We start from the raw sequence: 144,179 nt of genomic DNA on the forward strand, positions 1-144,179 counted from the left end.
CTTTATCCATTGACTCACTTCTTCTGCATTCATCTTTGTGAACAGGTCACATTGTGACAGCCAGTGTTCCTTCTCGCAGTACGGGCACACCATCTTCCACTTCTCTTTTCTCGAGGGGGTACTGTGGTTCTTACTGCTCGGTACTGATTCTGATTGGTGCATGACAGTCACCGATCTTCTTCCATCGTTTATTCTCCTGGGTCCCTCTCTGGAGCTTGGTGTGCTCCGCACGAACGTATCCAGTCGTAAGCTGCTGACTTCTCTCGCCAGGAAGTCGGCTAGATCGAGGAGGGATGGTTCGGGACTGTTAGGATCACGGTGGTCTCTCTGCCGCCTAAAGCGCTCTTGTCTGGCGGGTGGCAGCTTCTCTAAAATCCTCTCGACGTTAGAGTTGGCGTATAGCTCGTGCATACCCTTTTCTCGTTGCGCTCCCAGCATCCCTACCAGGGACTGCACTTTTATAGACAGGTCGTCTAATGAGCGATTGTCTGTTGCTGGGGGTAGGCGGTCAATATGCCTTATCTCTTGGATTACGTAATCCCATATACGTCCATATCTCTGGTCCAGCGCTGCTAGAGCCGCGGTGTATGGGGTCGTAGAGGTGGCATAGGCTAGCGCTATATTGTGCGCTCGGGGTACTTTCAGGTGCTTCAGTAATATTGCATACTTGTGACGTTCATCAACGACATCCACCATCATTGTCTCTAAGCACATTCGGAGCTCCGTGTACTGTGCCCGATTCTCATGGGTGAAGTCTGGGATGGTCGGTGTGGCAATGTATGACGCCGTGGATGGCTGATACATCGGCGAGCGTTGGGGGAGAGGCCTCCTAGGCGAGTCTCCTCTTGCGCCTCTCTGTGGGCTGGCACCGGCAGGGTACCATGGCCCGCTGGTCCAGGTGCTATTCCTCGGGGCTGGTCGTGCGTCGTGCTCACCCGTGAATAGAGTCGGGGGTCTGTAGCGCAGCGCCGCGGGGGTATAGCCTGGGCTGTACTGGACCTCCTGGTCCGGTGGAGTACTGTGCTGTCGTCGGGCTTGGTTCTCCTCCTCTCCCTCTTCTTCTTCTATCAGGTCCTCTAGATCCTGTAGTCGTTTATTTAGCTTCTCCGCAGTGTATGCTGCTCCTTCCTTGTAGCTGGGTCTCGCTTGGACCGGTCGGGGAAGGGGGTCTGCGGGGGGTATAGGCTTGGTCTGTTGGTCAAGTTCAGGGTCGCTTGCTCGGTTAGGAGACGCTGCCCTTGACTGTTGTCTTGACGAGTTCCTTGAACCCCTGGCGGAGGGAGAGGGTGTTGCCTTGAGGATCAGCTGCTCCATTAGTTGCGCTTGTAGCTTGTCGCGCTCGGCTTGTAGTCTGTCGCGCTCGGTTTCGCGCTGGATGAGAGCGAGGTCGCGCTCTGCTTCTCTTTGGGCACCGGCAGCGGCACGCTGGGTGTCTGCTCGGTCTCTTGCCATATTCTCTTCCGTCTGAAGGCGTCTCATCTCCAGGCGTATGCGCTCTTCTTCGCTCCGTTGCTGTGTCTGGAGTCGATCGCTTTCACCCTGAAGTCGATCGCGTTCACCCTGGAGTCGATCGCGTTCGGTAGAGGCTGTCAGGCTGACGAGGAACGCCTGTGATAGCATCCTCTCCGCTTCGCTGGGAGAAGACGGTTGTAGAGGTGAGCCGCTCCTGGCTGTACTCGTCGGGGAGTCCTGGAGCTCTATTTTCTCAGCGCTCTCCTTATCTTGTTCCGTGCAGAGTTCTCTCTCTGTAGGGTTGTCTTCCTCCCGGGGCTGGTCGGGGACTACTTCTTCGGTATTGGCGGGGGGTAAAGGCATGTCAGCTCCCTCCTGGTCCCCACCGTGAGCTTGGTCAGTTACATTAGAACCCACTAGGGCCTCTGTGGTCGGGGTAACCTGGTCGTTAAGGTCAGACATAATTTTACTTTCTACTTTTACCGCGTTTACCGTCTGTAGAAGGCTAGGTAGTTGACTGACAGCGTAATCCTCTAAGTACGGAGGTGGCTGTCGTCTGCGCCGCGGGCGTTCTACGTTAGGAGGACCGTTTCGTGGAGTGTTCATCATAGGCCATTTCAATATTAATAACACTATATTAATATTACACTAGTTACCATCCGGCTCGAAGGACCAATTGTAACTGAGGGGTACAATTCCCTGACTGTATTGATAAGTATGGTATCATTAAACCACTACCGCTTTATGTACTTTAACTACTGGCCACACAGTACATGATATAGATATGATGAACACTTTCCCACCATGAAACCAAGTCCACACAAATGTATCCGTCGAATCTTTAATATATAGCAAAGGGTATATACAACGTTCACGTAATGACATTTATGATTTGAATGCACTTGTAAGGCAAATGAGTATTCGTAGGCAAATCAACATTGAATGTCCAATCTCTGGTTACGCAGGAAGCAAGTATACAACCTGGTTCTTTAGGGAACTATAGCGATGGTACTTAATGATTATAGCTGGATATACTAAAGGGGGTCCCGCTGGTTGTAAGTCAGTAGGGGGGGGGGTTAGGAGAGCCGCTGGCGATATCCCATCTGGCCAACGATTTCTTGGGAGAATTCAGAGTGCTGAACACGGTGCCCACAGAACCTTGGTCCACAGATGAATACCGTTGGGCCCTCTTGTAGACGGTAGCTGCCGGTCCACAACGAAGAGACGTGAGGCGACCTCACTCGGGTTAGAGCGCCGTCTCACCTGGACTCCTCTCGGGGGTAGTTCCAACACTTACCAGTGTTGGCTGTTATCCATGGCATAATCAAAGCACCCAAAGCAAGTAGATAATCCAAGCCGTGTAGGGCTCGCCGTCGTCCGGGTAAGGTAATCCAATGTGCAGGTCCACTCGTCCTAGCCCAGAACTCCTCGGATGAAAGCACCACACGTGGTCTGCCCAGCCTGGTTAAGACTCTAGATAACGCGAGGAAACGATGGGGGTACTGCTCACTTTATAACTCTAACCGAACGATGCACCATACATAATAGACTATTATTAACTTAATAGAAATACGTCCCACTCGACGGTATAGTGCCAAACTATGACAATTCAACTATTAATCCACACGATGTCTCAATGCCATTCTGAGGCCAAGTTGACCATACTGCACCACACGTGTATCGTGGGTGAGGCTTAACGTCTTGCCACTAGGTTGGAGGGTAAAGAACTAAGGGCTAAGGGACTAAAAGAAAGTTCTACTTAACTTGCGCCATATATATATATAAAACAAATAGTACCATTCGTATTTCGCCAGACGTATTCCTACGCGGAACCGGGGCTAGTAACGACATGTTCGTCGGCACGATTGAACTTGAACCAAGGGGCTTGGCTGCTGGCGCCAAGTTCTTGTCCAATGAGAGAATGAAACTATTATGGGCTGTTAGTAGACTAAAGGGATATTCAGTGTATATGTACAAGGAATATACAAGGGATATCAAACGATATACAAATACTATTAAATATATATCCATAAATAAATATATATATTCGGTTTAATCTGATCCTTCACAACAACAATAATACTTTGTTGCAGAATCTTAATCACAATAATACTATGTTACAGAGACTTAATCACAATAACATTATGTTAGAGACTTAATCACAATAATACTATGTTACAGAAACTTAATCACAATAATACTATGTTACAGAGTCACAATGATACTATGTTACAGAATTACAATAATACTATGTTACAGAGACGCAATCACAATAATACTATGTTACATAACTACAATAATACTATGTTACAGTCAGTGACTCAATCACAATAATACTATGTTACATATAGACATAATCACAGGTACAGTAATACTATGTTACATATAGCCTTAATCACAGGTACAGTAATACTATGTTACAGACATAATCATAGGTAGTGTCATCAAGCAAATCCTAGCAATTGCCCATAACTTAGTTTTATTTCTTTCATATTTTGTTTGTTAATGCAAGTCCACTTGATGCCCAGGCCAGTTGTCAGACAGACAAGGTTCTGTGGTAGTGATGAACCTTTGCTACAAGTGCAGCCCATTCTGTAATCACATGTTATCAGGTCTCCAATATTGTAGATGTCTGCAGGTCTCTCTAACATCTGAATATCGATGAACTGAATCAACTCTTTCACAGTTCAAATTGAGGGAGATTTCACAAGTGAATGAGGCCACGCTGTAATTGGAAATCACTGCCAAAATCCCTCTCTATCTCTCTTGATAGCAACCCAAGTACAATGAAGTCTTTGTGATTTGCCTGGGGGATGGTTGGCTTCATATAGCCTCAGCGTATTCTATAATTTAGCGCCTGACCCACAACTTTGACTCTAAAGTTTAAGCTAGTGTTCACAGACTAAATGTCAATGTATAGCCTGCCTCGTATCTTTTGAATATGCAATTTGATACTAGACACTAGTGTGCTTCTTAATTAATTTATTTTCCTCACTGTTCATAACTTACCACTAGGGGGCAATCTTGTCCAACAGGCAAATATTTTCAGTCAGCACAGTGGAGAATGTAACCATGGCATTTAATCTGCTCCAAGCAAACGATCATGCAAGAAATTACATTTATAATAGGTACTCTTTGCATTCAATGGGTTCTTGCCTGATTTGTTTGGGTGGAATATAGACATGCAGTAATACATCCTGCACTGATTCAGTCATCAGCAAAGTCATGGTTGCTGCCATTCATTACTCCGCTTTTCATCAGAAAGAAACATTTGAACATAAAATGTAATCCGTTGCAATGTGTGATGCTATCTTATCTGGATCTATTCATCAAAGAACACATTTGAGATATAATCGAGATGTGCTACGATGTGTATCAACACATGTTATTCCATTTCCCGTGGAGGTTCTGTCCAGGGGAATGCTAGGTCTGTCTGATGTGACTTGTAAGTTGTAATGGTGTCTCGACACACCCTTGCGGCGTTGGCCTTAGGGAAAGAGCACTTGGGTTTGCACAGCCGTATACAGTCCTGTCCATCTGTGATGGCTGGGTGTTTGTTGAGAGAAGGAGGATTAGATCAGGGTTTGCTGGCATTTAGATCCTGTGTGTGAGTACATATTTATCATCAATCATGGCTCCCTGCGACCACACCTCTGGATAGGCTCGTCAAACAGGCTGGGCTGTGCCGCCTCATGCACCAGCGAGCAGCCCACCCTCTGGAAGTCTATAGCCGGCTTTCCGAGAGGAACCCCTGTCCAATCTGTCAGCTTTCCCCCCACTGCTGGAAGTGCCAAAGCGCTCTCTCTCTTTTCCCTGAAAGAATAGAAAGAGTATGTGGTTTAATGACCCGAGACAGCTTTAGGGCCTCCGTACCTCACCGTCTCACTGAATGCAAAAAAGCTTAAATGAGAACAAACTAGGGTTGTCATTCACTACAAAGGACACACACACACTTATGTTTTGTCTGCATGTGCCTGTGTGGGACAGGGAACAGAACAGGGGGAGAAAAAGACTGGATTTCTGAGAAGGGGTGAACTCAATTTCCTTTCCCACACAGGCTTCAAGGAATGATGTCAACCTCTCGAGGTTCTATCCACACTCATGGATTCATCTCAGGCTCACACCCTTCCCACATCAACACTGGATATTATGAGCTACTACTTTGCGAGCCCTTTGTTTTTGTATTCGCCGAGTTTCCAGCGTTCTGTGGGAGAGCGCCGGAGTGACTGAGGCGACAATACTCTTCATAATGTCAACCCGGCAGCTTACTACACCTCTCCTCCATCTGCTCCCTCACTCTCAACACCGCTGTTCCAGTGACGCGTTAAACCAACAGCAGCCCTTTTCTCTATCACTCCCATTCTGCTGCTGCAGTACTGACAGGAGAGTTCCCACTGGAAGCAGAAGAAGAGAGACACTTTCTGCAGTGTCAGGGGAGTCATCTCTAGCATTCACATACTTCATGATTATAGGCTATGATGGTGCCTATCAGGGGTATTTAGTCGACTCAAGTCATTCTTATGTGGAAGTTCATAATGACTTCCAACCACGCGGGACGGTTGATATGAATCATGGATTAGGCGCTAGTTTGTTTTCAATGATGCCGACATTTGCAGACATCTTTTTATCACTTACTTGCATGCAGTTGCACTCACACATTATTTATTTTACATACTGCATATTTTTTGATACGCATATGTTGAAAGGGTGTGATATGTTGAAAGGGTGTGATATGTTGAAAGGGCGTGATATGTTGAAAGGGGCGTGATATGTTGAAAGGGTGTGATATGTTGAAAGGGCGTGATATGTTGAAAGGGTGTGATATGTTGAAAGGGCATGATATGTTGAAAGGGCATGATATGTTGAAAGGGCATGATATGTTGAAAGGGCGTGATATGTTGAAAAGGCGTGATATGTTGAAAGGGTGTGATATGTTGAAAGGGCATGATATGTTGAAAGGGCGTGATATGTTGAAAAGGCGTGATATGTTGAAAGGGTGTGATATGTTGAAAGGGCGTGATATGTTGAAAGGGCGTGATATGTTGAAAGGGCGTGATATGTTGAAAGGGTGTGATATGTTGAAAGGGCGTGATATGTTGAAAGGGTGTGATATGTTGAAAGGGCGTGATATGTTGAAAGGGTGTGATATGTTGAAAGGGTGTGATATGTTGAAAGGGCGTGATATGTTGAAAGGGTGTGATATGTTGAAAGGGTGTGATATGTTGAAAGGGTGTGATATGTTGAAAGGGTGTGATATGTTGAAAGGGCGTGATATGTTGAAAGGGCGTGATATGTTGAAAAGGCGTGATATGTTGAAAGGGTGTGATATGTTGAAAGGGTGTGATATGTTGAAAGGGCGTGATATGTTGAAAGGGTGTGATATGTTGAAAGGGTGTGATATGTTGAAAGGGTGTGATATGTTGAAAGGGCGTGATATGTTGAAAGGGCGTGATATGTTGAAAGGGCGTGATATGTTGAAAGGGCATGATATGTTGAAAGGGCGTGATATGTTGAAAGGGCATGATATGTTGAAAGGGCGTGATATGTTGAAAGGGCATGATATGTTGAAAGGGTGTGATATGTTGAAAGGGCGTGATATGTTGAAAGGGTGTGATATGTTGAAAGGGTGTGATATGTTGAAAGGGTGTGATATGTTGAAAGGGTGTGATATGTTGAAAGGGCGTGATATGTTGAAAGGGCGTGATATGTTGAAAGGGGCGTGATATGTTGAAAAGGCGTGATATGTTGAAAGGGTGTGATATGTTGAAAGGGCATGATATGTTGAAAGGGCGTGATATGTTGAAAAGGCGTGATATGTTGAAAGGGTGTGATATGTTGAAAGGGCGTGATATGTTGAAAGGGCGTGATATGTTGAAAGGGCGTGATATGTTGAAAGGGTGTGATATGTTGAAAGGGCGTGATATGTTGAAAGGGTGTGATATGTTGAAAGGGTGTGATATGTTGAAAGGGCGTGATATGTTGAAAGGGCGTGATATGTTGAAAGGGCATGATATGTTGAAAGGGCGTGATATGTTGAAAGGGCATGATATGTTGAAAGGGTGTGATATGTTGAAAGGGCGTGATATGTTGAAAGGGTGTGATATGTTGAAAGGGTGTGATATGTTGAAAGGGTGTGATATGTTGAAGGGCGTGATATGTTGAAAGGGCGTGATATGTTGAAAGGGGCGTGATATGTTGAAAAGGCGTGATATGTTGAAAGGGCGTGATATGTTGAAAGGGTGTGATATGTTGAAAGGGCGTGATATGTTGAAAGGGCATGATATGTTGAAAGGGCGTGATATGGTGAAAGGGCGTGATATGTTGAAAGGGCGTGATATGTTGAAAGGGTGTGATATGTTGAAAGGGTGTGATATGTTGAAAGGGCGTGATATGTTGAAAGGGCTGAAATGAACATTTCAACACACCTTGTCCTGGGTGTCAGCGGCCACTCGTCAGACAATTATTGTATATATGTTCGACGCTCAATACACGTTGAGGCTGAAAGGGCTGAAATGGGCCATCGAGCAACATATATATTACAGTAATTATCTGAAGAGTGGTCACCGACAACCAAGTTGAGGCCTTTTGTCCTTTCCCGTTGGGCGACGATCCTGCCTGTTGTTGCTATTGTACTGGGAATATGAAGAAAAGGAAGAAAGGAATACTACAGTGTGTGATTTGAAGACCTTATCAGCGGCACTCAATAATTAATTAATGTGCTGGAGAAGCCGGACCAGCACTCTCAGGTTTAAAATTTTTATTGCAGCCGTATACAGACATGTTTCAGAACCAATGTGTTCCTTCTTCAGTGTTGATAGCTAGCAGTATTAGTTTAGGAAAAATGGTGGCTATATACAAGGTGGGCAGGAAGTGACATCAAAAACAGGTGTGCCTGGGATTACTGGTCAACTTTGACCCTAGGAAGGACAACATTGGGTCTCATTCCCGAACGAAGTTACGACAAAAAAAACTCTTAAATCTGCTCTCAGCCACGATCAAATCTCATGATTGATTGACTAATTTAAAATTTCATTATAACTTGACAGACTGTGTTCTCATAGTGATTCCTTCACGTCAACGCTACAGGCCTCCTTGGAATTAATTACTTAATCATAATTAAAATAAATATGACAATATTTGTACGATAAGAAATTACGCATTTGATGTTGGAAAAATAAATAATATGGATTCATCTGATCACAGGGCAGCTGCTTAACCATATCTGAACCAGCTATTTTGGACAAATGTATAATTACTTTAATTACTCAGATATTCAAACACAATTATGCAATTATTGTGAAATGATTGAAAATAATAATTATTTAATGCCTTCTGTGGAATTTGTATTTCTTATTTGTTACACATCTGTTTTAATGATAAATTATATACATTTGAAAGAATGCAGGTCAACATGCAATGTATCCCATTGATTGGTATACAATGGGACAGACCTTTGTTTGATTGATTGATTGATTGATTGAAAACTTTATTAACAGATCGCAGAATGGGTACAGTACAGTACAGCTCAATTACATAAGGGGATGCAGACCAGAGAAAGAATTTCGTCTTGTTTACATCAGGGTCCCCCATTTTCAATTCATCATAACATATATGACACACACGACACAGATAGACAGTACTGCTACATCTATACATTTATGACATACCAGATTTGCAAATACAGTACTGTTTGTGATACAAAAAGAGTCCAGAAAAGAGAGTACATTTGACGTAGAAACTGTTGGAGGAGGTTGGGTAGGAGGGGTGGGTGGGGGATAGACTTACACTGTACAAGCAAAACTGTACATTGGAATATTGACAAAACCATACTTGGTAATTTACTGTACATTGGAGGGGGTTGATATAGCTATAAACCTGCATTCCTTCGAATATATCATTAATCAATTAAACTTATATTGAAATACACTATATAGCCTATACACCAACACTGAAATGACAGTGGATAAATAAATAAGAACTAAAGCTAATCGGTGGAAATAGACTGCATTAATATTTCATAACAAGTCTTGTGTGCGCCTACGAATGAACAGTAGCCTATAGGCTTAATTATGGAATAATAAGCCATACTGCGTTCATTCATTATGCCCGCCGTAGGCTATATATATTATATTTCATTCATTCATTCATATACAGTACTGCGCGCACGCGCGTGTGTGTGTGCGCGCGCGCTGCGGCAGGTGTACCGCGAGCTGTATGATGCCAATACATTAATCTAATCTAGTTTTGATGGCGCGCAAGCGTGATTACGAAACCTAGCCGCATTTCTCGGAGACGCTCTCTGATTGGCACTGACTGACGCTAGGTTTCGTAATCACACGGCTCGCAAGACTCGCAAAGCACTTCCGCCATTCCATTTGCACACAGCTGCGTCACTAGTTGCCTTATAAGGAGCTCTGGAGGCGTTGTTTTGTATGCAAACGAAGTGAACGGGAACGCGCTTTCGAGTTTAAGACAGAATGCCATTCTCCAAGCAGATATCAGATCATATAATTTGTGCGACCTTTTCAGCCACTTAAGACATATTACCAGCACGTTCAGGACTCAGAGTGAACTTGTCATTGATTATGTCTCAGTGGTTCCAAGATAAGTCTTCCAGAATATATCTTTGAAAATCTTTCGGGAATGAGACCGACGTGATCTGAAATATATGGGACTCGAGTTAGTCCACAGGCCCTCTAGAGGGGGTGACATGCATAAGCTGTTATTGCAACGTGAATGTTACTATATCCATTTGTTCAATTGCATTGAACCAAGGGGAATGAATGAAGAGAAAGTGTTAACCTGTTTCCTATAAGTGACTTTTACCATCATTATTATGATTTCATTATTATTATTATTGTTTTTATGAATGAGGAAATGTTTTCTTATATTGCTCATAAGAGAATTTTCGTTTTGCAAATATTGCAATGGGCTCATCTATTTAGCCCTATTAACTATGGGTAAGATGTATTTTGTTTCTGGTATTTTTGCAATTTTTGTATTTAGGAGTGGGTCTCATTCTCCAAGGACTTACAACAAAAAGGGCTTTCTCTTAGGGCCATTTGAGACATTTTCGGGACGATTTTGGGATTCACCAACCATCCCAATAAAACATATATAATTAATATTATATTATAATATATTGTCTATATTCATGTCTTGCCCGAAAATGTCTCAAATGGCCCTAAGAGAAAGCCCTTTTTGTCGTAAGTCCTTGGAGAATGGAGTCAGTTCTTAAATACAAAAATTGCAAAAATACCAGAAACAAAATATATCTTACCCATAGTTAATAGGGCTAAATAGATGAGCCCATTGCAATATTTGCAAAACGAAAATTCTCTTATGAGCAACATAAGAAAACATTTCCTCATTCATAAAAACAATAATAATAATAATAATAATGAAATCATAATAATGATGGTAAAAGTCACTTATAGGAAACAGGTTAACACTTTCTCTTCATTCATTCCCCTTGGTTCAATGCAATTGAACAAATGGATATAGTAACATTCACGTTGCAATAACAGCTTATGCCTGTCACCCCCTCTAGAGGGCCTGTGGACTAACTCGAGTCCCATATATTTCATTCCCGAAATTTTTTCAAAGATATATTCTGGAAGACTTATCTTGGAACCACTGAGACATAATCAATGACAAGTTCACTCTGAGTCCTGAACGTGCTGGTAATATGTCTTAAGTGGCTGAAAAGGTCGCACAAATGATATGATCTGATATCTGCTTGGAGAATGGCATTCTGTCTTAAACTCGAATTTTAAGATAAGTTTCAATATAAGTTTAATTGATTAATGATATATTTGAAGGAATGCAGGTTTATAGCTATATCAACCCCCTCCAATGTACAGTAAATGACCAAGTATGGTTTTGTCAATATTCCAATGTACAGTTTTGCTTGTACAGTGTAAGTCTATCCCCCACCCACCCCTCCTACCCAACCTCCTCCAACAGTTTCTACGTCAAATGTACTCTCTTTTCTGGACTCTTTTTGTATCACAAACAGTACTGTATTTGCAAATCTGGTATGTCATAAATGTATAGATGTAGCAGTACTGTCTATCTGTGTCGTGTGTGTCATATGTTATATGATGAATTGAAAATGGGGGACCCTGATGTAAACAAGACGAAATTCTTTCTCTGGTCTGCATCCCCTTATGTAATTGAGCTGTACTGTACTGTACCCATTCTGCAATCTGTTAATAAAGTTTTCAATCAATCAATCAATCAATCAAACAAAGGTCTGTCCCATTGTATACCAATCAATGGGATACATTGCATGTTGACCTGCATTCTTTCAAATGTATATATTTAATCATTAAAACAGATGTGTAACAAATAAGAAATACAAATTCCACAGAAGGCATTAAATAATTATTATTTTCAATCATTTCACAATAATTGCATAATTGTGTTTGAATATCTGAGTAATTAAAGTAATTATACATTTGTCCAAAATAGCTGGTTCAGATATGGTTAAGCAGCTGCCCTGTGATCGATCAGATAAATCCATATTATTTATTTTTCCGACATCAAATGCATAATTTCTTATCGTACAAATATTGTCATATTTATTTTAATTATGATTAAGTAATTAATTCCAAGGAGGCCTGTAGCGTTGACGTGAAGGAATCACTATGAGAACACAGTCTGTCAAGTTATAATGAAATTTTAAATTAGTCAATCAATCATGAGATTTGATCGTGGCTGAGAGCAGATTTAAGAGTGCTCCTCAGCACTCTTAAATCTGCTCTCAGCCACGATCAAATCTGATCTCAGGAAAATTTGGGGACTCCCACTCCCAGCCCTAATATGTCTTAAATGGGCCGAAATCTGGCTAAGACGAATTTTTTTGTCGTAACTTTGTTCGGGAATGAGACCCAATGACTGTCACGATGGGGTTAGGTAGAATGCAATAATACAGAAAGGGAAGGAATGGAGGAGGCAGAGGCGAGGAGTGAAGCTTGGAGAATGATGTTTACTGTAGAATCCAGTGCAATACAAGGAAAATACAGAAACTAAATAACAAACTTCACAACTAAATAACAAACTTCACAATACAAAACAACAAACACTAAGACTTACTAGAGGGAGAACGGTGAGACACGACGTGGAGGAACAGGGGGTAACTGGAGGAATGTCGCCACCCAGAAGGGAGGACAGACAGAACCCTATATACCCCAACTAATTAACAATTAAGAACACCTGGCCAACACAGAATCACAAACAACACCTAGACAATAAGCAAAGCACAACTAAACACAACTAAACATAAAGGCAACTCCTAACAACCCAAAACAGTGTAAGACATCACACCAGGGAAGGGAAAGACAATGACAGCACACACCAGGACACCACATTGATTACACAATTAATTATTGTTAATACAGTGGTCAAGATATTTGTCATTGTAGCGTGCACCAATTGTTTGTGACCACTAGAGGGTGGTAGGGCGCCAATCTCAGGCCGAGGGCCAATGTCAGATGTAGGGCATTGCCCAAAGTTAGGTGGAGGGTACTGCCCACTGTCAGGTGGAGAGCACTGCTCAAAGTTACCATCCTGACCCGTCCAACCATGACCGGGCCTAGGATCCTGACAGTACCTCCCCCTCAACGGGGGGCTTCCAGACCACCGAAGACAACGTCCATAGCCAGGCGAGGGAGGAAGCTGGAACCCCGGAGAGGATCCAGGGAGGAGACCCGAAGACCAGGGGCCGGGAGGCCGAGCGAAAACCCCAGGAGGGGCATAGCAGCCAGGGGGGTAGAAAACGGGCGCAGATGCCCGGAGAGGGGGGGTGGGGATGGGCACCGAGACCCGGGGAGGGGGGCAGAACCTGAGAACCGAGGCCCGGCGAGGGGGAGTGGGGACGGGCACCGAGGCCGGACGAGGGGGGGTGGGTACAGGTGTAGAAGCCCGGGAAGGGGAGCTGGACCCTGGAGCAGGATCCCGGGCGAGAGACCCTCCAGCCGCCGGACTCGGGGCCGGTTCAGGAGAGCCGGACCGGAGGTGCGGCGGCGACGACCCCTGGAGCAGGATCCCACGCAGACCACAGCGAAGACCACGGCGAAGACCCCGGCGAGGACCCCGGCGAGGACCAGGACGCTGATCACGGCGCAGCGCTGGACCAGACGGGGAGCCAGGATCCGTCGAAGAGCCGGGAGCCGGCACGGCAGCCGGACCAGGTGTAGGGGCCGGGCATGGCGTGGAGACCGGATCGGTCTCGGCGGCGATGCGTGGTGTAGGATCCAGAGATGAGGAGCCAGGATCCGTCGAGGAGCCAGGAGCCGGCACGGCAGCCGGACCAGGTGGAGAGGCCGGGCAGGGCGTGGAGACCGGATCGGTCTCGGCGGCGAGGCGTGGTGTAGGATCCGGGGATGAGGAGCCAGGACCCAGAGCAGAGGCTGGACTGGGCGTGGAAGCTGGACCAGCTGTGGAGGCCTTCCTAGCCATACTAGCCTCGGGGGCTAGGCTAACTGTGGGCCCTGGACTCACTGTGGGAACTGTGCTAGCTGAGAATGCCTGGCTAGCTGCCGAGGCTAAGCTAACAGTCGGGGAGAGCCTAGCAGCTCCTGTCCTAATAGCCCTCCTAGGCCTGCTAGCTGCAGAGACCTGACTAGCTTCAGACATCTGGTCCGTCTCAGTTACTAGGCTCACCCTGAACCTGGAGCCTATTCTAGCAGTGGAGACTGTGCTAGCTGGGGACTGCTGGTTAGCTATTGACACGAAGCTAACGGGCGGAGCTAGGTTAGCTGGGAGTGGCTGGTTAGCTATTGACACAAAGCTAACCGGCGGAGCTATGTTAGCTTGGGACATCTGGTCCGTCTCCGGTACTAGGCTCACCCTGAACCTGGAGCCTAGTCTGGCAGTGGAGACTGTGTAAGCTGGAGACATCTGGTCTGTCTCAGATACTAGGCTCACCCTGAACCTGGAGCCTAGTCTGGCAGTGGAGACTGTGCTAGCTGGAAACGACCGGTTAGCTATTGGCACGAAGCTAACGGTCGGAGCTATGTTGGCTGTAGACGACAGATCGGCGAGGGACATCCGAGCAGCCTCAGCGGCTGTGGGAGGATCTAGGCTGACCGTAAGCCTGAGAACAGTCGGCAGGCTAGCTACCCTAGCCTCCGACTTGTGCTTCTCCATGAGGCCAGCAACATGTTCAGCCATCTCCCACATCGCTGGCTCCAGTGTCGGATTCTCCATGGCGACCTGGTCGATCTTCCGGAGCAGGAACCCCCACTTGGCCGGTGAGTAATGCTTCATGTCAGTCTCACCGGCCATCAGGCTCAGGACGACCCGAATGATATCGCTTGCCCTTCCTGCTGTATTCGTTATTGGTGGCGACATTCTGTCACGATGGGGTTAGGTAGAATGCAATAATACAGAAAGGGAAGGAATGGAGGAGGCAGAGGCGAGGAGTGAAGCTTGGAGAATGATGTTTACTGTAGAATCCAGTGCAATACAAGGAAAATACAGAAACTAAATAACAAACTTCACAACTAAATAACAAACTTCACAATACAAAACAACAAACACTAAGACTTACTAGAGGGAGAACGGTGAGACACGACGTGGAGGAACAGGGGGTAACTGGAGGAATGTCGCCACCCAGAAGGGAGGACAGACAGAACCCTATATACCCCAACTAATTAACAATTAAGAACACCTGGCCAACACAGAATCACAAACAACACCTAGACAATAAGCAAAGCACAACTAAACACAACTAAACATAAAGGCAACTCCTAACAACCCAAAACAGTGTAAGACATCACACCAGGGAAGGGAAAGACAATGACAGCACACACCAGGACACCACATTGATTACACAATTAATTATTGTTAATACAGTGGTCAAGATATTTGTCATTGTAGCGTGCACCAATTGTTTGTGACCACTAGAGGGTGGTAGGGCGCCAATCTCAGGCCGAGGGCCAATGTCAGATGTAGGGCATTGCCCAAAGTTAGGTGGAGGGTACTGCCCACTGTCAGGTGGAGAGCACTGCTCAAAGTTACCATCCTGACCCGTCCAACCATGACCGGGCCTAGGATCCTGACAAATGACGGCATGTTTGCAATTAGAAAAATGTCGAGCTACCGATGACTTGACATCTGAATTTCTGACTGAACATTTATGTTCACTGATTCTAGATTTAAAGGCTCTAGTTCTTTTACCCACATAAGAAAAATTGCACGGACATTTCAGCAGATACACGAGATTAGAGGAATTACAAGTAATACGCCCATTAACGGGTATACGCTTGCCTGTTTTTGGGTGTGTGTAGAATCTATCTTTAATCATGCCTTGGCATTGTACACAGGCCTGACAGGGGAAATTACCATCAGGGATGTTGGACATGAAATGTGTGGGTTTCCTTATGGGAAAATCAGTTTTGACTAAAAGATTAGAAAGGTTCGCTTGTCGTTTATAAAAGTAATTAGGCGAGTGCTGAAACGCTGCCCCAGTAAGGGGATCGGACTGAAGAATGTGCCAATATTTATTGACAATGCTACGTATGTCTCTCGTGATGGGACTATAAGTAGAAACAAAAGATACTTTGTCAGAGGTTTCATTTTTCTTTTTGTGGGAAAACAATGAGGTTCTGTCAATCTGTTTGGTTTTATTCAGGGTTTTAAGTGTCAATGCATTACATACACTATCACTGACAGGCATAAGCTGTTATTGCAACGTGAATGTTACTATATCCATTTGTTCAATTGCATTGAACCAAGGGGAATGAATGAAGAGAACGTGTTAACCTGTTTCCTATAAGTGACTTTTACCATCATTATTATGATTTCATTATTATCATTATTGTTTTTATGAATGAGGAAATGTTTTCTTATGTTGCTCATAAGAGAATTTTCGTTTTGCAAATATTGCAATGGGCTCATCTATTTAGCCCTATTAACTATGGGTAAGATGTATTTTGTTTCTGGTACTTTAGCAATTTTTGTATTTAGGAACTGACTCCATATTAGAAATGTCCTTCCTAGGGTCAAAGTTGACCAGTAATCCCAGGCACACCTGTTTTTGATGTCACTTCCTGCCCACCTTGTATATAGCCACCATTTTTTCTAAACGAATACTGCTAGCCATCAACACTGAAGAAGGAACACATTGGTTCTGAAACATGTCTGTATACGGCTGCAATAAAAATTTGAAACCTGAGAGTGCTGGTCCGGCTTCCTGCTTTATTCTACATTTATCTTCGGGATTGCAGCACCCAGTGTCAACTATTGTGAGCGCGGTCTAACTTGACTGTGCTAGAGAAGCGCCAGGGTGTAAAGCTCCTGTTCCAGCACTTTTATCACGCAGCTAGAATGGACTGTGAAATCTACGTTAGCAAACCAGATCAGACTATAATAGGCAGCGTGTTGTAGGGCAGCTACGTGGCGTAGTGGGTAAGGCGCTCGCCACGAAATCTGGAGACGCTGGGCTTGCCTGTTCGAGCCCAGCGCTCCACATTTGCTTTCAGTTTAGCTGGTCGTCCGTACTAATACACATTGGCCGTATTAGGGGGTGGGAAACTGATGGGTGGGGATCGGGCGTTGTGGACAGCGACTCCTACAGGTCGGTTGGTGCGCCTGCGCAGTAGAATCAGGAAGTGTTGGGGGCAGCGTGAGCCTCCCACGCGTTACTCCTCGCCACTGAGAGATCGAGCTGCGCAGGTGAAAAGATGCGACTGCTGTTACCTCAAGTACCGGAGGGGACTTGTGCTATGTATGACTTAGTCCACATTGCAGCCGGCTTGTGGGAGGCAAGAAACAGCGTTCGTGACAGGGGAAGGTTGAATTAGATGATACGAAATTGGGATGGGAGAAAATATAGAAAATGGGAGAAAAAGTGGATCAAAAAAAAAATAGGCAGCGTGTTGTAATGCACTTTTTATTTTTTTTATTTCGTTTTTGTGCATTTAACACTTTCAGTGCCCATCACGTCATACACGTTTTATCAGCCCAATGCCTGAATGCCCACGACGTTTATTAGCGTTTTATTTTTTTATTAGCAATCTGAATTCATATTTCATCAACCGAGTCTCCCGTTGGTATGCAGCCCCTGTAGGAGCTCAGATGTGAAAAAACCGCCCCCTATCGTCTCCCAGATGGTAATGCACCCTTTCGGAATGGACTCAATGAAAATGGATGAGAAAAGAAAAATCCGGAATCCACATTTTACTTCTCAGGCATGTAACCCGAGCCGATTCATTCATTCGGATTCATTGTGGACCCTCAGAACAGCGTGTACAGTATGTAGCATTGGATCAATAAAAGCAATCGATATTTGGAATGGCGATCAGGAATTGGAATAATCTTTTTGGATTACATCTGATCTCAGGTAAGGAATCTATTTTACCAGTCTTAGGATAATCACCAGACCTGTTTTCACGGAGATATAAGCTTTTCCCCTATGTGTGTGTGTGGCTGTGTGCGCGTTCGCTGATGAGGAACTCAGATAATCGATTTTCAGCTCGCGGCCCCAGCGTGCATACGTACACGGTACACATATACTATCGATAATCTAGCGTTTATTTGAAAACGATTCATAAATAGGCCGAAAAATGACAACGTTTTTGTGTATTCTAGAATATTCCAGTAAACGTCTTTTATCATGGAATCTTTTTATTTTCCTTGAAAACGAGGGCTTTTAAAAATGCTATAAAACGAAAATGAACCGATAAAAAAACAATCCGCTTCGACAATGTTGACTGGAAAACGAGTCATTGATAAGCGACGGGCAGATTAGACACATAGCCATAATTTAAAACATAGATTAGGCGTTATTAACGCTAACATTGAAGTGGATGGTGGGCATTCAAGCACTAAATCGTGTGCCCCCTGCTGGCACTGAAAGTGTTAAATGATGTAAGATTGTTATCCTGTTACACATCTCCTGTTTTCTGTGAAGGCAATGGCGCAAACTAGATCTGAAACAGCCAATATTCCCGGGGGAACAGATTTTTACGAGGGAAGCATTCAATCTAGAGAATTGTGTGCAGTCTGGATAAGAAACATCCCAGCCAGACTGTGACATAATTTCCTCCCTTTGCCCTGTTCTGTGCAGCTGTAGATTTCCCATGACAGCAGCTCTGTCTGAAAGCTCATAGTGCCTGCTATTCAACAGGCATTGGAGTATGATAAGGTTACTTGGAACATTTCACAATTTAAACCCTTCCAGTTACCTCTCCTATGGTTTGAAACATGCTGTGTTTGCAAATCATTGTTTTACAGGGTAGAATGGGGGTAGGCATTTAGACCATGTTAGTGGAATTGCGTTGCTAGGGAACCCAAGTTTGAATTCCTGTCAGCTATTGTTATTAGCAAACACTGCGACAGGAAATAAACCTGGGCCCATTTAGAATGTTTACAGTATGTTTGTCAAATTGAAACGGTCTATATTTGGAACAATCGTAAAATAGGTATAGGTGACCATCCCCTTCCCTGTTTTTCTGCTACACAGGTGAACCGCATTTTGACAGGGCTGTGACTGTTTATATATGGTATTTATACATCATATTCTATCATACCAGCGCTTGTATTCCTGTGCTTTATTGGTCTTTTTTCTATTATTATTTTAACTTTATTTGTCTTAAATACTTAGTATTTAAGAAAATTTGTATTATACATATTCATACCAATTATTTGCTTGTTCTATTATCCATCCTTCTATCATCCATAGCACACCCATCACCAACACCCTGATTGGGGATCCCCTCTGAATTGCCCATCTGAGGTTTCTTCCCCCCCCCCCTATTGCTAGGTTACAGGGAGTTGTTCCTTATCTTCATTGGGGAATGTCTGGGGGTGTTGTAAAACTGTGGATTTTAGTTATTATTATTATTTATTTATTATTTTTGTGTGGATCTATTGTGATGTTACTTGTTGATCTGTGAAGCCCATCAAGGCAACTTGTTGTGATTTTGGGCTATACAAATACATTTGATTTGACTTGACTTCACACTTATTGAGATAAACCCTTTTGATACAATGTTGATCACTCAATTATTGAAGGTTTATTGGTTTTAAAGGACCATACCAGTCTAATTCTGACTTATCACCATTACCAGAGGTTGCCCCTGTCTTTAACTCATGTTGTGTTTGTAGGTGTATAAAGTGTAGTGTATGTTTTCATCCCAGCCTCTAACTTTCACACAGCCGTTGATGTTGAAAATATGCATCATGAAACTCTCTAGGCATAGCGACTGTATAGTTTATTTTCACTAATGTTACTGTACTACAAGCTATTCAAATTCACGCAGCAACTGGGAGTGTAATAACAAGCGCATCGAACTGAATGCGGAAGTTTGACATGCAGGGCTTGTAGTAGAGTGTAGAGGGGGAAAACACGATACAGTGGTTTTCAGAAGGCTGAGTTACATTTGCCAAGCAACTTTCAAACAACTTTCAAGTCTCATGGAGTATTTTCCATCTCTTTTCAATATCAATGGCAGTTTGAATGGTGTGTTCAGTAAGGTAAGCTGATGTCAGCTAAAACACATCGTATACACCTACAAACACACAAGACAGGGGCAATCTCCAGTAATGGTGAAAAGTCAGAGGCAGAGTCGCAACTTGTTTAGAGAGTAAACAAACAACATTTTGACTTTATTCACAAACATGCGCCGTCTTTAGTGAAAACAAGACCTCCCCCAGTTTCCCTGGGCTCCAGGGCCTTTTTTCCAGCCCTGCTCCGAAGCTCAGCATGGAGAGAGTAGAGTCATGAACCACTAATGAGAGGGTTCCCGTTTGCTTCTATCCAGCCGAGGTTTGAACTAATGAACAAATCAAATGAATGGCATGTAATTACAGGTCAGAGAAAGCGGGATGGACAGAGGGTTGGCGCTAGTGGGCACAAACCTGAAATTATCTGTCTGGAAAACGTGTGGAATGAGTGGCAGTATTTATGTTCTGCCTTTTCCCCTTTATAGGGGCCTTTGCGGCTAGGCGCAGTATAGCACATGTGCCATGGGCCAGATTATTCAAATGAGGTTGTATAGCGAGGGGGAACCTAACCACACACAAGTCTGCTGTTTTGATTTCAACAGCACTTCCTCATCAGCTGTGTGATTCTTTACAGACTAGAGAGGGAAGTTGTGAACCACCTCGTCTGTCAGTGCCTGCCTCCTCTTCCACCGGCTATATGTAGAGCGCAGATTGACGCAGTTTACTGTTTTCTTTTGTGCTTGGTTTCCGTTACAGATTTGTACTGCATCCTGGACTTAAGATGTTTTTAGTACAAAAATTGTGGTTTCTTGTCCTGTGTTCAATTTCATTGGTGCTCAGGAACTCATCTAATGCATTTATCTCAAAAGTCCCAATTAATTAGTGTGAGCTACTGGATTCATAGGTGCTGTTATTACACATTGAAACCCTCCACTTACAGTACAGTGAAACACGATACATACACTACCAGTCACCTTTTCATTTGAACATCTGCTTGGCCCCAAGATGGAGTGGGTTTGAGACTACCACCATCTTTGCCCCCCCCCCCCCCTCCCCCCCACTAACTCTACTGCTTCTGCCAACTGTATGTTTTGAGCCTCCCTGTCACCTTGCGGTTTTTCAATATGCCTTCCTGTCTACGGCCTTGCTATCTGCTCCTCACCCTCTCCCCCGCTCTCTGCAATACCGTCTGGCTTCTGTCTCCGCTGACCAGACAGGTTATATCATTTGAGAAAGATTCTTAACGTGGATTGGAAAATATTGCATATCATGGTTGATGTCTCAGTGAAATTAAATCAGTTCGCTGATGCTCAGCCAGCAAAGAGGAGAGTTTCACAGTGTCAGACGATGTAATAAGGTTTTGTGCGATGACCTCTTTCCCATCTCACCGCTGCGTGTGTCTGGACTGTCCTGGGGGGCAATGTAGGTCATGAGGTTTGGAGCTGATGTCATCATGGTAATAATCTCTCAGGAATATTGGGGCAGTGATTGGCTGGCACAGTGGCACACTATCTTGATATTCTCTCACACAGAGAATAAAAAATCCGGTACTCCACATTTTCCAGTCCACTGATCCAGCCGGGGTTACCACAGTTCATTCTGGAGCCTCTCAGCCCCGCGGAATCATGTGTACTACTGTATCACGTTGGATTCATACACTTATCGATTTTTTCGAATGGTGATCAGGAATTGGAATATACCAGTTGGATACCATCTGATGTCAGGTAAGGAATCTATGTTATCAGTGTTAGGATAATCAGACTAATTTTGATGAAGTTATAAGCTGTTTTGTGAAATGGGCTCTTTCGGTTTCACTGTAAAAGTCCAAGAGGAAATCAAATCTGCGATTATCCGTGCGCGGCCCGAATGTGCTTGCGTGCACGTATAATAATATTGATCATCTAGCGTTTATTTGAAAACTATTCATAGATAGGCCGACGAATATCAACGTTGTGGAATATTCCAGTAAAAGACGATTTTCATAGATCCATAGGTCCAGAATGAACTGTTTTTTATCTCAAAACGGGTGCTTTTCTAAATGCTCTGAAACGGAAATGAAGCGATAAAAAACCAATCTGCCTTGACAGCACTGACTGGAAAATAGTCTTTGATAAGCGACGGGCAGATTAGACACATAGCCATAATTTAAAACATAGATTAGGCGATATTAACGTTAACATTGAAGTGGATGGTGGCATCAAGGGGGTAAAAAGGAAAACCCGGCGTGGCACTCAAAGTGTTAAGCTGTAGCCCTATTTTCAGAAATCTCGCCTAAAGGTACATGCCTAAGTAAATGGAAGATTGCTCCACTTCTACAAGGCCAATTTGCATGTTCTTGGTATCTAGGAACATCTAGGGACCTGGGGGTATGTATTTCCAGTGTCAAAAATATTGTGTCTGTTACTAGGCTTGAGTAAATTGTAATGAAAAAAAGGAGAATATAAATTATGATTTATTTTTGCATCTGTGCCGGTGAATAACACCATGTTACAATTGTGCAACCACCGAGCTCATTCACCACCTCCTTGAGATCAAGTGTAAAAAAAAATCTAAGCAAATGAATAAAGAGAAGATGATTAAACAGAAGGATTTGTAGATACAGTAATAAATGATAATCGATTTGAATTATAAATTCATATTTGACCTTGAACTTGACCTTGACCTTATTATGGCCAAATCATACATCTATGGATAGGGAAAATGCTCCTCTTTCCAATGGCAGGGTTAAATCTGGATTTAGTCATTTCCTTTTGGTTTTACGATAAAAGAGATATAATTAGAATTTTTTCGATAAATTCTTATTTTCGGTCAATCGTATAAAACATCGGTAAAAATTTAAATATACACTTTGACTGCTGTTTTGATATGGTTATGGTCTTTACTCTTGGCAAAAAATAAATAAAATAATAAACATTAACTCTTAACACTTCCTGCGCCAAAAACGTCGTACAACGGGTTTCAAGTTCATGCCCTCCCCCTCCACCCTCTCCTCTGACATACTATCCGCTCTACCTTTGAGTGACACCTTCTCTGCTCTCTCCACAGAGATGGCAACCTCCACCTTCCTTTCAGCCCTTGCAACCTCCTTCGACAAGCTCTATCCCCTCGTTGAGAAACCTGCCCGCCGTTCCCCACCCAGTCCATGGCTGACAGATCCAGTGAGAGAACAAAGACAGGTCCTGAGAGCAGCTGAAAGGAAGTATAGAAAGTCACGCTGACATCGACACATATCACAACCTCTTGTTAACATTCTCCAAAACCATCACTAATGCCAAAGCTTCTTTCTTCCACCATAGGATCGAGGCCTCTGCCAAGAATCTTCGCAAAAACTGCATGCTACCATGTCCTCCCTCCTCACTCCCCCCCCACCCCCCCCCCCTCATCTTTCTCTTCCGAAGACTTTGCGATCTTCTTTGAGGAAAAAGTGGAGAACATCCGCAGCTCCTTCTCCCAACCCCCACCCATTCCAAATGCTGAATCGAGAACCTCATCCTTCACTCTGTCATCTTTCTCTCCCATTACAGAAGCAGAGACCCTGACACTGGTAACGTTGAACCGTCCGACTACTTGCCAGCTGGACCAGCTACCCTCCCCACTCCTCCAGACCATAGCACCAGACATCCTCCCATTCCTAACGGCAACCATCAACTCCTCACTCAACTCGGGGGTGGTCCCCACCTCCCTAAAACAAGCCAGAGTCACGCCGCTCATAAAAAAAACAACCCTGAACCCTACCGTCATAGGCAACTACCGTCCTGTCTCTCTTCTCTCCTTCCTTTCTAAAACACTTGAACGTGCTGTATCCAACCAACTTACTGCTTATCTCTTACAGAATGACCTCCTAGACCCTAATCAGTCAGGCTTCAGGACTGGTCACTCCACAGAGACAGCCCTCATTGCGGTCACAGAGGCACTTCACTTAGCAAAAGCGAAAGGCCTCTCCTCTGTCCTGATTCTCCTAGATCTATCTGCAGCCTTCGACACAGTCAACCACCAGATCCTCCTTGTGGCCCTCGCAGGAATGGGAGTGGCTGGCTCTGCGCTGACATGGCTGTCATCATACCTCAATGACCGCTCCTACCAAGTGTCATGGAGAGGGACCCTGTCGGCCACCCGCCCCCTGCGGACGGGTGTCCCCCAGGGCTCGGTTTTAGGACCCCTTCTCTTCTCCCTCTACACTAAATCACTGGGTAACATTATCACGTCTCATGGCTTCTCCTACCATTGTTATGCCGACGATACTCAACCCTTCCTCTCCTTCCCTCCCTCAGATATCCACGTCTCTGAGCGGATCTCGGCCTGTCTGTCCGACATCTCCGCCTGGATGACGACCAACCACCTCAAAGTGAACCTAAGCAAAACAGAATTGCTCCACCTGCCGGCCAAATCCTCCCCCCTAACCGACCTTTCAATCACAGTCGAGAATGCAGCTGTGACTGCGTCCCCGACCGCCAAGAACCTTGGTGTTGTCCTCGACGACCAGTTGAACTTCTCTGCTCACATCGCAGCGACGACCAGAATCTGCCGATTCCTCCTGAGCAAAGTCAGAAGGATCCGCCCCTTCCTGACAAAAGAAGCCACCCAACTCCTCGTCCAATCAACAGTCATCTCCCGCCTCGACTACTGCAACGCACTGCTCGCTGGCCTCCCGGCCACTGCCACTAAGCCTCTTCAACTCATTCAGAACGCAGCAACCCGCCTGATCTCAAACCTACCGAAGTCGGCCCATGTCACCCCACTTCTTAGGGACCTGCACTGGCTCCCCATTGCTGCACGAATCCGCTTCAAGGCCCTCGACCTAGCATACCGTGCGGCAAAGGGAACCGCTCCCGCCTACCTCCGGTCAATGGTCTCTAACTACACACCCTCAAGACCCCTACGCTCTGCATCTTCTGGCCGCCTCAGACCTACTCCTATCCAAGCTCCGGGAGGGTCATCAAAGAGAAGTCGCCTATTCTCAGTCCTTGCCCCACAATGGTGGAATGAACTACCCACCCCAGTTAGGACAGCCGAATCACGTCCAATCTTTCGCCGTCGACTAAAGACGCACTTCTTCAACCATTATCTGAATTAAAAAAAAAATAAAATAAAAAATCTAACCCTAACTAACCGTACTGTCATGCACTTGTCCTAATAAACTAACCTACACTGTAGCACTCAACACTTTGATGAACATTGTTGCTCAGCTGATAGAGTTGTGCCCTTCCTGATGGCTTGTCGTACAGAACTTGTAAGTCGCTTTGGATAAAAGCGTCAGCTAAATTACTAAATGTAAATGTAAATGTAAATGCGAATTCTGCCAGATCACGGCGTACAACGTTATTTTGATCATATTTCATATTTTCGCCATGGTATTCATATTTCCCTCACGGAGGCTGGTCTGATGCTGTGGGACTCTGCACAACTCTGCAACGCTTCAATACTGCCACCTGGTGGATGATTGGCAAGTTGAGAGGTTGGATATCGGTGCGTCTCCTAAATACGTCCGGCCACTCGCTTATCGTTGCGGGACTCAAGACACACGTACATGTGTAGCGATCGCTGCCATAACTCAATAATCGACATGATTTGGGCTGTTATTATTATTATACAAACCGGAAATGGATCGCCTCGATCCCCATCAAATAACTGGGATCTTTTTGCTCCAGTGACATCGCCCAACGGTAAGAGGAGGCTGCCGTGACTTTCAGCATTTTTGTTTATTATTATCCATGCAAACTGCTCTGATCTATATATCACCCATACTACATAAATCATTTAACGACGATCACGGAATTATAAATGACCCCCCCCCCCCCCCGTTCACCCGCGCATGATCAGTCATAACGTTTAGGACCATGTACAGTTGAAATTTTTTATATAGCGTGGATCGGTATCAAACGGCATTTGATAATCTATATATGCATTTATGCATTTATATCTCACGTTCTAGGAATTACTGCAGAAAACGATAAAAACATATTTATATTCTAGACGGTATTTTTGTATGAATGTGTGAATGAAAAAGTAAAACGTTCCTACATCCTGAACGATAGATAATCGATGTTGAATGGGCCATAGTAATGTCAATTTAGCAATACAATTTAAAAAGTTATAGCCCTGCAAAGAAGGTGAACATCTCCATAGACTTACAGTGCTGGCAGAGAATGGTATAAGATGATCAAACTCCGTGGCAGTTAATGTGTTAACACATGTGGGCCCTCATGAGGACGATTTGCGATGCCACTTTGCCGACCTCTAGCGGCTCGGGTGTCATTTTTTTAAATTCATTTTAATACAATATATAGATAGAATTAAAGCCCTATTTGTTGCCTGTCGATTGCCCTTTCAGGTGACAAAATCCGTTCAGCGGTTCTCGAGTTACATGCCGATATGTGAGGCGTGCGCCAAAGTACACATTACCACCCCCGACTCGGGGCTCTCGCTCCGTCAATCATTTGGCGATCTTGAATATGTTTGGACAGGGTTGTAGCCAATGAGTGTGGCTTTCCAATGATACCCCACATGGGGATCTAATACGGTCTCTATTGATAGATTTAGGATAATGAAAAGCAGGGTCCCCTTATAAGGGGACCTTACGGCTTAACAGGTTAATTGTGTATATGTGTGTGTAGTATGTATGTGTAAAACAGTTTTAGAACGTGGGTCCAGCACAGGAGGCACTGGGATACATAATTTGATTACCACCTTGATAGCCTTTCACTTGCTAATACTTGACCAGAAATGTCAAAATGCCCAGAGAAATCAAACTCATTGACATGCTTGTGGCGCTACAGCCTGCTGCTCACAGTAGATCAGCTTTCTAAGCCTAAGGAAATTAGGGAACAATTGGACCCCGCTCCTATAGCCCACAGCCCCATTGGGCTGCTCAGATGTTCCTCTTTTCTTCTTTCCAGGGGCTCATCTTTCCGTCAGATTCATCTCGTCTTGGCCCCTCCCATCTGGGATCTTGGCGAGGCTCGGGCCCCCAGACCTGGATGTCTCTAGAATTAGCACAGTCTGGCTTTGCTGCAGGGAGAGATCCCTCCCACTGGGGAAATAGTGTAGAGTGCAATTCTGCGAGAGGCCTATTACCATAGCCTGCACAAGCACAGGAAGATGAACAGCAGAGCTAATGAGCGCTTCCTGCTCCGCTCCGTTTCCTGACAAGTCAAAGAGCATAGTATACACTCTTCCATCTCCTTATCATCTCAGTGTTAGGATCCATGAGCCATGTCAGATTCATAATCATGTAACCAAGCAGAAGGAGATAATGAACAGTGCTGAACTACGACCTCACTGCTCTAATGCAACATCACTGTACATATATATACAGAGTATGTATGGTTCGGTATGTTCTTTGTCCTAAAGGAAAAGTGTGCCTCTTGTAGCTCTTTTTCATGCCGCACCTATTCATGATGTAACCTCCTTCCCCGAATGAGTCATACTGTATGCCCTGGAGAGAGAGAGAGAGAGAGAGAGAGAGAGAGAGAGAGAGAGAGAGAGAGAGAGAGAGAGAGAGAGAGAGAGAGAGAGAGAGAGAGAGAGAGAGAGAGAGGAGTTAGTTAGGGTAGAGCTGCCACTAATTCTGTTTACAGCTTAAAATTTACTTTGGCGACAGTTGATGCAGAGTCAGTGTTTATAGAAATACTTTCATGTACCATGTTTGGAGGAAAAAATATTATTGTTGGATGCATATATAGGCCCCCAAATACTGACATCAAAGTTTTTAATTATGCTTTTGCTTCTACTTTAGATGGAATTAACTTGGAAGGTAAAATGTGTACTCTGTTAGGGGACTTCAATATCAACTTGTTAGAAAACAATAGTCATTCTTTGACCGCTGACTTCCTAAACATCTTGTATTCTACTTATTTTCTGCCTCTCATTCATAAACCAACAAGAGTAACTAAGCAATCTGCCACTCTTATTGACAATATTATTACTAATAATTTTGAATATACAAGCAAATCAGGACTGCTGGTAACTGATATTTCTGATCACTTTCCAATTTTCCAATTGACCTTTTCTAATAGAAGTGAACGAGTGGGGTCTGAGGTGAGAGGAAGTCACCGTAGTTTCAGCAGAGGTAACATTGCTCGTTTTAGGAGTTGTATTAATGATGTTCCATGGGATGCTGTGTATAATCAAAATGATGCAGAATTGGCATATCAAACATTTTCACAAATATTTAATTCCTCATTTGAAAAATGCTTTCCTTACATTACATATAATAAAGGGACATCAGTCAAAAAGGAATGCAAACCATGGTTTACTTCTGGCTTGCTGAAATCTGCAAAGAAGAAAAACAAATTACACAAAAAGTTTGTGACTAGCCCGACCCCTTTAAATTCAGATGTTTACAAAAAATTCAAAAATAAATTTACATACTTGCTTCGTGCAGCAAAAAAGACATATTATTCTGATAAATTTAAAGAAGCTGCCAGCAACATAAAATCCACATGGAACGTCATAAATCAATTACTTAATAAAAAAGGCATGCTGTTTCATTTCCATCTACTTTTGTGGATGGAAATGGAACATACACAAACTCATCAGAGATTGCAAATGGTTTCAATAATTATTTTGTAAACATTGGAATTTCCTTGGCTAGAAATATTAAGAGCACAAATAACTGTCCACTTGACAAGATTCAAGGTCAGTACCCATCTATGTCTATATTTGAACCACCTACCTCGGAAGAAATACAAAATATTATTTTAAATTAAAAAAACTCAGCAGCAGGTTATGATAATATTAAAAGTAGTCTGCTTAAAGAGGTATTACCTTCAATAATTGAGCCATTGAACCACATTTTTTCACTCTCCCTGGAAACAGGTGTTGTTCCAGGAGACTTGAAAGTGGCAAAAGTTATACCTCTGTTTAAATCTGGTGACTCATCCTTATTTTCCAATTACCATCCGATTTCGTTATTACCGTCCATGTCTAAAATATTGGAGAAGCTGGTTTATACCAGAATTTTTAAACATCTAAACACTTTCAGTGCCACCAAGGGGCGCACGACTTAGTGCTTGAATGCCACCATCGGCGACAATGTTAACGTTAATATCGCCTAATCTATGTTTTAAATTATGGCTATGTGTCTAATCTGCCCGTCGCTTATCAAAGAATCATTTTCCAGTCAGTGCTGTCAAGGCAGATTGGTTTTTTATCGCTTCATTTCCGTTTGAGAGCATTTTGCAAAGCACCCGTTTTGAGGTAAAAAAACAGCCCATTCTGTGATAATCGCCTTTTACTGGAATATTCCAGAACGTTGATATTTGTCGGCCTATTTATGAATCGTTTTCAAATAAACGCTAGATGATCAATAGTATACGTGCACGCACGCACATTCGAGGCGCGCGCTGATAATAGCCGTTTTCATTTCCTCATGGATTTTACAGTGAAACCGCTGGAGCACATATCAGAAAAAAGCTTCTATCTTTATCAAAACGAGTCTGATTATCCTAACACTGATAACATAGATTCCTTACCTGACATCAGATGGTATCCAACTGGTATATTCCAATTCCTGATCACCATTCGAAAAAGTCGATAAGTGTATAGATCTAACGTGTATACCAGGGGTCTCAAACTCGCGGCCCGCGGGCCAATTGCGGCCCGAGGGATGATATTTTGCGGCCCCCTACTTGACATCAAAGTGTAGTGTTAATGCGGCCCACGCGCTACTGTTTGCCGAGACGTTGCGCGAGAGTTGGAAGTTTTGTTTATTTTATCACTTGTAGGCTACCATAGCGCAGGCTCATGACAGCAACGTTATGTTAGTGACTTGGTTGAAACGTGATTCCGGAGTGATATCAAGTAAAGTGGAAGGCATCCTCGCTATCTCCTCTGAGCAGTGCTCTGCATAAGCGGCTGGCTGCACTTCTGTGTCTGTGTACGGGTCTGGTCCAATCACATTCAGCATCCCGTCAGCGTTCCCCCCCCCTCACCCACAGTCTGCGAATCAGATGCAGAGTAGGGGAGTAGGGCGGGTCTTCACGGAATGCAAGACGTCTCTCTCTTTCAGTCCGAGTCAGTTGACGGCGCATATACAGTAAACTCGCTCCCAGTTTTATCTCCGTGAGATAAATGTAGTTACTAGCCTAGTTTCTAGCCATTTTCAAAGATGGTCAGTAAAAGAAAAGTCGACTGCAATTCAAAGGTGAATGGACTGAAAAATATGCATTCATCCTGAGTCCCAGCACCAAACCAATGTGACTATTATGCCAAGAAACGGTAGCTCTTGTGGCAATTTGAAAATAATGTATGACTGAGTGATGGAGACCATGTTTGAAGGCAAACAAAAGCAAAGCCCCCTCAGATCGCACAGCAACCAGAATAACTGAAATACTGGCTGGTGATTTCATTAAACAGATTTGTGATAGAATAAAAAAAAATGCACAGTGCATTTCCATAGCTGTGGTCGTGGATGAGTCCACTGACACCACTGAGAAGCATATGTTCTGAAGAACCGTTCATGTTCTGAAGAACTGTTCATGTTCTGAAATGTTATTGCTAAGGATTGAGAAGATTGGATCAGTTGTACTTTTTTTTTAATGCTTGAAACCCTTTTTTTTTGGAATATTTGATGCAGCCCAGCCTCACCCAGACTCTACCTCCAGCGGCCCCCAGGTAAATTGAGTTTGAGACCCCTGGTGTATACAGTAGAACTCATGATCCGCGGCGCTCAGAGGATCCAGAATGAACTCTGGTAACCCCGGCTGCATCAGTGGACTGGAAAATGTGGACTGGAATATTTTATTTCCCCCATCCATTTTCATTGAGTCCATTCCAAAATCCCTGATGTCATCTGGGAGACGATAGGGGGCGCTTTTTTCACATCTGATCACCGGCGGCCCTTGGGTAGGCTAGGGTAGGCTCGCGTGATGCAATATGATTTCAGATCACAAAAAAAAATAAAAATCAGAGAAATCTCGTGAGTGGCTTTCAACGTAACTATCGTAAACACGAGATAAGCCGTGAGTGGCACTCAAAGTGTTAATGACAATAATATATTATATGAACATCAATACGGTTTCAGACAAAAACACTCTACGTACATGGCTCTCTTACAGTTATAGATAGAATCACAGATGCACTAGACAATAAGCAATTTTCAATTGGTATATTTCTGGATCTATCCAAAGCATTTGATACTGTGGACCATAAAATACTTATATCAAAGCTTCAGAGGTATGGTTTGGCTGGCGACGTGATTAAATGACCATACAGACTATTAAGTGACTATCTTTATAATAGGGAACAGTTTGTTTCCATAAATGGCGATTACTCTGACAGGGCAAAGCTAGTCTGTATGGGTTCCTCAGGGCTCTATACTTGGCCCCCTTTTATTTTTGATTTATATAAATGATTTTGCTTGGGTATCTCCTAGAGCAGGGGTTCTCAACCTTTCTGCTGCCAAGGCACCCCTGTGTCCAATAAAATATTCCAGGGCACCCCTACATACGATAAAGACTTTTCCGGTCCTGTCTTTTTTGCTACAATGATGACAAAAGTGCTTGCTTTCAAAATAACGTTTATTTAACCCATTGAAACCGGGAAACACATTTGTGTGTATATGCAGGCTATATAAATGCATTATTAGCAGGCGTTTCAGGTCTAAATGTATAAATAACTATAGCAATAGTGTGACCATTTCTCAAACAGAAAATCATGTTTTTTTTTTTTAAATACAGAAAAGGATCACACAACATGATACCAGTCTGGTTTAGCATGAGAACACAACATTGCAGCTGCACTGTTTGACTGGGGCAATCTCAGCGGTCGAATTGGTACTGGAAGGTACTGAATTGGTATTGGTAACTGTAACCTGTTTCGATGGACGAGTTAAAAACGTGTCCATTTTGTGTGAAAATTCAGCTTTGCGGTTCACGTTGGAAATATTATTCTAGTGAGGTGACGATTGATTATGACATCACATCCCTGCAGAGTGCCTTTTACTGTTTATCTGTTAAATACAGTTTTCATTCATTCATTCATTTACATTTTGTATCATAATAATCATAACACAGCGGCTGATACACTCACTTGTAAGCTGTGTAGTCCGGTCTTGAACTTTCCATAACGTGTCTCGATAAATCCATTTGATTAGATCCAGCACTGAATGCATTTAGTGATTATTATCACAACGACGATTGCGATAGCCACTTTGCATTTCCTTGATAACGGACATAGGACTGCTCTGGAAATGCGTTGGAAAATCTGTTGGTAAAAGTAATGACGCCTGCTGCGGACGTTAAGTTGGTGAAGTTTCTATAATAACTTTACGAAACGTGTGATCGATTTCTTTTTTAGTTCATGTTATTAGATTAGGCAATTATTGTATACACATGAAGCACTAGATAGACTATTTGTTTAGTTAAATAGTTGCAGGGCTGTACGTTACCTTTTTTTGCACATAGCACTGGTGCTACAGAGGTTGATAGTTTTGTAGCACAGGCCAAAATCTGGTAGCACAAGTATAAAACGTGTTATATTTGTAACAGTCACAAATGTGCCTATTGTATTTGTGTTATTTAGTTGCAGTGCCATGTTTGGCTGTCATTTTCATGCTGACAAGTTGACGTCACACAGCCAGACACGTTACGTGTAAGGAATTACATTACAAACATTACAAAAAATGTTTAGCTCTTCCAGACATTTAAATTAAAAACTATTTATTGTTTTTAATACAAATAGACCTCCTGTTCACTATAAAGTGCCACGTTTTGATATATTGAGCTCTAAACTTTAAGTACATTTTTTGGAACACGCAACCCCTTCCTCTCCCAAACCGTTCCTGCAATTGTTTTATGTTGCATGATGATCATGAATACATTTATTATGTATTGTATTTTTTATGTTTAAATATCAATCATCTGTCTGTCCACCCTCAGTACATTTACTATCAATATAATATACTCGTCTGACTTCATCATATCTTTTTAAACGCACACACACAGAGGGAGAATGCCCCCCCCCCCTCCTTCCAAGTCCCCTCTCTGCTGTTCTCTGTCGCTCTGAACAGGGCTTTAGTTTGTTAGCTTATGCTAACGGGGCGTTAATTCCGGTCTTAAACACGACGTGGTCATAAAGGAATGGCAAGGATTGCAAAGCATGTTATATGCATTTGACCCGTTGCAGAATAAAACAGCAGGGATTTGTTTTGGGTCGCGAAAACACTATCCTTGCTCTGTTGCAATGTGCATGTTCACTGTTCCAGACGCTACTGACTGCTGCTGAGACGCTACTAGTACTGCTGTGTGGAGATGCATCCTATTGGCTGTGTGCTGGAGCGGATATGAGTCACGACACCACGGATTTTCAAAATAAGAGTATCATAATGACCTGAACGTTGCTAGCTGTCGGAGCCTAGTTATTATAGCTGGAGCTGCGCGTGGGCAGAAATGAGACCCGCTATAGGATTTTCAAAATAAGACTGTTGTCATTCTATATTTTTAAAGAAACATTGCCAGGCATCTTGCGGCACCCCTGGCAGCTCTCCGCGGCACCCCTGTGTGCCGCGGAACCCCTGTTGAGAACCGCTGTCCTAGAGTATTCTCGATCTTGTTTGCTGATGACACCAACATTATAATGTCACATGAGAATTTTGCAGTATTAATTAGGGAAGCAAATGATGGTTTATCTTGTGTCTCAGATTGGTTCCAGACTAATAAGATATCGTTAAATGTAGAAAAATCGAATTTTTTTGTATTTTGTAATAAAGATAAAAGTTATTCGAAAAAGGAGGCAAAGCTATTAATCAGTAACACCGAAATCAAACAAGTAACTTCAAACTTTTTAGGGATCCTAGTTGATGATAAACTCAATTGGAAAAAACACATTGATCATGTTTGTAAAAAAGCAATGAAGTCAGTAGGTATACGGTAATTAGGAAGGTGTGTTCATTGATAAATAGAAGTTGTTTTTTAATCCTGTACTATTATAGTCTTATCTTTCCTTACATATCTTATTGTAACATAATATGGGCTAGCACTCATTCATCTCATCTTCAAAAAATTATTTTACTTCAAAAAAGATTTGTTAGACTGGCAACCCTCTCAGATTGATTTGAACCATCTGCTCCTCTTTTCAAGAAACTAAACATTCTGACTGTGTCTGAGGTTAATTCTTTACAGATATGTATATTTGTGTACAAATGTATTCATGATCACAATCTACCAAATTGTTTTAATAGTCAGTCCAGGGACCTGCATATACCTTATTGTGGTACTTCACTTAGGCAGTTCTCAGTGAGGTATAGAGGGTCCAATCTTTGGAATGCAGCTGATCCTATGCTGAGGAAATCTCCACCTCTGCTTATTTTTAAAGCAAACTACAAAAAAATGCTCATATCCAAAAGTAGTAGATAGATAAATAGGTCATACATGTAGGTATGCATTTGGTTATGTGGGTGGGTAGGTTTGTAGGCAGGTGGGTGGGTTGTTATATATTATTATGTACACAGTATATGCATGTATGTACTGTGTGTATGTTTGTTTGTGTTAACACAAATCTTTTGAATGTATTCTGGTATTTTATAATATGCCAATTTTTTTATTTTTGTATGTTTGATTTTATAAAACAGGGGAAGTTCTTGATAAGCCTCTAGGCTTCTAACTTCTCCTTCACAATCGTTATAACTTATTATGTATTGTTTTTACTTCTGTTTAACTGTGTTAATAAACAAACAAACAAACAAACAAACAAACAAACAAACAAACAAGTTAGGGTAGAGCTGCCACTAATTCTGTTTACAGCTGGCTGACTAGAGTAAGATAAATTGGAGAGAATTTTCTCATCATTTGCAACTTTTCCATTTGTCTGTCATTCTGTGTGTTGGTCTTTTTCAGGTTATTAAAGATCCCTTACACATAAAAACGTGTTTTCATGGTTAGCTCCTCTGACTTGGAGTTATGACAGTGACTATAGGGATTCCCCCCAGTGTATTGCAAGCCTGGCGACCCAATCACAAGTTCCAACCTCCATGCCCAGCAACATTAGCTATCTAGCCCAACAGTAGGGTGGGGTAATAACATCATGGATAATGTCTAGGAGGAACGTTTTTCAGAGGGCCAAATACTTGAGGTGATGACGATGAGGAAGAGGCTACTAACATCTGTGGCTCCACCGGGTCAACCATGTTAGCTTAGCAACCGTACTATCTATAATGTTACACTACTTCAAGCAGAAGTGCGAATGGATGATCGACCCGAAATATAGCCGACTAGACAGAAATCTAAGCTAAAGTTAATGGTTGTTTTTGGTGTCTAAATATGATGGCATTTATCCTGGGACAAGACGGGATGATTAAAAAAAAATATGAATCATGGGAGTAGGAGGGGAGGGTGTTATTCTTGTGGGAGCGGGACGGGACAGGAGTGAAAATGGCTCTTCAGTGGAAGTGATTATACTCTATTCACAGTCACATTATGTAGTTGTAGTCATATTTTCAAAACTCTCGGCTGTCGGTCCCCATCAAAAAATACCTTAAAAGATTTTGTCTGACTCCTTAACAAACAACCTTTCTGGGGGAAACCCTTATAAAGATTGTTATGTACTTCCATGAAATCTGAGTTGCATGTGTGATGACACTATGGTGCAATATGTGATAATTTGACACCTTTAGCTTGAGTATACTGTACACAGAGAGCTGAGTAGGAATTGACTTCTTGAAAGAATATAAGCTGCCGACTTGGAATTCCTGGTAAATATCATAGCTTGTTGCCAGTTTGCATATTCATAGATCCTTGCATTCACAAAGGTAAAGGAGTAGAGATGCTGCTAAGCCATTTTCAGTAGTTTATTGGACAATTTGGACATATTTATACAAATTGCTATTCAATATATAACATTTTGAAGGCACAGTAAATTTCGCAGAGTAAACTTTACTCAAACTGAGTACATTTTACTCAAACTGATGTACTTGAGTAAAATTTACTCTGCAAAATTTACTGTGTAGAGTCGATCTCTAAAGCCGCACTAACATCCAGTTTGAGTGTGTTATTTTGGATTACTGACACAAGTATACCGTTGTGTAATTGGTTTGGAAATAACATACGTATTAGATGAAAAAATATGTGTCCTCATTTGGTAACCCACATTTACTTTTCAACTCAAGAGTATTTACCAGTGTAAGATGTCAGCGTGCATTTAAGAGACCACGTATGTAGTAAAACTCAAAATCAGTCATTATTTCATTCAGAAGCAATCAGTTGATGCATCAACGGCGAGGGAGAGTTCTATTTATTGACGTTGGCCATGTGGAACCAGTACATGTAATGTAATCAGGCTTTAGTTAAAATATGACCTACTTTTGCTCCTTTAAAGTGAGAACTGCATGGTCATAATCTTTCTGTAATTACCAAGTTAACTGGTATGTCATTTATGATTAATGAGGTCTGATTGCTCAATAAATAGTGTATGTTCTAGGGCAGTCGGCAACAGATATTGCACCGTGCTCAAGTTTGTGTTGACTTGTGTTTTGTTACAAGCTCATCTTTTGGCCACAGAAAACCAAGGAAGGACTATCAATATTCAAATCAATCCCCCCACAGATGGATCTCCATTTTCCATCGTAACGTCTTGGTGTGTAATGGCCTCCAGCCTAATCCATTCCTCTTAAGTGCTTCCTTCAGATCTCTAGGCTCGTTTTGAGGCAACTAAATTACTCACTTGTGTCAGGTTATTATAATTAGCTGTTTGAGTGCCTCACTGTTGTGTCTTACCCAGATATTTGCAGCTAATTCTTTCTTCTCGTAATGAGTTTTGCAGGGAAAACACCAGCATCAACAACAGCAGCAAAATGGAACTGCCTGGGGAGACATATTAGCTGACAAACCATGGAATGCAGGTGGTGTATTTATGTGTGCGGAGCTGACAAATGCCTTCCATGGTTATGGATGCAATCTCAGGATTTGACCAGAGGCAGATTTCTCTTTCAGGCAATCACAAATTAAAGCAACATAATAATAAAAAACAACATCCTAATAAGAATTCACACCATATGATTATTTCTATGATCAAGACAGTTTAATGCAGATGTGTCTCTCAAATCTAGAAACAAGAAAGCCAAGACTCTAAACCAGTGCTTCAACCTGCTCTCAATCTAAGGGAGCTGTAAACATTTGTGTTTTTGTTCCGGGGACCATGCAAGCAATGGTATTACTGCCACCTCCAGGGAACACACCATACAGTATATTATAATACAGGTGAACATCAACTATACAATGAATACAGAAAAATGGCTTAACACCAGGTCGGCGACCGCTCAGCAACATTGCAGGGACGGTGAGTGGTCCCCGGACCTGAGTTTGAAGAACACTGCGGTAAACATCACTTCATGGAACAGCACCATTAACAATGCAATACAGCATTGGAGACTGACTTTGTGGATATTCTGACAATTCTCAGGGTGATTTCTTGGGGATGTGGATCCATTTTCTGTTTACACTACTATAAAACACAAGCTCATTTAGATGGGAAAGCACAGCCTCCCATTCATATTCAATGAAGCTCCAGAGAGTGTTTTTGATGACATGACAGATTCATTTGGTTTCTCTGGATTCTAGGATTGGAACTGACTTATTAATGTTAAATAATATTGCTGTCGAAAATATGTAAACATAACATCCCATTTTGTGGATGCTTTTATCCAAAGCAGTGTATGGTACTGTGAGTGCATGCATTTTTAGCATGGGTTGCCCCAGTGGGAATTGAACCCATTACACAGGCAGTGCTGCTGCTATGAGCTAGAATTCTCTTTTAGGTGCAATTATCCCTGTGTCTTGACAGTCAACCACAGAGAAAAATGTGTCCTAGAAATATAATTAGTAGTTGTCCCAAAGATATAATTAATATGTAATATTAACCACTTTAAATACACTACTGTAGTAATGATTTGATATAGATATGTATTGTAATGGAAGAATGTTAGAATTGTTTGGCAAAGGCTTTTGCAACTTTGTGGGCACACACTTTGTCAAAATAAGGCCACAGTCTTTAAATTCACATTGGTGTCATCAGTCCTGTGCATGCCTTTATGGAATGGAATGCCTCAGTCATTTTTCAGAGTGAGCGCCACAACCAAGGGAGATACTCTAGACTGCAGATGGCAGCAAATGGAAAATCGTAGCGCTAAAATCTCTCACGCAGACAAAGTCTTTACGACTTTTTCTTTTTCACACGCTGTGCTCTCTTTTACATGGTATACTTGAGGCTTTCTCAGTGAAATGGAGCTGTTGATCTTCTGGCATCCATTATTCACACATCTACCCAAGCTGTGCCTCAACAAGATGGTCTATTTCAATCCTAGTGTTCTCCTTGTGGTCCAAACGAGTCCACAGAGGTTTGCCTGCTGGAAGAGAATAGAGAGCTTTGTATTATGGAAAGGATGGGGGTGAGGGGTGTGCATCAGCCAAGGTGGAAATAATGACGTGTTTTACCTGTTATGATTCTTGATAATTGGATGATTTGATTATTATGTAGTCTGTGTCTTTATTGCTGTGTTTAATAGGATTTCCATATAACTAACTACTGTAGCGTACAACACATGTATTCATTTAAATTTTGTCATACTATGCTGTCATATACTGTACTTCAGTTTGAACATAAGCTTGGTCCTATTATTCAGTGCACCGGATCGGGTTATAACTATCTGACTGACAATCTCTATTTATCTACAATGTGTAATACCTCCTCACCTCTGCAGATGTGTGCTGTAACCCTTGTTACATTGATAAGGCTAAAGCTTTCCTGCACAGTACTGGGAACTTCATGTTGCATGTTGGAACAGGAAACGGTTTGGGACGTTTGTCAACGAAGCTCAGAAATGACCTGTTTCTATAGATGGGGTTAAAATATTAGACAGCACTACTCAACACTCTGGGGACATTTTGACCTGATTGCTTGTTCCAGATTGCTTTATGAACCAACACTTGCGTTTGGATTTCTCCTGTGTACTGTATTATCTGCACTATGTGTATTACATATTTGTATTCGTTGTCTTTAGCAATTGAGCAATCTTAGTGTGTGTATTTTGAAGCGTGTTGAAATGATTGTTACTGATGGCAATCAAATGATGTATCTTGCCTCCAAGTCAGACACATAGGCTGTGTATGTGTGTTTCTAAGCCTTAAGGAACACGCCAACATTTTGGGAAGTTAGCTTATCGTCTTCTCCAGAGAGAGAGAGACAAGAAGATAGATACCAGTTTCCTCTCTGTGCGTTCAGTAGAAAGCTATCTGGCTGCACGTTAGCCTAGCTTAGCACAATGAAGGAAAGCGGACATGACCGGTTAGCCTTCAGAAGAGGTGTTAGTTGGACAATGCCTAGGCTAACCGGCACTGTACACTTCCATTCATTGTGCTAAGCTAGGCTAACGTGCAGCCAGATCTTCAGTTTCTACTGAACGCACCGAGAGGAAACTGGTATCTATCTTCATGTCTCTCTCTGGAGAAGACGGTAAACTAATTTCCCAAAATGTTGGCGTGTTCCTTTAAGTGGATGTACAAGTACTATATTACATTAATCGGCACATTTGACCTCATATTGTTTGTTTTACAGCGTATGAAGACTCAACTTTCTCCCAATTACCAGGTTTGAAGGTTAATGTTAGGGTTTGTAACCGACCCCAAGCGCAACGGCACAGAGAGAGTTGTTTCAGAGTTAGCCAAAGCAAGGGCGTATTTATTCTCAGAGTCACAAGATAGAATTAGGTTGAGCAACAGAACAAACGGGGAATCTGGCATGTGAAGAATGTTGCGGCTCTGCAGATTCTCCCAGTAGGTGGTGGTGAGGAATTAGCTTGTGACGTCTGAGCCGCTCTGCAGATCCTCCCAGCATACACTCCAGGTGGAAACGGAGGGAGAGAGAGAAATCCCACTTAGCCCAGCGCACAACAGAAACAGAGAGGTGACTGATCCAAATAAATATCCAAGTGACTTGATCTTCGGTGTGATACACACAGTTAGCAGAGTCCAGAGAAAAAACAATACGGTAATCCAAAGTGTAAATCCAACAACAAAAATTAGGTGAGAACAGTATAACAAAAACGGGATCTCTTCGGTGTTTCACAAACACACAAAAAAACGGGTGATCCAAAAATAACTGTTTCCAAAAACTCACCAGAGCGCAACGCGTAAAGCGGGCAGATAAACGAGGCGCAGCTTCGTACGGGGAATCAGGTTCTCCACGGGGATACTTCACGAAAGTCCTGGGGAGCAACAGACAGGGAACAGCGACGGGAAAGACAGGCAGATGCAGGGAATATTCAAAACGATCCAACATCGATACTAGGGGAATCAGGGTATATAAAGCCACAGGGCGCTGATGACAAGCTGTGACAGCTGCGGGATGAAATTGATCATTGCTCCAGAAGCGTGTGGTGGGAAGAGCACCAATCAACACGGCATTTTACAGGAAAGAAGCGTGTGGCGGGGAATGCAATTAATTAACAAAATACCTTAAAGGAACGGAGCGAGTGGGTGGGGAGCGGACCAAACCTCACAGTTAATGTGTTTTAATCCAGGAAATGTGTACCTTTATGAGGATCAACTGGAATCTGAAATGAGTCATTAAATATGATCACCAGTTTGTGGCCAAGCCCTACAAATTCTGTTTACAGATAAGCGCTGAGTAGCATAATGAAATATAAATGCATTCAGGATCCGAATGCTTCTAATTACTTCCGCAATTTTCACTGACTCTCATAAATAAGAATAAATTACGCATTTACCCAAAGCTTTGCCATGTTTATTTATGACGCAGTCTTCCTTCAATTTCATCTCTGATGTACTTCATATAATTGCATATTTGCATTTGCTGCACCACCAGAGTCATTTCCCAGAGTAACACTCATGGCAGAATCCATTAATTCATGCCACAGGCTTTCTTTTCTGCCACTATACAAACTATTGGTGGTCTTGACACCGTCACATGATTGGGCGCCTGTCTTCGGGAGGTACTCGCTCTTGATCGCGGGCAAAATTATGTGGACAAATGTATGCTGTATGTACATAAAATATCATATATATCATAAATATAATAAATAGCTCCATAATGTGTGTTCTCTTGCTAGATTAACACAGGAAGAGGTGATATTATATGACGTCCGGTATTCTAAATGTGTTTTTAACTCACTGATGTGTGCGCTTGTATGCGTGTGATGGTGTATATCATGCTATGCTTGGGTCCGTGTGGTTGTCCCTCTGTGACTGTGTGAGTCCTTTGTGTCCCTGATGTTATCCCCCAAACAATGAAAGGAGATGCTTATTCACAACGCTCAGGGGGATGCATCTCTCACGAGTCTTGACACAGTCGCCTAATAAATAAAGAGCGTTGGCAGGTGGAGGAAGGAGGACAGGTGGAGAGGTGTATGGCGGTCAGCGCAGCCTAGTCTGCGACATTAGAGCCGTGCTCGTCCCAAAGATATTGATTGTCAATTAATCAATATGTTGATTTAAACGACGAAATCTGTAACCCGTGTGTTGCATGTTTCATGTGTTGCACGTTATTGCATTGCATTCCTCTGATGGAATGGAGCTCTTCAAATGTAATGCTTATTCAAGGCCACAGCCATAGAAATATGACCACAGCATAGCTATGAAGATTATGTTGATGCCAGAGATGATGTGATTATCATTTAGGAAGTAAGGAAGTAACACATTCAACATGACCCCCCCCCCCCTCAATACTATACTAAATACACTACTAAGTAACTGATGAGGCGGCGTGGCTCAGCGGTAGAGCGGGTCGTCCAATGATCGAAGGGTTGGTGGTTCGAATCCCGCTCAAGCCCATGTCCATCCCACTGCCGTTGTGTCCTTGGGGAAGACACTTAACCTACTTGCCTCGTATGAATGTGTATGCATGTGAATGAATGTTGGTGGTGGTCGGAGGGGCCGTAGGCGATGATTATTCGCCATGCTTCCGTGAGTCTGCCTCAGGGCAGCTCTGGCTGCAATTGTAGCTTACCACCACCGGTATGACTGTGTATGAACGAATAATGGACTCTGTGAAGCGCTCTGGGTCAGAGAAGAGCGCTATATAAATCCAATCCATTATTATTATTATTATTATTATTATTATTATTATTATTATTATTATTATTATTATTATTATTATTATTATTATTATTATTATTATTATTATCAACTGACTAACTAAAAGTGGGCAGCAGTAATTTACATACACATATATTATGTGCATAATATAATTTTGGATGTTTGTTTTCTAAGTTGGCACATGTGAACACTATTGTTAGGGATTGTTAGCAGAGGGCCCAGGCGCAAACAGATACGAGGGAGAGGTAAAGGTAGATTGTCAAAAAATGAGCACTGCTCCTTTAATTCGAACACTTCGAGCCAGGGGTGAAGTGTAACAAAAATAGTTCCAAGGCAGTAGCAAAAACAAAACAAGGTAAAGCACAGCTAAGACTGGCAGAGGGCAAAATACAAAACAAAGAATAATCTCATAAAGAGAGCAAGTCCAAAAACACAACACTAAATGACACTGGGAAACTTACTATGAACACAGGAGAACAGCACATGAAACAGGGACGAGGATATCAAACATGGAACCGAAACAATGAACCGAACAATAATAGTAGGGAACACACACCAGATATAGGGGAAACAATTAACACTAGAAACAGCAGGGCAATTAGCAAAATGAGACACACATGAGGGAAAGGCAGAACTAACAGGGCTACAGGAAAAACACCAGACCAATGGGGAAAATAAACAGGGAAGCACACAACTAACTACACAAGAAGACTGAACACTAGACAGAGTAAACAAACATACAAGGAACTAATAAATAACAATTAACAAGGGAACAAGAGACAATGTAGCAGGGGAAGGGCACAGAGAGACATGTAGACATTGAATATAAACCAGTGCACCAGGAGGGGTAGTGACAACAAAGATCCAGGGGCTGGGAAAAGTATGTGCAAAGGTGGGGGCTGTTGAGGAGGATGGAAATGGGAGAAAGGTCCAGGGACAGGTGAATCCTCACAACTATCTTCCAACAGCTGAGATCAACTCCTCTCCCAACTATGGGTGGGACAAAACATCTATACTGCTCTATATTGTCATACTTCCTCTGGCGACACGTTATCCATACACTGGCTCCAAGTATCGATATTTAAATATATATATATATTTTTTTTTCTGTTTTTTTTTTTATTATTATTATTGGAATGTATTATTTATTTATTTATTATAATATATAATATAATCATATAAATAATGCAATTTGTTGTACATTGTTTCATGTACAATTGGTCAGTTTGTGATGCACACTAAAGAATCTGATAAGCTTTCATGTAAATTCTGTGAATAAATACATGATTCCTGCTTTTTGCCGTTTTATGGGTATTTTTTCTTCAGTTACATAGATATTGCGATGTATCCTAGACCAAATTTCTTGCAATATATAATTATTGAGTTACTTGTATCGTCCCACCCCTTGTCCCAACTAGGAGAAATCTAAATATTACAACCTGCATATAGCCTACTGATATTAACTGGGAAACTGAAGCATGTAAAGAGTCACATTTCAATTGCATTGTGTCTATCATCTTCTTCTTCTGTTTACTGCTGTATTTTGCAGTTTGTAAGTTGTGTTTCCATGGACATATTTTTGAAGGACATAATAATGTTGTTTATTTGTCATTAGGATATGAAGATACATGTATTATTGTAAGACCTAACTGGGGTATTAGCTATGGAATGAATGCTGTGTGCACATTTACACACTCACTGCTTCAATGTTTGTATTCAGTTTCAGATTCAGATTTATTGTCACATCTTCCATATTGTACAGCAATTGTAAGGAAGTTCTTTGTGTCCTGGCTCCTCGACCTTTAGCAGTGACATCGATAAGTAGGACAACAGACAACAGGCTAGAGAAAAAAAGCTAGAGAAATATCACCAAAAATTGTATAAAAGAAATAGCAGCAATGAAATAGCTGTAATTTGCAATCCACTCATTTACAATACTAATTTACAATAATCACAGTGTGGGTGTAATTTGTGAAAAGTGGCAACAGAAACAATGATAAGCTCTAGACTATAATATAACAACCACAGCATGGGTGTAATGTCTGCAAAGCAGCAGTAGAAACAACAGTAAAAATAGCACTACATTATAATATAGCAATCACAGTCCGGATGTAGTGTGTGCAAAGTAATAGCCGATACAATGATAAAGTAGCACCAAGTTATAATGTAATAATCACAGTATGGGTGTAGTGTGTGCACAGCATTGTAATACAATAGTCACAGTATTGTGACTCAGTACAGTGAGTGAGTAGTGGGCAGACAGGCAGCAGGCCGTTATGTTATTTGTTCATGAGCCTTGGAAAATAAATATCCCGGTGCCTGCTGGTCCGTTTACCAGACAGCATCAGCTGAAACAGTCCATGGTTGGGATCTTCCTTCCATGGTCTGATAATCTTACGGGGCTTTGCTAACACACCGTCCGTTCTATATGTCCTGGATGGAGGGACGCTCTTGATGCACTGAGCTGTCCGTACAACCCTCTGTAGCGCTTTGCGATTGAGGGCAGAGCAGTTCCCATATACCAGGCCGTGATTCCCTCATGCAATTCAATGAGGAGGACTGTACTCAGGAACTGTGTGGTGTGGACTGAAAGAGTGTTTGCTACTGTGTTTTCTCCCTATGCACATTCTGTGCCGACTACCAGTTATCATTAAGATAACAGTATATACAGTAGGAGTACTCGTACAGTAAGACCATGCTATAGGAGCCATATATTTCTGCATCCCTCGAGAGTTTTGTAAGGGCATAGTCAGTTGTGGATCTTGGTTAACCGGAGAGGCTTGCAGTGATGCAAGGCTCGAGCTTCACTGATGATTCATTAGGGGAGTATGTGGGGAAGAAGCTTTCCTTTTATTCCTCTGTCCTTCGCTCCACTAATAACCCGGCAGCTCCCAGAAAGCCTTCAGCTCAACAGTCTCTGCCAGCTACAGAGAACTCAAATCATATATAGCCGGGTTTCCATCTAAATTAAAGTACATTTTAAGCAAACTTTTGAAATAATCGCTAATTAGGTGCGTTTCCATCAGTTGGGTTGAAGCGAATACACTTTCTCTCTAAACATGTAATGTAGCAACATCAGACAAAACATCCAACGACAAAACATATTTCTTGCTTTCTGAAGCAAGATGAAGACAGAAGCGCAGGCCAATATTCGTATTGTTTCATAATGGGAGCAATTGTAACAGGGGTGATGTAATTTTACATCAAGATATGAGATAGGCATGACGTGTTACATCTCTGCATGTGGTTTATATGGCTATAACAATATTATAATGAACATATTACATTTGCTCCATTACTGTACATTACAATAGCAGCTGCACATTTGACAATTCTCCCCAGCTCAACAATGCATCTGACAGTTCTGCATTAGGAAGTTGTGATGAAGATAATTTACCGACAGCCTTTTGCTGCATGAATGAATGAATGAATGAAAACTTTATTTAACAGATTGCAGAATGGGTACAATACAGTACGGCTCAATACATACAATTGTTAAGGGGATGCAGACCTGAGAAAGACGTTTGTCTTGTTTCCATCAGGGTCCCCCGCATCATTCCAGAAAGATTAAACCCAGTTGAGTTTTTTTGCAATGTAATTGGACCAATCAGCTGAGTAGTTATGGAATCCTTTATCCTCTGTGTCATCTATTATTTTTATTTTTTTATTTTTTTTCTCCATTTTCCTTCGATTTTCTCCCATTCCAATGTTAGTTGTATGCCAATTCCCAATCCCCTTCCTGGTCGCTGCGCACTTACCCCCCACAGTCAGATCATCTGGGAGAGTGGAGGCTATCACGTGCTTCCTCCGACGCACGTCCAGCCAATCAACCGCTTCTTTTCACCTGGCAGCGCGGATCCTCCCTGAGAGGGCGTAGCGTGTGGAAGGATCACACTATCCCACTCAGGTCCTATCCGCGCTTAGCAGGCGCCCCGACCGAACTGTAGGAGTCGCTGTTTACAACGACCCGGACCCACCCCGCCAGCTTCTCCCACCCTCTAATACAGCCAATTGTATTAGTGTGAACGGCCAGCCAAGCTGGTGACAACCCCGGAGCAGGCGAATCCAGCTCACAGCTCCGGGGTTGGTGACAAACGCAATCTCCGCTACGCCACCTAACCGCCTTTGTGTCATCTATTCTATTCAACAAATGCGTTTCCAAAATACAATTTTTAATTGAGCCATTTCCATCAATATTTTCTAATGTGATACTGTACTTCAAATTGTGCATTGAAATACGTTGGAAACTCGGCTCATGACACATGATTACAAACAGGATTTGTTTTTGTACAATTGTATTTAAACTTTTTTTCTTGCACATAAACAACAACAATAATAAAGAAGAAAATAACTTGAAATAACTTTAGACCAACATACATTAGGATGTGAAGGGGTTAGGGTAAGTAGGGTGGGGATTTAGTTCTTTATTTAACTTTTCCCCATACTATTTCAAACTGAGTCAGACTTTTTTTCCCTTGGCAATGTCTCCCTCTATTTTTAGGTAGTATTTCATAGTGCTTTTCCAACGATCCAGTCGGTGTGGGCGGGGGGAGGGGGGTTCTTTTGATTTCTAGCTCTGGAGAATAAGCTTTTTCATGACCAATGAAGAGAAAATGGCAATCCACCCCAATGTGTATCTCAGCTCTGTGTTGACCTGGAGAAGAGATAAAGGGGTTAAATACTATATTGCATTATAATGTGTTAGAAAGACAGGTTTCCTTATTTTCCAACTCCGCCAGAAGGAGTGGAATAAGTAATTTTCTGTGCAGGTATCTGAAATGTCATTATCAAAGGTATGAATTATGTTTCTAGTGTAGTATTCTATTCTATTCATTCACATTTTTCTCTGGTTAGATTTCTGTCATGTTGTTCCTCATTCCATTTATCATACACTCCCTCAACGTTACTTTAGTTTTGAAATTAAACATTGCGATGTATGTTCTTCCAATGAGGATATTCTCTTTTATTATTATTATTATTATAATTATTTTTTTAATCTAAAACTATTTTCAGTTTTGTTTTCCTCTTCCTTTGGTAATTAAAATGTATTTTCAATATAGCTTTTAGTTGGATACATTTTAAGGTTTCCTTATCGTCTATTGAATAATTATGTCCGCCGACAGCCGGATTCGAACCCGGTGTCTCTTGCGTTGGTGACGAGCGCAATGTCTGCTGCGCCACACAGCCGCATATATCCTTATTTTTTGTAATTCCTTTTAATCTCCATTTGGATCCTTTTATTGATTTGTTTTGAATAGTGTGCCATGTTACAAAGGCAATTTTGACCTCACCACAACAAAGAAGATTAATTCTACTCACTGTACTATCAACGTTCAGCTTTTTGGCATATTTCATTAAGTCTCATTTTACCGTCTAATGAATTGTCTATGGTTTGTTTATACAGCCTCTGTTGATCGTAATACTCCACCAATAAATAACACAGACTTGGCTGTCATTGAATGGAATAACTTTGCATCTGCAGTGCAATCAGCTTCGCCACAGTCAACGAGGGCCAGTCTGCAGCTAAATAGTGGCGATAACGGGCATTAAGGCTGCGGTCGTATGGTTCCCACTCCAGTCATTGTTGAGCCATTCCCCAGAGATACAACGTAACTCATTGTTAGATTGCTCTACCATTTCCCATCTATATCCTTACACTGTTATGGCCCATAGTACACTGAACCATTTGGTTCCATTCCACCAGAGAGGGTTCCATTATGAGTAGTGGAATGTGATCCAGCAATTTGCATGCATGTGTGTGTGTGTGTGTGTGTGTGTGTGTGTGTGTGTGTGTGTGTGTGTGTGTGTGTGTGTGTGTGTGTGTGTGTGTGTGTGTGTGTGTGTGTGTGTGTGTGTGTGTGTGTGTGTGTGTGTGTGTGTGTGTGTGTGTGTGTGTGTGTGTGTGTGTGTGTGTGTGTGTGTGTGTGTGTGTGTGTGTGTGTGTGTGTGTGTGTGTGTGTGTGTGTGTGTGTGTGTGTGTGTGTGTGTGTGTGTGTGTGTCTCTCTCTCTCTGTCTGGGTGTGTGTGTCTTTGTAAATTATGTTGAACAAATACCATGCAGACATGGAAAAAGTCAAGATTGAGGTTCAAATGGAAATATAGCTTCAAGCAGCCTATACAAGGGTGTGAGCCAAATCACTTACGTATATTGATGGTATGACTCGTGAACTGAAAAAAAAAGAACTTGCGTGAAGACAATTGCCTTAAAATTAATGGGACTCTATGGACAATTCATGTGAAAATTGAAATGGCTGCATCTCTGCCATTTTGTAACTGATCTGCAAGCTTGTCACTGTAATCGACAGACATGACTGAACAACTTCCGTATTGGAAACAAAGTCATGCGAGCAACTTTTGATGTTCATGTGGTCATGCATGTATTTTGCGGAAAATCCAATTTGGCAAACTTTATGGGACCTTGAGGCAAGACTTTCATCATGAGGAAATACATGAGTGTCACATCTACTGTATGGTTCATGAGAAACAGACGTTTGTTGAATTTGCGATTTTCAACGCTTGTTATATCACCACCATGAGGTTTTTCCATACCACTTTTTTGTGTCATCGTGTAACTTTTGCTGGTCTTATCAGCATGCCGAATTGCATAAAAAGTTACGCTTGCATTGAGGTACATGTGGCGAAAGCTGAATAATAGTAATCAAATCACCAATTACAATAGGGGCTTGCAAGCTAATTACAAGGGACTATGCGACTGTATTTGTTTGGGTAGAAACAGCTTGTTTGTGTAAAGATTTGTCCTGGGATGGCTGACACTGCTGTACTATTTGACAGATGGAGGCATGGCTACTCACCTACAGTACAGAGTCTCCATCTGGCCACTGCTGTGTGCTGTACAGACTACAGAGGGACTATCACTGCACAGAAATGTTCTCTCTTGGAGATTCCTGAGGTGTCAAGGAGTTGCATTAGGTCTAGGACAGTTTTGCTATAAGTTGGACACTCTAGAGTATTTTAAAGGCTACATTCATAAATTATTTCCTACTTCTCAATTATTGCGACCAGTAGAGTTATTTCTCAGCACAATCTGCAGTTCCAGCTACTTAGCCACAAAACTAATTTTAAGTTATGGGTCAATCTTCAGTCTGTGCAATGTGATGTGATACTTTTACATATTTCCCAGCCCCTGTTTGGATGCTTGAGCCTGTCATCTGTTCTGAAGGGTATATTTTGTTTTGTGACTTGCTTTTAGTTTTGCCTTTGTCCAGGTCGTAATTGTAAATTAGAACTGTCTCTAAATGTACTTATTTGGTTAAATAAAGGTAAGTAAGTAGCCTTATTGTAACACAATATCTGCTTAGGTATGGAAAGTCATGCATTAGCTAATCCATTCAATGTTGGCTAATGGGAAGGGTAATGAGAAGTGTGATACAATAATTTTCTATTGACATTCTTAAATATTTTAGAAATTATTCTGGGAGAAATATGACTTAACATTTCTTTTCTATGATTCATTTAGGTTATACAAATGCATCATGATTAACTATATATATATAAAAAAAAAACAAGAAACACGATATGGTAACACAGATAGACTTGCAGAAAACAAAGGGTATTGGCAAGGCTGCCCTACCGTGCCACTTAGTTTCCTGATGGGCTTTCTCTCTAGTGTAGCTGAAGTGAATTTCAGACAGCTGTCTCAACCTCTGCTTTTATCTTCTATGAGGTGGGAAAGAGGGCAGGCTGCTTCATTCTCTTATATAAAGTGGGTTTTATTGGATGTGGCAGACTAATAAAGAGGCTCACTTCGGAGTGGAGGTGAGGGGTCACGGCTTGTGATAAAGGTATGAATGAGGAGGGACAGAATGTGTATGTGCACGTGTGTGTGTGTGTGTGTGTGTGTGTGTGTGTGTGTGTGTGTGTGTGTGTGTGTGCACATGCCTGTTTTTGTGTATTATTTGGGGCCCCAGCTCATATTCCAGTAATCCTCCAGGGGCTAAGGGGAGAACTGGACAGGGATTACAGAACCCCAACGCCATGTTCCTGTCACTCACAGAGGAACATTTCCTGTGCTGCCTGTCCCAGAGAAAGCATGATGCTGTGAGATACAGGAAGGCCAGGGGTGATGATCGAGATACTGCACTGTAGTTATTACCCCGAAAGTACTTCTCTAAATCCCAGATTATTAGAGAGACAGCGTTGACATTTCATTTTATGTTGCCTTAACACACTGCCTGAATGTTCTGCTGTAACACACATACTGTACGCCAGAACATTCAGAATCAGAATCAGTTTTGTTCAGTACAATGAATGCACAAGGAATTTGACTTGTTCATCCGACATACTAAGCAACACTAATGCAAAACAAATTGTCACATTACAGAGACACAGTTAGTCAAGCATAACTCACACTGCCTATGTCAATATAAATTCCAACTGAAGCATTGGCGCAACTTGATAATGTAGATAATGCTAATGAGCAGCTGTGAAGGAGTGTAGTGAGAAGCCAGCAGTGCAGTCCAGTCACAGTGTACTATTGGTCAGTGGATAAAGATGATATTTCTCTTGTGTGAGAAAAGACGTCCTGTAGGTGCTTCCAAAAGCATAGTGTATAAGGATTTATGTTTACCAAATGACATCTAGTGAAGTGTTTAATGTAGTACGGTACTTGTCCCCGATGGCGCTCTGTGCTTGACTTTTCCATTAATATTCACGGTGTGCCGGTCTAGTGCGGTGTGCACATCAGATGGGAGACATTTACGGAGGGACATCAAACTGTCATATCTGCTTTCAATGGCATATAAAATCATGCCAGTGTGGCAGGGTTGGACAGAGCCACACAGCAGATATAATTGGAGACACAGCTGACCACTGGTGTAAATTTTCCGAGAGTAAATGTGTCAATAATTCTTGGCACGAGAATAACGTGCAGTAGTCTATGTCCCTATTCCCCTTGTGCCAGTGTTATGAGCAGGGTGCGCCTGCCAGTGTTATGAGCAGGGTGCGCCTGTATCCATAGATCTATATGTTGCATACTTGTTTTATTATTCATGGGATGTGGGGCCCACACAGCTTATCACCTACATGGCTATGTGATATCCAATTTTAATACCATTGACTGAGTGCTGAACTCCGTGGTGGAGGCAGTGATGTATGTCACATATCAGCTTCCTGTTGTGTAGATACTGTAGTGGAGGCTGGGGTGGGAGTGGGGAGGGGGGATGACTACCAGCATACTCAGAGTCATGGCTACACTAATTAGGACCTCTATGTGGCGTTCGTGGCATTTTCATTCTGGCAGATCCCAGGACGGCCTTTTTATAAAAAAAAAAAGAAAAAAGCCCCTTTACAAGGTCATGCATTATTTACAACACAGGTGTCAATCTGACCCCCAGTGACGTCAGCTCTGCTATAGGGAACGCTTTGCTATAAGGCAGACGCTCCCTCGTAGCAGGGGACTGGGATGTATAGACATGTGTTTACAGACAACTCAAGCTTTCCTGATCTCCACCCGTTGTTTGGATGCGATCTCTCCTTTCATTTCCGCTCTGTCTTGGGAAAATTCATTTCACCAGGACAACCTTCAGTAGAAATGACAAGTAGTACAATATGTAACTTCCTCAAGACGAATCCTTGGTAATTCATTGGTTTGTATCGCGCTTCACACGGAGCTCGAGGCAGAGGCGGGGGTGGGGTGTGTAGTCACCTATTGTTCCAGTGCTGCAGACTGTGAGTCCTGACAGGGAGATGTGGTCATCACCGGCACAGCTGGCCTCACAGATACCTTCCATTTTCTCCCTAATTGCTTTTTTTGTTAGATGTTATTATGGAGCGATTAGCAGAAAAGGAAGGTACTGACTCTTTATGTTTTGTCTTGTTACTTTTCTCACCCCCTCTCTCTCTTCACATGTCTTGCACTCTCTCTTGGTCTCTCTGTCTCTTTATCTCTCTCTCTCTCTCTCTCTCCCTCTCTCTCTCTCTCTCTCTCTCTCTCTCTCTCTCTCTCTCTCTCTCTCCTCTCTCTCTCTCTCTCTCTCTCCCTCTCTCTCTCTCTCTCTCTCTCTGGTCAGGTAGATCCTGTGCTAGTTCCTATTATTTCACCAGTGAAGCAGCGTAGACAGGCCCAGGCCCCAGAGGACATGTTTTCCTTAATAAACAGGTCTCTGTGTTTGTCTAATTTCTCCATATTAATGTGGCAGTGCCTGGTGTAGGTCTTCCAGTCCCAGAGTAATGGGAAGACCTAATGTACCCTGCAGCAGAGGCAGGCCGGTGTGTGGATGTGAGGAGGAGGGAATGTGGGGGTCGTTATTAATGTTTCATAATTTAATCAGACCTTCCTATCTAGTTTGCCTAAATAGGGGGGATATTGGAGGTGTGCATTATTTCATTTTGTGTGTGAGAGAAGACGGTGTGAAAAACACTGCTTAACAAGAGAGAAACCACAGTGCGTGTAGAGGGTCGTACACACGCAGTCTCGTATTTCAGCAGGATGAGGTTAACACCCCTCTGGTCTGGGTGACATTGGGTCGTGCCGGGGGGGGGACCACACATCCCCTCACAGCCCCTGGTCGGTCACCAGGTCACTTCCAGGCAGTTACCTGCTAACATAGTTAATGGGGGTCTCTATTTGCATGAGCCATGGTACTGGGGAGTGGTGTTGGACGGCAGACAAGCGGGGAGGTGTTCCCTCTCTCTGCGCAAATGAGACCCATTCATCACCACTGTGTTTGCTTGTATGCACCTTCCCATGAACAATTAATTAATCTGCTGCAAAGCTTTTAGTCTTTTTCCACTCTCTCCCTCTCCCTCTCCCTCTCCCTCTCCCTCTCCCTCTCCCTCTCCCTCTCCTCTCTCTCTCTCTCTCTCTCTCTCTCTCTCTCTCTCTCTCTCTCTCTCTCTCTCTCTCTCTCTCTCTCTCTCTCTCTCTCTCTCTCTCTCTCTCCTCTCTCTCTCTCTCTCTATGTTTCAGGGTGCTTTGTGACTGCAGCAGCAGCCCCTCCCATTGCTCATTGTAGCTCTAATTCCTTTATTAATTTTGTCTGTTGGGGTTGTTTTTTTGCCAGCCGTCTATACAGCCTTTGATCTTCCAGTGTTTCCTCACCTATTTTACCCATTGTGTTAACGGCCTCTCTGTCATGGCGGGAATGTGCTCCAGGCTTATTCGGATACTGCACCGCAACATAGCAGGCTGTGTCTTCTACTGCAAATATATTTAACATGGTGCATAGTGCATAGTACAGAATACAGATGACATAAATGTCATTGACACCAAGATGCCCTACTTCCGCGCAGAATTTGGACCTCATCAAATTTAACACTGTTATTTATAGTTGTCATGTGTGTTGCGAATTGGGTGTCTTTATTGGTCCACTATTTTAACGTGTAAATCAATATATATTGCTGGATATTTACCTAAGCAATTCAGTTTAAGTGCCCGGTTGTCCTATAGGTTGCCCACCTGGGAATAGAGGCTGATATTCTTTAGACTCGGGGTGTCAACATAAATCACTTGCCACTCACCATCATCAGCACACGTCCATTAGAATCATCTGATTTGTTGTTTAAGGAATTGACTGCTTTAATGTAGAGCAGTGATCATCAACTGGTGGCCCGCGGGCCACATCGACCCGCCCAGAGCCTCCCATCTAGCCCGCAGAATACTAATGAATTCAGAAAATGTGAAGAGGAGGGCGGCTAAGTGGCGCAGTGGGCAAGGCGCTTGCCACTAATGCAGGAGATGCTGGGTCCGAGCCCAGCTCTCGGCATTGCTACCAGCTTGGCTGGTCGTTCATACTAACACAATTGGCAGTGTTAGGGGGTGGGAAGCTGGTGGGTGGGGATCGGACGTTGTGGACAGCGACTCCTACAGGTCGGTTGGTGCGCCTGCGCAGCAGAATCAGGAAGCGACGGGGGCGGCGTGTCCCTCCCACGCAGACCCTCGCCGCTGAGAGATCGCGCTGTGCAGGTGAAAAGATGCGACGGCTACCTCCTCGAGTACCAGAGGGGACACGTGATGCAAGGCTTTGTCCACATTGCAGCCGGCTTGTGGGAGGCATGGCCTAACAGCGTTCGAGACAGGGGAGGGTGGAATTGGACAATACGAAATTGGGATGGGAGAAAAATAGAAAATGGGAGAAAAAGTAGATACAAAAAAAGAAAATGTGAAGAGGAAATAAATGCATTCCGGTATTTAGGACGGCCCAAAATAGCAAAAACAGCACAATGATTGGCTGAGATACACTAATGACTAATCGCTTAGCTGTTGTTTCAGAACCACGGACAGCGCTGCTTGTTGAGTGTAGGCCTGGGGTGCGTGCCTAGAATAGGTGAAGCATAAACTAATTATTTTATGAATGTAATGCAACTTGTACCGTTGCCGTATCTTCATGCAAGAATGGGGACACACTCATAGCTCTTATTGATTCCACTGGTGTGGGAATATCCAGTTTTCAAGGTGCCAATTTTTCTGCGATGAGCCTCTGACTGCTTGGGTATGACTCTTTGAAAGTGGCATGCCTTGTGTAATGGTGACGCCTAAGATTGTTTTATTTTACAACAGCAATCGTTTCATTGCACATGAGGTATTCAGGTTGAACATTACTAATAGTTGGCATGATGAATGTGTACTTATCAATCCATTCTTCTTTAAAGCTGTGATTTTCCACGTCAACTTTCCGCTTTTGGCTCTTTGAGATTGCTTGCCTGACAAACAATTCAAAAGGCCTTTCTTCCTGCAAGTGTTTTCCACCAATCAGGATACTGCATAATAGCTTCAAAACCATTGATGGACGACATGACAGTTCCCCAAAAGTGAAACCAAAATAATATATATCGTCCCCTCATGGCTGGCTGCAGTATAGGTGTTAGAATTCTGTTCACACTGATATAAGCTAATAATAAAAAAAATACTTGAAAATATTAAACAATAATAAGCTAATCAGGCCTAATAAAAAAAGATTTTATTATTATTTGAACGTCTGGCCCCCATAGTGTCTGCCTAGAAAGATTCTGGCCCTTGGGCACATGTAGTTGATGACCGCTGATGTAAAGTATCAGCTTTCACACTGGGGAGCTGCGCATGTCTGGCTTCTTCAAATATTAAAGCTCATACATGAGTTATATGCAGCATGCACTTGCTAGCTGTGTTTTGTTTGCTGCCTTAGCTAACAGCATCATAAAAAGGGGACCATGAATAATATATTCCAACAGTGATAAATGAGCCTGTGGTTACTGGTTACCAGTGTGCCGTCGCTCACTGGTCTGTGTGGAGAGATCAGACCTGTATTATGGCGCTCAAACTTGTCCGTGTGAATCCCTCTTAACCGGGAGAGATCAGACCTGTATTATGGTGCTTGATCTTGCAGGATTAGTAGACGTGTTGGTAATCCACGGTAAAACTACTGGAGTCAGTCAGGTGGAGTGTTCGGATTGGATTCCATTTGGATAGATTTCATATACTGTACGCAGTCATAGCTCCAGTGTGTCACACAACAGATGGCAACGGAATGGCTATTTCTTTCTCTCTGTAGTAATACTATATTTTTGCACCTGCATTGCATATTCATTGTGGTTTTATATGCAGGCCATAGTATAATATGTTTGTGTGTGTTCCTGTTTTGCTGAAGGTTTTCCCTGCAATGTGCCAGAGAGGTGTGAGAGCCAGTCGCACACCCTCTCTCTGCTACCTCTCTGAAGCAGAGTGATAAAACATGCATTCAGAGACCTTGGGAATTCACACACATCTGTGCCTTTCTTTTTGCGCACACCGTTAAACACACTGTTTGCAGACAGCTCGGGATAAAAATGTTCGGAAAACAAGGGACACCCAGAGCCTGGTGCTCCTGTTTGAATTCCAACACAAGGAGCATTACCACGTTAAGCTAAGTCAATATTAAGACGCCGCCGTTTTCTTCCCCTCCTCCCAATCTGTGCTTTATGGAATGGATAGATGTATCTAGAGAGATTCATTTAAGGGTAGATACCAGGGAGATTCATTTATATGATGATAGAAGTGGCCTCGTCGCCTCGGGGGCGCTGCATGGAAGATGGTAATAAAGATGGGTTGAAAATCATAGAGTTGTCCTAAAGGAAGCGATTGATTTAAACGTCAGTGTGCATCTCGCTCGTCCACCTCTGCGGCTTTATTAGATATTGTCACCGGGGCGGGTGGTGTGCGAGAAGGGTTCCTGGGAGACCCAGTCAGGCTTGGAGATCCTTGCAGACGGTCCGTATAAGAGAGGTGTGTGTGAGGGGAGGGGGGGGGGGGGGGGGCATGGTAGTAACATCAATAATTCAGAGCGGTATTGCTAGGGAGACGGTATGGGATGTGAAGGTGTGTGTGTGTGTGTGTGTGTGTGTGTGTGTGTGGGGGGGGGGTCAGAGCAATAGGAATAACACATCTCAGTACCGTGCAAATGAACCAAACACAAGTCCACGCCATTTATTTTCACAGCATTGCTCAGAGTATCGAGCCCATAAAAATGCTTAATGAGTGCATTGATTTCAAAGAACGTTTTTTTTTCAGCTGAGGGAAAAGGGCCTCCCGCAGAGGGTTTAATTTACTGTTGTGTTGAGGCTTCTAGTTTTATAAACCCTGGAGTGAAGGGAAAGGTATGAGGAGACCAAGGCCTGCTTATTTCCCAGGCCAGCTTATTAAATTTCCAATCATAGCCTGTGGTGCAATGGCATGAGGAGGACCATAAAACACCTCTCCACCATGTAGCCGTCTGGGCCCAAATTGCCATTGCTTGGAGGAAACTTGAGTGTTTCCTTTGCATTGATTTCTGGGGAGATTGGAGGAAGGGAATGGAATTTAGGCTACCATTAAAACCGAGACACAAAGGAATTCATAGGAACAGAACACATTAAGTTGCAGATTTTGTAGACTCTACCGTCGGGTGCTGAGTGGGCATTATGGAGCTATCCTGTTTTTTCTCCTCCTATGGACATGGGCTTTAACAAGTTATCACAACGATTACCCATGTGCTTCCCGCCTCAGGCTCAGCCGGTCAGTCGCAGAGGTAGCAGTAAATACATTAGATATTCATAAACAGACAAGGAGGCAATGAATACCCTGGATCCTAGATGATGATTACCCTTTTGATTACCACCAAATCTGATTATCATTTTTGATCTATGGGATGGAAACTAGAGAGAGGGAACATTCCGCTTTTATTTCACAGTCTTAATGCTACCCCACCTTTCTCCCTGCAGCCCTGCTGTATTAGAGGCTCTAACTGCTTTCTCTTCCTCTCCTCCGCCACTCCCTTGTGACTCGCACCCTCCTTCCAGCGCCGCCACAATTTTCTCATTAGTGATTAGAGCAGAGTTTCCATTTCCAGGCTATTGACTGTGCTGTTGGAAGCTGAGAGCCCATTACATATGTTGCTCCCGCTAATTGTTTCCAGTCATAATGAAGTTCCTCACAGTGGTGGAATGGTAGTAAAGCCACATTAGGTCATAGGCACGTACAGTGCATTACTGGAGTGCAACCTGACTGCTGTTTGAACCAGAGCTACTCACTCCGTGATTGTGTATTAATTTAATGATCGTGAGTGGGTTTGGGCAGCCAGTAATGCAGGGCGATCATTGAACACGGCTGAAACACGACTCTTTGTTATTAAAGCCATTTGTTTTCTCAGTTCGATAGATACATCTGTAGGACTGTGGTCAGAAATCAGAATCAGATCAATGACACTATATTTGCCAGACGCAGTGAACGGACATGATATATTTGGTGTCAATTGCCCTGAGACATATTATCAACACAGAATGTTAAGTATGTTATACATGACAGACACACATTTAGGGATTCACCAATACTGTCACTGGTATGGTTTCAGATATTGTTCCGATACCAGGAAAAACCAGGGTATCGGTATTTCCCCAATACTAAAATCTTATACCAAGAAGAACCATGTGTAACATGCCAGAAATCAAGTGACATGATTTGTTACATTTCTGACACATAAGCATGTTAGATCTCTCAAATGGAGAAACATAATATGATCTCAATAATTTGTCCAGTGACACCAAACTGATGGTTTAACTCTACACTGTTCAGTAAGATTAATAGATCAGATTCATACTCGGCCAATACTGAAGGTTCAGGACTTTAATTCGGTATCGGCAGTAGAAGATTTAAAGAAAGTGGTACACACATGGCAAAGCAGGGTTGGGATCAATTCACTTTAAATTCAGTGCATTAAAATGTGTAATTATTCATATCTGACATTTTTTTAATTGCCTTGTACTTGCCGACAATGAAACATTCATTCTCATTTACTTGTCAATAGCCTGGATAATATAACCGTTTCACGGAAAAGATTAGTCAGTATTTGAATTTTTACAGAAATTCTACCGCCTGAATTCATTGAATTGAAAGCGAATTGTTCCCCAGCCCCGGTGCAGAGAAGACGTCAGGCGGACTGTACGTATTGCTCTCCCAACACATTTAGCACTACTATGTATGTGCAGTAGCAGGAAATGTTCCTGCAGGTCGCTGGTGAAGCAGAGAGCTGAGGGAGCCTGTGATTTGATTAGAGTCATGCTGTGTGACAGCCCTCCCATTCTCTGGCTTTTCTATTAAAGCGAGTTAAAGTATTACCAGTCAAGCTCAGCCTCTGCTCACTCTCAATGGCTCAGCTTCCTCGCTCCATCTCAATGGCTCGCGCTCCCAGTACGCCACTATATGCGTTTCATTAATGTTACCCAGCTTAAGACGACCATTCTAGACAGTGTCATGGGAAGCATTCACAAGCCTCAAACAGGGATATCATGCAAGTACACATTCACTGAATAAAATAGAATAGATAGAATAGAAGTACTTTATTGATCCAGAGGGAAATTCAGCACTACATTCTAAAATATACAGCCAACCATATACAGTAATATACAGTAAAATGTACAGTAATAAATGTAAGAAAATGTCAAATGTCGTGTAAAGGTAAAAAGTCATAAGTCAAAAAGTCCAGGAAGATTTCCAGAGTTTGTACTGTCACACTGTGCTCAGTGAGGCAGTGAGGCACAGTGATGCGTTGTATAGTCTGATGGCTGTTGGAATGAAGGACTTCCTGTGCCGTTCAGTGTTGCATCTTGGGAGTCTTAGTCTAACACTGAACGCGCTCCTTCTATCAGCCAAATCTGTGTGTAGTGGGTGGGAGGGGTTGTCCATGATGGCGTGGAGCTTAGCAAGGCTCCTCCTTTCTGACACCACCGCCAGGGAGTCTAGCTCCACCCCTACCACCTCCAAGGCCACTACCTGCTCCCTCGACCCCCTCCCCACTACTCCAGGGCTTGACATTAAGGCTTGTCCTATTGTCTGGGACAAGTAAAAAAAAGGGTCGGACAAGCATAATACAATATAATACAAAAAAAAAAAAAAAAAAAAAAAAACCCAAACGAATAGTAACGTTATTCCATCTGATCAGAAAGTGCCTGTTCTCACAGTGTCACACTGGAAACTCAATCTCTGTACGTCAATATTACTTCCCGGACAAACGGTGAGCGTCTTCTGAGTGCTCGCTTAGTAGTTGACAGTGGCACGATAACAAATATCAGAATGTTTAATAAAAGTTCCCTCGATACTGGCCATTCTCTCAGTCAAGGGAGCACTCGCAAATATGCTGCGATATTTGAAGAGGATAACGTTACTAAAAACAACAGAAGAAGATGGAGAACAGACACAGACTTCGGACAAGTAAGCTTAGCTTTCGGACAAGTAAAATATCTGAACCACTTGTCCGAAGGATAGTTAATGTCAAGCCCTGGGCCCCGTTCCATGTACCGGGATAACCGAGTTAGCCGGATAACTTTAGCTGGATAACTGGGTTAGCCTGACTTTCCGATTTCATGTACGTGGATTTCCCAAATCACCATGACAACATATCCAAAAGTTTGAGCCTGCTCGAAAGCAGAGTTCAAGTTCAAGTTAGCCTGAACTATCGCCACGCCCCCGCAAAGAAGTGACAGCCCGTTTCCTGAAACTATTCCCACAGTCTACGATCTGCATTATACCATTCTGAATTACGTTTTTGTGCTCCATTCTTCCAGAGGGGGCTTTTGAAATGTAAAATAGACCCAAAATGCTGATATTAAATTCACTTTGTCCTAAATAATGCACGTTATATATACCGTGGCGACGGTGGCGCTCGCTCGTGCGATGTACACATGATGTGGTTATTTTAATTGTAACTGGGATTAAGATGTCTGATGAGATGCGCTGTTTGACGGATTTGAGAAATTGAATGAGCCGTTGACGTCACATTAATGAATGAGGATAAAGAGATAAACTTCATTCAAAACAAAGGATATTCTAAACACGGGTCTCTCGTTCATTAATGTATAAACAATGAATTTATCCCATCTGGCCCAGTGGCCCAGCGGTAGTGCTCAAGCCTCCCAATCCACCGACCGGGGTTCAAATCCCCGTGTTTCCAATATGATTTTTTTGAATATAATATTAATGATTATACGCCAAAGTAGCCTGGTTTTAAGTTAAAATATTATAAATCTACATGCATTGAGGATGTCATTCTTTATATAGCTCTCAACGTGCACCAAATTGAATTATTCCTATATTGCAAAAAGAAGGACCCCGGTCTTGAACCCGGGTCGTCCGTGTGGAAGTCAAAAGAACAACCCGTTGGACCACATTGGAGATAAGTTAAATATTGACTATACATCAATCAATGGGCAAGAAAGCCGTCTCGTAATTCTGTATAACAGTTAACTAGTTATTTTCGCTAGCAAGATCTCATTTGATTATTCAATCCAGCAGGCAAGTTTAAAGAAATATAATCTGATTGATTGAGGTAATGAGGGACTTAGAATTAGCCTATAGATAACGCATTTAACTTGTCGGCGAGGCGATTGAGCCTATTGCAATCTGTCAATAAAGTCTTAAATCAATTAATCAATCAATGCCGTTGAGAATCAGGGTCTCTGCCATCGATACGTGCTGGCTTTCCACCTAAAACGGGAGCGCGCATCTAGCCTGACTTGAGCCTGACTCTCAAGTCTGGCTTGAGTTAACGAGACTGAATCCTCCTTTGTGAAACAGGAAAATCCCGGCTTTGAACATCGGGTTAACTGAAGCTGGATAATGGACATGTTGATCGACTTAGTTGAACCACGTACATGAAACAGGGCCCTGTACTCTCACCAAGGCCTGCCTTCCTGCTCTCATCCCCCACCTCACTGCCCTCTTCAATCAGTCACCATCCCTAGGCCACATTCCCTCCATCTACAAACTCGCCGCTGTCACCCCTGTGCTAAAAAAAACCCACCCTTGGCCCCATCTCCAATCTCCCTTTTTTCTCCAAAACACTAGAGCGCATTGCTGCCTCCCAACTCCACTCCCATCTCCAGTCCAACACCCTCTACGAACTCCTTCAGTCTGGCTTCCGTCCATCACACAGCACCGAAACCGTACTGGTCAAAGTCGTCAACGACCTCCTCATCTTCGCCGATTCTGGTGCCCTCAACATCCTGATCCTACTCGATCTTAGTGCAGCCTTTGACACAGTGTGTCACTCCATCCTCCTCCAAAGGCGCACCAACTGGGTGTTGAGGGCACAGCACTTGACTGGTTATAGATAGATAGATAGATAGATACATGTAGATAGATAGATAGATAGATAGATAGATAGATAGATAGATAGATAGATAGATAGATAGATAGATAGATAGATAGATAGATAGATAGATAGATAGATAGATAGATAGATAGATAGATAGATAGATAGATAGATAGATAGATAGATAGATAGATAGATAGATAGATAGATAGATAGATAGATAGATAGATAGATAGATAGATAGATAGATAGATAGATAGATAGATAGATAGATAGATAGATAGATAGATAGATAGATAGATAGATAGATAGATAGATAGATAGATAGATAGATAGATAGATAGATAGATAGATAGATAGATAGATAGAGATCTTTATTGATAATGAAACATATAGGCATACAAGGTCCACCATTATCAAAAGGATAAAAACACAATAAAGCTTACAGCTTATTTGATTTCCATTGCAGTCCTTCAGATTTCTGTGAGTAAAATGTACTGGTGAGTGTCTGCCTGGATGTGTGTAGGTGTATGAGAGTATGAGTGCATGATACAACATGCACTTGTTAGAGCCTGTGGGTAAAGCGAGGGTGTGACCACCATGCAGGGGGGAGGAAAACATAGGGAGATCAAATCAAATACAATAAAAAACAATTAATACAAATAAGAAATATACCCCTAAAAACATTAAAATACCTTAACCCTAAATAAAAACAACTAAGATAAATAAAAAATAATTAAACCCATGCTGACTGGTTCACCTCCTACCTCACCTCCAGACATCAGTTCATCTCCCTCTCCGACCACATTTCTTCCCCCTCCTCAGTCACACAGGGGGTCCCCCAAGGCTCAGTCCTCGGCCCCCTGCTCTTCATCTGCTACATACTCCCCCTTGGTCACATCATCCGAAAATACAACCTCGACTTCCACTGCTATGCCGACGACACCCAAATTTACATCAGCACACAATCCCCCCACAACCCACCCCTCAGTCACATCGAGTCCTGCATATCCGAACTACAAACCTGGCTGACCCACAACCTCCTCAAACTCAACAGCGACAAGACAGAACTATTTATCATCGGCACCAAAACCACCCTCAGCAGATCCGGGCCCATCACACTCACTATTAACAACTCAACCATATACCCCTCCCCCCTAGTTCGCAACCTCTGCGTCATCCTGGACCCCACCCTCTCATTCAAACCCCATATCCGATCGATCGTCAAAACCTCCTACTTTCACCTCCGCAACATCGCCAAAATCAGACACTGCCTCTCCCCCCCTGCCGCTGAATCCCTCATACACGCCTTCATCTCCTCCCGCCTCGAATACTGCAACTCCCTCCTCACTGGCATCACCTCCCACTCCCTCCATAAACTCCAGATGGTCCAAAATTCACAAACACCCGGTCCTGGGCTGTGACCACATCACTCCTGTCCTCCACTCTCTCCACTGGCTGTTGTGACTCCCACCTCGTCCCAACTCATCGAGCCTAATCAGACGCGATTGGGAGCAGCTCGGCGCACACGTGGACGCTCCCGGAGTGAGAAGCACCGGCTGCATAAAGAGCCCGACAGCCCGTCGTTCAGTGCTTGTTCGTACTGATCACTTCATGGTTAGTTTTCCGAGATATCTATCTTACAAGTCTTAGCTTAACTCTTCCTCGCGACATATTCTAAACCTGGTTTTGTTACTTTGTTTTCCCTGTGTTTTGTTTCTTCCACTTTTCTTTTGCTAACCGGCGTTCTCTCTCCTCTCTCCTTCAAGGATACCCCTGTGCTCGGTTAACACCGTTTTCGCTACCTGCGTGCACTCGCTATTCCTCTGGCGTCTCGGGATGCATGGACGGACATTGAACTTGGATATTCCCCACTCTCTGTTACTGGACTGGTTAGTACACACAAATGAACAACAGCCCGACACATTTACATTTGACATCACATTAGCTTTACCCGTTAGACACCTGCATCCACACACATATTCGATATTCGATATTACACATCTCATTAACATTTCCTCCGCTGGCATCCATAGACTCCCCCCACTTAGGCCTCGTTACGATAGCATTGTTAATTCCCCTGTTTTCCCTGTTGTATATTATATCTATTAAATCTGGTTTATTTATCATCTGTTTCCTGTGTCTGTCTGTTCCGGGGTACTGCCACACTTGACCACTTGGTTCGATCGCAACACTGGCTCCCAATTAAGGAACGTATAAACTTCAAACTACTACTCCTCACCTTCAAAGCCCTCCATAGCCTTTCTGTCAATAACTTTTTTGCTTATGGTTAACAAACAGTGAATATGATCTGACAGTATGTTTGACAAAAAGGCTGGCTTGCTAACCAATCGATACACAAAATGTCACGTCAAATGGTCAGTTGTAACCTCAAGTACAGTCATTGTTGCGAGTTTAATTGTGAAAATAGGATGTGCCATGATCCTATCCTAAGTGAAGGGATTATGCACATCCAGGAATAAATGGCCTTTCCACATACCAATCTGCTCTGATAGCTGATCTTGGAAAAATAATAATCACCCAAAAGAATAATACTGCATGCGTAATTGCAGAATAACTATATGTGCATAACACTGCAGTGCAAAACAATTCATGGTATTTGATTAAAGCACACTGATTCCAAAGTGCACTCGGCTGAATGTAGCGAGATGTAGCACATCATATCTCCTGGTCAGCAACATTGTTGGAAACCTTGCCCCAGAAACATACCAGAGGTAGTCTAATATTGTATACACTCTTTATTCGGCCGAGTGACTAGTAGACTAACTTTGGTGATCGGGCCTTCTCTCGCACTGCACCCCGACTCTGGAACTCCCTCCCTCAGTCCATCAGAGACTCCCCTACACTCTCCACCTTCAAAGCTTGCCTCAAAACCCACCTGTTCTCCCTTGCCTTCAACCCCCCCCCCACCCATAAACCCCCCCCCCCCCCAACCTGATTGTTGTCTGTCTCCTGTCTTTTTGTGCTATCATGCTGTCTTCCCTGTTCCCCCCATGGTCTCATGTTCCTTTTGTTTTTGTTTCTTTGTTGTTTCTTTGTTTTTGTTTCTTTGTTTTTGTTTCTTTGTTTTTACTTTGCTCCCGACTATTGTCAGCGACTTCGGGTCATTGAGAAGCACTATATAAATTAAATTAATTATTGTTATTATTATTACTACATATTGTGACATATCTCCTCCCTCCTCCCATGGATATGTGAAGGATGGGAGATACTTCTGTCACGGAAGGAGTAGAGTCAATTAGGTAGCTGATTAGTACTGATTAGGGCTGTCCCCGACTAAGGATTTGGATGGTCGACTATGATTGGCCAAAATTTGCTGTTAGTCGACGATTGGTAAAAGATAAAAAAAGGATAATAAAAAAAGATTTCTTTTTATATATATATATATATATATTTTTTTTTTGTGGGGGGTGCTTAATGTCTGAAGGAGTCGACTGAAGGATTCTTGTCCTCTGCAAAAGCATGCAATTGGTCCACTGATGGATACATCTTGATATTTGTCTAGTCTAGTGTGTTCATTAGATGGGTGAAATCCTCTTTCAGTGCCTCTGTGCCTGTTTTTGTAGGCAGTTAGCTTCTGGTATGCGTGTCATTAGCGTTAGCCACGCTTCTATGCCTCTTTTCTTTTGGAAAGAATGATAAAAGCTCTTTGAAGAGAAAAGATGTAACGGTAGATATTTATTTGTTTGGTGTAGAAGTATGGGCACCTAACGGGTGTAACTGGGTTTACAAAATTCTCAAAATGTGTAAACAAAATTAAAAAAAAAATGTGTTGAGGCCCTAGTCTGGGGGAGGGGAGGGGGGGTCTGGCCTAGTGTTTTTTTTTTTTTGTTTATATTGATTTTTATTTTTATTTCAGGGGGGGGGGGGGTTATTTTGTATCTATTTTTCTGTAACTCGGGGAGGGGGGGCAGTTGGCAGCATTTCCTTTTGTATGGTTGTTGAACTGTTGAACTGATGCTGTAAAACTGAAAAGAAAAAAGAAAAAAAAACCAATAAACATATTGTTAAAAAAAATAAAAATGATAAAAAAAAATAAAAATAGTATAATAATTTTTTTAATTTTAAATTTTGTATATATTCGACTAAGAGGTTGGCTGGTCGACTACGGCTCCTTTCGACCGATTAGTCGACTAATCGACTAATAGGGGTCAGCCCTAGTACTGATAGAACACACCTGCACATCATTAGTCCACCCACATCTCACGTGCACACACCCAGTCCCACACACTACATTACCACTAGGTTAGAGAGGAGTAAGTTGAGCGGAGTAGGAGTTGGAGTTGTGGTATTGAGAGAGAGAGAGATTGTGTATTCAGAGTTCTGACGGTGAGAGGTAGTGAGAGGTGAGGAGAAAGCGAGTAGGTGTTCTTTGTGTACTGGACCCTGGACTGGCTGAGATTCCCCCTTTAGTACTGACCCTGGACCGGACGACTACCCTGAGTATTGAACAATCCCTTTTTCTGTCGGCGAGCCTGTTTTGTGTTTTTGACCATCGGACTGTCTATGACCATTCTCTTGTCTATCAAACTGGATTTTTGCCTTAATTCAATAAATATTCTTATTGATTGATATTGCTCTTGTGTGGACCTTTGAATTAGTTTGTGTTTGAACCGTGGTGAGTCTGGTCCCCACCAGGCTCGTCACAATATATTTATGCAAGGCTTCTTCTCTCCATGTGCATCCCATCCTTGCACATTCTTTTTTAAATTATTGATTTGGGGACAATGATATGTCTTGCTAGCAAGCCAGCCTTTTTTGTCAAACATACTGTCAGATAATATTCATTCATTGTTAACCATAGGCAAAGTTATTGACATAAAAGGCTTGCTAGCATAAAGTGAAGATTCTGGGTCATTGGCACACAGAAGAAGTTCGCCTTCAGGGCAAGCGCAGTTCATTTTCAACTGTCATGAGGATCTAGTCGTGCAGTATATTGAAAGATAATCAACACCCCTCCACTCCTCCAGCCAATCGAGTATTCCCACAGGCCATGGTATACATTCCATATAGTCACTTGTTACACTGTATATTGTTATGTACTTTACTGTTACCTTGCACGTTGGTTAGATGCCAACTTATTTTCGTTGTACTGTACTTTTGCTGTACGATGACAATACATTTGAATTTAATCTAATATATTTGATTCTTTGTTAGTTTCTCTGCTAGTTTCTCTCTGGCATATACATAGACATACACACACACAAACACACAAACACACACACACAGCCACACATGCACGCACACACGTGCATTGCACGCACACACACACACACACACACACACACACACACACACACACACACACACACACACACACACACACACACACACACACACACACACACACACACACACACACACACACACACACACACACACACACACACACACACACACACACACACACCAGCTTTCTCACTTGTATTCAATCATGCACCATATAGTCAACCAATCAATCAGTGGTTGGCTCAGGGGCTGTAAGGCTCCATGTTGTTCAGACACATTCAGTCACAGCTGGCTGTGTGAAATGGAGAGTGATGATACTTGAATGCAGCAGATATGGCCAACCTGATGAGGACAAAGTGGAGGTCTGGCTGAGATGACCCTTAAACATGGCACCACACACTCCACTCTATACTCCACTCAAGTGTTCTGAAAATGGTGTGACTCTCCCACCCCCTCAAACCTCCCCTCCTCCATCCAGTTTCTATCCCTCTGCATGTTCTGTATCACTGCACTTCAGTGTGGAGTGCAGCGTATAATATGTCATATGTGGTGGGACTTCATGCATCATATCGTGGTATGTGGTTCACATAATTTAGTAGTACATATATCAGGAAATAGTATGCCATTACAAAGCCTTATTTTTCTTTATGTCTGGAGCAGGGAGCAGCCAGAGGGTTACTTGTCCTCATGTCTGCAGCAGGGAGCAGCCAGAGTGTTACTTCTCCTCATGTCTGGAGCAGCCAGAGTGTTACTGTACTTCACCTCATCTCTGGAGCAGCCAGAGCCAGAGTATTACTGTACTTCTCCTCATGTCTGCAGCAGGGGAGCAGCCAGAGTATTACTGTACTTCTCCTCATGTCTGCAGCAGGGGAGCAGCCAGAGTGTTACTGTACTTCTCCTCATGTCTGGAGCAGTGGAGCAGCCAGAGTGTTACTGTACTTCTCCTCATGTCTGCAGCAGTGGAGCAGCCAGAGTGTTACTGTACTTCTCCTCATGTCTGCAGCAGGGGAGCAGCCAGAGTGTTACTGTACTTCTCCTCATGTCTGCAGCAGGGGAGCAGCCAGAGTGTTACTGTACTTCTCCTCATGTCTGCAGCAGGGAGCAGCCAGAGTGTTACTGTACTTCTCCTCATGTCTGCAGCAGGGGAGCAGCCAGAGTGTTACTGTACTTCTCCTCATGTCTGCAGCAGGGGAGCAGCCAGAGTGTTACTGTACTTCTCCTCATGTCTGCAGCAGGGGAGCAGCCAGAGTGTTACTGTACTTCTCCTCATGTCTGCAGCAGTGGAGCAGCCAGAGTGTTACTGTACTTCTCCTCATGTCTGCAGCAGTGGAGCAGCCAGAGTGTTACTGTACTTCTCCTCATGTCTGCAGCAGTGGAGCAGCCAGAGTGTTACTGTACTTCTCCTCATGTCTGCAGCAGGGGAGCAGCCAGAGTGTTACTGTACTTCTCCTCATGTCTGCAGCAGGGGAGCAGCCAGAGTGTTACTGTACTTCTCCTCATGTCTGCAGCAGTGGAGCAGCCAGAGTGTTACTGTACTTCTCCTCATGTCTGCAGCAGGGGAGCAGCCAGAGTGTTACTGTACTTCTCCTCATGTCTGGAGCAGGGGAGCAGCCAGAGTGTTACTGTACTTCTCCTCATGTCTGCAGCAGTGGAGCAGCCAGAGTGTTACTGTACTTCTCCTCATGTCTGCAGCAGTGGAGCAGCCAGAGTGTTACTGTACTTCTCCTCATGTCTGCAGCAGGGGAGCAGCCAGAGTGTTACTGTACTTCTCCTCATGTCTGCAGCAGTGGAGCAGCCAGAGCCAGAGTGTTACTTGTCCTCATGTCTTCTCATGGTCTCTTATACAGTGCCTTATGCGTTTCCCTTCATTTTCTCCACTCCTTACTTCCTTTTCCTCTTCCTTTAGCCATAGACATTTCTGCAGGAATGATGAACTGGTGTTAGCGCCCCAGCAGAAGTAAATAACCAAGCCTATCAATTATTGATAGAGTGCAGGACCCATTTTCACCAAACCCAGCTTGATTCTCGTACTTAAACCTTTTCAATTGTGCTGGTGCCTCCAGTGGTGTGTGTGTGTGTGTGTGTGTGTGTGTGTGTGTGTGTGTGTGTGTGTGTGTGTGTGTGTGTGTGTGTGTGTGTGTGTGTGTGTGTGTGTGTGTGTGTGTGTGTGTGTGTGTGTGTGTGTGTGTGTGTGTGTGTGTGTGTGTGTGTGTGTGTGTGTGTGTGTGTGTTCAATGTGGACAGGTATGTCCACCAGGCCACGTGAGCGGATCGGCGCGGCCGAGAAATCCGCTCTTCGCTCTTTAAAACTTGGTCCGCTCCGCTAATCGATCATGTTGACCCCGCCCCCAAGTCGCTCTCCGTTCGCTCCCCGCTCACCTTGAATCGAGCCCCGCGCCAGATCGCTCGGCAGATTTTTTTTTTTTTTTGGAGCATGGTGTAAATCAGCTCAAACTACAACAGTCTACACCCCCTGGGCCCCTTAACAATTGTTTGTATTGAGCCGCATTGTAATTGTACCCATTCTGCAATGTTAAATAACGTTGTTTATCCATCCACTAGCTCTATTAAGCGATGATAGGCTAGCCGAGCCACAATGCTATGGTCGCTGCCATTAACGTTAGCATGTAAGCTAACGTCAACAACAATGGCGTCGATACGTTTTCTATCAGGAGTGAGTGTGGGCGTCTCTACAGTGACAAAGCCTGAACCGGATATCACAGGTTCACCCTTCTCATTGGTTGAAAATGGCCTTCATGTTTGTACATCGCCATCTGTTGCTTTGGCATTGTACTGCATGTATATTACATCAACAGTGTTAAACCACTGTGAGCGACCTGGAGTGGATTGGAGCGGAGGAGAACTCTCGCTCCGGACGTCGCGCCGACCCATTTTAAAACCCACTCCTCGCTCACGTCAAAACCGCCCGCTCCGCGCCCCGCGCCGCTCACGCTCCGATCCGCTCACATGGCCTGATGTCCACAGTTTGCACACATGTGCGTCAAGGCTGTTTGATTGATTGATTGAAAACTTTATTAACAGATTGCAGAATGGGTACAATACAGTACAGCTCAATACACACAATTGTTAAGGGGATGCAGACCAGAGAAAGACTTTCGTCTTGTTTCCACCAGGGTCCCCCATTTTCAATTCATCAGGACATATATGACATACATGACATACAGATAGTCAGTACTGCTACATCTATACATTTATGACATACCAGATTTGCAAATACAGTACTGTTTGTGATACAGAAGGAGTCAAGAAAAGGGAGTATATACATTTGACGTAGAAACTGTACATTGGAGGAGGTTGGGTGGGGGGGGTTGGGTACACTGGGATATTGACAACCATACTGGGTAATTTACATTGGAGGTGGTTGGGGGGGGGGGGGGGGGCACACTGTATAAGCAAGCAAAACTGTACATTGAGGGGGGGGGAGACTCTGTACAAACAAACAAAATTGTACATTGGACTATTGACAAAACCATACTAGGTAAATGACTGTACATTGGAGGGGGTTGGGTTAGGATATTTACAGGGGCCAGTGTTGAATTGCAGTCTCCCGTAGGTGTCTCTTGAGAGAGGTTTTGAAAGTGGGTAGTGATCCACATTCCTTTACAGCTTTGGGTAGGGCGTTCCACATTGATGTGGCATAATTGCGAAACGTGTTTAGTCCCTTATTTGAGCCGAATCTGGGTTTAACATGATTTGTGGAGCTCCCTCTGGTGTTGTGATCGTGGTATTCACTGACCTTTGGGAAGTATTTTGCCATGTACATGGGTACCTTGGTCGTGTAGTGTATCTTGTAGACCAGGCCCATTGCAAGTTGCTGTACTCTGTCATCTACTCTAAGCCATCCTAGGTTGTCAAAGTGGGCAGGGGTGAGGTGGGTTCTAGGAGTAAGGTCAAGCAGTAGTCTGACCAGTTTGTTTTGAGATGTTTGTAATTTTGTTTTTAGCGCCTTTGAGGTGCTTTGGTACCATGAGGTGCAAGCATAGTCGTAGTACCCCTGAATGAGTGCTCCTGCCAGAGTCTTCAGGGTATTCTTGTTTACCAGAGAGGAGATCCGGTACAAGAATCAAGTTCGTTGGTTGACTTTTTTTATTACATTGGATGCCATTTTGTCACAGGAGAGATTAGCCTCTAGGATGGAACCCAGGTAGGTAATTTCATCTTTCCTTGTGACAATATTGTCACCCACTGTAACTGAGAAGCCGTCGGTCTTGCTGAGTTTGTTATTTGAACCGAAGAGAATGGACTCTGTTTTGCCCATGTGTAATGATAGTTTGTTATCAGCGAGCCATATGCAGATTCTGCCTAGTTCCGAGCTGAGGGTTTTTTCAACCTGTAACTTGTTCTTGTCAGAGACCAGCAGGGCTGAGTCGTCCGCAAACAGGAACAAGTTGCAGTCATGTGATGTGGATGTGACATCCAGCTCCAGTATTTACCCTGTCTCCCACTCTCCCTAGTGTCTCCCCCGCTCCTTGTGTTTCCCCTGTAGACCCAGCAGATGTCCTCAGTATGTCTCCCATGTGCGTTCCTGTCTCCCAGTCTTTCACTCCCAGCTGTTGTCTATTAGTCATTACTCGCCTGTGTGTTTATGTCAGTTGGTACTCGTACGCCAGTCTGTCTCAATGTGGTCTGTTGGTTTCTAGCCACTACTTATTTAATAGTTCTGTCTTCTGGCTGTTCCCGCCTGAGTAGTCAGTCAGTCATCCCACCTGTTACTCTGTATCTGTCTGCTGCCTGGCATCCTGCTCATTACACCACTACTGGGTTTCCCCATCATTTGCCTCGCCTGTCTGCACTTGGGTCCACATCTCCACATCCTAGCCTGGTTGTTACACCTGTGTGTGTTTGTTTGTTTGTTTGTTTGTTTGTTTGTTTGTTTGTTTGTTTGTTTGTTTGTTTGTTTGTTTGTTTGTTTGTTTGTGTGTGTGTGTATGTGTGTGTATTCATGTGGACAGGTATATGCACGCCTGTGTCTGTGTGTGTATGTTTATGTGGACAGATGTATTCCCACCTGTGTGTTTTGGTTATGAGTGTTATGTGTGTGTGTGGAAATGGAGGTACTCTGCATGATGTTACTCAGTGTTCAAGCTTTTATTTTGACGGATGCAGATATAGTGTTCCTGTAGTGGATCTCAACATATCCTAGAAAGCTTCAGTCTGAGCCTACAGCGACCACCCCCATCTGCTGCAATACACACACACACGCACGCACGCACGCACGCACGCACGCACGCACGCACGCACGCACGCACGCACGCACGCACGCACGCACGCACAGACACACACACACACACACACACACACACACACACACACACACACACACACACACACAGGGGCGGACCTAGCACATTTGGCGCCCTAGGCGAGATTCACCACTGCGCCGCCCCCCCCCCCCCCCCCCCCCCCCCCCCATCAATGCACAGCGCTCTAGCATGTTCTGACTGTGAACACCGGCTAAAGCTGAGGCTCAGACCGACCGACCGTTTTAGATTTTTGGCTCATTTTCCCTTATGTTAGAATTTTTTTATGTAAAAATAATGGTTGCAGATATAGAGGGGGGCGCCAAAACTGCACAGAGAATTTTTTTTTTTTTTTTTTTAAATTAAAAATTAAAAAAAAAATTAAAAAAAAAATTATATTGAAGTGTATCTTCTTAATTCATGTATCTCTTATCTAAGTTCATTGATCGTATAGTGTTCTATTTCACCCTTTCCTCTGCATGGTTTTAGGTATTTTCAGATGTTCGGTTTCAAGTAAGAGGAGACTGACGATATGGTCAAAATCAACGGGCGGCGGTGTTTATTAATAAAACAGCTTTAGGAATTAAAACAGTACATCGTCTCTTTCATTTGGATGTTGTCGTTTCTCGGTGCTGTTCGCTGTCTTAGGTTGTCCATGGCCAACACCGAGTCCTCTCTTGTGGTTCGCTGGTCTGGTTGTCAAGACAACCTGGTCTCCTCGTCGATCAGGCCGGGAGTGCTTGATTTCGTATCGGCGGAGTCCGCTATGAACCTCGGCTCGGTCATCTGGTCTCAATGGCTCTCTGAGTCATTGGCTCTTCAGTAGCCTGAGTGGCGAGTCGAGTCGCGAGTCTCCCTCTGTCGGTGGAGGTTTTCAGCGCTCCAGTTGCGATTCGATCTCTGTCATCGTCTGTCCCCATGTCTCTGGGTCTTCAGGTCCGTTCTGGTGTGTCAGCGCTTCTCCTGATGCGAAGCGATTTCGTCTGTCATCGGGTCTCAGTCCCTCTGTGTCACTGCTTGGCTCTGCAGGGATCCTTCTCCGTCTCCTCTGAGTGTCACCGGGTGTGTGTCTCGAGTCTCTCCAGGTTCCTTCTGGTGTGAGTCGTGTGTCTAGTGAGTCGCCATTCGCCCTTTTTATCAGAGGAGAGAGAGAGAGGGGGCGAGAGAGAGGGAGGGGGAGACAGAGAGCGAGAGGGACGGGGAGACCCTGCCTATTCCTGTCACATTCCAGCAGAACTTGTCTGAGGGTGTCCTGTGACCACATGTTACACAATTTTCCTCTGCTGACACAACCAGTTGGTTCTGGTGACAACGGTTTTCACAGTCTATGGGGAGACAGACTGGCTTTTGATGCATAAATAATAAAACATGAGCTATTTCCATCTACAAACTATTTACCATTCTGTGATTGCTTTTTAGAATACTAAGATAATTCTTTATTGTCTAGCCAGTGACTCCCTTTTTCAGACAGTGTCCAGACAACAAACCATATCTCCCCGTCCTTTAATAGAACACTTTATTTTCCTGATGAACATTTAACCAATACTTATTCTTTATTGTGACTAAGTTATTCTAATAGTTTCTAAAAGTTTATGCCTACATGTAACCTTATTAGTTTTCTCTATATCCTGGATGCATTTTGAACATTTGGCCTTACTTGAGTGCTGCTGACTCGTCTATCTGAGAGGCTCTTTTTACCACTCCTTTTACTCTGTCCCCTAACCATTCTGCCATGTCGTAACTTGAAAGTCCTTACTTAGGGTAGGGGTCAGTTTTATTGTCTTTAAGGTCAGCCATCTGTTTTCTGGGGAGTCAACCGCCTCTACCCTAGGGTCTCAGGAATACCTTCACATGGTGTTCTAAAAATAACCTTTCTATCAAGCAGCATTTTGTCTTTCAAATCATTTTCCTTGTACATTTTCACTTGCATTTATTCATGGTTTCATTTAGAAATATACGACAATCCACCCTTAGGGGGTTTAATAACCTCCTATACAACATCAATATTCTAAATTAAAACATGTTAAAAATCATATCCATAATTTTTGCTAATATTTTTCAAAATTTCAAAAAAATCCAAAATTGACCCAAATCAAACTACAAAACCCCTTTCCATCTGTATAGTTACAAAATCATCATTTCACCTACCTTTTCCTCCTTTCACAGTTATACACATTTATCAGTTATTATTATGACATCCAGTCTAGGTCCGTCTCTCTATGCAAAGAGATGATCGTACCATTCTCAGCTTCTTTTCGTTTAAGACTATATTTATCCATGTACTTAGCTTAAATGTCTATTTTGTGTAATGGACTCTGCAAGAAAAGATTAATACATCACACCACTAAAAGATTAACTCTCTAAACATTTGAGGGAAATTCAAACAAGCAACATAAATTATTTCTTCTCCTTGAAAAGACCACTGAGGCCTCAGTTATCCCTGTTTAAACCTCCTGAGGCCTTTACTGCTAACTCGTTTTTGACCGTTTTCTTCTTGTTGTATCTTGTGCTAATCACCGCCCCTTCTCCGTTGTATGCAGGTCTCTGGTACTGCTCCGATTTTCCACAGAAGGAAAAGATTTTCCTTCTGTCCTTTTTGCATTTTGGATTATTATTTACAAACACACAATAGATTGGAAACATTTATTTTCACAGATACATCTTTACTGTTCTGCATTTTGACAATACATTTTTCTCCAATTCATTATCTATGTATTTCACAGCTTCTTACGTTAGCATTCAATCAAATCATCTTTGTCTCATTTCTTTTTGTGCTGTACTGTTTTACTAGATTCAATATCTCAAGATCAACACAACTACCTCCACCCTTGACAGTGGAATAACCATTATTTCACTTCCAAATACCTCGTTTCCCGACAGCTCCTCGGTCCGGACAGTCAGCTCTAGACGAGGCCAATCACCAACAGATCCTATGTGCATGGTCAACAAACCACAGTCCCTTTAAACACACATCACACACACTCCGCCAGCTTTCAACAAGCCGGTGCAGAGTCTTCCATAAGTCAATCATCAAATTCACATGTCTGCACCCTACACGAACACTAACTGGCCAAATTGCGACCAACAACCCACAGAGCTTTCTTATAGACAGAGAAATATGTTCCCCCAACCCTTATCATAACCCAAAAAGTGACACAACCCTCCAGATTCTACATCTGGAGTCTCAATGAGCGGAAAACAAACCATGAACCAGCTCCCGTCCATTCTCAGTTTCCAGCTCATTATATCAGACCTCCTACCAGTCTCGCTGTGTCACCACCACCTACTATCCCTGACCGGCGAGAGAACCCCCCCAGCCAGCCAGTTCCTAAAAAAAAACATAGTCAACCAAAAACAAAGAAAATTAAAAATAAACAAAAAACTGTGAGTGCCTACATGCTACACACCCATCCAACAGAATTAAACTATCATCCAGAGGCATAAATACCCCCGCAAAACTAAGACAGCAAAATTAGAAATCCAAAAAGAAATAAAATAAGTAATGAAATAATAATATTGTTGTTGTTCTTGTTCTTTTTTTTTTTTTTTTTTTTTTTTTTTTTAATTCCACCTTGACCACCCTTTGATCAAGTATTGTAATCACTACTATAAATAGTCCTTTGTTTCTAACTCTGTCTAATATTATATATTCCATTGTTCCTGTCTAAAACCCAACTGTTTAACCCTTCTCTGACACCGTCTGGTTCAGAGTTCACATGACCACAAGAGCCATTGCGGTGACCATTTTTCTCTCTCTCTCCAATCTGTGCAGCCGGGCCAGGCTGCACAGGTGGGAGATACCAAAAATCGTCCACCATACCATTCTCCCTTACGTTTTCCTCACTGCCACAGCAAGAGTTGATCAGACACACTGTAGCAAAAAGGAAAACCCCTGATTTGTCTATTAATTAACTGTTAGTACGATTGGCTCATGCATCTGTCAGTCATCTCACCTCTCCCTGTTAGTTGCACATCCATCTTAGTCGCTTCCACTCATAATCTAATGTATCAACGCTTCTATATATTTTTTATTCTATTTTTATTCCAATCAGTCCTTCTTCCCATTTTAACTTATTAATAACTCTATTTTCCCGAGCACCTAAAAGACTTTGTTGGTGCATTTCCGCTTTGCTCTTAATTAACCTATGACCTATGCAGACACACCCTCTTTACACCCCTTCTGAAAATGTCCCAACATTCCACATGTCCAGCAACTCTGTGTTCTGATGGACTCTTGCTGTCTATTGGACTCTTGCTGAGCCTCCACCCTTTGTCACATGACCGAGCGAAATGGCCAACCTCCCCACAACCCCAGCACACAGCCGACGCCGGCCATCCCAGGGGTTCCAGTTCACCCAGTTTACCACGACTCCCACAGTCTCTCGGCTGGCCTCCCACCGTCCTCTCCAGGTCCACCCCTCTCCTGTCCTCTGGTCGCATGTCCTGTTGCCTGGAGGAGAGAGGGGCATACCTGTCCTTTTCTGCTGCCTCTCCTCGGGCCTTCTCTTGTTGGGAGGGGCCTGGAAACTCACCCCTCCTGCGGTTCTGTTCACCCTGTTGCGGCCCAGTTCCCTGTCCGGGCAACAGAGCACAGGGCATTCTTTGATCACAGCAGCCTAGGTCAGACACCCGAAGCATGATCTCAACAGCTGTCGCTTCTAGTAGCACAGTCTTTCTCGCCAGTTCTCGTCCCAGTCCCTGAGTCTCGTGTGCGGCTTGACCGATCTCCAGCTGTATCTTCATCAGATCTCGATGAACTGCCTCGTGTTGTTCGAACGCTGTCACAAACGCTCTCTGTTGTCTATAGTATGCTGCCTCTTCCCCCATCTCAGCACCGGCGGCTTGCCGTCCCTGGGTGGGCTGTAGAAACTGTTCGTGTATTCCATACCTGCTGTCGGTCTCAGTTCCAGCCCTCCGGCCAGAGTGGACTTCGTGGGACGGCTGTAACCTCAGTCTCTTTTTCTGCCCCTTGGTTAAACCGCAGTCGCCTGCAATGGACACTCCAGCTTGAATCGGTTCTGGTTGGAGTAACACCGTTGTCACTGGTTCACTCCCCTGTGTTGGAATCAAAGTCATCATTCCAAGTCCTTCTGTCGTACTGGTCACATGAGAGAAGTCCATATTCAAATCAATCAGATCATCACTGGTATAGTCTATCTGGGAAATGTCTGCAGAGGCCCTCGGCCTACTCCCCCCAATGGCCCGATCACTAAGGCCCTCTTCCATATTGTCGTTGTTGTTATTCTATTGTTATTGCATCTAACGCTTCAGTTGTTCCTATCAAATGTCCCACTAAAGTGAACTTCCTATGTTACTGTCATTCATTCCACTTTCAACACTCTCTTGTAATCACCGTTTGAAAAAACAAATTTCTCCGTCTTACACTATTTTCTACTTACTTGAGTTAAAACACTCACACTGTCAAAATTTTACTGTGCAGACAAGGATTGATAATTGGCTTATCATTCATACTTATACCAAGGCGCATTAAAGCCGTTTTCCCTAGATGGTTGTGGAAGTCGTTTAGAGCACCTGTCCGGCCGAGCATCTGTATAGAAAGAAAGCAGAAATCCAGACTTAATACAGTGGCATTTCCCTTATTATTTCCACTCTTCGTTACGCATTGGAAATGTCGGGCAACACTATACTAATATTTTAAAGAGACACAGTGTGATTTGCTTGAAAAAATAACGATACAGCTTATCTTGTTTTTTGTCCGTTCCTTCAACAGGAACACTGGAGTTTTCCAATCCCCTGTGTGCTCTCTCCTCCTGATTTCCTGGGAAATATAATCATTAATCCCCTTCCTATCCATTGTCTAATAATCCTTTGTAAACCTGGTCCTTCATCTGATTCTAATCTCTCTTTGCTTGATGAATCTGTTCATCCTAACCTTATTTCTTACTTTTAAATGCCCGATTAGCGTATCGACTAAATGTATTATTCGCTTTCGCTTCACTTCTCATACTACATCCATTTCATTCATCCTTACACACAACCATTACCCCCCACAACACTTAATAAAAATTAATCAGTGTTGCTACTGCTACCAACCACCTAATCAGGGAAAACAATAAACTTTTAGCAACTTAGATCACTAAAACCCTGACCGACACATAGTACAGCTGGCCACGTTAATAATTTCATGGACACCCGCACTATGCCACCGCAATATTCACCCAGTTCTCTGAATACACAAAGAACCGTCAACTCACAGCCCAAAGCGTCCTCCCTTCAGTTTCGAACCTGAACGGAAACACCCCAAGCTTTACCACACCAAGAATATCACTACTTCACATACTCAATAACAACGTAGTTTAAATAAACCTACAACCAAATGCCCACAACACACGCCGCAATCTAGGGACGGCGAAATACAAGGAGAGACAGGGAAGGGAAAAGAAAAAAGGAGGGAGGGATACAGGGATACAGGGACTAAGGGGATGAAAGGGGGGGGGGGCACACAATGCAACATTAACTATTACCAAAACCGTCTAAATCAACCTTAACTCTAATCAGACCAAAAGAATGACCACGAATATTCTATTTAACCTTATGTAATCCTATTTTAGCAAGTAACACTATATTAATATAACCAATACTCCAAACCCATGATGAATTGAAAATGGGGGACCCCGATGTAAACAAGACGAAAGTCTTCCTCCGGTCTGCATCCCCTTAACAATTGTGTGTATTGAGCTGTACCGTATCGTACCCACTAAACAATCCGTTAATAAAAAATTTCAATCAATCAATCAATCAGGCAATCTATACTAAACAAAAACTCCCTTTGTGCACCTGTCCCCTCACAAAGTTAAGCCGGGAGACAGGGATGGAGCGGAGGGGGGCGGGAGTGGAGGGGGGGGGAAGGGAGGGAGGGAGCGAGGGAGGGAAGGAGGGAGGGAGGGAGGGAGGGAGGGAAGGAGGGAGGAAGAGACAGAGGAAAAAAGGGGGGGGGGGGTTTCACGCAACCAAAGTCACAAACAAACTCACACATCTATCCCATACTATTCCACCAGCGCCATTACCCCTGGCCCATAACAAATACAGACCTACAACCAAACCAGTAAACACACCCATCATCAACAACAGAAAAAACCGATAAAAAGAACCCACAAATTCCCACAGATTGTCGCTACTCAAAACTTATAATAATTACAAACCCTTCTCTACTGCCTACAGCACCTCGATTCACCTGTAAAGGTGAAACTATAAAAGAGGCAACAGCGCCCTCCACTGGAACGTACGATCATCACCACCAACGCACTACAGCACTCACCACTTCCTGTAGGAGGTGCCCACGCCTCCCCCGCAAGTGCGTCATCACGTAAACCACCCCAAGACGTCAACTCGACGTTCCACCTCAACCACAAAACTACAATTCCCAGAACCCTCTACACCGGAAGTACCTGTCCACCGCCCCTCTAAGATCCCGCACTAGCAAAGAATAGCAACACGCGAGATTCCCCGAGAGTTCAATCATGCCATATTGTTAGCACAGGTAGCTTAGCATCTTAGCTTCGTTAGCTCAGTGCCGCTAGCACCAGCTTAGCTTAGCATCCAACATCACTTCTCCTAAACGGCCCAGTCCTGTTGACTCGAGCGGCACAACACATCGCGACGTTTACACAACCCCAGCTACACCCCGTAACATAACTTTAATCCTATTAAGCCCCCGTTTACAGAACCTATATTATTATCCTCATTCTAGCATGCTCGCCCGCTTGGCCCCGGCCGGCTCCGTATTTTAAATCTAACGCTCCCGATCTAGCCCCGTTATTCCAAATCTAACGCACCCCAAGCTCCGACGCTCCCTATGACGTCACTAGCTCTAAAATCCCCGTTTTCTTTGATCTTTACTACATTACTTTTAAACTTCTACAGCCCCGATTTGAAAAATTTCAACGCACATTTACACATCTCCTAGGTTCCATCTCACATGTCATTCATTCAATTCACTCGAAAACGCAACACAGCGTCCACACGCTAGTCCCGTCGCGCCAGCTAATGCTGGCAGGACAGGGGTGTGGTTTCTCCGTTGCAGCCTTGGCCACCAGCTGGTTCATAATAATACAAAAAATCGCTTGACATTTTACTCAGAGCTCCTAACATTCATCCATTCAAACACATATACTTAGCAAAACAATTTCCCATTCATAAGCACCATTCATTTATGCACACATTCCTTCCAAACGCATTTGCTTGCTCTTTTCACACAACATCCTCCTATGTTCTAATCTCATGTGCAGTTACCCCACGCATTTCCCCCACAAGTGCATTATCTCCAAAGGTTACTTTCCCCCCCCCCATCATTCCTCTTCTCAGCCTCTCAATCTTCATATTCAGCGCCGTTTGGGGAGCTTTTACCTGTCTCACCCCCAAATCGACCAAATACCTTCTCAAAAATCCGTACCAAAGGCGAATTTTTTAAGCAGATTCCGTCGGGTCACAATACAACAGATCTGTATGAAAACGTCTTTCTAAACTCGTCTGTTATACGTGCCGATTCTAAGAGTGAAGTCCGCGAATGATGGCGCGGAAAAAAAGCAACCAATTACCTCCCTGTTCTCTATTTCTCTTCGCGGAACCAGGCTATCCCTGAACTTCACCACGGTTATCCTATACTACTCTACACTCCGTTTTCTGTTCTCTTTTCTCTTCGTGGAACCAGGCTGCCCTGTACTACCCCGGTTCTCCCATTAAACTCTCTATTCTCTTTTCTCTTCGTGGAACCCGGCTACCCCCGTACTACCACGGTTCTTTTATTCTACTCTACCTTAAAATCTGACTACTCCTTTTTACCCTTCTTATGAACCACTACGTCACGCACAGTCCCACTTCCCGCTATCTGTGACTAATCTCCGTTCTACTGCTCCTACGCCGGTACCCTCAAATAATTTACCTAATCCCAAGCCTATCCCCTAAACTGATATAACTAAATACAGACATCTATTTCCTCTCCTCACTTGGCCTTGTACCAATTATAGGCATCCCAACTGAACATCTCTAAGTGTAGCGCCGGTGTGTGGCTGAGACCAGAGCCAGGTTGTGAAACCTGGACCCCGGTACCCCTCCAACACCAACATTATCCTGGTCCATTTCCAACTCATTTCTACCTAATGCAATAGCAACCCCAAAATGCGAGACTGCTTCGACCATTTACCAATTTTAAACACATTAGTACTACTTACCTATTCCCACTGGCCTCGGTCGCAACGGTGACGATCCTCCGTCCTCAGTCGTAGAGAGCATCGATGAGGGGGAGAGAACCTCTCCGTGTCCTTGAGAAGTGGCTGCTGTCGTTTTTCAACCGGTACTGGCCAAATGCAGGACGGGTCATGGCACCAATTGAAGTGTATCTTCTTAATTCATGTATCTCTTATCTAAGTTCATTGATCGTATAGTGTTCTATTTCACCCTTTCCTCTGCATGGTTTTAGGTATTTTCAGATGTTCGGTTTCAAGTAAGAGGAGACTGACGATATGGTCAAAATCAACGGGCGGCGGTGTTTATTAATAAAACAGCTTTAGGAATTAAAACAGTACATCGTCTCTTTCATTTGGATGTTGTCGTTTCTCGGTGCTGTTCGCTGTCTTAGGTTGTCCATGGCCAACACCGAGTCCTCTCTTGTGGTTCGCTGGTCTGGTTGTCAAGACAACCTGGTCTCCTCGTCGATCAGGCCGGGAGTGCTTGATTTCGTATCGGCGGAGTCCGCTATGAACCTCGGCTCGGTCATCTGGTCTCAATGGCTCTCTGAGTCATTGGCTCTTCAGTAGCCTGAGTGGCGAGTCGAGTCGCGAGTCTCCCTCTGTCGGTGGAGGTTTTCAGCGCTCCAGTTGCGATTCGATCTCTGTCATCGTCTGTCCCCATGTCTCTGGGTCTTCAGGTCCGTTCTGGTGTGTCAGCGCTTCTCCTGATGCGAAGCGATTTCGTCTGTCATCGGGTCTCAGTCCCTCTGTGTCACTGCTTGGCTCTGCAGGGATCCTTCTCCGTCTCCTCTGAGTGTCACCGGGTGTGTGTCTCGAGTCTCTCCAGGTTCCTTCTGGTGTGAGTCGTGTGTCTAGTGAGTCGCCATTCGCCCTTTTTATCAGAGGAGAGAGAGAGAGGGGGCGAGAGAGAGGGAGGGGGAGACAGAGAGCGAGAGGGACGGGGAGACCCTGCCTATTCCTGTCACATTCCAGCAGAACTTGTCTGAGGGTGTCCTGTGACCACATGTTACACAATTTTCCTCTGCTGACACAACCAGTTGGTTCTGGTGACAACGGTTTTCACAGTCTATGGGGAGACAGACTGGCTTTTGATGCATAAATAATAAAACATGAGCTATTTCCATCTACAAACTATTTACCATTCTGTGATTGCTTTTTAGAATACTAAGATAATTCTTTATTGTCTAGCCAGTGACTCCCTTTTTCAGACAGTGTCCAGACAACAAACCATATCTCCCCGTCCTTTAATAGAACACTTTATTTTCCTGATGAACATTTAACCAATACTTATTCTTTATTGTGACTAAGTTATTCTAATAGTTTCTAAAAGTTTATGCCTACATGTAACCTTATTAGTTTTCTCTATATCCTGGATGCATTTTGAACATTTGGCCTTACTTGAGTGCTGCTGACTCGTCTATCTGAGAGGCTCTTTTTACCACTCCTTTTACTCTGTCCCCTAACCATTCTGCCATGTCGTAACTTGAAAGTCCTTACTTAGGGTAGGGGTCAGTTTTATTGTCTTTAAGGTCAGCCATCTGTTTTCTGGGGAGTCAACCGCCTCTACCCTAGGGTCTCAGGAATACCTTCACATGGTGTTCTAAATAACCTTTCTATCAAGCAGCATTTTGTCTTTCAAATCATTTTCCTTGTACATTTTCACTTGCATTTATTCATGGTTTCATTTAGAAATATACGACAATATATATATATTTTTTTTGGCGCCCCCCTCTGGGTGGCGCTCTAGGCGACCGCCTAGAGGAAGGTCCGCCCCTGCACACACACACACACACACACACACACGCACACACACACACACACACACACACACACACACACACACACACACACACACACACACACACACACACACACACACACACACACGGAAATAACATATGTGTGATGTATTTATTTTGGCCTCTGATGGTGTGCACACTGCACACGGTGTAGCTTACAAACCTTGGGAAGTGATTGTTATGTTCAATTATTGTTTTTGGTGTCTTATAATCCCGTAAGGGATGGGTCGTCGGACATGACACGAAAATAAAATGTCATTCATTCATACACATACACACACATACATACACTAGGGTAGGGCAATATACAGATATTTATCCTTTATTGTCTACCTGTGTTATGGTATTGTGGTATTTATTGTAAATCGTGATTGATCGTTTTTGACAATACACCGCTTTGTTGCCTAAATTAATAATAAAAGGTAAATATTACTGGTGCTTTCGATTTGTCTCAATGTTAACTCATTGATCGCCACGCTGGGAACGGGATATGACTGCCACGCATTAAACCTATGGAGTCGCTCACCTTGTTTGCAGGGCTATAACTATATATATATTATAGCTATGGATGCAATACTATGGCCCATTTGGCATCCAGTATCTATCGTTCAAGATGTGAAAAAGAAATAATTTTTCCAACCATACATTCCTGTTTTATACTGTGGTGAATATAAGTATGGTTTTAGAGCGGTTTAGGGTAATTCCTGGGAGGCTAGTAATAGGCCGCAACGCATATCAAGTTCAAGTTCAAGTTCAAGTTCAAGTCAAGCATATTATACTTAATCCATTGGCATTTCGTCCCTATACATGCTACAATTAAAAATTCAAATGCATATGATCGGTATATTATGTTCCATCATGAATGCATGAAAGGGGGGGGGGGTCGTTTCTGATTAATTGATTGTCAATAACAGTATTCGTTAGTACAACAGCATACGCTGATCAGGGCGATGGCTATGAAAACAAGGCACAATCAAGCTGAAATTGACGTTAAATTGCTCTTACCTGTGGCCGGTGAAATTCCAAAAAGAATATTCCAATTATTTGATTGCCATCTGGTAGATCGTATGTCCACCCACCACAGCATAATGAATCGGGGGTCCCGAAAACGATTCAATGCGATCGGGCAAAGCCCTCGGTCCAGGCTACCAGAAAAGTCCGCTCTGAGGAATTTCATCGACACACAGAGTCTCAAAGGGAGTACAACATCGGCCGCATACCACCAGGCGGCGGTATTGGACTTTTGCGATCTCAGACTCATTCCCTATGGTTACACAGGCTCCCTGGATGGATAACGATTGGAAATAGCGAATAAAAGAAATAACGATCAAATAACGTATATATACGTGGTTGGCTGTTACGTTTGCAGGTAAGCAATGCAAGTCCAATAGTTGAGGAAATAACGAGGGCCGGAGAAGTGGTTGCTCTTACTTCGAGGGTGTCTTTTAATATAAGAACACAGAGCAATTTAGAAGGCAGGGAAAGACGCCGAGCGTCAACTGAGAGAAAGTGTAAAGTACAACAGAAATAATAACAACAGCGGGAAGGTCAGCACTCTTCCAACTCCTTCCGCACGAACGACAGTCTGAAGCCTCAACAAGGAAAGAGGGAAACATAGGGTCAATATATAGTCACATACCAGACATTCCAATGCATCAATCAATGACAGCAAAGTGACAGCTTGTGACAGCAACCAGTGGTGACAGTTCAATCAGTGACAAGACAGTGAATCAGACGTGACCAACAATGAGTGCAAATACCAACCACAGGTGAACAACTCCAGAATGACAGTTGGGTTCCTAGGCCAAGAACCCAGAACGTTACAGTTGGTGTTCAACGATTGCCGGACAAACACGTATTAAATCGTTGTTGGCAGAGAATGAGTTAATTGGACATTTGAGTTTCATTACGATACTGTACTGTGCCTCCCATTACTCTGCAACTCAGTATGATGAGCATTAATTTGATATTTATTATACCTAAGCAGAGAACATGATATCTATTGTTATTGAAAATAAATTGGTACACAAGCATGCTCTCAATTACAAACCTATGCTCTGAATTACAAACATATGCTCTGAATTACAAACATAATGCTCTGAATTACAAACCTGTGCTCTGAATTACAAACCTATGCTCTGAATTACAAACCTATGCCCTGAATTGCAAACCTATGACAAGGAACACAGACATCATCAAGGAACACAGACACAACATCTACAGTATGTGTTTGTTCACCCTGACTGCATAACGAACATTTTATAATGTATACATGCATCATTTACAAATCCTTTGAGTAATGTACTGAGCTAATGTGATATATGAGACGCCCTTCTATCATTCTCTCATTTGATTCCTTGTAGCTATAGCCCCTTTCCTGACTGTGATGCACGCCAACAAGGTTTGGCCGAGTGAATCCACACTCTTGCTCCTCAATAGGAAACCAACCTCGATTCACCATGAAGAACTGGTCCTACCCGAACCGTTCGTTATACAAGTATCACAGAGAAATTTCAAAGGTACTCACAGTTGCACGAGGGTCTTGGACAGATAATCGCAATGGTTTGAAAGTTTGGCATTGCTAATAAACATTTAATTCTTTTTTTTATAAACTGGTCAACACTGGTCAACACAGCTTTATTTCCGGCATTGGGTGCCTGATGTGCCTGCGCAGTGATCACAGCACAGGCGCATCATGCAGCTAAAGCCGTTTTGAGCAGTGTTGACCAGTTTATAAAAAATATTTAAAATGTTTATTAGCAACGCCGAGCTTTCAAACCATTGCGATTATCTGTCCAAGACCCTCGTGCAACTGTGAGTACCTTTGAAATGTCTCTGTGATACTTGTATAACGAACGGTTTGGGTAGGACCAGTTCTTCATGGTGAATCTAGGTTGGTTTCCTATTGAGGAGCAAGGGACTGTGGATTCACTCGGCCAAACCTTGTTGGCGTGCATCACAGTCAGGAAAGGGGCCATTGTAGCTATAGCTTCAGTCAGTAAAAACAAATATATTATTTATTTGAGCTCAACAATGCTTTATTTTTGTGAGGCTTTTCAGGTGTTAAAATAGAATTTTTGCCAGAATTAGCTTGGGAATTGGTTATAGAGATAATGGAATTATTTATACAGTATACTCTGAGGTCAGCACCATGTCTCATAAAAGGCTCTTTAAAAGATGAGAGAAGCATTTTCTCGCTTTCTACACAGTAAGTGCCGTTCATATCCTTGATTGAATTTTATTACTGTGTCAATAATGCATTTCATAGTAATGCATTTGGACTGCATATGAAATTCACTACCAGTGCAGTAGACGCTTCTTCTTTTTTTGCATATATATTAAACTATTTTGCACCAAACAGTGTGCTGCCAACCTCAGGTCTTTCAGGCATCTTTGCCTCATTTGCATGCGCCTCATATTTGTTTTACCCTGAGAAACTATTGATGGGGGGTAATGCAATGCAATGCACACACACAGACAGACAGACATTGTGTCATTTATAAGAGCATTTATAAAAAGTAAAAAGATATATATTCCTTTTTATAAAAATACATTGACATAGTGACAATTGACATAATTGCTAAAGACCAAAACAGCTTACAAAGACTGAGAAAAGTAAAGTAACACAACATAAACAAATACAAAAAAACATCAGGCAGTAAACTGTGTTAGAAATAGACAGTAATAGTCAGTACAGCAGAATATCACTCACGCCACAACAAACACAATATTGATACCCCATCAAACTGCAAAAGTAGCTTAAATCATGAATGTTATCGTCTTAACCAATTGGAATATTTTCCCAAATTTATTGGAGGAGCCACTTAACACAAGTTTTCTCGTGTCTAGCCCCCGCGGGTTGAATGCCCACTCACGAGAATATTTTTTTTTTTTTTTTTTTTTTGCGATCTGAAATCATATTGCATCAAGCGAGTCTATCGTTGGAGATCCAGGCACCCCCGGCGCTCAGATGTGAAAAAAGCGCCCCCTATGGTCTCCCAGATGGTAAATCACCCTTTTGGATTGAACTCAATGAAAATGAATGGGAAAAAGAAATCCTGACTCCACATTTTACGTCTCACTCACGCAGCCGGCATCGACCGGCTTCACTCCGGAGCCTGAAGAGCCGTGGGGAATATGTGTTTTACTGTATACACGATGGATCAATCAAATGAGCGATTTTTTCGAATGGCTATCAGGAATTGGAATAATCCATTTGGATACCATCTGATCTCAGGTAAGGAATCTATGTTATCAGTATTAGGATAATCAGACCCGTTTTCACGGATATATAAGCTTTTATGTGATTATGGTGATAGGCTGTTTGACTCTGTTCGCAGTCAGGAAATTTTCAACTGGCGGCACGAGCGTGCATGCGTCCACATATACTATCGATCATCTAGCGTTTATTTAAAAACTATTCATAAATAGGCCGAAAAATGACAACGTTCTAGAATATTCCAGTAAAAGGCGATTATCATAGAATGTGTTGTTTTTTTCTCGTGAAAACGAGTGATTTTCAAAATGCTAGAAAACGGAAATGAAGCGATAAAAAAACAATCTGCCATGACAATGTTGACTGGAAAATTTGTCTTTGATAAGCGACGGGCAGATTAGACACATAGCCATAATTTAAAACATAGATTAGGCGATATTAACGTTAACATTGGAGTGGATGTGGGCATTCAAGGGGGTAAAAAGGAAAACACGGCTGGCTCCCAAAGTGTTAATGAATGTCAGATTTCTTTCCAATCAAAGAAAATATAGGATGTTTCTTATCCAGTGGGTATGAGAGGGAGGTAATGTTGATTTTCAATTGGGCAATATTAATCTTCTAGCCAGTAGGGTGGCAAAAGCTAAAACATATTTTTTGGATGTAGAGAGGGAAAGCGACAACAATGCACTGAGAACATTATCTTTATCTCTGATAGGGTATTAAAAATATCTGTCCAATAATTAGGGATGGGCAAAGCCAGAAGATGTGTATGATGTTTGCAGGAGATTGCTGACTTCTATCACAGCTGGTGATACACTGTCATAGATCTTAGACAACCAAGCCTTACCTCCTCCAGATACTCCTCCCAAAGGGTCTGGAGTCTAATGACTTTGAACGTAAAATATTGATTTGGTTGTATATATATGAAATTGAGCCTTTTAGATTTGGTGGTTAGGTGGAAACCATTTAAAATGGAAACATTTTAAGTTACATTTGTATCCAGATATTTTACCAAATGATTGAAGAGTGGCAAGGGCAGCAAGGACAGAGACAGGGAGATTGGAAATGTACAAAAGGAGGTCATTGTTGTAAAGGGAGACCTTCAACTCTATACCAAGTATACCTGTAATACGAGGGTTAGAAGTGCTATCGAAAGGGGTTCAATGGCTATTGCAAATAATAATGGACTCAAAAGACAACCCTGTCTTGTGGAGTGGTAAAAGCCAAAATACTCAGATTGAATATTATTTGTCCTCACTGAGGTTTGCGGAGAAGAATAGAACAGCTTAATCCAAGAATTAAAACGTTTCCCAAAAACAATTGATAAAAGGTAATTGCACTCCACTTATCAAATGCCTTCTCAGTATCAAGAACTATCAAACCCTTGTGGATTATTAGAGGTGGAGACATTGTAGATTATATTGAACAGATGTCTAAAGTTGGAGAAGGAATGCCTATTAGAAAAAAAAGAGATAATAGGTGAGAGAATGGATTCCAGGCGTACATGTAGCACAGTTTTGATAACAATTTAAAGGCACTGCACGCCTCAAGCATTATGTAGGCCTTAGGGGCCCCGTCTTAGACTGGTTCCGGTCCTACCTAAGCAATAGGACCTTCTCTGTCCAACTCTGTGACTTCACTTCCTCTGTGGCCCCCCTCACCATTGCTTCGCCGATGACGTGCAGGTCTACCTCCCCTTAAAACCCACCCAAGGGAAAACATCAATAAAACCACTACTTGACTGCCTGGCTGAAATCAAGTGCTGGATGTCTGAAAACTCCCTGACATTAAACGAAGGGAAAACCGAGGTCATTGTTTTTAATAGTGCTCCCCCGGCCCCCCTCATTGACGCACTTGGTCCCCTGGGTCCAAACCTCTCCACCTTTGTCAGGAACCTCGGGGTCATCTTCAACAGCAATTTTAAATTCGACAAACAGGTCAGCGCCGTAGTCAAAAACAGTTTTTTCCACCTCAGACTCCTGGCGAAGACAAAGGCATACCTCTCCCAAAGTAACCTAGATACGGTGATACATGCCTTTGTCACCACTCGCCTCGACTACTGCAATGCCCTCTACACAGGCATCGACAAATCCCTGCTTCGCCGCCTACAACTGGTGCAGAACGCAGCCGCACGCCTCCTCACCAAAACAAAAAAACATGAGCACATCAGCCCAGTTTTGGCCTCGCTCCACTGGCTACCTGGTCTCGAGTTACAAGATGAAATATCCGGCGAGTGTCATTTGACCAGTGATGCCAGTAACGCGTTACTAAGTAACGCGTTATTGTAATCTGATTACTTTCCCCCGAAAATAGTAATCTAACGCGTTAATCTTTAAAAGCCAGTAATCTGATTGCAGTTACTTGTCCAAGTGGCTGTGCATTACTATTTCGTTACTATCTCATCATAAATTCATAATGCAGGCGGAATACAGTATTTTATTTCGTTTTCGACAGTCAAAAATACATTTTGAGCTGTTTTTCTTTTGGGAGTGACGTGGTGTGGCAGTGAAAGGGTTAAATACAAGAATGTGTCCCGCGGCGTGACTGGTCCCTCTGTCTGAGTGACTCTGCTTTGGTCCAATCACATTCCCCATCCACAGTCTGCGAATCAGAGGCAGAGTAGGGCGGGTCTTCACAGCACGTCATGTGACATATGCGCCAATCGTGTGACAGCAGGGCTCCGTAGTCGGAGAATTCCACCCCAAAACGCTTGGCAAAATTAAAAGTGAAACCGCAAGATGACTTTTGCGGTTTCTGTTCAGAATTCCACCCCAAAACGCTCGTCTAAACGTAGCCTCAGTCACTACTTCACGGCGGAGGAAACAAAATACTGTCTACCGCTAAAAACAGCACATCCAATTGCATTGAAAGCATCTGGAATCACAACACTAGCCGACGCTTCGACTAGGTACAGGAGGGTTGATGGTGGCAGAGCAAAAGCTCTTATTTGCCAGATTTACAGTTAATTTACATGTTAAAGAGAGACTGATTGTATGTTTATAGAGAGACATTTATAAAAACAATTTAATAGTTACAGTTGATATAATTGAAATAATAGTTCAGCCTGCATTTGTTAGATGTGATACACTGGTTTTGTAAAACCACTGGCTGGCTGCTCTAATGCTGTCATAGACTGTTGCTTTACCATACTTGATGGTACAGAAGCTGAAGCACTAGTTTAACAATTTACGTTATGTGCAGAGAAACAAGTTAAAAACAATTTATGCACTTTCAATAAAGCGTTTAAAAAAAAACTGTTGGGGGAACGACGACGACTTCGTAACCTAGTTACTTTCAAAGTAACTAAGTTACTCTGATAATCAAGTAATCAGTAAAGTAACTTAGATTACTTTTTAAAGGAGTAATCAGTAATCAGTAATCAGATTACTTTTACAAGTAATCTGTGGCATCACTGCATTTGACAAGCCGTTCTGACGAGTGACCATGCCCGGTTGTAAACGGTCCTGAACTGATCAGTCACCGCTGATGGCGAAAATGATTGACCACCATTGTAGCCATGGAGCATCTGCTCTGAAAGCGATCCCAGACAGGTTCTGATTGCAATGAGAAGGGGGCATGTTAACAGAATTTGGCTATAGGGCGACAATAATGTGGTCAAGAGGCATGGTTTCTATCTTGAGCCTGAACTGGCGTGGTTTCTTTTTATTCACATGGAAAGAGCAGCAGTAACATACATGTTCTTCTCTCACTGAGAGACATTGGGGGAGAGAACGAAATGGGAGTATACCTTTGCTTTTATACTCGCCACAAGGTGGAGTACCTGGGTAGCTCCGCTTAGAGCGCCCTCTAGTGGGAAAAGATATATATGCAACTAGACAGTCACTGGTGGAGACAATTATATATGCAGGTAAACAGTTACTAGTGTAAACAGCCATATGTACAGTTAGACAGTTACTAACAATCCTACACAGAGCTTCTGATCTCAACACTCCCACTTAGGTTTGCATTAGCATACTGGCTGACTTCTGTGAAAAACATTTAAAGGGGAACTATCTTATAAATGGCCTTTTTCAGTGTTTAGCATTGTTTCCTGGCTATGTGGACTTATATTAATAGGATCTATGTCTCTAATTCTCATATTGGCGCATTCTTCCAATTCTCCTCTCACAATATTTACCCTCACTGAACTGAGTCATCTGAAAATGTGCATATCTGTGATGTCAGAGATTTCTCAGCTGCATAATAATGTGGCAGTTGGTGTGGCAGTTGCCACCAGGCCACAGTGGTTGGAGCCCAGCCTCAAAACGGCTTAAGATCTTGAGGTAGAAAAATGCTGTTTTTGAGTACTTGATTAGAAATACAAAACAATGATTTTTTCTAAAAAAAAACGTACAGAGGTGTTCCATAGACTCACAGGAATTGTGTAAAAGTGCCCAAATAGTGAAAGAAATAGTAAAATAGTTCCCCTTTGACAAAGGAAATAATATAATCCCAAAAATATCCATAGGGTATGACAGTCAATATCTTCACATTAAACATGACCTTTGCAAATCCCTTCAATTTTAATTTGAAACAGGCTCTCTCATAGTATCTATTACTCTGTCGTCCATTGGACAGTAAACCGGTGTCATTCTTTCTTATCTGATGACATACCTGATGAGATGATATTATTTATAATGACATGTTTACATCTATATTGACATATTGGGTTCCTAGTAATCACAATGGTCCCCTGGTTGTCCTCATAAACAACAGTCTCCATATATACACAATGTTCATCATTTTAAACGGTTTTGACAGAACGCCCATTCTTCAAAAACACCATATTCGGTATAAAGGATACATTTCAATTACCTACTGCATTTTAAGCAATACATTCATAACCTTATCTTCATCACTTCGAGCAGTTGCTCTAGATAAACACATTTTGCATTGTCATAGCTAGAATCACACTGAATTATTGTGGTACACACATTACAAAAACATTTGTTAAACACTCATTTTCTGTGGGGTTTTTATAAACTTTATACTACATAAGACTTCAGGCTATGGAACCGTTATGTTTTCCAGCTCCTACTGTACCTCTCAGCTGGAACCCAAAAACAGAAATCTGGCAACAAGTCAACACAAAAGTAAGGAGCAAATATTTTATTTCAGTGTGTTCAAAGCTTCCGGATATTGCAACTACTACAGAAAAACGTTTTTCTACAACTCAAGTTCAGACCTGTATGTTACTCTATTTTATTAGCACTCAAAGTGATTTTTCTTTATTGTGTAAGAAACTTCAGAATGTTACCTTTCAAAAGAGACCAGACTCATGCATGTGCTATAAGTATAAAGTATAATAAATCGCAGTCGTCAGGCATTTTATGCAAAATGTGGGGTAAGCTTAAGGGTTTAAAGTTTTTTTCCGAGAGGAGGGAAATGGATGCTTGAATAAGAGTTTGGGGAAGGCAACCAAAATCGAATGATTAATTAACCATGTCCATTTGGCTAGCTTGTGGCAAATTATTATTATTATTTATTTTTTAATGAAGCCCATCTGGTCCTGGACATGTCCCACTTTGTAGAGACAACAAGGCTGCATTGAGTTCTACAATAGCGAGTGGAGCGTGATCAGATATAACAATAGCCTCATATTGACACACAGACACAGATGGAAGTAGTTTGTTATCGACCAGGAAAAAGTCAGTGTGGGTAAATCCTGGAAGCTTATTGGCTGACACAGCGTTCTACAGTAGTAATAATAATAATAATAATAATAATGCATTTTATTTATAAGGCGCCTTTCAGGACACTCAAGGTCGCCGTACAACAATTAAAAACAGTTCATTAACAATCACAATACATTTTTTAAATAAAATCAGACATACGCCTGCCTAAACAGGTGGGTTTTGAGGTGGGTTTTAAATAGGATGATGGAGTCAATGTTCCTGTTGTCGGGGGGGAGGGAGTTCCAGAGGCGGGGGGCAGAGCAGCTAAGGCTCTTGACCCCATGGTGGACAGACGGGCTGGGGGGACGGTCAGGTTGATGGAGGAGGCAGACCTGGTTGTTCCACCCATATAGGGATTTATCATTGGGAAAATGGATTATCGGCTATTGTAACAATTCTGCCGCATGGAAATTGAAAAGCTTTCCATTTTTGCACAAAATGAGTTCCCTTCTATCACTAACATGATTGTTTAAGCATTTTTGGTTGAAATAAAATGTGGCGATTTTTTTTTATGATTAATTGCAAATATTTTTATGTTGAGCTATAGATTGTGGATGAATAAGCACAGAAAGGTACACCATGCAAATGTTAATGCTTTATTTGTTTTAAACGAGATGATTTAGAAAGGGGCACACACACTGAGTAGCACCGTGTCAGAGCATCGGCAAAACGAAACCACAAGTGACAAGCCTACGCATAATAGTAGGTACAGTACAACTATCACCATTGCCATCAATAAATATATGATAGCCATATAATAAATATACGAGGCTGGGCTTAACAAGTCAAAGTATTCTTAATAATAATAGCCCGAGGCTGGGTTTAACAAGTCAAAAATATATATATTTTTTTTTATCAACTTTTTCTCCCATTTTTCTATTTTTCTCCCATCCCAATTTCGTATCGTCCAATTCTACCCTCCCCTGTCTCGAACGCTGTTAGGCCATGCCTCCCACAAGCCGGCTGCAATGTGGACGAAGCCTTACATCACGTGTCCCCTCCGGTACTCGAGGAAGCAGCCGTCGCATCTTTTCACCTGCACAGCACAATCTCTCAGCGTCGGGGGTCTGCGTGGGAGGGACACGCCGCCCCCGTCGCTTCCTGATTATGCTGCGCAGGCGCACCAACCGACCTGTAGGAGTCGCTGTCCACAACGTCTGATCCCCACCCATCAGCTTCCCACCCCCTAATACTGCCAATTGTATTAGTATGAACGACCAGCCAAGCTGATAGCAATGCGGAGAGCTGGGCTTGAACCCAGCGTCTCCTGCATTTGTGGTGAGCTCACTGCACCACCTAGCCGCCCGTCAAAAATATTCTTAATAAATTATAGCCCGAGGCTGGGCTTAACAAGTCAAAGTACTCTTAATAATAAATTATAGCCCGAGGCTGGGCTTAACAAGTCAAAGTATTCTTAATAATAATAGCCCGAGACTGGGCTTAACACTTAACACTTAACACAGCGCGCGACACTGTCCTGATATGAGGCGGCGCGTGTCCGATTGTGTCTGTATGTGTGTTAACGGGGGCAAAGCAGCCTGCAATTCTTGACCAATAAAAAGCGTTTAGGGGCGGGACTCTGCCAAGTAATCGCTCAACTAGAGACACAGCGAGCGAATATTTGAGGGGGGAACGACATCGCCGCTCAGTTCGCTGTCGCTCGCGGTAGGTCAGGATAGTCTGATTGAAACGAATACATTTTAATCATTTTCGCAATCACGCTCGCTCGTGTCGCTCCCTGTCAGGAAGGGGTGTAACAAGTCAAAGTATTCTTAACCCTTTACCGGCCAAGTAACCATTTTTGGCCACTTCCCCATACAATATATTTAGCCAGGTGGGAGAGGGGGGATCTTTAATCTATGAAAAAAACTTCTTCCAGCCAATCAGCACAGGTCAGGCTATGACACAAATATTGTCACCATCCCATCTGACCAATCAGGATAGACCCTGGGGATCTGCAACTTCCTTCTTTTCACCACAGCAAAAAAAATGCAATTTTTTGCACCTGCTTCTACTCTTCAAAATCCATTATTTCCTCAACAAGTCATAGTGAATTGATAACATTTACTAATTTTTGCAGTTGAACAATCATTGTAAAGGATGGGATAGGTGTTTTTTGCATAGGATTAGTTAAATCAGGATTTGTTGTTAGCTAAAAAGTGGTGAAGCCATAAACGGTCATATGCCCCTTCAGGTGAATTGACATAGTGTCCATTTTTAGACATATGCCCGATGCATCTAGTCAGTCACACTTAGGGTATTACTACTACCATGTAGTGCCATGTAGTACCCTGTAGTACCCTGTAGTACCATGTAGTGCCATGTAGTACCCTGTAGTATCATGTAGTGCCATGTACTAGTACCCTGTATTGCCATGTACCCTGTAGTACCATGTATTGCCATGTAGTACCCTGTATTGCCATGTAGTACCCTGTAGTGCCATGTAGTACCATGTAGTACCCTGTAGTACCCTGTAGTACCATGTAGTACCCTGTATTTCCCTGTGTAGTACCCTGTAGTACCCTGTAGTATCATGTAGTACCATGTAGTACCATGTAGTATCATGTAGTACCATGTATTACCCTGTAGTACCATGTAGTATCATGTAGTACCATGTAGTATCATGTAGTACCCTGTAGTACCATGTAGTACCATGTAGTTATATAGTTTTGTCCACTATTCTTCTTTGGGCCTTTATCGGCTACTGTTGCCATGGCAAGGCAAATTCAAGAAAACTCCCAATACATTTTATTATTTATTTTATGTTATGAATCAGCCTGCCAAGTTTCATAGATATGCCCCCTAAGGAAAAATATGCCCCATAGCCCCCACATTTTTAAGGTACCGGTCGAGGGCCTGTTCACAGACACTTCGGTTAACCTTAATTTACATGGGGAAATCTTTTTAAAAAAAAATCAAAATTGTAGATCACTTTTGAAATAGCACCAAAATAACATTCTAGAGTTGAAATTGTGAATTTCCAGGTATTTCAAGAAGTGACGTAAAGGGTTAATTGTGGTGACTCACTTATCACGCACAATTGGTGCAGACATTCACTGGACTTGAGGAGCGGAGTGAGTGCTCCTTTAAGCCTGGGGATTCTGGGAACGGGGTGTGTATTTGGTAACCTATATTATGTCAGCTGTCAGCTGGCTGCTGTCACTTTCGAGTAGTAACGTTAACGTCTCTGCACTCTGTTGGATGTATGTAATTTATGTTGGGAAGTAAAAGGAAAGACTCGACTACCTGTAATATTCATGCTTTGAATATATCTTTACTATATTATTCATGCTGTGAATTATCATTTACGACAGGCGCGCCAGGCGCACCTTGCTTATGTATACCTGACCAGGGGTCCTCACAGGCAGTTGGCTGCCAGCCGTGAATGGAGTTACACTCATGCTGAACGATGCTTACCTTTGAATAAACATATAAATGTTATCTCCTCGTCCTGAAGATTATTCTATTTAATCGAATACGACGCGCAGCACGACGCTGCATTCCAAAAGATGAAAGACATACTTACCAGTGAACCTGGGCCAGTCCTCATCTACTTTGACCCAGATAAGGAGCTCAGCTTACAAGTGGACGCATCAAAGTATGGTCTGGGTGCTGTGCTGATGCAGGAAGGAAGGCCCATTAGCTACGCATCCAGATCACTCACGGACAGCGAGGTCAACTACGCACAAATCGAAAAGGAGATGTACGCAGTCCTTTATGGATTCAAACGTTTCCACCAATATGCCTACGGTCGCCATGTTATGGTGCAATCTGACCACAAGCCCCTGGAGTCGATCATGAAGAAGCCGATCGCCGCAGCCCCACCGCGGTTACAGAGGATGATACTGCAACTACACAAGTATAACTTCACGATCGTGCACCGCCCTGGGAAAGACATCCCAGTAGCCGACACGCTGTCCAGGAAATCACTCACCTCTCACGACGACGGTCTCAGTGAAGGGATGGACCTTCAGGTACACATGGTGTACAACAGCTTACCTGTACACGACGACAGGCTACAGGAGATCAGAGAAACGACAGACAATGACACACAGCTAAAGCTGCTCAGCCAGGCTATCCTGGAGGGATGGCCTGAGGAAAGAAAACAATGCCCCCAGAACATTACCGAATACTGGAATCACAGAGATGAACTATCCAAGACGAATGGAATAATTTTCAAGGGGGAGAAAATAGTCATCCCTACCAGCCTCAGAGGAGATATGCTGATCAAGATCCATGCAGGCCACATGGGAATGGAAAAATGCAAACTGAGAGCACGAGACATCATGTTCTGGCCTGGAATGGGTAGACATATAGAGCAAGTCGTGGAGAAGTGCTCAATATGCCAAGAGCGCCGCCCATCAAACACCAAGGAGCCCATGATGCCTCATCGTATCCCAGACCGCCCCTGGCAGGTTGTAGGGACAGATCTCTTTAACTGGAACAACCAGGACTATGTTGTGACCGTTGACTACTACAGCAGATTCTTCGAACTAGACAGACTTCACAGCACCACATCGGCAGCTGTTATCCACAAGCTAAAGGCAGCCTGTGCCAGGCATGGCGTCCCAGAGACCATAGTCTCGGACAACGGACCACAATACAAGTCTAAAGAGTTCGAGGCATTCGCCAAGTCGTGGGAGTTCACACACGTCACGTCAAGCCCACACTATCCGCAAAGCAACGGACTAGCGGAGAGAACCGTGAAGACGGCAAAATCACTCATGGACAAGGCTAAGGCAGACAGAAGAGACCCGTACCTAAGCCTCCTGGAGTATCGTAATACCCCAGTCGACAACTTCAAATCGCCGGCACAACTGTTGATGAGCCGCAGGCTACGCTCAACCCTCCCGAGCACCAACCAACAGCTGCGGCCAGGGGTAGTAAGCCAAAAAGATGGACATAACAAACGAGTGCAAAGACAACAGCACCAGAAGAAATACTATGACAGGTCAGCTAGACCGCTGCCCCCACTACATTGTGGTGAATCTGTCAGGCTACAAGAACTTGGACGCTGGAGGCCAGCAGTAGTCATACAACCAGCTGACACTGCGCGGTCATACCACGTTCGCACCCAAGATGGACGCGAATACCGCCGCAACCGCAGGCACCTGAGGGACACGAAAGAGGAACACTTCCAGGACAGCGACGGTATGCCGAGTCCAGAGAGCGTCGATCAACCGCCGGAGACCAACGACCCTGAACTGCCAGAGGACTCAGAAGAGAACTCAGCTTCATACTACACCAGATCCGGCCGAGCAGTGAAGCCTCGGGACATTTTAGACCTATAAATGTACAGGGTGCAGGCGGATCGCTGCCCTATTATAACACCATTTGCCCCATTAAAAAAAAAATAAAAAAAATAAAAAAAAGGGGTGGTGAAATGTAACAAATATTAATGTATGCTGAAATGATGACTTACTATATGTGTTGAATCTATGACCTACTTACCTTGCTTAATTGTCGATATATTCCCATTTTGTTAGCAAGCTACTTCTACAAATAAGAACTGCATATGGTAAGAGTGTTGAGACACGACCAAATAAGCCATGAATACATACCTTATTCACAGCTGAAGTATTCAAATATTAAAGCAGACTATCCAGAATAAGAGGGCACACAATACGAACTGTAATACCTTGATACATGAATCTTTATGTTTAACATATTAATCCTACCTGTTTACATTGCCTGGTCCTGACACAGGTAACGCACTTGTTATTGTTTACAAAGAAACTCTTACAGAGTATTGCACAACCATTCCTAATTTCAATTTTGTTCATAGCTTTTAAGCTTTCTCTAAAAGAAGGAGGATGTAATATTCATGCTTTGAATATATCTTTACTATATTATTCATGCTGTGAATTATCATTTACGACAGGCGCGCCAGGCGCACCTTGCTTATGTATACCTGACCAGGGGTCCTCACAGGCAGTTGGCTGCCAGCCGTGAATGGAGTTACACTCATGCTGAACGATGCTTACCTTTGAATAAACATATAAATGTTATCTCCTCGTCCTGAAGATTATTCTATTTAATCGAATACGACACTACCGTCTCCCGTTTCATCCTTTCTTGCGTTCCCACATAATAATAATAAGGGCCAAGGCTTGCTTAAATTAAACATTATGACTTACCATTCTTGTCCGCGTCCTCCTGATATGTGTATGTCCCTCCGCCTCTGTCTCACCTTGACGTTGAATCAACCACGCCACGCGGGCACTTCTCTATGGTTCCATATGGAAACGTCCGTCCTGGCGGTGCCCATCCAGTATAACGTTGATTCCAAAAAGGATGTCCCAGTTATTGATCGCCATCTGGTAGATCGATATGTCCATTGGCTGATGCTATATTCCTTTACTGCATACTGAATTCAGCGTCGCAATAACTAAGTATTCCATGGGGCTGGGCAGCCCTGGTGCTGCTAGCTTCTTCCCCACACGAGGCCCTGCTGTGGCTGTGGCTGCTTCGGTTGGGTCGCTGTTTTTTGTGATAAATGTATCCAACGAACCTCTCATCGAGTTATTGAACACTTCTTTTTTCTTTGCCTTCTTTCGTTGTAAATTCCCGGAGCCAAATTTCCACCCTTTATCGCGTTCTCTCGTCGACATTGTGTTAAAAAAGAATTAGCACCACTCTGACTCAGTCATGCACCTTACTCTACACACAGGTGTGAGTGACCACCACTGCCACCAGTCCACGTGCCAGTGCTTAATGGCAGCTTTTTATATGTGTGCCGCTTCAGATAGATGACGCACGCATCACGCTGTGGAGTGTAATATATAAGCATGGATGTAAGTCACATTAGACACCTGTAAGCAAAACTAGATTTTCGGTCTGTGATGGAATAATAATAATGCAGGACCTCTTTAGGGGGGTCTTTATTCGGCATGCAACAAACTGGACATGCAATTGGAGCGGCACACACACACCGGGATACACACACACACGCATGCATTGTCTTTCCTCAGTCGCCGATGCGATTGAGTCTCTGCGCTTGACCCATCCCGTCGTCCTTCCCCCCATGGGCAGCCGGGAGCAGATAGGGCGTCAACGTGAGCCGCGCCCCGGGGACCAATCCAAGTGCTCCTGTCCGTCTTCGTCAAGGACACCACAGCGTTAGCGATCTGTTGTTGTGCATGTTTTTCCATTGGGTTTATCTTATCGGGGGGGAAACCCTTGCGAGCACGGGGAGAACATGCAAACTACACACAGAAAGGCCTGGGAGATACCCCACCTGGGTACCTGGCATCATGGAAACCTGGTCCCCAAGCGGGAATCGAACCTTGGACCTTCTTGCTGTGAGGCGACAGTGTTAACCACTACACCACCGTGCCGCTGTGCCGGAAAGTGATTGTTAAAGGAAAACTCCAACATTTTGGGAAATTAGCTCATTTGCCATCTACCCTGGAGTTAGACAAGAAGATACATACCTTCTTCTTCTCTGTGCATGCAGTGGGAGTAGGAAGACGTTGGGAACTAGGCTAATGGAGGAACCTACTTCCAGTTACTGACACTAAGCTAGGCTAACGGTGCACGTCTTCCTACTCCTACTGCATGCACAGAGAAGAAAAAGGTATGTATCTTAACACTCCAACATTTTGGGAACCCTGGAGTTAGACAAGAAGATGCATACCTTTTTCTTCTCTGTGCATGCAGTAGGAGTAGGAACACGTTGGGAACTAGGCTAATGGAGGAACCTACTTCCAGTGACTGACGCTAAGCTAGGCTAACGGTGCGCGTCTTCCTACTCCTACTGCATGCACAGAGAAGAAAAAGGTATGTATCTTCTTGTCTAACTCCAGGGTAGATGGCAAATAAGCTAATTTCCCAAAATGTTGGAGTTTTCCTTTAACATTATATTTATTTTTATTTTTATATAATGTGATTTTTATATCGATGTGATTTATCTAGAAATATCTACAGCAAGGATTTTAGGTGTCAGTGAATCCAAAATTGCAATGTGGTTAGAAGTGGTGGAGAGAATAAAAGCTAGCATATGAATTGTAGTGCCTGGTAAGGAGCGAATGATAATGGATGGATTATCCAAGTGGGGGTCCGGGGGGGGGGGGAAGCGAGCGAGAGCATATGTGTGTAGGGTATTAGATAGCAAGTATTAGGTATATTTCTCGTATAATACATTTATTCAAATGGTGATTTAATTGGAGGTGTACTGTTAATTAATGCTTGTATATCTAATTTTATGTTGTTATGTTTATGTTTATGTGTATGTGTATGTTTAAAAAAAAGAATATATATATATATATATATAAAATCTAAAAAAAAAATCTGGGGTGGCACCTCAGGGGCACCTGAGATTTCAGGGGGGGCACGTGCCCCTGGTTCCCCAGTGGTAAAATCGCCACTGCCCATAGGTGCTCTTTGAGGGCGGTTTTGAATGTGGGTAGGGATTTACATAATTTTACGGCTGTGGGTAGGGCGTTCCACATTGTTGTGGCATAATTGCGAAACGTGTTTAGTCCCTTGTTTGAGCCGAATCTGGGTTGAACATGATTTGTGGAACTCCATCTGCTGTTGGTCATGGAATTCACTGACCTTTGGGAAGTATTTCGACATGTACATGGGTATCTTAATGGTGTAGTGCATCTTGTAGACCAGGCCCATTGCAAGCTGCTGTACTCTGTCGTCTACTCTAAGCCATCCTAGGATGTCAAAATGGGCAGGGGTGAGGTGGGTTTTAGGAGTAAGGTCAAGCAGTAGTCTCACCAGTTTGTTTTGTGATGTTTGTGGGCATAACAAAAAATATTGTTTGTTTCCTGTTGGTCAGTTAAGGCCATGGGTAGGTAGGGAATTTATTTTATTTAATTTTTTATTTAATTCTTTCCCACGGCGACTATGGATAGGGAATTTCTGTGAGGATTGGTTCATTCCCCGCCACACGCTCCGCTCCTTTAAGGTACTGTGTTGATTGGTGCATTCCCCGCCACACGCTTTTGGAGCAAGTATCAATTCCAGCACGCACCTGTCATAATTTTTTATTAGCGCCCAAGAGGCTTTTTATACTGGGACTTCCCTTCAATCGATGTCGGGCCGTTTTGAATACTTCTGTTTCTGCCTGTTCCCCGTTGCTGTGCCTCGTCTACTCTCCCTCTAGGACATCTGTGGATTGCCGCTGGTGAAGACCTTGTCCCCCCGTTTTGAGCTGCGCCTCATTTACCCGCTTTACTCTTGCGCTTTGGTGAGTTTGAACCAAACCCCTTTTTGGACTATTCTGTTTTGTGTGTTTTGAAGAACACTGAAGAGTTCTATTTTTGCTTACACTTGACTCAGCCAAGTTGTGTGTTAAAGGAGACACTGAAGATTATCATTTTGCTTGCACTGGACTCAGCTGGGGTGTGTGTTTAGAAGAGACACTGAAGATTATCGTTTTTGTTTTGCACTGACCCTCAGCTAAATTGTGTGTTGTGGTGAACACTGAAGATATCGTTTTGTTTGTTCTGGACTCAGCTAAGGGAGGAGGAGACCGCACTGCCTCTGTGTGATGTGGACTGTTATTGATCTCTCTCTCTCTCTCTCTCTCTTCCACCTCGAGTCGAAGCTGGGAGTATCTGCAGAGCCGCTTCGGCGTCAACACCGTTTCCCCACCTCGAACACCAAGAGGATCTGCAGAGCCGCAGATAACTCTGCTGAAGGCAGTCTCCCTTTGTTTCAAGATTGTTACTTGCTCCTTTTTGACTCTGAAAATAAATACGCCCTAGTATTTGGCTAACTCTGAACTACCTGTCTGTGCCGTGCGTTTGAGGTCGGTTTCAAACCCTAACATTACGACCCGACCATGACGACCTCAGCCGACACAGACAGGGTCAGGGCAGCCTTGGCGGTCCAGATCGAGGTGGTCAACGACCACACCCAACAGTTGGGTGCGGCTGCGGCTGCTTTACAGGACCTCCGGGCCCAGGTCCAGCTCATTCTGGATGCCCTTGACACTCTGGCCACCCAGCAGACTACCCAGGGTAATCAGCAGGCTGTTATTCTGCACCAGCTACAGGCTCTCAGTACTGCATTAAACACTCTGCTTTTAAACCCACCTGTCCCAGGAGTCTCAGCCAGATCTCACCACCCGCGGCAGACCTCGCACCACGGGAGCCCCGTCTCTCCGAACCACGTCTGTTCGAGGGTAACTTCGAGGATTGTGCCACATTCATCATGCAGTGTGAGTTGGTCTTCCTTCATCAACCCAGCCGTTTTTCGTCGGAGGGAGCCCGAGTAGCCTACATGACTAACCTGCTCACGGGCCGAGCAGCACAGTGGGTCACTCCTTCCTGGGCTATGAGGGCCGATTTTTGTTTCTCCTACCCAGACTTCGTGGCAGAGCTCCGAAGGGTTTTCCACCACCCAGCTCGTGGCCAGGACTCAGGAGCTCGGTTGGGCACCTTCCGGCAGGACAGTGGCAGTGTCAGAGACTACTCGCTGGAGTTCAGACTGGCCGCAACGGAGAGCGGTTGGAACGATCAATCGCTTCGTCTCATCTTCCTGAGGGGGCTCAACGACGCAGTAAGGGACCAGCTCGCGACCCAAGAGGAGCCCGATTCTCTCGAGGGCCTGATCAGCCTCGCTATCCGCATCGACGGACGCCTCCGGGAGAGAAGGCGTGAACGAGCACGACTAGGACCCCCAGACGTTCCCCAAACCCTTGTCCTCGGGACCGTTCTGCTGACCGTCCTGCCCCCTCCGTGACTGGGTTTTTTTCCCCTCCCGGGCTGTGACCGAGGAGGAACCCATGCAGCTGGGACGCACCCGCCTTAGCCCGGCCGAACGGGAGTCCAGGCTCAAGTCCGGCCTTTGCCTCTACTGCGGCCGGGATGGACACCGTGTCTCCAATTGCCCTACCCGGCCAAGAAGACCAGGCTCGCCGGGACCCCGGGAGATCCTGGTGAGCCGTTTTTCCTGTTCCCCCACCCGTGCACCACCTAACCGTCTGACGAGCGTCACCCTAGCCTGGGCGGACCAGCGGGCGACGGTGGGTGCACTCATTGACTCTGGTGCTGATGGGAGTTTCCTGGACGTTGAGTTTGCCACCCGGGCCAACATTCCACTTGAGGACCTCGAGAGGCCCTTGGAGGTCTTCGCGCTGGATCATCGCCGCCTGGCTGACATCACTCAACGCACCTGTCCTGTCCTCCTCACCGTGGCTGGTAACCACGTTGAGAGACTCCAGTTTTTCATTACAAGATCCCCTCTTGTCCCGGTAGTCCTGGGTCGGCCCTGGCTCGCGCTGCATGAGCCCCACATCGCCTGGTCCTCCGGCACCATCGGGGGTGGAGCCCCTCCTGTCATGCCCGGTGTCTTCAGGCGCCGTCCAGTCCTTCGCCCCGGGGTTCCCCTTTTGTCCCCGTCTCCAGCCCCCTCACCCACCCCTGCCTCCGTCTCCGGCCCCCCTCGCCGGTTCCCTGTCCCTGTCTCCGGCCCCCCTCACCGGGTCCCCGTCTCCAGCCTCCCCCTCCGGGCCTCTGTCTCTGTGCCCCTCTCCGGTGCCCCTGGTCACCGGCTTCCTTCGGTCCCATCCGGGCTAGCCGAGGTCGGTTGGGTCGCCGGGTGGCTCCCGTGGAGGGGGGGGTACTGTGAGGATTGGTTCATTCCCCGCCACACGCTCCGCTCCTTTAAGGTACTGTGTTGATTGGTGCATTCCCCGCCATACGCTTTTGGAGCAAGTATCAATTCCAGCACGCACCTGTCATAGTTTTTGATTATCGCCCCAGAGGCTTTTTATACTGGGACTTCCCTTCAATCGATGTCGGGTCGTTTTGAATACTTCTGTTTCTGCCTGTTGTTCCCCGTTGCTGTGCCTCGTCTACTCTCCCTCCAGGACATCTGTGGATTGCCGCTGGTGAAGACCTTGTCCCCCCGTTTTGAGCTGCGCCTCGTTTACCCGCTTTACTCTTGCGCTTTGGTGAGTTTGAACCAAACCCCTTTTTGGACTATTCTGTTTTGTGTGTTTTGAAGAACACTGAAGAGTTCTATTTTTGCTTACACTTGACTCAGCCAAGTTGTGTGTTAAAGGAGACACTGAAGATTATCATTTTGCTTGCACTGGACTCAGCTGGGGTGTGTGTTTAGAAGAGACACTGAAGATTATCGTTTTTGTTTTGCACTGACCCTCAGCTAAATTGTGTGTTGTGGTGAACACTGAAGATATCGTTTTGTTTGTTCTGGACTCAGCTAAGGGAGGAGGAGACCGCACTGCCTCTGTGTGATGTGGACTGTTATTGATCTCTCTCTCTCTCTCTTCCACCTCGAGTCGAAGCTGGGAGTATCTGCAGAGCCGCTTCGGCGTCAACACCGTTTCCCCACCTCGAACACCAAGAGGATCTGCAGAGCCGCAGATAACTCTGCTGAAGGCAGTCTCCCTTTGTTTCAAGATTGTTACTTGCTCCTTTTTGACTCTGAAAATAAATACGCCCTAGTATTTGGCTAACTCTGTACCTGTCTGTGCCGTGCGTTTGAGGTCGGTTTCAAACCCTAACAATTTCTTTATTTAATTAAAATGTTCACAACAACATGGATGCATGTACTCTGCCAGCATGTTTAATATCCATAATACTAAAGGTTTGACTAAGATTTCTATTAAACTTTCTTCAAAAATAAAGAAAAATAAAGGATTTTTATTTTTTTAACTCATAAAATATATTGGGTCGCACCTAAATCGGCAGGGTCGGTCGGCAACCAGAAACAAACCATTTTCTTTTTTAGGCCTAGTCTTGTTTTTAGTGCCTTTGAGTGCTTTGGTACCATGAGGTGCAAGCATAGTCGTAGTACCCTTGAATGAGTGCTCCTGGTAGTCTTCAGGGTATTCTGGCTTACTAGAGAGGAGATCCGGTACAAGAATCTTTTTTGATTACATTGGTTGCCATTTTGTCACAGGAAAGGTTTGCCTCTAGGATGGAGCCCAGGTATGTAATTTCCGTTACCTCCACCATCTGTTCTCTCCCCTCCAGGTAGGATTGCATCCAGCTCACTGATGAACTATCAAAACTAGGGATGTTCGATATTGGCTTTTTTACCGATATCCGATATACCGATATTGTCCAACTCTTAATTTCCGATACCGATATCAACCGATACCGATATATGCATGGTTTCCCCCCAAAATAACTGAATAATTTCAGGTAATTAACATTACATATCTCTTGTCATGGAATTAACACAACATTATGCATACTTTTGACAATAAATAAAATAAGAATTGGTTCTTACTTGCTTGCCTGGGTAAATAAAGGTTAAATAAATGTAAAAAATAATTATAATAAATAAAGAAATTGGAAAACCGATAGGCCTACCGATCATTTCCGATATTACATTTTTATTATCGGCCAATAATATCGGACATCCCTAATCAAAACCAATTGCTTTTAGCTTGTCAAATAAGTTCTATGAATTATGGTGACACTCAGCGTCATCTGCACGCACTTCACTTTGTGCACGAGCACTGAATAAAAAATTCCACAATGTACCTTTACATCCCAACATTCGTCTGGCCACACCCCTATCCGCTTACCTTTATAAGCAGGTGTGTGGTCACCTACTCGCCTCCTTCCCAAACTTCACCACAAGGTGAGATCAAGGGCCGCAGTGGCGTCCTGACGCTGAGCGTCACCATAATTCATAGAACTTGGTTATATACATAACCTTACGTTCTATTTCATTATGGCTGCTGTCATAGTATTGTTAACTGACTACAAGAGGAGTATACGTTACAACATGTTTACGACTGTTACAGTAAGTGGGAGTGGCGCAAGAGGCAGGGTTTGTTGGGATTGAGGAACCACCTGACGTAGTAATAAAGCGTCTTGTTTACCAACCAACTGTTCCGTTGTCCGTTAATATCCAAGATATTACATGGTGTCAGAAGTGGTCGAGGATGGCAAAGTTTCAACCACCAGAGAGTTTTTGTTTCGAGAAACCCGCTGAATGGTCAGACTGGAAGAAACGGTTTACACGGTACAGGATAGCTACTAAGTTGGACAAAGAAGAAGGTCCAGTTCAAGTAAGCACGCTGGTGTATGCGCTCGGGAAGGAAGCAGAGAACATTCTCAGCTCTTTTACCTACGGGGAAGAGGAAGATGACTTGCAGTATGATGTTGTACTGGCGAAATTTGATGCGTTTTTCATCCCGAGACGCAACGTTATACATGAACGGGCGTGTTTCAACCAGAGAGTGCAGCGTGCGGGAGAGCTAGCAGAGACATTCATCCGCGCACTATATGAGCTGTCGGAACATTGCAACTTCGGAACGGCTCGTGAGGAAAACATAAGAGACAGAATCGTGGTGGGGATTCTAGATAAGGGTCTGTCTCAGAGGCTACAGCTGATCCCTAACCTCACTCTGGAGATGACTGTACAAGGGACGCGTCAATCAGAGGAGGTAAAAGCTCAAGTTAACCAGCAGGGGGAGCAGGCTTACGCCGTGCAAGAAGTAGCACAACGGCATAACAGAGGTGCAACACAGAAGTGGCGGCACCCACAGAGAGAGAGGCGCCAGGAGAGAGAGAGTGAGAATGACTACAGGAAGTGCTGGCGGTGGGTCAAAATGCCACACAGTCAGCAGGATGACTGCCCAGCAAGGAGGTCTAACTGCAATAATTGTGGGAAGAGTGGACACTGGGGAAGGGTGTGCAAAAGCAAGCAGGTGAGAGAAGTGACTGAGGGTGAGGGATCAGAAGATGGACAGTATTATTATCTGGGCTCAGTTAATAGCATGCCTCAAAATGATAATGAATGGACAGTCACATTAGAGATTGGCAGCTCACCTGTAGAATTTAAAATAGATACTGGAGCCGATTGTTGTATCATAAGTGAAACTGTGTACAAAACACTGGAGCCAAAACGGGTCCTACAGAGGCCAAAGAAGGTGCTGAGTGGTCCAGGGGGTGGATTGAACTGTTTAGGGCAGTTTATGACTCAGACCAGCTACAAGGGGAAAACATACACATGCAGGCTCTACGTCATTAGAGGGCAGAGTGTGAATAACCTACTCAGCAGGCCAGTAGCTGTAGCTATGGGGTTAGTAAAGCGAGTGGGCGAGGTCAACACCAGTGAACAGGAGTTTGGCCTACTGAAAACACAGCCTGTGAAGATAGCTCTAAAGGACTTATTCCCTTTGGGATAAGCAGTGCACCTGAGATATTTCAGAGGAAGATGGTGGAGACGCTGGAAGGGCTGGACGGCGTTGCCGTCTACATGGACGACATCATCATCCATGGCAGCAACACCAGCGAACATGATGAGCAGCTGCAGAAGGTTCTGGATCGGCTGGAGTCTGCATGCCTGAAGCTGAACAATGAGAAGTGTGTGCTGAGAAAGGAGGAGCTGCACTTCCTGGGTCAGGTGATCAACAAAGATGGCGTACGACCCGACCCAGCCAAAGTGTCTGCAGTCAGCAAACTGGAACCACCAGAACACGTGCAGGAACTAAAGAGAGCACTCGGCATGATCAATTACCTGGGGAAATATATTCCAGACCTCGCCACAGTGGGCCAGCCACTATATGCACTGTTAAAAGCAGACTCAGTGTGGATGTGGGGTCCGGCGCAACAAGTAGCCTTTGAGCGAGTTAAAGAGCTCCTCACAACGTCACCTACCCTGGTGTACTATGATGTTAACAGGAGCACAGTGGTCTCAGCAGACGCAAGCAGTTATGGGATAGGCGGTGTCCTGCTGCAGCTCCATGGCGAGGACTGGAGACCGGTAGCATACTGCTCAAGGCGACTGAGCGACGCTGAAACCAGGTACGCTCAGATAGAGAAAGAGTGCCTGGCGAGCGTGTGGGCGTGTGAGAGGTTTCAGATGTATCTCTACGGCCTGCCAGCATTCAAACTGATTACGGATCACAAACCCCTCATCCCACTGATGAACTCCAGGGATCTCGACAATGTGCCACTCCGCTGCCAGCGACTCCTCATGCGGTTGATGAGGTTCAACCCGGAGGCTGAGTATACGCCGGGGAAAACTCTGGTGGTGGCAGACACACTGTCCAGGAGCCCACAGGCAGACAAGGGGCTCAGTAGGGACACAGACGTGGTGTTACGTAGCAGCTGTGATGAGCAACATTCCAGCATCGCCACAAAAGATAGACAGCATCCGCGCGGAGACGGCGGCGGACGAGCAGCTCCAAGAAGTGATCAGGTACATACAAGAGGGGTGGCCTGAACACCTAGCACATATAAACACCTGTGTTAGGGAGTACTTTCCCGTTAGGAACGAACTGTCTATGCACGATGGGGTAGTGACCAGAGGGAGTAGAATAGTGATACCAGGGAGATTGAGGTCGGATATACTAGAACGCATACATGAGGGCCATCAAGGTCTTAACAAGTGCAGAGACAGGGCCAACACTTCGGTGTGGTGGCCTGGCATAGCCACACAGATCACACACAAAGTTGAGAACTGCATGTACTGTCGTGAGCAGAGGAGAGCACAGAACAGGGAGCCTCTCCTGTCAACACCTCTCCCAGACAGGCCGTGGAAGAGAATTGGCATAGATTTATGTGAACATGAGAGAGAGAGAGTTACCTAGTCATAGCTGACTACTACTCTAGATACCTGGAGATACTCCACATGCCTACCACGACTAGTGCACATGTGATCTTGAAGCTGAGAGCCACGTTTGCCTGGCACGGAATACCGGAGGAGGTTGTCAGTGACAACGGACCACAGTTCAGCAGTGATGTCTTCAGAGGCTTTGCCTGTGACATGGACTTTAAGCACACAACCTCTAGTCCCCACAACCCACAAGGAAACGGTTATGCTGAACGTGCAGTCCAAACGGCCAAGGGGATTCTGAGACAAAAGGACCCCCTACTTGCTTTAATGGTTTACCGTTCTTCTCCACACAGCAGTACGGGTGTCAGTCCGGCAGAGCTCCTAATGGGCAGGAAAATCAGGACGACGCTGCCCACTCTGGCCAAGAACCTGCAACCAAGGTGGCCAAACAAACATCACGTCAGAGCTCGAGATGCTGCGGAGAAGAGCAAACAGGCCTTCTACTATAACAAACGCCATGGCGTGAGAGAGCTCACACCACTGCAGCGAGGAGACCATGTTCTCACCAGACTGGACAATCAAAAGACCTGGTCCACACCTGCAGTAGTGGCAGGTGAGAGTGTTACACAGAGGTCTTATCTCATCGAGACAGAGCAGGGTGCTCTGTACAGGCGTAACCGTCGACATCTCCAAGCGGTGCCCATAGCGGGGCCTCCAGCGAATGATGACACAAATCCCGGGAATGACACACCTGACATTCAGATGAGCCCAAACCATGGCTCGCCTGGTCCAACAAGGAACACTGATGGACTGATCCAAACCAGGTCTGGTAGACCTGTTAAACCTGTCCAGAGACTTGACCTGTGAGGGGAGAGTTCAATAATAATTTTTTTTGAAGGGTGTTGAAAAAAAAAGGGAGATGTCATAGTTATTGATATGTGTTGATACTGTTAAAGAGAAGATATCAAAGTTATTGATATGTGTTGATATTGTTAAAGAAAGATATCTAAGTTATTGATATGTGTTGATATTGTTAAAAGGAAAAGGGAGATGTCATAGTATTGTTAACTGACTACAAGAGGAGTATACGTTACGACATGTTTACGACAGTTACAGTAAGTGGGAGTGGCGCGAGAGGCAGGGTTTGTTGGGATTGAGGAACCACCTGAGGTAGTAATAAAGCGTCTTGTTTACCAACCAACTGTTCCGTTGTCCGTTAATATCCAAGATATTACAGCTGCCGCTCAGCGTCATCTGCACTACAGGAGCTGAGCGGGAGCCTGAAGCTCGACAAATGTACCCCACTGAGGCCCCCCACAACCATCAGACCGGGGAGGACCGAGCCCCCCGACCCTCCCTAATGGAGGATACCCTCCCTATTGGAGGACGGGAGGGAGACGGATCCGACCGTGCGAAGAGGAACTCAAGCAACTCAACGCACAGGGTGAGCAGATCGTGGCTTGACCCCACGACTACGCACACGCACAATCCGCATGCCACCAGGGAACGAACGGAAGGAACAACCCTCGTTACTGCCCCCAAAATCACGGAGTCAAGAGCAAACTCAACCCCGTGGCAAGGCCATAGCAGCGGAGCGCGAAGGAAGACCCAGACCCACTGAAGGGACTGGATCCCCTGGAAAAAGGGGGGGCCCGGAGAGGTCAATGACGCCAGGCATCACGACCCCACCAGGCGGTCACTTAGTGACACCGCCCCCCACATCGCCAGCGTATTCGGATAGGGCCCCTCCAAGAGCGGGCCCTTTCCCCCCAATATTACACCGCCTGGCACACTGACCCTGCAACACAGGCAGTCAGCATGGCCGTAAGCACTCAAAAAAGGTTAACCAACGGAAGCAGGAAGCGCACCGGGGAAACCAGGCAGCAGGTTGTAGACCTGAGCCTGGAGCACTGCGGACGAGACAGGCGCCAAAGGGGTCAACTGAAAACAGCCCCCCCGACTGAAGGGGCGTATGCTGGCGTTGTTGAGCACCATGACAAAGCCTCCATCAAAAAAAAACCACCCAGAGGGGTCGAGGCAGAGAAGGCTGACACGATTGGCAGACGTCATGAACGTGCAGGGGCACACCAGGGAATCAACCACCCTCTCGGTACACAGACGGTGGCTGTTCCTATAACCCCTCAAGAAAAACTCCAAAACACACCTGCGGGTATACACCAGCTATACCTCAGTACAAGTGTTTCAGTTTCCAAAAAAGGGTTATCCCAGGCCTACGGTTACAACGAAACATTACTTCGGACCGGGCCCAGCGGCTCGGGAAGCACACAGGGTTACCAGAGGAGGTCCAGAAGACCACCCCAACAGCCCCCTCTTCGCCATGCGTGAGAGAGGAGCTAAAGAAAGGAGAACCAGCCCCTTATAATAGTGCCAGGTACAAAGTGTACCCAACAAAGGGTCTCCATAACGCCTAACCCCGTGACACCCGGGCCGACCCGGCATTTTTCCCCCTGAAAAAAACACAAGTCCCTCAGGGTACCAGAACAGCAGATCTGCATCCCCGGCGGATAACGGGTTAACTGACCTGGACCAGCGTGACCAGAACCAGTCCCGTGCCCTAACCACGCCGACATGCCCACTCCAGGAGAGGGGGCAGGAATGCGTGTTGATCTAAAACATGAAAAGAGGGCGCCACCCAGACGGTCCTATTTATACCGCGCTCAGTGGCCCACCTCAAGGGCGTGAGACCCCTCTACCTATGTTCTGATCTATTCCATTAACATCCCCCAGATATGAACGAGAATCCGTCGAGACCCAGTAACAGGCTCTCGGAAGAGGGAAAAAAACCCATCCCAGTTGCCCTATAAAAACGCTGTTTTAATAACAAGCAACCAAGGCGTACTAGCTTCCTGCATGATTCTTAACAGAAACACCCCGAGCCAGCACTATGAATGCGTCGGGACCCAAAACATATCAACAGACATTCTAACCAGACCCCACATCGATCCTTCAAGGCGCCTGGGAGAACGACAAGAAGATAAGATAAGATAAGATATTCCTTTATTGATCCCCTTGGGGAAATTCAGGCATCATAGCAGCATGGGGGGGAGGGGGGGGGGTACAGGTAGGGGGGGTTCATATTCTCCACTCTTTTTTATTAAAAAAGAAAGAAACACTGACTGACATGAATCCCACGCGACGCAGCCGAGGGTAAAAATTGTTTACAATTTCACATCCCACCACCCTCACTACAGAGGAGAGACTGAACTCCTCAGCGAGACTTCCCACGTGAGCCATAGATTGAAAAGTCACGGTAACATTGAGTCATGTGACCAACCGACTCAAGTTACACGTATATCGAGCGTAGTAGAACAGTAAGTTCCTACGCTCTGCCCCGACAACTTGACAACAACAGACCCTACATACGGGTCTAAACTCATGGAAGCCTAGTGACATTTGCTATGACGGGGGGAAACCCAAGACTCAACCGCCCGTGATAGGTGCGGAGTCTGGGAAACCCTCCCCCCCCTGCTTGCCAAGCCGCCTAACAGCTTGGCCCTGATCTAATGAAAAGAGATTCCAATAAACCCCTGACCAATCAGAAGAGGGAAGGAGGGGTTTATCCGGTACCCCTTCACAAGCCCAACCCTTGCATACGACAACAACAATAGCCATATGATACCTTCAGTAGCAATGCTAATGAATAGCGCAAGCTAAATCACTGCACGCTAACCACAGACACATCTGTGAACAGGGTTTATAGCAAGACCAAGTTGTGTGTGTGTGAACCCGACACCCGTATCTATGTTGTAAGACACCGAAAATCTGATAGAGAGAGAGCGGCTGAGCCGCGGTACGTTTTCATACGAGCATTACTGCAAACCACCACAATAGTGTTGCAGCTCAATATCACTGTTTAAGCAACAGAGCACACAACTAACCTCTACTGTTATGTGGAGATTCAAGTCGAGGCAGAAAAAACCCTTTTTCAACCGAGTGTAGGCTGCAGGCCTTGCTTAAGCTCTAACATGAAAATAACGTCTAGCCCTCCTATCAAACCCATACTAGCGAAAGAGTCACACAATGCATCCCCATCATATGTTTGGTGAATAAACACACAGTTTGTTAACAAAAAATACAGTCCCCCTTTAGGAGGGACTCTTTATTTTTCAACAAAAAATCATAGAGGGGCCGGGAAGGGAAACAGGGGGGGACCACAGAGGGAAAAAGACACTGAAGTCTTAGCGACGCCTGCCACGAGCCGCTCGGGGCTTCCCACCCTGTGGAGCCCCGGAGGGACGGTAAACGATCGGCGGCTGGTCTCGACGATCCCTACCATCACCTCCGGGCATAGATGGGCCGGCTGCAGTGGCGGAGGCGCCCTCTCTCCTCCTGGCCTTCTTCGCTGAAGGTCCAGCAGTGGCGGTGGTAGCAGCGGCAGAGGAACCTCGACGATGCGGCGGCCGTCTGACTCCACCGGCAACATCGGGCGGGGGGAAATGAGGCTGGAGCACGGAGCGCTCCTCCTGCATCTCCCTGCAGGTTGAGGTCATCAGCTGCAGTGCTGACCCGAATAGTCCAGCCTCGGAGAGGGGTGCCGTCAGAAGGGGAGTCCTCTTCTTCTCCGGCACACGCGCCTGCTCCAGCCAAAGGTGGCGCTGGATCAGAGTGGCCAGGGCGCGCACTTTCCCAGCGGCTATAGCCTGCGGCTGAATCAGATGCAGGATGGCTCCTGCCGACTGGGCGAGCTGATCATGCTGTAAATCAGTCAGCTCCGTGCCGCCCGTCAATATCCCGGACATGAATCTCGCCAGCTGCGCGATGTTAGAAGTGGCAGCTAGAGATTGTGTTCCGGAGATAAATGACTGGTCGCTCCGAAATGCCAACCGCCTCGCCGATTTCCCTTGGGGAACCGGCTTCCGTAACGGCTCCCACACCACCTCAGGACAAAGGAGCGCCGCCATCGGCCTATCAAGCCGTGGCACGCCCTCCTTCATGCCGTCTACCAAACCCGCCACCCGTGTGACTTGCACGTAGGCGGGAGTAAGGCCCATGATGTGGGAGACCACCTGGCCCTGACGGACATAGACCGCCATTGAGGGGAAAAATGGGTAGACAACGTCCACCCCTCTCACCGGGTGACGTTGCCATAGATGACCTATGAGATCATCAGGGACAGGAACAGGCAGTGGCTGCGGCAGCGGCACGCCGTTTGCGACTGCCGCCGCCGCCATGAGCTCGGGAAACAAAGCACGCAGTTCCCCCTGCATACTTTCCTCCTCTGAGCCCACGTCCCTCACATACAGCAGACTACTGGTCAAGGAGCCACATTCTGATGTGGCTGATAGCAGGGCATCCCGCCGCAGAGTCGGAGGTTCTAAACCAACATCTGCGGACGAGGAACCCCAAGGAGACATCTCACCCCCCTCCAGTGTTACCTGGACAGGCAGGGGACATGTCTCTACCGGGCCTTCAAACAAGAACCCGTCCGCCTCTATCATGTAGTCCTCTGTCTCCATCGGGCATGTAGAGACCGACGCATCCTCATCTGGCTCCAGCAACTCACCAAAACCAGGCCGTTTGTGTCTGCAAGCCACCATCTTGCGACGGGAGCGAGCTGACGCAAAAAGTTTGCGTCTCAAATCCCCCGCAACCAAAGGAGCCGGCCGCCCAACAGCGGACGACTCCCCGGAAGCAGAGGAACCAGAGCCGGAACCAGGACATCGCACAGGAGACGGCACTGGTGCACCAGCTCCTTGGAGAGGCAAACTACCCATCGGACGCCTACCGGGCGTGGCTGCCGACCACGAGAGAGGCCTCAACCCCGCTCCAAGACGCACAACAGAGGCGGCGATGGAGAACCGCTGGTGAAGAGTAGCGTTGCGAGCGCGACCCTCCGAAGTAGACATTATGACTTAGCTTTTTTCTTTCAAAATATATGAGAGAAGAAAAAAGCAAGAAAAAATTTAAACACGTCTCAACTTTCTTCAGCTAACAACCTCGTCAAGTGTGGGATCTACCGAAGGCACTTCCTTGTGGTGAAAGTGAAGAAGGAGGCGAGTAGGTGACCACACACCTGCTTATGAAGGTAAGCGGATAGGGGTGTGGCCAGACGAATGTTGGGATGTAAAGGTACATTGTGGAATTTTTTATTCAGTGCTCATGCACGAAGTGAAGTGCGTGCAGATGACACTGAGCGGCAGCCATAATGAAATAGAACTGGCCCCCGTATGTCCAAACCCCTCCCACCCCCTCCAAATGTACAGTTTCCTCCCCATCGTATGTATATTTTCTGTTAGGATCTCTGTTTAACAGTACTGTATATTTGCATATCTTGTATGTCGCAAATGTAACAGTACTGTGTATACCTGTATGTCATGTACCCCGCTGAAATAAATGTATCCGATTTAATTTGTTTTCTTGTGATAACGCGATAATTATCTCGTTATCACGGGAAAACGAAGTCCGTTTTCGAAAACGAAGTCCGTTTTCTCGTGATAACGAGATAATTATCGCGTTATCACGGGAAAACTGAGCAAATAAAATTTATGAATGTACGGCCTCTTAGGGCTTCCGTACACCAAGTCACCGCTCCTCTGAAAGTATTCTTTGAGTTACTCTGGTGCTCTGTTGCTACATACATTATGGACCACCCTGAATGGTGAGTCTGACTCTCTTCAATAATATATAACCTGAGGCTTTAAGATCAGTCTCTTGTAGAAAATTATATGGGCACCCAGGTAGTGGAGATGACTTAACACTTTGCTATGGTTTATAGGGTTATTGATCCCTTTTCTGTTGAAACTGGTGAATTTAATGTCTCCCCTGTTAGACAATGCTGTTAAATTAGGTTGGTTCATAGCTAGGAATTGCCCAGTGTTATATAAAAACAAGAGTGATGGTCTCTACAGCAGCACTCAAAACAGATACCTGACTGAAAGAGAAAAGAAACACAAAAACACATACACTCCCCCCACACATACCAACCATCCCCCCAATAATACAAACAAACGGCTCCAGTAGCATTAATATCAACCTACAGTACCTACAACTACTTCTTAAGGCGTTTCTTAATGTAGCAGGGTGGATTATCCCTGCTTCGTGGGAACGGGTGTGCACAGCCACTGGGTAGCGAGACACAGTAGATCTCTGTCTGACTGCACCTCCGTCTTTGGGTCTGGAGCATCAACTGGAGGCTGGCAGTGAGGGTGGATGGGGCCCGGGATTTACCAACCTGGTCTGGTACTCTGTCTTCCTCTCCCTTCCAGGGCGGTCAGCAGTACTCCCCAACTCGCTCTCACTTCCCCCAATTACTCCTTTAACCCTCCCACACCCAGTGACTGAATGGTAAATAAATAACTTGGTTCCCCCCGCAAGCAGTACCCTCCCTCAGTGACACTAGAAACCTAACAGTAAGAAGGGAAAGGTTGAATAGGAAGGGGTTAATTGCATGAACGTTACCCACAACAAAATGATTACTACTGGGCACAGGAATGGACACGCACACAGAACCCCATCTAATGCTTTATATTAATTTGTACTGTTCAGTTACAAAGATTTAATAGGAATGGTCAAATAGAATGAAGTCCTACTATTACTCAGTTTGTAACTCAATACCTTATAGACACTTATATTATACACCCACCTCTGGGTCAGTACCAGGGATAATATACTTCAATGTGCTTGACTCATCACCCACGTCTGGGTTAGTACCATGAATAATATCTCTCTCAGGCTTTAATTATATGGTAGGAATAATACCTCTCTAAGGCTTTACTTATGAGATCACAGGTCTGTAACCTCCCCACAGGGAAAGGGTTAATTAGATGGGAAATTATTATTAAAGAACCAACACGTTATCACACTCAAAGGAAATCAAAAAGGTGGGCCCACTTTACCAAAACAGAGTCCTATACTAATGCTGGCATATAATGTTTATGGGGTACCCCTATGAACTGTAGTTAGCAACGTTAGCTTCACCCGTAGGCCGCATCACACTGTGTACTGTGCAATAAGATCCGGAGCACTGACGCTCTAATGTACTCAACCAAGATGGCGTCCTCGCCGCGCCACCACTGTCCGGGTAGCAAGATGGCGTTGAACGCTCTCGTCACGGGCGCTAGCAAGCGGGGCTGGAGCAGAGGAAGCAGTAGCGGGCTGAGAGCGCGTGCTGGGTGATGGCGACCTCTGCTGGACGGGAAGAACTCCCGTGCTGTGCTGAAGACAGCCGGGGCAGAGCAGACGTCGAACGCCGGCGAAGACTGGTTGTTGAAGGCCGGTGCTGGGTAGATGCGCAGCAATACTCTAGCCCTACCGTTACTGAAGCTACTCTTTGGGTCCCAAACAGCCCTCCTGCTAGCCGCAATATATAATGATGCAGGGTGTCTTAGACAGGGTCAATTTTCAGAAAATCATAACCCTGAAGGCATTTCGTGTTTATTTTTGGTACACAACATTTCTAGGGGTATTAAGGGGTGCTGAATCCAAATCTGCTGTATACCAAGCTCAAAAATGTCAAATAAGGCCTCAAAATTGAGAAATCCAACATGGCCGCCAGCGGCAGGCTGAAGTCTATTTAAGTGCATATCTTTTTGACTAAACAAGGTAGAAACATGAATGAAATGTGTTTTTATATGTTTGCATACATGAGGAATTTAAAATCATATCCTGATTTTAGATCAGTTGTGAAAATGTTGCTTGAAACTCATATTTATAGCAGAAACGGTGGTCGTTATTGATGCATAACTCATCAACCAAATAAGAAAGAAAAGCAGGATGATCCCAGGCCATGGATTTATTCATCAAACTCTTTTCTCTTGATTTTTTTTAATCAACATGTCATTTATGCAAATTAGATAGTCCTTAATATGCGTACAGTAGCTTAGGTACAGTAATTTATTGTCAGTCATCAATCGTATTCAGGCAGGTGTCGCAGGTGTCTTGCAGTTGCATGATTCATCCAATGCCACTTTTCCAGAATAGAATAGAATAGATTATAATATAATAAAATAAAAATATTATTTTACTATATCAATATAAGTGAAGGTTCAAGTTTCTTTATTAGTTATCATACAGAATACAGAATACTTTGCATGAAATGTTTCTTTCTGTGTTGCTCCTGAGAGTGTGCTAGATAATAACAAGATAGTATAAAATAAGTATAATAAGTATAAAATAGAAAGTCAAGAAGTCAAGTACGTAAACAAGTGTAAACAACAAAATTGTTCAGTGTTTCTATATATACAGTATGTACAGCTGGTACAAAAATGGTGAGGTATAGCTTAGCTTGTGGTGCCACCTTGTAGTGGTGAGGTGCAATAAGGAATGAGAATGATGTGCAATTTCCTTACCAATAATATAAATATAAAGTGTAAATTGTGTCTAAAGTGGTAAAGTGGGTGATACAGTGTGTTGTTTATTTAAGTGAGTGTATGTGCACTGTGGGTGTGTTGATGGTTTGCTTATTGTTCATTGTTCATTCATTGAGCATCCTGATGGCCTGGGGATAGAAGCACCTTCTGAGTCTCTCTGTGCTTGCCATGGAGACTCCGGTATCGCTTGCCTGATCGCAGCAGTTCAAAGAGGCAGTTGTTTGAGTGGCTGGAGTCTTTGATTATTCTCTTAGCCTTGCCCATGCACCGCTTGTTGTAAATGTCTTGGAGAGTGGGAAGCCCACCTTCAATTGTGCGTTCGGCTGAACGGGCCACTCTCTGTAGTCTGCTGCGGTCTTGTGCAGTGCTATTCCCAAACCAGGAGGTGATATTGCCAGTCAGGATGCTCTCTATTGTGCATGAGTAGAAGTTATTGAGGATCTTCTGACTCACGTTGAACTTCCTTAAGCGCCTAAGGAAGTAGAGGCGTTGTCGTGCCTTCTTGATAACACTGTCAATGTGTGTGGTCCATGTCAAGTCCTCGGATATGTGGACTCCGAGGTACTTAAAACTGTTCACTCTCTCAACCGGTGCCCCGTCGATGCTATGGGGGCTGTAGTCCCTGACCCCGACCTCCTAAAGTCCACAATCATCTCCTTTGTTTTGCTGATGTTCAGGGAGAGGCTGTTCTCTTGACACCATCCCGCTAGAACCTTAACCTCTTCCAGGTAGGCCCTCTCATCGTTTGCAGAGATCAGACCCACCACTACTGTGTCGTGAGCAAATTTGATGATTGTGTTGTTGTTCCGCTGTGCCACACAGTCATGTGTGTACAGGGAGTGGAGGAGGGGACTCAGGACACAGCCCTGGGGGGCCCCTATGTTGAGAGTGCTGGATGAGGAGGTGCAGTTGCCTGCTCTCACCACCTGGGGTCTGCCTGTCAGGAAGTCCAAGACCCACTGGCAGAGGTCATAGTTCAAGCCCAGGTCCCTGAGCTTGGCTATGAGTTTGGAGGGGACTATGGTATTGAATGCTGAGCTGTAGTCGATGAATAGCATTCTCACATAGTTCCCCTGCCTCTTGTCCAGGTGTGATGCTGCTGTGTGCAGCACATGGGCTATGGCGTCCTCCGTGGACCTGTTGGGGCGGTATGCAAATTGCAGGGGGTCCAGGTTGATGGGGAGGGAGGAACAGATGTAGCCCTTCACTAGCTTCTCAAAGCACTTCATGGCTATGGAGGTGAGAGCTACAGGGCGGTAGTCGTTGAGGCAAGCTGGCTTGGATTTTTTGAGTACAGGGATAATGGTGGACTTCTTCAGACAGGTGGGGATGACAGCCTGTTCTAAGGACAGGTTAAATATGTCAGTGAATACCGGGGCCAGTTGGTCGGCACAGACTTTTAGGACGCGGCCGGGGATACCGTCCGGACCTGCTGCCTTCCTGATATTCACTTTCTTAAACGTCCTCCTCACCTCATGTTCTGTTATCCTGAACACTGAGTCTCCATCAGCAGTGCCCCCCCCCTCCTCCATTGCAGTGGTTTGTAGGCTGGTGCTGTTATTCCCAGCCTCAAACCTCGCTTAGAAGGTATTGAGATAATTTGCCAGTTGGATGTCACTGTTCAGTTTGAGGGAGGTGCCTTTGTAATCTGTCATCGTTCTGAGGCCCTGCCACATAGCTCTAGAGTCAGCCTGTTCATATTGAAGTTCAATTGAATCCCTGTAGCGCCTTTTTGCTTCTATTACTGTCCTCCTAACATTGTATCTCACCACCTTGTGGTCATTCATGTTGCCATGTTGTTGTTGCCATGTTGTCACAAGCCTGGCGTTGTATGCTGAGGTGCGCGCCTTCAGAGCTTCACGGACGGATTTGTCTACCCAGGGCTTTTGGTTTGGGTAAACTCTAATTGTGGTAGAGGGGATTGTTTCTTCTACCAAAGTACAAACAAAGTCCAGCACTGTTTCTGTGTAGTCATTAATATTATCTGTGTTATCGCGGAACACCCCCCAGTCTGTACATTCTAGTGCAGCTTGGAGCGTCTCCTCCGACGCCACCGTCCAGCGCTTCACCTCTCGCGATACTACAGGAATGCGCTTGAGACTTTGTTTATACTGCGGTACAAGAAAGATGGCGTCGTGATCTGACTTGCCGAAAGGACTGGCAGCATGTGATTTTTAACCGCTCTTAAATTGCGAGTAGCAATGGTCTAAAATATTCCCGCCTCTGGTAGAAGAAGTCACATGCTGGTAGAATTTTGGCAGCACTTTTCTCAGATTAGCGCTATTGAAATCACCCACAACCACAATAGCAGCGTCAACGTTAGCTGCTTGGAGCTTGTTTACCTCGTTGTGGAGCTTGGAGAGCGCGTCGCCTGTGTTTGCTTGTGGTGGAATATACACTCCGATCAGAATGACCGACATTAATTCTCTCGGGAGAAAGAATGGCCGGCACTTGATGGATATATACTCCAGGTTTGGGGAGCAGTGGTTTGAAAGCTCTTTCACGTTGCCTGGATCACACCAATTGTTGTTCAACATGAAAGCTATTCCACCTTCCCGCTTTTTACCGGAATCTTCCTCTGTACGTTTGAATACTTGTTACAGTAATCCTTACAGTGACAGCTTGTTCACACTCTTCCTCAGTGTTCCGGCAGGTGTTGACTTTCTTACAGTTGCATGCTTCGATACATGCCATGTGACTCTTCCTGAATAGAATAGAGTAGAAGATAATTAAAAGATTATAGCCAGCTCCCGTACAAGTATATTCGAACACATGATACAATTGTCCTTACAGTGATTTATTCTGTTCCTTCATTCCTTTTTTTCTCTCTGTTATAGGCATTATGTTCACAATTCTGTTAACGACAAACAGTCTAGAGTATACAGTCTTGCAGGTGGATGTAGAGATGTAGAGATCCAGCTTTCATGTAGAGATGCGTACATCGGATTCTGTCATAGTGAGCCAAGAGTAGAAGCAGCACATCTGTGTCACGCGCTGACACAACGATTGTTTCCACTGGAGCCTGGATGAGAAAATCAGACGTGTATCAGCTTCCTCATGGTCAGCACTCAGAGAGGAGACTTCAAGATCTGGATCTGTTGACTTGACAGTTGTCGCTTCAGCAAACCTCTCTGATACTACAACTACAGGTTCATCATCCGGGCTGTGTTCTATCAGGTGGTTTGAGAGTAGTTGAGCGATATCTGATTTGTTGTCTTCAAGGGCCATGAAGCTCGACCAATCGGCAGGAAGTGGAACAGACTTGTTTTTGATTTCACAACGTACTGGTCTGTGGCGCTGTTTGCGTTTCACCCTTGTGCCTGTTTTGATGGATTGGTCATGGTATCTGTCAAAGACGACATCTACCCTCTGGTATGTTGCTCCCATCTTCAACACGGTGTCAGTGAACTTGTTGGCATAGTCACCAAATGTTGTAGTGTCAGGTGGCTTTCCGAGTGCCATTACCAGAGCTTGGCCATCAATGACCAGGCAGCTGGGTCCCTGAAGGGTAAGATCTGCAGGGGTTTTAACTTGTTTCGTCAGTATATTTGCTAACACAGACTTGTTGGTGGAATGTAGACTCCCGTTAGTTGTGGCCAGAGATGGCGTGATGGGCATGAGCTCATGCTGGAGGATATTGTCAAGGTCTACCTTACGACCTGCTCTGTAAGCTGTGATGAGCCTTTGTAGAATCTGCCTGTCCACTTTGATGGTGTTTTGCTTGTTCTTGGAAAGTTGCACAACTTCATACAAAGAGGCAAATGTCTTGGCTTTGTTCTTTCGAATGGGTGATTTCAGGTTCAGGTGCTGGTCACTATCTGGAGGTTCACACAAACGTTTGTCCACAAACATGTTCAGTTGTGCCTGTCCAAGGTGTTCTGCGCCAAGTATGGATTCTTGAATCTCCGGTGTGACTACGTCCTTGTTGATGTATGTAAGAAAACTTACAAAAGCACATTTAATTCAGGTTTGTACCTTGTGTAGTCACACTTAACTCATTAAGCCCCACCATTTATTTTTAGAAAATTCGCCTAAAACAGCATGCTTACATTAAAATGCTTATATATCCAGATCTATAAGAGCTACTTGCATAAACTTGGTGCCTGAAGAAAGCTAAGACTTGGGGGATTCTAATGTTGGTGTCCAACACTGTACAGTTATTACCAAATTGCTGTCGTATTCCTGCAAACACTGAATAAATGTCATTTTTTTATCCTCACCTATACAAAGATTACAGTTAGACAGTCAAAAACACCCTGTTACTCATGGTTGCACCCCAGCTATATTCCTACTCTCTTCCTCCATAGGTGCAGATGTTCTGTGCAAAGTTTCATGTCAGTAGAATAAAAACTGTGGGTTTAGCACCTGTTTTTGTGGAGAGAGGGCCTGGTGCTGGCGGCCATGTTGGATTTCTCAATTTTGAGGCCTTATTTGACATTTTTGAGCTTGGTATACAGCAAATTTGGATTCAGCACCCCTTAATACCCCTAGAAATGGTGTGTACCAAAAATAAACACGAAATGCCTTCAGCACTTTATACAAGCACATTTTCTGAAATTCTGCCTAGTCTATCTCTAAACACCGGTCCTCTTCAGACTAGAGGGAATATCGTTAACATAAGCCACACTTGGCTATACCGCATTTCTTCTAGGATAACTCGTTGTATCACTAGGGTTATTCATTGGGGAAACATGCAACACGCTACTACGTTTACTTTTCTAGGATAACCCGTAATATACTCAAGTTCAATACGTTCACCCGTGTGGTCCACTATGGGGCTCTGTCTAGACACGACCGATCACATCCAAGTCCAATGTCGAAGAGGCTGGTTCCTCCCACTTCCGTCTCAGTTGACTTGCTTCCTTCCCCGTCTCTCTCGTATGCTCCGCCTGCCACCGCTGCCCCCTGCTGGTACCGCCAACTAGCCCCACAGAAGAAGCACTGGGTGGAAGAATATAATCCAGTGTTACTGTTTATAATCCATATTCCAGCCGGTAGGAGAAGGAGAAACCTGCGTCATTGTTCGAGGGAATATCAATGGAAACTAGTTACTATGTCTTGGTGCACCAAGGGGAGATAAAAGGCAAGTCAGCACTTCTGAATAATAGCCATATTTTCAGGGTGCTACATTAAAGGGGCTATGTACTGCTATTCCTAGCACTATTTGGGCAACTTTACACAATTCCTGTTAGTCTATTGAAGACATCTGTAAGGTTTTTTTCAAAAAAATTCATTGTTTTATATTTCTAATCAAGTACTCAAAACCATCATTTTCCAGCTTCAAGATTTCAGGCTGTTATGGCCTGGCTCCGCCCATAAGCACTTTGAGTGACAGTCAGCCCACACAGTCTGCGAGTGGTATACAGAGAGAGATAGAGAGAGAGAGAGAGAGAGGGGGGGTGGGAGAGAGAGAGAGAGAGGGGGGGTGGGAGAGAGAGAGAGAGAGAGAGAGAGAGAGAGAGAGAGAGAGAGAGAGAGAGAGAGAGAGAGAGAGAGAGAGAGAGAGAGAGAGAGAGAGAGCTTCTTCCAGAGCGAAACCCGACACCTCTGCACACACTCCGGAGGGAAAGAGAGAGAGAGAGACAGAGTGCCGCGCAGCAGGTCCCCTCCCCCCCCCCCCCCCAAGTGCTCCCTCTCTCTCCATCTCTCTCTCCCTCTCTCCCTCCAGAGCGCACGCAGAGGCGTCGGGCCCCACTCCGCCTCGCAGCATGAGGAAGTGGCTTCCACTCGCTGTCTAGTCTAGGTAGAATGGGGGCGGGCATTGGCTCCAACCACAGAGCCAATCACATCACTGTGCGCTACCCAGCGTCCGAATGACGTGACTCAGCGTTCAAATCAAAATGGCCTGATTTACTGGAGGAGGAAAGGGGCTGAGCTGAATCAGAGCAATCCGCCAATATGGTATTTAGACACTAAAACACATTGATACGAACTCCTATTACTATAATACAATGATAGAGACTGAAAAATGACATTTATAGTACATTTAAGGAAATGTGACAAGTTATGAACTCAACAAAAGTGCACGGTATTAAGCGTGCTTATAACTCAGCCAGATATACACAGTTAAACATCAGAAACAATAAAGGAAGAAGCAGTACGAAACTTGCAGCATCAAACAATCAACTATGTTGATTGCAGGAGCAGCACCTGCAGGGTTATAATGTTTGTAATGGAGGTAATTACTACAAGTTTAAATAAAAAAAGAGACAAGAAAAACAATAGCAACATCACCTTGCAACCGTAGAGCACTGACAAGGTTACCAGAGCAAGGTACCCATGGTGAATGGGAAATGTAATCCTTGTAGCTATAGCAACAACGGCTAACCAACTAGTTAACATATCCGCTAAACAATGTCTGGAGCTACTACTTCCCATCCATGTGAGAGAGAGTCGAGGCTTCCCCAGATCTGCACAGGATTAGGTTCTGAACTTGAAATAGTTTAATTTCATTAACCTTTATTTAACCAGGTTAGACCCATTTCGATTAAAATCTCTTTTCCAAGAGTGACCTGGCCAAGAATGGCAGCTGTACAGCAGTTTCACACCACACACACACACACACACACACACACACACACACACACACACACACACACACACACACACACACACACACACACACACACACACACACACACACACACACACACACACACACACACACACACACACACACACACACACACACACACACACACACACACACAGACAGACAGACAGACAGACAGACAGACAGACAGACAGACAGACAGACAGACAGACAGACAGACAGACAGACAGACAGACAGACAGACAGACAGACAGACAGACAGACACACAGACACACAGACACACACACACACACACACACACACACACACACACACACACACACACACACACACACACACACACACACACAATAAACAGATTAGCTTAAAAGTGCTTTATAGTAAAAGTGCAGGGAAGCCATATCATATTTAAATTACAGTAAAACAATTACAAACATCAATAGAGTTTGTTTCTGCTGTATCGGTTTAACTAAAGCCAGAACCCAGATGCAGACACAAACAGGCAGAGACGATGTTGAATCAGAGAAAACCCAAATGACGGTTATATTTAATTAGAAAAAGGAGAATACGGTAAGGTCTTTAGGCAGTCCAGGGAGTGAACGAGTATCAGGGTAGTCAGACAAGCGGAGGGTCGTAGCCAGGAGCGGGTTCTCAGACGGTCAGGGGATTCACACAGAGAAGAGTCGTCAGGCAGGCGGAGGTCATACACAGGGATCCAGGACTCAGGAACAGGGTGTGAAGCCAGGCAAGGAACTGCGAGAAAAGGAGGATAAGAAACGTTAGGTAAAGCAATAGAACACGGACTGACGTGAGACTAAGCAAGCCTATACGGACTGACTGGTAAATAGGAAACTACGATCTGGCAGCCTCATGACCAGACCTGAGCCAGGTCTAAATAGGAAGAGCAATCAGCCAGTAGATGTCAATCAGCTGCTCCTCCGGTCCTCACACACCTGCACCCCATCGTGTACTTAGGAGAGAGAGAAAGAGAGAGTCTAGCTAGGAGTGAGAGAAACCTAGGGTTATAGAAGACAGGAAACCTGGAGGCTTGGAGGTGCATGACATCTGTAGCGTTCACTGTGCTTTTAAAATCATTAGGAGTGACTAGATCCTGGAGTTTAAATTTGTTACATAAAAAAACATAAAGGCCTTCTTTCCTAATTCAGTCCAAACTCTAGGAACAGTCATAAGTATAGTGTCCTGCGCCCGTAACCCATATTTGCTCTGTTCTCTGGTTAGCAAGAAAAGATAAATAACAGGGCAGTCTACCCAGAATGGCTTTATAGATAAAAACATACAAATGACTAAGCTGACGTCTTGACAGAGTAGGCCAATTGACTTTGGAATACTACTGTATCTACAATGATGAGTGAGGGCTCTACAGTTTGTAACAAACCTTACCCTCTTAAGCATACCCCCTATTTTGCAACGAAAGCGATTTGCATACCCAAAGAAATGTGCTTTACTTTATACTTATAGCACATGCATGAGCCTGGTCTCAATCTGAAGTTGCTAACACAATAAAGAAAAATCACTTTGAGTGCTAATGTATTAGACTAGAGAAACAGAGGTTTGAACACGCTAACATTTTATATTTTCTCCTTACTTTTTTGTTGACTTATTGCCAGATGCCTGTTTTTGGGTTCCAGATGAGAGGTAGGAACTGGAAAACATAATGGTTCCATAGCCTGAAGTCTTATAGTCAAGTCATATAGTCCAAAGTTTATAAAAATCCACGTAAAATTAGTTTTTTAGAAAGGTTTTTGTAATGTGTGTACCGCAATAATTCAGCATGATTATCCAATTCATTCAGACGTGCGAGTCAGGACAAAGGACTTCTTCGTTACCTTCCCCCACTCTCACCCGCCCGTCTGGAATGGCTTTCGTGGGCAGACGCTCCTTGGCTACAACAGTGGTCAATTATTTTCGCCATCAGCGGTGACTGGTCAGTTCATGACCGTATACAGTCGGATGTGGTCACTTGACGGAGCGGCCTGTCAAATGACGCTCGCCGGATATATCGTCTTATAACTCCCGAAGCACACAATAGGTTGAGTGTGGTGGCGATCGAAAGTCGGCAAATTCCACTTTCGAGCGGTGTATTGGAGGATTGGTGAAAAATGCAGCCCGGAGCCGACAGACGAGAGCAAAGTGCTGCGACGTGCCACACACAGGCATGACGATTACGACGGAACATTACGAGGTTAAAACGCCATGATATACAGTATCCAACATATCCATATGCATGAACCAGAGACGAAGCTAGGAACAATGTATTAATAGTCCATACATTTTCCTATAACTGCAGGAGACGGGAGGAGCCGGAAATACCCATGAGAGGTGTATTGCATGAGCATAATTAAACGTTATATTTGTATTTATTATACTGAGATATATAGTATTATAGCAGTAGTATAAAGATAGAAGCTACTCATTGTTTCACAATGTCACAATGTAGTCATGTCAGGCTACATTATATGCAGTGCAATTACATTTCTGTACCGCATTTCCAAAGTCTTTCTACTCCATCTACATTATTATCTCCACAAACTCTTATTCCTCCGTTTTCCCACTACACCAAGATTCTGTCCATTGTTCCGGCTTCCTGCAACCGTGCAGAGAGACTTCAGTGCACTGACCAGTGACCACGGAGGATGGCTGGAGTCTCTCAGGCTGTACATTAGACTCTCACTCTCTGCGCCGTGCTCACCTTCCTCCTCTCTTCCACTTATTGTTCAGCTCGTGAATGGCTTGGCTGCCTCTGCTGGCTCCCGTTTGATCGCCAGCTGGTGTAAAAATAAACAGGGTGGCGGTGGCGGCATCTACATTGGCACTGCCACTCTGATATTCTGGGCCGCGTAGGAAGCACACCGCTGCCTGCCCGCTGCTCCAGATGCTCACAGTGATGGCATCCAATGCAGCCCCCCCAATATCCCCTGGACCGCTGGCAGCTTCCTCTGGAAGGCTGGGACTGCATAGAGATGCCCAGCTGATGTTCCTTCATGCTCTGTAGAAAGTGTGCACTGTATTACACCACAGTTTCAGCATGACAGAACCTTTATCAGTGCGCTTTTAAAGAGCATCTTTAATGTATTTCAAGCACAGTTATTAAACCTGTGCTCAACCAGCATATATTATGATAACGGTTGTCTGCTTGAAGAATGAGGAATATGATTTGATGTGCTGTCTTTATTGTTGTAGTGTATAAACACCTCTTTGTTTATACTGACTTTATTGTCTGACTTCCCTCGCAAGAGGTCTTTAACCTCAAAGCCTGGTTACACAGGTATTACATCATAGATAATGAATAAGGAGAACAACGCAGGAGCTCAGATGTGAGTTTTACAGTATGGTGCCTCATGAACATGGTCCAATTACTAAAAGCTAGATAAGACACTGGAAATAAGTCTCTAACTATAACTCCTCTCTCCTTCTGACATTTGCCAATATGTCCTGGTCTCAGAAGCCCGGCGAGAGGTGTTAGTGCCAATTAATCCTGACACTCATCAGAAGCCAGGGTGAGAACGGCAGAGGATTTGTTGTGGAATTATGATCAAGGCTAATTAGTGGTTAGCATACAGTAGATGCTGTCAAGGGGAGAGCATTACTATAGTGACAGCATGCAGTGATAGAGGCTTTGGCTTAGGCTGTCCCATACACACAACATCCATGCACCAGTCCAGCCATCATGAAAACATTCTCTGTCCATTCTAGGCATGCATATCTCCATGTGTATATATTTCGTGGGAAGTCCACTCCCCTTATTGCTTTTCTTTATTGAGACAGTTAAAAGGCTGAGAGGGAGACAGAGTAAGGGAGACACAGCAGAAAAAGGTTTTGGTGGGATTGGATCCCAGGCCAGCAGAGATACCATCTCTCGGCAGCTCCATTTCTCTCAGCAAGCTTTTTTTCTTCCTTTCTCTCCCTCCACTTCCCTCTCCCCATCCTCCTCTCCTCTTCCATCCTTTTTCTCTTTCTTCTCCCGTCACCCGGCCCTCCGGCTGAGTGCCTTACGGTTGCCATGGCGATGATATAGTTTCGCAACTCGGTAATGTGATGTGTTATCAGGTTCCATCGGGGCGTGTGTCTCTCAATTTTATTTCACGCGTCATTTAGTGGGCTTCGCTCTCTCCTATTTGAAAAAAAACATGTGTGTCTCAGAAGTGAGCAGTGAGTGCACCGATGTCGATGTGTAGAAGTGTCGAAGTGGTGACGAGACGCGTGTGAGGGGCGTGGGCGAAGAGGGAGAGGAGAAGATGGAGTGAGATAGAGCGAGAGAGAAATACCATCCACTGTAGCTCCTTCTTTATAGAGTTCTCTATTCACTCCAGCTGGCAGAATGAAAAACATGAGTGATGAGGTGAGAGGTGTGTTAGTCACCGTTCTGTTCTTCAGACTGTCAGAGCAGGGAGGGCTTTTAGCTTCCACCCAGCAGGAGGCACTGTGTGCTTTCAACCGCTTGTGGAGGAGGCACATCTCTATACAGTAGTGCGCCTAGCTCCTTCGTTCCATCTGTTTTCACACTTCCGTCCATTTCAGTCCTAATGTGAAGGACTACATTACGAATTGAAAATGGGGGACCCTGATGTAAACAAGACTAAAGTCTTTCTCTGGTCTGCATCCCCTTAACAATTAACTTAACAATGTGTATTGAGCCGTACTGTATTGTACCCATTCTGCAATCTGCTAATAAAGTTTTCAATCAATCAATCAATCAATCAATCAATCAATCAATCAATCAATGAACAAGACTCCAAACAAAGTGGGACCCCTCTGATACAAATGGAACTGGAACCTTCACGGTCTCAGGTCGGTTTGCTTTTGAGTCCACATGCTAATGTACTTTCTTTGTGCATTGTGAACATCAAGCGCACCCGCTTTGTCTGGGAAGCTGTTTAGTGCGGCATTAAAGCACGAGTAGAGTGGCATTAAAGCACGAGTAGAGTGGCATTAATGGTAAATAAAAATGGGTTTCTTTAAAAAGGGACCACTGCATGTGGAGGGGGAAGGCAGTAGGACGGTGATGTGGGGGCCAGGATCACCATGGGGGCTTCTCACTCACAGTGACCGACTGCTGCTAGGTATACTCATTTAATGCTCCCCCTCATAGATTTTTTGTACCGTATAAAAAGCCGCCGTGGCTTGATAAGTCACCTCTGTGTTGTTAATGGAGGTGACTGTGTGATTGTTGAAAATCCATCCTTTTTGAGAGTAGCCGCGTAGTGTCGTTTTTTTTTCTTTTTTGCATACGTGCGCAATTACTCGTAGTGCACTGCATTGTGTGTCTCCGGAGAAAGTGTGCGTGGGGGGGGGGTTAGTGATCAATGACCAATCAATAGCCGCCCAGATGCCACTGTCAAACATGTCAGCAGAGGAGTTTCACCAACGGCGGTCTCCCACAGTGCATTGACCATATTCACACGGCAGCCATTTTGCTCTTATGTCATGCTCAGGTTGGGATTCTGGGTGGAAAGGAATCCCAACCTGAGCATGGCATAAGAGCAAAATGGCTGCCATGTGAATATGGTCACACCACCCCCCGAGGGTGGAAAGTAATCCCAACCTGAGAACGACATAAAAGCTAAATGGGCGGCCGTGTGAATATGGTCAATTAACGCCCACTATTCCTTATGCCACATCCCACACAGGCTATCTTTGCCATGTTGAAATGACCCTGCATGTGTCATCTTCCCTACCTTTGCAGATGTCAGACCCTCCAAAGGCGGTTCCCACCGAGAGAGGAGGACAGACAGGGCTGTAATTGTAGCTATTGAGCCGGCTATTGAGGAGGTGATTGCACATTATGCCACTTTTCTTAATTCACACATGATTGCGGCAGCTCAATGAAGGCGTTATTCTTCAATGCAGTAGTCCTCTACTATCCTGTAGAGTAGACTAGAGGTTGTGGGTGTTAAAAAAAAAAAAAATGTGCCTGCCAAGATGAAAGCTGTCTTAGTATTTGAGGGGGAGTTGCAGAAGCTGGCATCACACTGTATTATTTTCTATGACTGGAATAGAATAATCTGAATGGAAAAAATTACACTACATGCGGAAGCGTCCTGCCTGCGCTCACAGACGACTTGTTTTCAAGAAAAGGTGCAGAATGACGTCCAAGACGGCCTATAATATCTCTCTCAGTGTGACCTTTAACCCCGTCGTGTCGCTCACTTCTCCTGCTTTTGACTCTTTTGCCTCTTCTATCCATTCAGTCATGCAAACTAACAATAGGCTGACTGTCTTCTCCTACCTGTCACTCCCTTAACTCCCCGCTTCCATCACAGCCTCAGCCAGGCTGAGGCTGTGATGGAAGCGGGGAGTTAAGGGAGTGACAGGTAGGAGAAGACAGATTCTTATCTTTTGAACTTAGTGCCTCAGCTTAACAACAACATACGGTTTAATTTACACCACCTCCACCCATCAAACTGCTGAATTACAGCTTTGAAGTTCTCTGGTAGTGTCTTAACCTGCTGGTAGCCCTGTGGGCTGGAGGAGGCAGCAGTAACCTGCTGGTAGCCCTGTGGGCTGGAGGAGGAAGCGGTAGCTCTGTGGGCTGGAGGAGGAAGCGGTAACCTGCTGGTAGCTCTGTGGGCTGGAGGAGGCAGCGGTAACCTGCTGGTAGCTCTGTGGGCTGGAGGAGGCAGCAGTAACCTGCTGGTAGCCCTGTGGGCTGGAGGAGGCAGCAGTAACCTGCTGGTAGCCCTGTGGGCTGGAGGAGGCAGCAGTAACCTGCTGGTAGCTCTGTGGGCTGGAGGAGGCAGCAGTAACCTGCTGGTAGCCCTGTGGGCTGGAGGAGGCAGCGGTAACCTGCTGGTAGCCCTGTGGGCTGGAGGAGGCAGCTTAACGTGCTGGTAGCTATGTGGGCTGGAGGAGGCAGCGCTAGCTCTGTGGGCTGGAGGAGGAAGCGGTAGCTCTGTGGGCTGGAGGAGGAAGCGGTAGCTCTGTGGGCTGGAGGAGGCAGCAGTAACGTGCTGGTAGCCCTGTGGGCTGGAGGAGGCAGCTTAACGTGCTGGTAGCTATGTGGGCTGGAGGAGGCAGCGGTAGCTCTGTGGGCTGGAGGAGGCAGCGGTAGCTCTGTGGGCTGGAGGAGGAAGCGGTAGCTCTGTGGGCTGGAGGAGGCAGCGCTAGCTCTGTGGGCTGGAGGAGGAAGCGGTAGCTCTGTGGGCTGGAGGAGGAAGCAGTAGCTCTGTGGGCTGGAGGAGGAAGCGGTAGCTCTGTGGGCTGGAGGAGGAAGCGGTAGCTCTGTGGGCTGGAGGAGGAAGCGGTAGCTCTGGGCTGGAGGAGAAAGCGGTAGCTCTGTGGGCTGGAGGAGGAAGCGGTAGCTCTGTGGGCTGGAGGAGGAAGCGGTAGCTCTGTGGGTTGGAGGAGGAAGCGGTAGCTCTGTGGGCTGGAGGAGGAAGCGGTAGCTCTGTGGGCTGGAGGAGGAAGCGGTAGCTCTGTGGGCTGGAGGAGGAAGCGGTAGCTATGTGGGTTGGAGGAGGAAGCAGTAGCTCTGTGGGCTGGAGGAGGAAGCGGTAGCTCTGTGCGTTGGAGGAGGCAGCGGTAGCTCTGTGGGCTGGAGGAGGAAGCGGTAGATCTGGGCTGGAGGAGGAAGCAGTAGCTCTGTGGGCTGGAGGAGGAAGCAGTAGCTCTGTGGGCTGGAGGAGGAAGCGGTAGCTCTGTGGGCTGGAGGAGGAAGCAGTAGCTCTGTGGGCTGGAGGAGGAAGCAGTAGCTCTGTGGGCTGGAGGAGGAAGCGGTAGCTCTGTGGGCTGGAGGAGGAAGCGGTAGCTCTGTGGGCTGGAGGAGGAAGCAGTAGCTCTGTGGGCTGGAGGAGGAAGCGGTAGCTCTGTGGGGTGGAGGAGGAAGCGGTAGCTCTGTGGGCTGGAGGAGGAAGCGGTAGCTCTGTGGGGTGGAGGAGGAAGCGGTAGCTCTGTGGGCTGGAGGAGGAAGCGGTAGCTCTGTGGGCTGGAGGAGGAAGCGGTAGCTCTGTGGGCTGGAGGAGGAAGCGGTAGCTCTGTGGGCTGGAGGAGGCAGCAGAAACAGGAACTGTCATGTCCCACCGATGAGATGACGGAGGAGAAAGATGGCCGATATGCCAAAAAATCAATACCACTATATTCAAAAGGCCTTTTTTTCTCCTCCATATTAATATATTGTATATTGACATGATGATGATACAATACCTGCTTAGGTGTAGAAAGTCACGTTAATCAAATTGATGTATTTGTCTGCATAACGGTAAGTGTGATGCAGTAGCCGATCAAACCAAAACTGTAATTGACATTCTCAAATATCTCACAAATCAATATTTTTTTTCGAGAAATCTAATTCATGTTTTTTAAGTAATTAATGTAGACAGCAAAATTGTGTATCACAATTCACAGTATAAAAAACATCCCATGACACAATAACAAAGATAGACGATAACATATACATTTCCCAGACAGAATAGTACTATCTTCTCTACTGTGTGTCTGTGGTGGGCACAGGTGACAGGAATATCTTATGGAGCTGGGTGGGACCTATGTACTGTAATTGGGGCTCTGGCTATTGACCATATTCACACAGTGGCCATTTTACTCTTACTGTATATGTCATGCTCAGGTTGGATTCCTTTCCACCCTGTTCCTGGATTTGAACAATTCTGATTCCGATTCTGCTTTTCGATTCCGGTTCTTTGTGGGGCAGGGTCAAAACAGGTCAAAATGTTGTATTACGGGCGGTCAGGTGGCGTAGCGGAGATTGCGCTCGTCACCAATGCAGGAAATGCTGGGTTTGAGCCCAGCTCTCTGCGTTGCTACCAGCTTGGCTGGTCGTTCATACTAATACAATTGGCAGTATTAGGGGGTGGGAAGCTGGTGGGTGGGAATCTGGCGTTGTGGACAGCGACGCCTACAGGTCAGGTCTCGGCGCTTGCTCAGCGGGGGCAGGACTTGGTGGAGATAGCGTGCCCTCCCACGCGTTACACTTCACCAATGAGAGTCCTCGCTGCCAAGTGAAACGACGTCACTGGCAGTCGCCGCACGTATCGGAGGAAGCGTGCGATCGGCTTCGGGATGCCCTTGTACCGACTCGTAGGAGAACATGCGTACAACAACCAGGTAGGGGAGGGGGGGGAATTGGCACAACGACTAAATTGGGACGGGGAGAAAAACAGAGAAAAATTGGAGAAAGAGAAGGTTAAAAAAAATTGTATTAAATTAATTATAATAATATCAAAATTACACTAGTCATATTCATATTGACAAATGGTTTCATACAGTTGAACCTATAAATTATTGCATACAGTATAATTTGGTTTCTGTTATTAATGATTCAATAATAAATACATTTACTGTAAGTAACTATAACTGCAACACACATAACTTATAACGTAGTGTAGGTCAAGGTGGTGGGTAGCTAGCTATCTTAGCTCTATTCTTATGTTTGTTAACCTAAATGTCGGTGCTTCAACATCTGGCCCTCCCATAGTCGAGCAGACTGTACACAGAGCAGACTCCGCGGAGGTCCGCGCGGACTCTTTGAGCTTTGATCTCAGCGGACAGCAGACCCACAGCGTCCAAGTGCGAAGCTCCTATTTTCTGACGCGCGGACATCCGCGCCGCTGACTTGGTGTCACACAAAACGCTGCTCTGCGTTTTGGTTGACATCGAACTGCATTTAATGTGACGCCGATCTGCATTTTTCTCTGACCACTCGCTCCGTGCCAAGAGAGATGTTTGAATGGCTTTTCTAAATAAAAGCACCAGTTTTATTTCAAAATATTGGAAAACGGAGATAACATTCTATGTTATCTCCGTTTCCAATATTTCGAAATAAAACTGGTGCTTTTATTTCATGCAATGCGTGTTTGTCATTTCAGCACCACGCGCTGTCCACCTCAAGCCTATTATATACTTATTCAAGTGCGTAAAACTGCCCGTTTTATTATCGAAATATTGGAAACATAACATACTCTTTATTTTGACATCGGATGACGACGACATGACAGAAGTTGAACAGCGTGGGGACAATTGTGTAAACTGGCGCGTGACATGTAGGAAATTGGTCCGTGGAGGTCCGCTCGACTATGAAAGCTCCGCTGAGTCCAGTCCGCGTACAGTCTGCTCGACTATGGGAGGGCCTTAAGGGAAGCAGCTTTTTTTCTCTCCACTGAATGGAGTGTGACGTCGTTGGGCCACTGGCTTAGCAGTAGGCTGGCTACTAACATTACTAGCAATCTACAAAATAATACATTACTGTATTTGCATTTGACACACAGTTTTTAGCAATTTGCTTGCTGTCTCGCTGTTGAGAATAAGATAAGTGTTGCCCTTTTCAGGCATTTTTCAGAACAAAATGAAGTCGGGAGCTCTGCTTGCTGTGGTCCAGGATGGAGCGCTCTATCCATTCAAGCGAAAACCATGGTGGCGCTATGGAAACTGAAAATAGATAATAATACATTAGATAATAATAAATAATTGGTTTAATAGGAACTGATCATCAGAATCAAAATGACAATTTCTTAACGATTCCTTTGGAATACAACTTTTGGAAATGGTTCCAATTTGGAACCGATTTCCGATGCCCAACCCTACTCGTGTACAGTGTATGGTACGGGGCTGTTAGTTGTTTGATGTAGCCAGGCTCCGGAGAGAAGGGTGGCGTGTTTTGGATGGCATCTGTTGTCTTTTCCCCCCTCATCTGGGCTGCTTGCCAGGCATGCGTTTGTCAGATGGTAGCGCTGGTAGGATGGGCTGTAATGTACCCTGACACTCTCCGCATTCTCCTTGAGTGGGTCATTTGTAGTATTTTGAGACCCTGCTGCATAATACAATGTACCGCTGCTCATCACAGCCCAAACTAACATGCCATGCCTTTTCCAGAGCAAACCTGGTTGTCAAACATCCAGGAGTCAGTTGTGTTAGATTTGGCCATATCCCTCTTACATCTGTCTCTTTTCTATTCTTTTTTTAATTCTTCTTTTTTTGTACTCAGATACTGTACTAAAATTGCATGTTAAAGATGTTATTATATTTATATTATTTTACATTATTTATATTATTTAAACTTAAAATGTCAGCAACAGCCTTGTGTTGTATATTTAATTTGTTACAGTCAGAAAGTGAGGAACATCTGATGAAAATAAAAGTTTTTTCAAAGTCATTGTTAGAACTCTAATGGTATTATTAAGTACTCTGTATTAGCAAGTACCCAAAAGTAAGTATCGAGACATCCCTAGTATCGGACCCAATACCAATACTGGTGTTGGAACGTCCCTAGTGTGTGTGTGTGTGTGTGTGTGTGTGTGTGTGTGTGTGTGTGTGTGTGTGTGTGTGTGTGTGTGTGTGTGTGTGTGTGTGTGTGTGTGTGTGTGTGTGTGTGTGTGTGTGTGTGTGTGTGTGTGTGTGTGTGTGTGTGTGTGTGTGTGTGTGTGTGTGTGTGTGTGTGTGTGTGTGTGTGTGTGTGTGTGTGTGTGTGTGTGTGCGTGTGAATCCTTTCACTACCATACTACAGAGGGCTAACCCTTTCATTTCCACACTACCGAAGGTTAACCCTTTCAGCACCACACTACAGAATGTTAACCCTTTCACTACCACACTACACAGGATTAACCCTTTCATTGACGCACATTGGTCACTGACTCACTGACTTATCTCACTGACTCAACATTGTGAATTGGGACCTTGTAGACTGAATCACAATTCAGTTGCTGTGGATGAAAAAAAAAAAAAGCAAAGTGACACACCCAATCATAAAACCAGGAGTTTAGTTTACCATCATATACTGAAGACGTGGTGTGACATTGTCGTTGAACAGTTGTTACATTATCACTATTACTGGAAACAGAATGGAAGAGCTAGGACAGTTTAATAATAGTCATTGAAAATAATTGGAAATCACACAAAGGCCCAATTCCAACATGAATAAAAGGTTGGGATGACAGGATGACAAAACACAGGACTCCAATACAAGGACTGACACTATTTGACAGTTAATTGCACATTTTTGAAGACCCCATTCAAATGAAAAATGACAACTTTGAGTCGTTAAGAGATGTACCCATGAGGTATTTATGCCTTAGAAATGTAACCTTTGTATTTCAAAATGTTTGTGGCTTAACCTAAAAGCATGTTTTTAGGTACTTGGACAGAGCACCTATATTATCACCCTGTTCTCTGGGTTCTTTGGTTTGTTCGCTCATATGCGTGCGTATTCAACAGGAGTTTTAAATGGAGAAATTCGTAATACTAAAGATGGCGGCAACAACAAAACGACTTGCTACAAAACAAACATTCAGAGAAGATTAATGTGATGCTATTTTTATTTTGAGGATAAATGTGAGTTTATAAGATGTTTAAAATGAATAACAATCTTTGAACTGGGTGGTTGCCATGGTAACAAAGGACTGTGGCAGACACCACTGGATGGTGCAAGTGTAGAAGGGGTCAGGTCTTGTTAGTCATTATCAAGATGGCGGTGGAGTGAGCAGAGTTCTCTTAAGAGAGACTTTGTGCGTGTCTACTTGCCAGCGCGTGTGCATGCATTCACTTAATCACTTTCTCAGTCAAACAGTACAGTAGGTCAAGCTGCAGTGTCAGATTCGTTATCAACACACTCAACAAATGCACACCTTTCCTGAGCACCTTCTGTATAAAGTGCTTTATAAATAGTAGGGTGCACCGATGTATCGGCCGATAAGCTCAAATGTGCCGATGACCACTAACAACATGGTTTGATCCCCAAGCATCAGTATCCTGGAGAAATTTAGAAGAAAATATAGTAGCTCCACATAGGCTGAAGGGCATAGTATACACCAAATTATCAATTAAGCAATGCGAACGGAAATTTGGCCTCATAATCACTCATGCGATCAGGACATGGCGTGAAACACAAAAAAAATATTCTATCCCACATAAATGGCATAATCATACTCCCTTATTCAATAACAATGCACTCTTGATTGGAAAACAACCTATAAGATTCCCTAGATGGGAAAAGCAAGGCATACACTCATTAGGAGACGTTTTCAACAAACAGGGTTTTTGTAGTTTCAATGAAATACGCAAACAATTTTATCTCACCAAGTCCACATACTATTATTACGCACAGTTATTGGCATGTTTGAAAGTTCACGGTGTTCCATTAAAGATACCAATTGTACACCACAGATACCACACATTTTTCTATGAAAGAGAGACATCGAGAGGTTTTGTTTCAGATTTTTATCATCAATTACTAACGGCCTCGTATGAAACCCTCCATCTAGACTCTGTGTGGAGGAGGGATATACCAGACCTGGAGACAGACTTTGACTGGCAAGAGGCCTGGGTAAATGTACGACTTGCATCAAGGAACCCGGACCATCAACAAATCAATCTTAACTACATTCACAGGACATACTTAACTCCTATAAGACTGAACAAAATGGGTCTAAACAAGACTCCAAATGCTCCCTATGTACAAATGGGGACGAAGGGACATTTATGCACATGTACTGGGACTGCCCACCAGTTAAGATATTTTGGAAAGAAGTGACCCAGCAATTATCAAATCTCTTGGATCTGGATATACCTGTACACCCCTCTGTATTACTGCTGAATGATGTCTTTGAACATGCAGTACCTCCACAGCTAAAGAGATTGGTTTTATCCGGTATCACAGTGGCTAAAAAGCTGATAGCATCACGATGGTTTCAACCGGAAAAATCGTTTGGTCATCCTGCGGAGCGCTGGTAATCTACTCGTGGCCAGCGTTATTAGCGAGTTGGTTTGTTGTTGTTCTCTCGCTGCAGATCAATGGTGGCAATCCAGGAAGTAAAAAACGAATACGCGCTTGCCGATTGGTGGTAACAGCAGAGGCGGATGAAAGCGGTGTGACGTAATTGGCAGAATCGACTGTCAATCAAAATAGTTCTGTTGCATTGCATTGGTTGAGAGCTCTGGTTGAGACAATACTGCCCTGTCAAGGCAGACCGCAGTAACTTCAAAAAAGTGAAACTGAGAAAAATGGCTTTAAAGTTTTTTGACTTGCCATCCAAAATGTGTTATAGGTAGATAGATGATAGTACCCAGATTTAACATGTATTAATAAAGTAATCTTTAGGCATACAAAAATATGATATAATTATTTTAATTAACCCCCAAAAAGCAGATACCCTTATGTAAAAAAGCCGAAAGTCTTTTTCTGGTCCACTGAGCTGTACTGTATTGTACCCACTCTGCAATCTGTCAATAAAGCTTTCAATCAATCAATCAATCAGACAAATGCATAGAAAAGCCCTTATTATAACCAAATAACAAATAATTATATGATTGTTTATGAAAATGTTTTAGCCCTATGCTTGACTATTATTTTAGCCATGGCAACAAATAAAATAATAATAATAAAATGAATAAATAAAATATTAAATAAATAGGCTACACGTCTCTCTTTTTGTGTTGCAAATTGTGCTCACCGATATGAACATAGGCCTCTTTACTTACTTAAAAAAAGGAAACATCAAGAAATAGCACTATCTCTCTCCCTGTATGGTCTGCCGGGCTGCAGCTGGATACTATTCTGCCCTGGCAAGGCAGACCGCAGTAACTCAAAAAAAGTCAGAATTGAGTTATGAGTGAAATTGAACTTGTCAATAAATGTTTTATCTTGTGACCAAGTTTCAGATGTTAATGTCGCTCAGTTTTGGAGATATGGGGTTTTAAAAACTGCAGTAACTACAAAATCACACTCAAAAACCAGGCAGACCGCAGTAACTTCCAAACAGTGAAAAATGGCTTTAAAGTGTTTTGACTTGCCATCCAAAATGTGTTATAGGTAGATAGATGATAGTACCCAGATTTAACATGTAATAATGAAGTAATCTTTAGGCATACAAAAATATGACATAATTATTTTAATTAACCCCCAAAAAGCAGATACTGCACTCTGCTGCACAGTTCCCTTAAATAATTATACAGGTAATGTACAGGCAAAGTGCAGTAACTTCAAATACAATGTTGTTTTCCCTCCAGCTTTCATAACTTAACCTAGCCATTTTATTTGGATCATCATCATTCCAATATATTCAGGTGTTAAATTTCATTTTCAAAATGGCTAGGTTAAGTTATGAAAGCTGGAGGGAAAACAACATTGTATTTGAAGTTACTGCACTTTGCCTGTACATTACCTGTATAATTATTTAAGGGAACTGTGCAGCAGAGTGCAGTATCTGCTTTTTACTTCACCCCCCCCCCCCCCCCCCTGCATAACTCATAAACGTTCAGACAAGCTTAATATTTCGTTATTCGTTACCAGATTTTCGTTCAAAACTTAATTTGGTCTCTGAGGTCCGTTTTCTTTTGTAAGGGTAATAATAAGGCACCTGGGGCAGAGCTGTTTGGCAGGCTGTGTGACGTCCAGGTGTAGAGGCAGCTCTGTATACTGTGTGGAGTGTGGATCCATACCATACCTACTGATACCTACTACAGCTTCATGCGCCATCAGTTTAATATATTCAGACCCATGGTCATAGGGAGTTAGGGAGAAATTGGAGGTGTCCTCTCCACTCAGCTCTCTCCTCTGCTGGGCTGGGAGCAGCAGATTTAGGTCAGGGAGATTTGGGGGGTGGTAAAGCAGCTGGAGAGCTTGTTCTGGACTGTCAACGCTGCCCTGTATACCATCTGGATGGGTTGATAGTGCTGGAAAGCTGAACATCCAGTTATCCCCTTTAGAGAACTGTGTGGATCTGCATAGCAAGCGGCTCCCAATGCTGCGCTACCACTGGTGGAACAAAACCAAACTTGAGGTGTTAATGCCTATAACATTGGTCTCCAACACACTCGCACTTTGTGCAAGCACACACGCACGCACGCACGCACACACACACACACACACACACACACACACACACACACACACACACACACACACACACACACACACACACACACACACACACACACACACACACACACACACACGAACACTCGTTTTCACGAGGCTCTCTTTTGTGTAATCTGGCAGTGTGGTCACATGTCCAGGTCTTTGAGGAATGCAGTGATCAGATGTAGGAGTCAGCAGCTGGAGGACATTCACACTGAGCCCTTAGAAACATGTCTCCCTCAGACAGTCGTCCCCCTGCAGTCCTTAGAAACATGTCTCCCTCAGACAGTCGTCCCCCTGCAGTCCTTAGAAACATGTCTCCCTCAGACAGTCGTCCCCCTGCAGTCCTTAGAAACATGTCTCCCTCAGACAGTTGTCCCCCTGCAGCGTGAGAACACTCTTGCTTGCTCCCTGGCCTCTGTGTCAGCGCAGTCAGACCCAGGCCCGTCTCCACTGTTCCCACGGAGTCACCCGACCAGTCACACAACCTCCGCACTCAGAGGTAGCCCTTTTATGCCTCAGCGATGAACTAATAGCTAGAGACTGTTGAGGCCTATACACCTACAGATTCACACGTCAGACTGCGGGAATTAAATTTGAAGTGATGCCCGTCTCAGATATTGCTTGAGTTTTGATGTGAAAGCATTAACGTCCTCTTCTTTCTCCCTCCCATATAACTCTCACATTCCTCTTCTCCGGTTCACAGGGTTCCTGATAAAGTCAGCCGAACATAAATGCCTGAGCAGTAAGTACGGATAAGAAGTAAACCCCACACCCCCTTACGGTAAATCCCTCCTGTTGAGATGCCATTTATTGGAGTCATTACACCTCACCACTTCTGCTCAAATAACCTCTTTGGAACACTTGTCATATGTGAAAATGAATATTGCACATATCGAGTGCGTTGGTGACACCTTACCTTTACCTTTGATTTCATTCCTACGTGTTAATGAATTGTGTGAGTGTGTGTGTTTTAACCCTTGTGCCTCCTTAGCAACTATTTCCTGTATTTAGCCTTTTTTGTGTGTGTGTGTCTGTACAACGGTGGCTGTGTTGATGAGTATGTCATGAAATTGGGTCTGTTTGCTTATTTTCCATATATTTACAGAATTTGAGAAGATTATATTTTGAAAACCTCTAAAAAAAAAGTTACCAATATTAGAGGACAAAACAACCCCAGTGGTTTATTTCATGCCATTAGGGGGTTAGGGTAACCCCCTCTTTGGAACCCTAACCCTATCCATATCCCTAACCCTAACCCTAACCCTAACCCTAACCCTAACCCTAACCCTAACCCAGGGGCGGAGCTATAGGCGAGGCTGCAGAGGCAGCTGCCTTAGGGCCCGCCCACCGTCTGGCGGGAGGGGGGCCCGGGCCCAGGCCCGGGACTGAATGGAGTTGCCGTTCGCGTGTGGGACTGGATCGAACGGCAACTGGTAACGGCAACTGGGACTGGTGCGTTTGTTTTGATTCTAGGCTCCTCCCGTTTTGCCAGTACTGTGGTACGAGTACGACTGATAGCGTGTGGTTTAGGAACAGGGCGTTTTGCACAAATCCAGCGCTCCCTTTCCTTGGCTGTGACGTAGCCACGTAAATCTCACAAGCAGCGCGGAGGTGCCACGTTCACGTTATGTGGGAAGAATCGGAAGAACCAGCTTCTGACTGGGAAAAACCATTCACGTCAGCCTCCTAGTTGTAATTCCTACTAGGACATATGGGATTTTTTATAGACCCCGATATCTCCCACTTCGCGTCACGAATTGCGGAAGTATGGATGTGGGCGTTTTGATCAAGTCAATGCGTGAAGGCTTCCTAGTTGTAGCAACAAGATGTCCTCTGGTTCTTCCGCTTCTTCCCACGTAACGTGAACGCGGCACAAGCAGCGCGGACGTAAACAACAAAGATGCCGTCGGTACTAGGAATAGTTTCAGAGGAAAAAGATCGCTTGCTATTTGTAATAAATGCAATGCAGAAGTTCCACGAGGAGGGAAAGGGGCAATAAGTTATAACACATCCAACATAATAAGTCACCTGAAACATCACCACTACGATGGTGTATTAAAATCCGACGACGCCGAGCAGCTAAAGGGGACATTTACCGAGGACCAGCACAAAGTGTGGATATATTATGATTTAACAAGTCTTATCTGTCCAGGACGATGACAACATTATTGCAGGTAAGCTAACTACTAACGTTATCACGCTAGCTTGGATGCTAACTAACGTAATGTGAATGAATGAATGAATGAAAACTTTATTTGACAGATTGCAGAATGGGTACAATACAGTACGGCTCAATACACACAATTGTTAAGGGGATGCAGACCAGAGAAAGACGTTTGTCTTGTTTACATCAGGGTCCCCCATTTTCAATTCATAGTGATCATAGAAAACATATACGTTACCACCTAGCCACAATCTATGGTATTTCTAGGTTACCACATGGGTGGCGCACGTGAACACTTTGTGAATTATGTGAGGGTGTATCATGATGATGGTAATTTGGCACTTAACGAACGTTACCTATCTCTTTGCCGTTTTGCATAGTGCACTGCATAGTACCAGAGATGACAAAAGTTATGTGGTAACATAGGTCGAATCACTGCCAGTAGTCGGCCTATTACCCAATTCTGACTCTGGTATTAGTCAACTAACGTACTGTTAGCCAGTTAGTACTGTTAGCCAGTTAGTACTGTTAGCCAGCTACTGTAATAACGAAACTGAAATATCTAATGATGATAGTCAATCATAAAGACAGAAAACACTCTCATCACAGACAAGCTGGATCTGGCCAAATACCTAAACATGTCATAGTGAATGAATGAAAACTTTATTTAACAGATTGCAGAATGGGTACAATACAGTACAGCTCAATACATACAATTGTTAAGGGGATGCAGACCAGAGAAACACTTTCGTCTTGTTTACATCAGGGTCCCCCATTTTCAATTCATTATAACATAATGACATACAGATAGACAGTAGTGCTACATCTATACATGACATACCAGATTTGCAAATACAGTACTGTTTGTGATACGAAAAGAGTCCAGAAAAGAGAGTATATACATTTGACGTATTAT

Source organism: Notolepis coatsorum (assembly GCF_963971535.1).
Source record: "Notolepis coatsorum genome assembly, chromosome: 1".
Lineage (NCBI taxonomy): Eukaryota > Metazoa > Chordata > Actinopteri > Aulopiformes > Paralepididae > Notolepis > Notolepis coatsorum.